Source organism: Schistocerca piceifrons, chromosome 4, assembly GCF_021461385.2.
Source record: "Schistocerca piceifrons isolate TAMUIC-IGC-003096 chromosome 4, iqSchPice1.1, whole genome shotgun sequence".
Taxonomy (NCBI): domain Eukaryota; kingdom Metazoa; phylum Arthropoda; class Insecta; order Orthoptera; family Acrididae; genus Schistocerca; species Schistocerca piceifrons.
This window is the reverse complement of record NC_060141.1, coordinates 796,072,992-796,194,512: the sequence shown is the minus strand read 5'-3', so window position 1 is coordinate 796,194,512 and position 121,521 is coordinate 796,072,992. Positions and strand designations below refer to the sequence as shown.

General features: G+C 42.0%; 1 protein-coding gene across 1 annotated transcript; it reads right to left on the bottom strand.

Moving 5' to 3' along the window:
- Positions 1–34,667: 34,667 nt before the first annotated feature.
- On the bottom strand, positions 34,668–118,510 carry LOC124794894 (endothelial differentiation-related factor 1 homolog). The gene is made up of 5 exons (XM_047258593.1): positions 118,237–118,510; positions 118,114–118,165; positions 89,979–90,139; positions 63,232–63,325; positions 34,668–35,861 (listed from the first exon to the last, which is right to left on the bottom strand). The coding sequence occupies exons 1-5, from the start codon at positions 118,306–118,308 to the stop codon at positions 35,800–35,802; spliced, it is 441 nt and encodes a 146-aa protein (XP_047114549.1). The 5' UTR covers positions 118,309–118,510; the 3' UTR covers positions 34,668–35,799.
- Between the last annotated feature and the right edge of the window lie 3,011 nt (positions 118,511–121,521).

Below are 121,521 nucleotides of genomic sequence, written 5' to 3'. Positions count from 1 at the left end.
TATATTGAGTTCATTTAACTGTTACAGTAAATGCACTTTCACTCATTAAATGGCAAATAACACAAAGTTAAACTCTGTTGTCATATTGTAAATATTGCTGCAAGGTGTGCCACATGTAGTCTGTGGGATAGCAGCTATCATTGCTGGCCGCTGGTTTAAACCCAGCCACCAGCAATTACAAGGTGTGGCTGGAAAGTTAGTCACATTTCATAGTTCCACACATGTGCACTTGTGTGATTCATTATCCTTTCATTGATGCCATCGTAGACGGTGTTGTATTTACATTGTTCAAAATGTTTGAGACAGTCACTGAGCCTACCAACTGCGAAGTGCATTTTGTAATGTTGTTTTTGAAAGTGAAGAATGTCAAGCCAGCTGAAATTCACTGTCAGCTTGTAGAACTTTATGGTCAAAATGTAATGACTTATGGACTGTTGAGAAAGTGAGAATTTTTTGGAAACAGATGGTCCACAATTTCAAAACCTGTTTTGCATGAAATTGTCACAAATTGTATTTATGTTGGGTTCTGAAAATACTTACACATGTCCCCAAAATGAAGTGACTTCACAGTCTTTGAAACTTCTTACTTGATACAATGATGAGGGAGATGAAGTATTAAAAAGAATTGTGACGAGTGATGAAACATGTTGTGTTGCTCCAGAATCAAAACAGATGATGGAGGGGGGCACTCACAATCACCCAAAACAAAAAAATTCAAAACTGTGTTTTCAGTACAAAAAAATGTGCATTGTGTTTTGAGACAGGAAGGGAATTTTGCTTGTTAAGTTCCTTCCCAGAGGTGAAACCGTCAGTGCGGTACGATATAGTGAAACCTTGAGAAAACTTCAGTGTCCAATAAAAAACAAAAAGTGTGGAATGTTCGGTCAAGACATTGTGTTGCTCCATGACAATGCACGTCCCCATTCTGCTGGTGTCACTCAAAACCTTATTCAGCAATTTGGTTGGGAGTAATTCGATCACTTGCTGTACAGCCCTAATCTCGAACCTTATGATAATCACTTGTTCTTGAACTTGAATGTCTTTCTGGAAGAAGCCACTTTGACAGTGATGATGACGCAAAAGGGGGGGGGGGGGGGTGGCACATTGTTTAGCAGTGCATGTCTTCATTGGCAGTATTTTTCTATTAAGAGAGCTCAGAAAAGTTGGTTTCCTGCTATGAAATATGTCTGAAAAATAGTTTAATAAATACTCTTCCTTGTAAAAAATAAATTTTTGACTAGAAAGTATTTTTATTATCCTTTTTTGCAAAATGGTATGTATTTTCTGGACATGTCTGACATTTAACTAATTTCCACTTAGTATTTATCAGTTCTGGAATGTCTCCAGAATTTCGTATGTTTGTATATTTTGGAATATTCTCTGTATGTATAAAGAGCTGCACTCTCCATCCAAGAGCTCAGTTCTGTTTTGGCTGGGGGGAAAAAAGTGCTAAGTGTTGTACTTAATTGATCACCCTACTTTCGGATTTGAATTTAATTCTCTTTAACGATGAGACCTTGTTTGGAGATACCGGATACTTCTAATCATCATAATCATCACTGTGGCTCCAGTTGAGCAACATAATTGCCATTGCCTACACTGGCAGCAACCACAATATGAAAAGTACATTGTTCCCACAGTCCATATATAGGCATTAAGGCAACTGCACTTAAGGCATCCATCAGTGTTAACCGGAGTTGCTGATGAAATGGCTGAAAGTATATGACTGAGTCACGAAATACAACAGGTGGGATGAGTACTTTTACACAGAGAGCATAGCCTAGCAGTGGTTCAGCAAGAGTGAAAAAGAAGTGCTATAGTTGGGGCAAATAACACTCTCAACTGAAGAAACCTTTTAGTGACAGTCTACAGCAAGTCCGTGTAGTAGAACAGTAGTTGAAAAACAGAGCCTGGTGTCTTGGAGAAATGATATTCCTACATACGTCTTCTAGCCCTATGCCACATTGTGAATCAGAATGAGAGTAACTGACACTCTCACACTTGTTGAAAGGAGTCACAGAAGACAAGTACCGAGCTCTTGCAGTAAAGGATGTCACATCAGAAGAATTCATCTGGCTCTGCCATCACATTTAGGAAATACAACAGAAAAAGTGAGACTGTGCTGTTACTAGCATGTCATGAACATTTTGTAAAGGTAATTCTGCAAATGTGTGTAAGAAAATACATATTTATTAGGGAAACATAACTGCATCTGGTGTAACACACACATCAGAACCATTGGACTTGAGAGACTTGTTGATGTAAAGGAGAAGTGAAGCTGTATGAATTTTTGTCAAATTAATTATCTTGTCTTATTCTGCATGTTCAAGATAGTTTTCTTGCCCTTTGGGTTCTCACTGATATAAGAGGAGCAAATGATCCATATGAATCAATGAAGAAGTATTTTTGTGGAAATATATATAATATGAAATTTGTGTCCTGAGCTTATCAAATAATAAAACAGCAAGTCAGTGCTAAACCAAGATGGGCAACATCAAAATTCCTGATTCACCTCAGTTATGGCTACACGGGTAAAACTTCAAAATAATATTGATAACTTGGATGACGTCGCAGGGAAGGAACAAGAAGACAGAAGGTAAAAGTTGGGCTTATATATTTATCAACACTGGACCAAGTGGGTGTGTCAAGAATCTTTGTGCAGAGCTCAGCAATAAGTAAATAAGAACATTCATTATCACAATATTTTATTCACTTGTATTTATGTATCTATATTTTATTGTTTGTGGGTTTGTCATGTTGTTGTTGTGGTCTTCAGTCCTGAGATTGGTTTGATGCAGCTCTCCATGCTACTCTATCCTGTGCAAGCTTCTTCGTCTCCCTCTTAAGATTTTTACCCTCCACGCTGCCCTCCAATACTAAATTGGTGACCCCTTGATGCCTCAGAACATGTCCTACCAACCAATCCCTTCTTATAGTCAAGTTCTGCCACAAACTCCTCTTCTCCCCAATTCTATCCAATACCTCCTCATTAGTTATGTGATCTACCCCTCTAATCTTCAGCATTCTTCTGTAGCACCACATTTTGAAAGCTTCTATTCTCTTCTTGTCTAAACAATTTATCATCCATGTTTCACTTCCATACATGGCTACACTCCATACAAATACTTTCAGAAACGACTTCCTGACACTTAAATCTATACTCGATGTTAACAAATTTCTCTTCTTCAGAAACTCTTTCCTTGCCATTGCCAGTCTACATTTTATATCTTCTCTACTTCGACCATCATCAGTTATTTTGCTCCCCAAATAGCAAAACTGCTTTACTACTTTAAGTATCTAATTCCCTCAGCATCACCCGAATTAATTCGACTACATTCCATTATCCTTGTTTTGCTTTTGTTGATGTTCATCTTATACCATCCTTTAAAGACACTGTCCATTCCGTTCAACTGCTCTTCCAAGTCCTTTACTGTTTCTGACAGTTACAATGTCATCGGCGAACCTCAATGTTTTTATTTCTTCTCCATGGATTTTAATACCTACTCCGAACTTTTCTTTTGTTTCCATTACTGCTTGCTCAATATACAGATTGAATAGCATCGGGGAGAGGCTACAACACTGTCTCACTGTCTTCCCAACTACTGCTTCCCTTTCATGCCCCTCGACTCTTACAACTGCCATCTGCTTTCTGTACAAATTGTAAATAGCCTTTCGCTCCCTGTATTTTACCCCTGCCACCTTTAGAATTTGAAAGAGTATTCCAGTCAACATTGTCAAAAGCTTTCCCTAAGTCTACAAATGCTATAAACGTAGGTTTGCCTTTCCTTAATCTATCTTCTAAGATAAGTCGTAGGGTCAGTATTGCCTCACGTGTTCCAACATTTCTACGGAATCCAAACTGATCTTCCCCAAGGTCAGCTTCTACCAGTTTTTCCATTCATCTGTAAAAAATTCACGTTAGTATTTTGCAGCTGTGACTTACTAAACTGATAGTTCGGTAATTTTCACATCTGTCAACACCTGCTTTCTTTGGGATTGGAATTATTATATTCTTCTTGAAGTCTGAGGGGAATTTTGCCTGTCTCATATATCTTGCTCACCAGATGGTAGAGTTTTGTCATGACTGGCTCTCCCAAGGCTGTCAGTAGTTCTAATGGAATGTTGTCTACTCCCAGGGCCTTGTTTTGACTTAAGTCTTTCAGGGCTCTGTCAAACTCTTCATGCAGTATCATATCTCCCATTTCATCTTCATCCTCTTCCATTTCAATGATGTTGTCCTCAAGAACATCGCCCCTGTATACTCCTTCCACCTTTCTACTTTCCCTTCTTTGCTTAGAACTGGGTTTCCATCTGAGCTCTTGATATTCATACAAGTGGTTCTCTTTTCTCCAAAGGTCTGTTTAATATTCCTGTAGGCAGTATCTATCTTACCCCTCGTAGGATAAGCCTCTACATTCTTAAATTTGTCCTCTAGCCATCCCTGCTTAGCCATTTTGCACTTCCTGGCGATCTCATTTTTGAGATGTTTGTATTCCTTTTTGCCTGTTTCACTTACTGCATTTTTGTATTTTCTCCTTTCATCAATTAAATTCAGTATCTCTTCTGTTACCCAAGGATTTCTACTAGCCCTTGTCTTTTTACCTACTTGATCCTCTGCTGCCTTTATTTCATTCCTCAAAGCTCCCCGTTCTTCTTCTACTGTATTTCTTTCCCCCATTCCTGTCAATAGTTCCCTTATGCTCTCCCTGTACAACCTCTGGTTCTTTCAGTTTATCCAGGTCCCATCTCCTTAAATTCCCACCTTTTTGCAGTTTCTTCAGTTTTAATCTACAGTTCATAACCAATAGATTGTGGTCAGAGTCCACATCTGCCCCTCGAAATGTCTTACAATTTAAAACCTGGTTCCTAAATCTGTCTTACCATTATATAATCCATCTGAAACCTTCCAGTATCTCCAGGGTTCATCCATGTATACAAAACCTTCTTTCATGATTCTTGAACCAAGTGTTAGCTAATGTTAAGTTATGCTCTGTGCAAAATTCTACCAGGCGGCTTCCTCTTTCATTTCTTAGCCTCAATCCATACTCATATACTACGTTTCCTTCTCTTCCTTTTCCTACTGTCGAATTTCTCACCCATGACTATTAAATTTTCGTCTCCCTTCACTACCTGAATAATTTCTTTTCTCTCATCATACATTTCATCAATTTCTTCATCTGCAGAGCTAGTTGGCATATAAATTTGTACTGCTGTAGTGGGTGTGGGCTTGGTGTCTGTCTTTGCCACAATAATCCGTTCACTATGCTGTTTGTAGTAGCTTACCCGCACTCCTATTTTTTTTATTCATTATTAAACCTACTCCTGCATTACCCCTATTTGATTTTGTATTTATAACCCTGTATTCACCTGACCAAAAGTCTCGTTCCACCTGCCACCGAACCTCACTTATTCTATCTAACTTTAACCTATCCATTTCCCTTTTTAAAATTTCTAACCTACCAGCCCGATTAAGGGATCTGACATACAATACCATGGGTGACAAGGAAAACAGTACGTAAAGAAATATCAAGAATGATAAACTGGGGAATAATTGAATCTTCAGTCACCATATTGTAGCCCCTTTTCTGGCAGTCATGAAACTGAATGTTGCTGCCCACCTAGTTTTAGATGCCAGATGAATCAACAAGATCATGTCCCCAGTTAGGATGAAGCCAGAAAATTTAGATGAGCAGTTACTTAAATTACACAATGTAAAATACTTAGTTAGCATCGACTTGTGTACCTTATAGTGGCAGGTAGCACCTCATCCTTAAAGTAGGAAATCTATGGCATTAGTTTGTACTGGTAGTAGTTACTAATTCCATGTATTTCCCTTTGGATTAACTGTCAGTGCAAGGGTATTCTTAGCAGCCCAGGGTACAGTTTTGGGCCTAGAGTTACTAAGTAGACACGACATGCATGTATGTGTGTGACCTATTGGTTGCCATCACACATGGAATTGCTTATGAAAGTGTTATATCAATTCAGAGAGCATAAAGCCACAATAATCTTATGAAGATATGATTTTGGACATCAGGAAGTATAGTAGCAGACTAAGGAAAGATGAAGGCTATAAAAAATTTTCCAGCACCACAAAGCAGAAGAGAACTTTAAGCATCCTTAGGATTAATGTTCTTTTTCAGAAAGTTCTTGCCAAATCAATTTCTGAATAATGATGCTCTCTTACACCTAAACAATACATGGCTGTGGACAGCACAATGACAAAAAGATTTTCATGCAGTTTGAGACCTTTGTTAATGCTAACTTGTTACATCAGCCAAGACTTTTGTCTAAGCACAGATGCCTCATTACAGGGGAGTGACAGCATGCCCATTTCAAATCAGAAAAATTGATGGAAAATCTACGTACATGTGATTAGTTTTGCAAGTAGAACCTTGAGGTAATGTGAAATACCTTAGTTGGTAACAGAACTGGAAGCCTTGGCAGGCATTTAGGAAATTCCAGTACTATTTATGGGGTAAGCACACAACTGTTTTGTGATCATCAAACCCTGTCCTCTCTACTAACCTGCAAATTGTTACATAAGCTTATTGCCCACTGGTGTCTGTTCTTGTAAGAGTTCAGTTTTGAAATAGTACACACACAAGGAGAGCAGAGTAGTGTAGTAGATACATTTTCACATTTGAATTCAGTGGGTTGATGAAACAAACTTAAGGCTATTGTGTTTTTCTTATGTATGTCAACACCTACTAACCACAATAACTAAGGATGTACCAAATGACGTGTAAATTACTGGACGAAGAGGAATGCTGGTGAAATGTAAAGCAGAGACTACAAGAAGAAAATAGTGAAGAGCTGGGCAAGTTCTGTACTCTGCACCAAAGAGTGCCGTGTCATCATGGCACACCAGAGTGCATATGTTTACCTGAGGCATACATCAGTGACTTTATCAGATACACCCACCAAGCTTGGGAACATTATGGGGTATCAAAGTGCACAAATATCATCATTTCATATTATTTCTGTAATGACCAATGTAGAGTATACAGTCATAAGAAAATGTCATCTGTCAAAAAAGGTGAAGCATCCAAATCGATCTAGTTTAACAGAATTACACCAAATTATTCATACTAAACCACTGGAGTCAGTGTCCCCAGAAGCAGCTGGCCCCTACCACAAGCTAGAGGTGGGATAAAATACATAATTGCATTATATGATGCTTTCACTAAGTGCTGTAACATGTATGTTGTTAAAACAGTTTCTTCTACATCTGTAATACCTTCGCTGCGCAGTGCCGATGGTACTGTTACCGACGACTGTGCCGCTAAAGCGGAGTTATTGAACGCAGTTTTCCGAAATGCCTTTACCAGGGAATACGAATAGAATGTTCCAGAAATTGAAACACGAACAGCTGCTAGCATGAGTTTCTTAGAAGTAGATACCGTAGGGGTTGCGAAGCAACTCAAATCGCTTGATACGGGCAAGTCTTCAGGTCCAGATTGTACATCGATTAGGTTCCTTTCAGATTACGCTGATACGATAGCTCCCTACTTAGCAATCATATACAACCGCTCGCTCACCGACAGATCTGTACCTACAGATTGGAAAATTGCGCACGTCGCAGGGTAGTAGGAGTAATCCATCGAACTACAGACCTATATCATTGACGTCGCAACCCCCTGCGGGTCCGGGGATTAGAATAGGTCCGAGGTATTCCTGCCTGTCGTAAGAGGCGACTAAAAGGAGTCCATCCCCCTCACGGGGGTAGTTAGCGCCTGCGTCCGGAGACGGACGGTTTCACGACCTATAATCGTGGCCTCTTTGGTTTTTCACTTCTCGTTTCTTCCTTCCTTTTGTTGGTTCCTTTCCTTGCTCTTCTCCACTTCACTGTCTTCCTTACTGTTTCCCTTGACTTCTCCTTGCCTTCTCATTGCCTTTTTCTCCTTGCCTTCTCATTGCCTTTTTCTCCTTGCCTTCTCATTGCCTTTTTCTCCTTGCCTTCTCATTGCCTTTTTCTCCTTGCCTTCTCATTGCCTTTTTCTCCTTTCCTTCTCATTGCCTTCTTCTCCTTGCCTTCTCATTGCCTTCTTCTCCTTGCCTTCTCTGGTCTCCGCCTCGGCGTTTGAGACAGTCTGTCCTCTTTCTCCCTCTCTCTCTTCTTTTTCCTCTGGGGTAGCCTGCGCCGGCTATCTGGCACTAAGGTCCACTCCCCAGTTTCTGGCTTGAAGGTCGCGAATGAAGTCCTTGTGGCCCCTGAGGCTGTCTCCAATGCCTTCGGCCGCTTTTTCGCCGAGGTTTCGAGCTCCGCTCATTACCACCCTGCCTTCCTCCCCCGCAAACAGGCAGAGGAGGCTAGGCCACCTGACTTCCGCTCCTCGAATTGTGAAAGTTATAATGCCCCATTCACCATGCGGGAACTCGAAACCGCACTTGGCCGATCACGGTCCTCCGCTCCAGGGCCTGATTCTATTCATATTCAGATGCTGAAGAACCTTTCTCCTGCGGGTAAAGGTTTTCTTCTTCGTACATACAATCGCATCTGGATTGAGGGACATGTTCCCGCATGCTGGCGCGAGTCTATTGTTGTCCCGATTCCTAAGCCGGGGAAGGACAAGCACTTGCCTTCCAGTTATCGACCTATCTCGCTTACCAGCTGTGTCTGTAAAGTGATGGAGCGAATGGTTAACTCTCGATTGGTTTGGCTGCTCGAGTCTCGACGCCTACTTACCAATGTACAATGTGGATTTCGTAGGCGCCGCTCTGCTGTTGACCATCTGGTTACCTTGTCGACCTTCATTATGAATAACTTCTTGCGGAAGCGCCCGACCGCGGCTGTGTTCTTTGATTTGGAGAAGGCTTATGACACCTGTTGGAGGGCGGGCATTCTCCGCACCATGCATACATGGGGCCTTCGCGGTCGCCTCCCTCTTTTTATTCGTTCCTTTTTACTGGATCGACAGTTTCGGGTACGTGTGGGATCTGTCCTGTCCGACACCTTTCGCCAGGAGAATGGGGTGCCACAGGGCTCAGTTTTGAGCGTCGCTCTCTTCGCCATCGCGATCAATCCAATAATGGATTGCCTCCCAGCTGATGTATCAGGCTCCCTTTTCGTGGACGATTTTACCATCTACTGCAGCGCGCAGTGTACACGTGTCCTGGAGCGCTGTCTTCAGCGTTCTCTTGACCGTCTTTACTCCTGGAGTGTCGCCAATGGCTTCCGTTTTTCTGCCGAGAAGACGGTCTGTATTAACTTCTGGCGCTACAAAGGGTTTCTCCCACCGTCCTTACGACTCGGTCCCGTTGCTCTCCCAATCGTGGAGACAATCAAATTTTTAGGCCTTACCTTTGACAGGAAACTTAGCTGGTCTCCACATGTGTCATATTTGGCCGCCCGTTGTACCCGTTCTTTAAATGTCCTCCGTGTTCTCAGTGGTATGTCGTGGGGAGCGGATCGAACCGTCCTACTTCGTCTATATCGGTCGATCGTCCGCTCCAAGCTGGATTATGGGAGCTTCGTATACTCCTCTGCACGGCCATCCATCTTACGCCGCCTCAACTCCATACAACATCGGGGTTTACGACTTGCGATCGGAGCATTTTATACCAGTCCCGTAGAGAGTCTTCATGCTGACGCTGGCGAATTGCCACTCACCTACCGGCGCGATATACTGCTTTGTCGGTATGCCTGTCGGCTACTGTCAATGCCCGACCATCCGTCTTATCGTTCCTTTTTTGACGACTCTCTTGACCTTCAATACGGGTTGTATGTCTCTGCCTTGCTACCCCCTGGAGTTCGCTTTCGTCGCCTCCTTCAACACCTTCATTTTTCACTCCCTGCAACCTTTCGAGTGGGCGAGAGCCGCACGCCACCTTGGCTCCAGGCTCAGGTCCGCGTTCACCTCGACCTCAGCTCGCTCCCAAAAGAGGTCACCCCCGGTTCGGTCTACCACTCCCGTTTTTTGGAACTTCGTTCGAAGTTCATCGACATGACTTTAATTTATACAGATGGCTCTAAGACCAATGACGGGGTCGGGTGTTCCTTTATTGTTGGGGCACAAAGTTTCCAATACCGGCTCCATGGCCATTGTTCGGTCTTCACAGCTGAGCTCTTTGCCCTCTACCAGGCTGTTCTTTACATCTGCCGCCACCGACATTCTGCTTATGTCATCTGCTCAGATTCCCTGAGCGCCATCCAGAGCCTCAGTGATCCGTACCCGGTTCACCCTTTCGTACACCGGATCCAACGCTCTCTTCAGCAGCTGGTGGACGTCGGTACGCCGGTTAGCTTTATGTGGGTTCCTGGCCATGTCGGTATCCCTGGGAACAAAGCTGCAGATGCCGCGGCCAAGGCTGCGGTCCTCCAGCCTCGGACAGCTTCTTGTTGTGTCCCTTCGTCCGATTTTAGCAGGGTCATTTGTCAGCGCGTTGTGTCGCTGTGGCATGCCGATTGGGCTGCACTTACCGACAAGCTTCGGGCCTTAAAACCTCTTCCCGTGGCTTGGACGTCCTCCTCACGCCCTTCTCGGCGGGAGGAGGTCGTTTTAGCAAGGTTACGAATTGGACACTGCCGGTTCAGCCATCGCCATCTGCTGACGGCTGCGCCGGCGCCGTTCTGCCCATGTGGGCACTTGCTGACAGTTAGACACATTTTAATGTCCTGTCCAGATCTTAACACATTGCGCCTCGATCTTAACCTGCCTAATACTTTAGATGCCATTTTCGCGGATGACCCACGAGCAGCTGCTCGTGTTCTTTGTTTTATCAATTTGACAAACCTCGCTAAGGACATTTGATGATGTTTTTTAGTCCTATGCCTGTCAGTCTGTCTTTTATTGTGTTTTCCCTTTTAGTTGTTGTTGTCAACTTGTGCCTCGCGGTGCATTCTTAGAGTAGTCAGGGCGCTAATGACCACTGAAGTTGTGCGCCCGAAAACCACAAAAAAAAAAAAAAAAAAAATTGACGTCGGTTTGCAGTAGGGTTTTGGAGCATATACTGTATTCAAACATTATGAATCACCTCGATCTACTGATGCGTAACCAGCATGGTTTCAGAAAATATCGTTCTTGTGCAATCTTTCTTCGCACGAAGTAATGGCCGCTATCGGCAGGGGATCTCAAGTTGATTCCGTATTTATATATTTCCGGAAAGCTTTTGACACCGTTCCTCACAAGCGACTTCTAATCAAGCTGCGGGCCTATGGGGTATCGTCTCAGTTGTGCGACTGGATTCGTGATTTCCTGTCAGGAAGGTCGCAGTTCGTAGTAATAGACGGCAAATCAACGAGTAAAACTGAAGTGATATCAGGTGTTCCCCAGGGAAGCGTCCTGGGACCTCTGCTGTTCCTGATCTGTATAAATGACCTGGGTGACAATCTGAGCAGTTCTCTTAGGTTGTTCGCAGATGATGCTGCAATTTACCGTCTAGTAAGGTCATCCGAAGACCAGTATCAGTTGCAGAGCGATTTAGAAAACATTTCTGTATGGTGTGGCAGGTAGCAGTTGACGCTAAATAACGAAAAGTGTGAGGTGATCCACATGAGTTCCAAAAGAAATCCGTTGGAATTTGATGATAAATAGTACAATTCTCAAGGCTGTCAATTCAACTAAGTATCTGGGTGTTAAAATTACGAACAACTGCAGTTGGAAAGACCACATAGATAATATTGTGGCGAAGCCAAGCCAAAGGTTGCGTTTCATTGGCAGGACACTTAGAAGATGCAACAAGTCCACTAAAGAGACAGCTTACACTACACTCGTTCGTCCTCTGTTAGAATATTGCTGCGCGGTGTGGGACCCTTACCAGGTGGGATTGACGGAGGACATCGAAAGGGTGCAAAAAAGGGGAGCTCGTTTTGTATTATCACGTAATAGGAGAGAGAGTGTGGCAGATATGATACACGAATTGGGATGGAAGTCATTAAAGCAAAGACGTTTTTCGTTGCGGTGAGATCTATTTACGAAATTTCAGTCACCAACTTTCTCTTCCAAATGCGAAAATATTTTGTTGAGCCCAAACTACATAGGTAGGAATGATCATCAAAATAAAATAAGAGAAATCAGAGCTCGAACAGAAAGGTTTAGGTGTTCGTTTTCCCGCGCGCTGTTTGGGAATGGAATGGTAGAGAGATAGTATGATGGTTCGATGAACCCTCTGCCAAGCACTTAAATGTGAATTGCAGAGTAATCATGTAGATGTAATCAGATGGATTACAAATGATTATTTACTGAGAGTTGATCAGCCATTAGCTTTACAAGCAACAAATAGAAAGACTTTTTTGAAGGAACAACACACAAAACATTCTAATTTCACACTTCCACCCAGAAACAATCTAGTAGAGAGAGTGTTTAAGTGTGTAACAATTGATTAGGACATATGCTCCTCACAAACTAAGTGGATAAAATGTGACCCCATTTGACAATAATCTTTGTGCCTCTACAGGATTCACACCAAGTTAATTTTGGAAAAACTGAAACTGACGAGTGGGTCAAACCACTACCATGATTGCTGCAAAATGAATTATTTTTAGAAGAAAAGATTAGGGCATACATGCACTTTTCAAATCTGAGAGAAGATACTCTTATGCACTCACCCTAAATCAACCACACTAAATTTTAAGTGCCAACTACTATATGCAGGGCAATACACAATAATCAGTAACCCACACCCTGGATGCTATTGCTTGGGTCAATCCAGTTCAGGAGAAACACGGGGTTTATATTGACATAAAGAAATTTCTGAGATGAAGCCAACAGGAGTAGTACAAAATATCCTATTCCAGGTTCAAGTAATAATAAAAAAATCTGTACATATGTCAATATTAATTTTAAGACTCGATTAAGGAACTAAACTAGAAATAAAGATGGAGGAAAAGCAACTATGTACAAAAGATTACCTATATTACACTAAAAGTTATCCAGAAGTATACTATTTACATAACCACTGCCATGAGTAACCACGAATAATGAAAAATAAATGACTGAACACTACAATGCACCTAGGGAGAAAGAAATGAATTTTCTATCAGTAAACATTAATTTCTATTGAAACCATCATTAGGCTACCTGAAGAGTAAAGCATCTAAAAGGTAAGTTTTTACTCTATATAAATGCAGTGTTGTTCCACAAAGCTGACAACACATGAAAGATAGATGCGTAACTTCACTACCCAGAATTCCATCTAAACTCAATTTTAGTACATATGCACTGTAAGACATGAAAAATGTTTCGCAAAAAATGGAGAATAGTGCGGTCCTAAACCACTCTATAAATATTGTGCTTAGGTAAGAGTAATGAGCTGACTACATTTAGTTGAGCACTTAGTTTATTTAGTATTGGTTATATGGAAGTGCATGTCCCAATGGAGAGAGGATATACGAATAGCAGTGGTAGGTACCAAGAAATGACTGCTGGTAGAGAATATTATTATTGTGCGAGTACGTATGATAATTAGTCCTGAACATAAGGTAAGAAAATGTTCTATTTCTGGTGCATGTGCAATAAGTTGCGTATGAACAACTAAAGCATCTAGCTACACAACACTTAACTACTTGTGCTTTTCCTGATTAGCATAACATCTTTTGCAGAAAAGAGTTAACCTACACCATTTCCCCCTGGTGATATAGTCTCAAAATGGCACAAAAGGTTATGCATATAACCTCTTGTAGATAGGGAAATGTTTACACAAAATTACTTTTTATTTTTGCAATACTGAAGTAAAATGACCAATGCTGTGTGCTGCCAATAGTTGAAATCAGTGCATCAGTATCCTTGATACCATGGAGAGCAAGCAAACGAATATTCATAGTTACAAGAATATTTGGTACAGAGTAAATAAAACAGGCAAACATTTTTGTCAGTATCTAAAAGATTGAATGATCCTTGCAGTGAGAATCACACACATTGCAGTTCTGTGTAGCTCTGGTAAGAATAAAAATCACAAATCATTTACCATTTCCTATCCTCCAGTCTCATGATAAAGGAATTTCCCCAGACAGTCTATACACCTTACTTACAGTAATGAGTGTCCAAAGAAAACATGTATGCAAAATGTAAATTCGGGTAAACACGATAACAGCTGTTACTGTTTGCTATCACAACCAAGGACTGAAATATGCTCTTCCAGCAAACAGAGGCAGATGTGGTGTTGATAGGTCATGAAAATTTTATAAGTAGAGTAGATTATTCTGCAAAGGTGTTTAAGAAAATAAGTATTTATTGGGGGTACATAGCTGTACCTGGTGCAACATATGCATTAGAATCATTGGAGTTGGCAGAGAATAGTTGATGTAAATGTGAAGATGAAGCTGTACAATGCTTTTTTTGTCAGACTCATTATCCTGTTATATTCAGCTTGTTAGAGATGGTTTTCTTGTCCTTTGGATTCTAGCTAACCTAAGAAAAACAAAACTTTGATCTGCACGAGTCAATGAAGTATTTTGTTTTAATATATATAATACGAAATTTGTTTGTCATGAATGTATTTATTGAATAATAATACAGCAAGTCAATGCGGTGTAAACTGAAAATGTGCGCTTCGCCTCCATTAAAGCCTCATGGAAAATTGTTAAAAATAACTGCCAACTTCGATGACCCCAGAGGGGGGAAAAAAGAAAACAAAAGGTAAAAGGTTGGAATTTACAATATTTATGGATGCTGGAGTACATGAGTGCATCAAGAACTATTGTGCATAGCTTAGCACTACGCAAACTAAGAAAATTAATCATCACAATATTTTATTCACTTGTATTTATGCATTTATATTTTATCCTTCTCTCTCTCCTTTTTAATATCTTGTATAGGACAAAGAAGTATGATTGATTCATAAATGTGGTCTCTATGGCAGTTGTGAAAGACGACCATGACGTGATATATAACACATGAAGTTGTAAGAAAAGCAAGACAGCATTTTTTGGCAGCCAGAGCTGTTGGACAGAGTACGCAAGAGATAGCAACCATGAATGGCAGCCCCATAAGGCAGGAGATAGAGAATGTTGAAGAAAAGGTATATTCATCTTTAGCACCAGTCTCTCCCATCAGCCAAATATGCTAGGAATAATGGACTTGGCCAACTCAGATTAATGCCACTGGCATCAATCAATCACCCAGCAGCCAACTAATGCAGGTATGCCTAACTCCTCTGTCAGGTATAACACCTAACAAGAAAGAGATTTGGAGGACATACAACACCCTGGTATGTTTCCACTGCAGAGAAAAGAGTTTTCGACTACTACACTGCCAGACATTGACTGTCGCAACCATGCTATTCATGCGAGTCAACTGTAGATGATTATGGTCAACCTGTGGGACAAAGCCTATCGCTGCACCATGCAGGGGTCTCCCCCGTAACACACCATAGTTGTTTGGTGTCTCCATACAGCGGTACAACTTCTTGTCTAGCTGCCGAATTTAAGAAAATTTATGCAAGTGTCCATCTGTGGAACTGAAGTTGCCTCTGATGAGATTCCACACTGAGTGAGTCATCAAGATTTCAGGTGTCTTCATTGACTGCCAACTTGTTCAGGTACTAATTCACTCAGGGACTTATTTTGCGTAATGTTGAATGTTTATCGTCCCAACTGAAGATGATTGTTCTGTGATACAAAAGTGACTGTGCTGAAAGTCACCAGGAAGATATATTGCAAGCATAACTATCAATAACAGAACATGGTCCTTTGAATGAATGTGTCATTTTGTTGGACTGAAATCACAATATTGTTCTTGGAAGGACTTCTTGTAGGCATCAGAAACAGTCATAGACTGTAGAAGATCGGAGCTCCAGACTGCCATGAGCAGCCACAATTCTTCCAGAAAGGTATTTCTGTAGAAACAGTCCAAGAAGATTTATGCTTTGCTACCCCCACAAACAACGCAGTGGAGGAAGCTGCCCATATGATATAGCCAGATTGTGGAAAAAGATTGGTGTGTTTTAGCTGTTCTGCAACAATTTTCAGATGCTGTAAAACCTGAAGATGAGAAAAGGCAGCCAAAAGGTAAAACACCATATTAACACTGGGACTCACCAGTTAGCCAGTGCCCACATAGGGTATCTCCAGCTGAACAACAGGTAATCTGGGTGGAAGTGGAGAAAATGCTACAAGAAGACATCACTGAACCGACGGAAAGTTGCTTCCTGGAGTCCTTGTGAAGGAAGATGATGGCATTTCCGCATAGACTGCTGACAACTGCACAAAATCACAAGAAAAGGTGTCTGTCCTCTGCTGTGCCTTGCACTTGACTACTTGAAAGAAGCAAATTATTTTTCAGCTATGGGGATGCAGACAGGATTCAGGAAATTCGAGTTTCATGTGGCTGACATGGAAAAAGATTGCATTCATAATTCCTGACGGCCTGTTTAAAAGTTCTAAGTTATGCTGTTTGTACTGTGTAACACCCTAGCCACCTTTGAGCATACGAACCTGCTTTGACGCAAATGGACAAAATGTCTTTACTATCTGAAGGACATCTAAGATTCCTGACAATCACGCTGAAGTGTGTTCAGACCACAGGCCTCTGCCAGAATCAAAAAAAAAAAACACCTTTTCGCCACCTAAGGAAACATCTTTGTGAATGGTGATTAGTCCATTGCAGTATATAGAAAATGAGAGCAATCACAGATTTTCTGACCCCTTGGCATATTTGTGATGGGAAAAGTTTTCTCAGAATGTGCACATACGGACAATTCATAAAGGACTTCTGTACCAAGGCATGTTCCTTGCAAGAAATACTGCAAAGTGATGCCAAATTTTACTTGAACGAGGTACAAGAAAGATCTTGAATGAAATTTTCACCCTACAGCAGAGTGCGTGCTGATATGAAACTTCCTGGAAGATCAAAACCGTGTGCCGGACCGAGACTCGAACTCGAGTTCGAGTCTCGGTCCGGCACACAGTTTTAATCTGCCAGGAAGTTTCAAGAAAGATCTTCACTTCTCCTGTAGGAGATGCTGTCATCATATCCTGGGCTAGCATTATATGGCCAGAAAACCGAAACAGAACTTCACACCAATGCTAGCATTGTGGGATGTGTGTGGTACAAATTCAGAAAGGTGCTGAAAAGGTGATAGCTTATGATTGAAGATCACTCCCAAGTCTGAGAGCCAAGAAAGAATGCCTTGCAGTTATTTTGGGTCATCAAGTTCTGGCCCTATTTATTTGCCAACGATCCACCATTATTATGGTTCACCATTCTCTATGCCAGCTGACAAAAATAGATGCAAAGACAAGGATGGTGACTACCTTTCAGGGAAATCTTTTGCAGAACACAGTACCCTGGATGAATTTTCAGTCATCACTGCATTAAATGACACTGCTGCTGAATAGAGGGAAGATGCGGCATTACAGAAAACCATAAAGGTCACGAAGAAGAAGAAGAAGAAGAAGAAACAACCAAAGAAGAATACCATTTAGTAAATAGAATATAGTATAAGAGGACTTGTAATCTGATGGGGTAGAAATGGTTACTTGTCATCCCAGCTCATCTACAGGCAACTATCTTGAAGTTAGTGCACAACACTCCTACATCTGGTCACTTGGGATTGGTGAAGACTCCCAGACAGAATCAGATGCAGATATCATTGGTCAGGTCTCTGCTGATACATTAAGACACCAAGTAAGCCACTTTATAGAATGCCAATGACTGAAGCACCTGTCACAGTTATCCTTGTGGCATCTGATATCAATTCTGCCTGCAGCAGTACTATTCCACCAATTTGGAATCGACCCCTTGGGGAGGCTCCCAAAGTTGACATATTGGAATCAACTGATAATAGTCTGTAATGACTGCCTCACAAGCTATACTTTCACCAAAGCTGAGGCAACTGCAGAAGCTCCAGAAGTGCGTGGTTTCTTGTAGAATATGTCATTTTGAAGCAAGGAGCACCCCTTATCATGATCTAACAAGAGCGCATAACTGAGGTGGTGAAGAACTCACATTTGCCAAGGTGCCATCAATCCTTGAAAGGGGATAATTATCTGGTTTCATGACCTTATTGACTGCTCTCATGTTTATACAAATGTGGTAAGCCATTTGTCCATTACTGGTTTTCTTGGGGACAGTCCTTAAAGGTGAGGCCCAGGGACTGGAAGAACTTTGGATGACTCCTGCTTGTAGCAAATCTGCAATATTATTCCCTGCTGCAGGCTGAAAATGATAGGGAAGTGATGTGGCTTGTGGGCTGTAGGCCTAGCATCACCTGTAAGAATATCGTCATACTTTAAGAAGGTTGCTGGAAGTTGTTTCTTTTCTTCACGCAAAGTTGCAAATACTGCTTATACAGGTGTTCAAGCTTCTTTTCAATTTTTGCTTTTATGGGTGATGTAACTGGAGTTCATGTCAACTGTTATTTGAGGCTGTTCATTTATTGGGTATGCTGTTATGTCATCGGCATTTACTCTGTGCACCTTGGTGAATGCGGTACTCTGGAGAATTTTTATGTCTCTTCCAAAATTAACTATGCCCATTGGTAAAACTGTGCCCTCTTCTGATACATTTGTTTACTGTCCAAAACTTATTTTCGTATTGGATCCATTAACAAGAAATTATCACCTCTAAAAAATCTTTCTTCACCTCTATCCAAAAGATATCCTTGCACCACCTATTATTTTCTCAGTTTTAACTTCAGTGCTATGGTACATGGCTTAATGGATTGTCTGAACGTGGGAATTCATTCTGGTCTCCCTTGCATCCTTACAGCGACAACCTGCCAAATTGGTGGACTTTTGTGTATGGAAGCTGACTATGACTCAAGATCCTGTTTCTAAACCCCCTTGAATGTGAATCGGCGCTTCCTTCTGGGTATTTCCAGGTCCACCTTTTATGAACCTATTACCTTTTTTCCAATCCATTCAATCCACAATGTGGCTGTTTTAGATCTAGACCAAATGTAGATTTAACAACCAAAACACTTGTCTGTGTGCCTTTTATCAGTGACAAATGTAGACCGTGTATTACTGATTTTGCCTTGCGAAGTTACATTTGCCACCTGAGTGAATTGTACCTCTGTTATAAAACCACTCCCATTTGCAAGCCCCATTCCTTCAAGCACCTCAGTAACCTATTTGGTTGGAGTGAAGATATACAGATCTCAGGAAGCCCCCTTCCAAGCAACTGATGAAAAGGTTGGCATAGGAAGGAGCCATTCTGGTTTCTGTGGCTGTGCCCCTGATCTGTCTGTCTGTCTGCCCCTCAAAGGTAAAGTAGTTGATTAAGGTGAGCAGGAAGAATGTTATAAGTTTGGAATCGGGTGGGTGCTAACTGAGGAAATGTTCAGCAGCAGACATACCATGTACATGACAGATGTTGGTATAGAGGGATATGGCATCAATGGCGACAAGCAAGGTGTGTGGTGAGAATCAATCGGCACAGATTTCAGTCTTGGTTGGTGTCTTTAATACAGGATGGAAGTCTTTGTACTATTGGTTGCAGGCACTGATATACGGTCAGTGGGTGCTTTGATCTTAGGGAGAAGATAAAAGGTGGGGGTTGCATGGTTTGTGTGGGATAAGAATTTCTATGGATTGAGGAGTTAGTCTTTGTGGAGGGGTATGAGGTTTTAAAGAGGGACTGCAGGTCAGTTTGAATCACAGGGATGGCATCCTGATGAAAGATGCTATATCTCAACACCTGCAACCATAATAGAAAGCTTCCCTCCTTTATTAAAGATGTCAACCATTTCCTAGATCATCTGAAATCCGTGCCCATCCCAATCCTACCACACATCTTGCTTGTTACCATCTCCCTCTATACCACATCTCCCATGTACACAGTCTGTCCACTGCTGAACATTTCCTCACTGAACTCCCTGCTTTTCTTGGGAGTCCCAGTATGTCCAGTACATCATTATATGAAGCTGTTTCTTATGTTCATATATCTAGTGCAGTGCAGTACTAATCATTGGAGATTGGTTAACCACAATCAAGTGTGTCTGGGAACAATATTGGGGATATGAATTATGATTGCTTAGATTATGTACCATAAATCACCCAACTGTAATTTATGTAGTACATCTTAAGTCTACCCTCATACTGGCCAGCAGTTCGTGTATCCTAGAGCCACTGACAAAGTCCCAGACACACTGCTATATGTCTAAACAGCACTGATTCACATATACATGTACATACATACTTCACAAGCTGCCATATCGTGCATGGTGGAGGTACCATTACTAGTCATTTCTGTTCAAGTTCCATTCGCAAACTGAGCAAGGGAAAACAATGGTATGTATGTCTCCATGTCTAATTTATCAACTTAAAGATACTTACATGAAATGTACATTGGCAAGCAGTAGAATCATTCTGCAGTCAGCTAAAATGTAAGCTCTGTAAATTTTCTCAATAGTGTTCCACAAAAAGAATGTTGTCTTCCCTCCAGGAATTCCCACTTGAGTTCATGAAGCGTCTCTGTAAGAGTCACATGTTCATCAAATCTACCAGTAACAAATCTAGCTGCTCACCTCTGAATTCCTCCTGTCAACCTGATTGGGGGCATCCCAAACCCTCAAGCAGCATTCAAGAATGGGTCCATTAGTGTACTATATGTGGCCTTCTTTGCAGATGAACCATGCTTTCCTAAAATTCTCCCAATAAACCAAAGTTGACCACTCACCTTCCCAGCTACCACCCTTATGTGGTCATTCCGTTTCATATCACTTTGCAACATTAACCTAGATAGTCAATTGACATGACTGGATCAAGCAGTACTCTGCTAATGCTGTATTCGAACATTACGAGATTGTTTTCGTAATCTTGTGCATTTAAGTTAAATTTCTCTACATTTAGAGCAAAATGCCATTCATCACGCAAACTAGAAATTTTATCCAAGTCATCTTTTATCATCCTGCAGTCACTCAATTTGACACCTTTCCCTACACCACAGATGTGCTCTTACAGTATGCAATGGAAGTTCGCAATTAGCACTGTGTATACTGATTAGACCATGAAGTCTCAATAGAGATGTGCCATGAAGCTCCTTTTCTCATTCAGTTGTATTACTCTATTGGAAAGCAAAATCCTCATCAGAAGGAGACAGGTAATCTTATTAATCACTACTTGTAATTTGTCTGTGTAGCACCTGTCTATCTTTTTGAGCACATACTTCACCTTCTCCAGACACCACAACAAAAAATCAGCAGAAGCAACAATGGCACAAACCAACAGCTCCTGCGATGGTTTAGTGGCTAAGTATTAAATGATGAGGCCACTTATGGACCTTTTGGAAAACCATATGAGATTTTCTTCATTACAATGTTAGAAGCGTGGATAGTTATCTATGTACTTTATGACAAAACCACAATACACAGATCAAACCTGTCCATCCTAGGAATTTTTCAGATACTTGTTGCTTCTTTCTCCTACATGAATGATTTGTTAATGTGAAAAATGCTAAGTAGCACTGTGGTTTCCACTCTAAATTTACTTCCTCCTATAATGGGCTGGGTCAATTCAAAGGAAGGCTAAATTGTGCACCTAGGAAGCATCGTGGTATTAAAACCAACCTTCAGGTTGGGGATAATTTATCTTACTTTCTTAGAATGTGTGTGTTACTCAAGCACCCACCCATTAAAATAATCAACAATACTGTCATATAGGGAAGATGGAATTTGGAGGTTATGTAACTGGGCAAACATAGCAATCCACAGTGGGTCAATGAGTGCTCATGCTGTGTCAGCCATAATGCCGACAGCATATTTCCTCAGTGACCAGTCAGCAATATGGAGAGTTTCATTGATAGAATAAGCAGTACATCTTCCCACCCCAAAATACAAAATGCCTCTTTGGCTAATTCAGTGTGTGCTTGTAAACAGTCATGCAAGACATTTTCCTGGACATTCACCAAACATTCCAGACAGATGTTTTCGGCTCTGGAGGATCTTCATCTGCACTTTCCTTACTGATGACAGTACATGTATTCTTTCCAGCACCAGTCAGTCATTAAGGGGGCAGTACCTGTTTTCTTCCATACAACTGGTACTCTTCTTACCGCAAGATAGTCATTAAGGAGTTAGTCTGAACTTGGGCAAACTTTTTTATGGTCTCTTGGATTGATCCCTACTGCAAGAGAGGCTTTTTCAAACAAACTGATTTATTGCTTTCATTACCTCCTATGCAGAAAGGATTGTGACGTCATTCACTAGATACAGTTCAGTTGTCAGTATCCTCAGTTGTGTATGCAGTCCAGGATCCATCTTGTCATTGCCATATGGGGGCAATGAAGCAGATACTTTGCAGAATCTCTCCTACTGTTTGTCATGATTTCTGTCTTTTTATTTGAAATGGTCAGGTCCAATATTTATTTGAATCTGGGGTTTCTTTATTTAGAAATCTCTCCCAGCAGTTTACCTTCACAGAAAACAATTTTCATTTATACTACAGCTTCAAAATCATTTGTTATTTCCTCTACAGCCACAAGCTCTCTAGGGACCTCAAAGATTTGATAGATCATCAGTCCGAAGACTGATTCGATGCAGTGCTCCAAACTAGTCTATCCTGCACAAGCCTCTTCACCTCTACATGACTACTGAAACCTACATTCATTAGAACCTGCCTACTGTATGCATCCTTTGGTCTCTAAAAAGTTATTATTGGTCAGTTAAAGAAAAATTTTAATTATTTATTATAAATAATTATTCTTTATGTGAGCTTTTATTTTAATTATTGGTTTTAGTTGGTTTAGCTTAGTTCCTTACTCCCTTTTATCTTTCCCCTCCTGAAAACCTGGAAAATATAAATATTTCTTTTTAAATACCACAGGAAAGCAAGAGATGTATTCTGCAGTGGCGATCTCATGGAAATTCCTGTGTGTGCTATGTTGCTTGATGAGTCTGGATGATAAGTCCAACAATTTAGCAAGTTAAAATTTATTAATTCAGAGATATCTCTTGACGGATTACGTGCATGGAAAATGCAGGTTTGCACTATCACTTCAATAGCAAAATTGATCTACTACCTTCAGTGTCTCATTTCCTAATCTGATTCCCTCAGCATCACTTGATTTAATTAGACAACATTCTAATACCCTTGTTTTATTTTTGTTGATGTTTATCTTACCATCTCTTCTCAAGACATACATTCCATTCAACTGTTCTTCAAACGCTTTTGCCATCTCTGGCAAAATTACATCACTGGCAAACCTCAAAGTACAGGCTGTTTATAAATTAGTCATATAAAAGCAACCTTCAATAGTGGAAAGGGCAAATAACATACAGAAATATTTAATACAGCTACAAATGCTGTAAACAAAGGTTTGCCTTTCTTTAACATAAATTCTACCATAACATTGACTTGCATGTTCCTACATTTCATTCGAACCCAAACAGATCTATCTCGATGCCAGTTTCTCCATTCTTCTGTGGGTAATTAGTGTCAGTGCTCTGCAAGCATGACTTACTAGCCCATTGGTACAGTAGTGTTCACAATTGTCGGTACCCGTCTTTTTGAAACTGGGGTTATTACTGGTGCACAGCAGAATAGTAATGAAGAGTTGAAATAAAATATGGTTAGAATCAGCTGGGACGTTGTTAAGTGAAATATGTCACCAGCTAGGCATCAGTGTCATAACCATTGTCAACACACTGGAGTGCTGAAGTAGAAACAAAGTGAGCTTATTGCCTAACAGTCAGCAAGAGAGAGCATTGGAAAGCCCTGATTCTACACCCACATGACAGAGCAGAGCAGACAAAACACTCTTCTGTAAGGAGGCTACATGTGGTAACTTCACCCAGGAAAGTCATAAGATCTCCTTACAGGGAGTAAATTTTACATAAAGGAATGCTCTGCAGTTGAACATTACGCCAGCAAAAAGTGCTGACAGGTTCAAAACAGGAGCACATTCGGCCACTTGTATGGGGGAATCATTTCTGACTATTATAAAACCACTGCCTTCCATTCAGTCATTCTCATAGTTAGGTCACTCCATTGGCATAACTTATACTGATGGAAGGTTGGCTCTGCTAGTTGCGGGACGCTCTGGTGACTACAAAGTGTCTACGGTCTCACGAGTGCCACCTTGGTGGAAACTTCAACTCTGCGAGCTGCACTCCTGCTGGTCTCAGTGGTGTCTGAAGATGAGGGTCAGACCGATCTTCTGTGGATCAAGAACCAACGTGCCTGTCTGCAAGTTGTTCAGTTTGGGAACAGGGCACCTGTGCTGCCACACCTGAGCAGTATAAATTCTGCTCTACCAATTGTGTGGTGGGACCACCTGCCAGGCTGTCCTACACACCATCTCAACAATGCACATTTCTGTGGCTTGAGCATAAGGGCAGCTTCACTCCTGAAGAGCGCTGAGGCTCTAACAGCTGTCCAGGCTGATGGACCCTCCTAAGACGGGGCTGTAGCACTGGCCTCAGACAACGCCTGAGCCCACAGATTACTTACCAGGGGCTGGTATCCCACCCTGCACTTTTGTGCGGCATGGGTTCAGCATGGCTGCGGCTGCTGGGCAGCGCTGGAAAAAAGATGGAGTTTTTGTACAGCTCTCGTTAATAAATGGTTAACTGAATGTCTCATTGGCACCACAGAGCTCCAAAGGGTCACTCACCCTCACCTTTTACTCCGCCTCCTGTTAACAATGGGACCCCAGACTGGGTTGTTACACTACATTCTTCCTGAAGTCTGAGTGAATTTCCTGTATATCTTGCATACCAGGTGGAACACTTTTGTTACAGATGGCTCTCCCAAGGACTTCACAAGTTGTGAGGGAATGTCATCAAACACAGGGGCTTTGTTTCACCTTAGGTCTTTCAGTGAACTGTCAAATTATTCTCACAGTTTCGTATCTCCCATCTCATCTACTTCCTCTTCACTTTTTGTAATATTACTTCCAAGTTTATTTCCCTTGTATATTCTTTCTGTATATTCCTTCCATCTATCCCTCTTTGACGTGTACAGGTTATCCATCTGAGCTCTTTATGTTTATACAGCTGCTTCTCTTTCCTCATGAGGTCTCTCTTAACATTCCCCTAGCTAAGCATGCATCTACAACCTTGCATGTGTCCACTAGCCAGTCTTTGTTAACCATTTCACATTTTCTGTCAATTTTGTTTTTTAACCATCTGTACTCCTTTCCTGCATTTTTTATCTTGTCTACATACCCTTTTACTGTGCATTTAGTCTGAGTGGTCATCTGCCATGTGTGTGTAATTTTCAAGTGGTGTGTATATATATGAATGTAGCAGTCTGTCATTATTACTGAGAAAAATTAAGATGCAAAATGCAGTATTATAATGTTAAACCTTATTTTTAATCTCTATAGAAAAATACTTTTTTGAAAAAGGTACTTCACTAGAAGAAAAAAATGCATATGTTATTACATTAGTTAAACTTCAAAATGTGGTATCTTTCAAAACGAAAATTCAAGCATATAAAGATGCACTACATTTTATACAAATGCATCTATAGTCACTTCATTTGTCATGTTTTGCACATACAATGCACCTCCTCTGGACAGCCTTCTTTAATGTTCCTGGGATTTGTGACACAAAGTGACACTTAGGTTAGGCATAAAAGATTATCACAATCAGATCTCCTTCCACGACAGCCCTCTGAGGCCAGCGGTGAATCTCTATGATCTCCTTGGTAAGTTTCTGCCAATAACCAGATATTGAAATATTTCTTCCCTTTCGAGGTTTATACAATGTATGTGCAACCACAGAGACACATCCACCAAATCATGCCATTTTGCCACTTTTCATACATAATCTATTGAACTTATGTTCATGTCACTGCTGTTGACAGCCCCCATATTTTCAGTTGTAGCTCACAGTGCTAGTTTATTTTCTTTTTGCTTCATTGGTGCTGCTGTCAATTTTATTGGTGATTGTTATTTTACTTTTATGGAGAATTCGAAGCATCCTCACTTCCCATTTGTCCTGTCACATAAGTTCAAGAAGTTTGAGAGTTGACATAAACTCTGTCTCACTTGTTTTAAGTTGTTTTGATAAAGGAGGCATGTCTCCACTGTTTTTTGTTACAGTTCCACAAGCATTAGTCACTCTGCCATCCAGATAAGAAAGTAACACCAGGCCAGTGTAGCAACTGTCAACATACAGTGTTTGATATTAACCTAAGTAGTGTTCTACTAAAGTAAGAACAATACTTCCAGGCATTCTAGCATTTACACCAAACTTTTTTTCTTTTTTATGTCCTTTGCTGCCTCCATACAAATAATAAAGAAAAGAATATATCCAGTTTCACTCACACAGCACAAAAGATTTTACACCAAATATATGGCATTTCAATGGGATGTACTGTTTGAGGAAGACACAACCTTTGTAGAGAACTAAACTTTCGTCACTGAACAATTTTTTTTCAATTTTTTTTATTTATTAATTAATTTATTACTTTTTTAAGGTATGGAATGCATCTGGAAATGATTTTCTTGAACGATCCACAATTTGCCTAATTTTCCAGATTTTGCCATCTCCAGAGTCCACATTGTCATCAAAACAAAGCATATCATTGTTAGTAACAGAAGATTGACAGTATGGCTAATATTTGCACAAACACTGGAGTAGACAGTAATGGATCGTTACCTCTGCAACTGTTTACTTCATTTTTTTCCACTTTAGTCAGAAAACAGTAAATTTCATCACTGTTCATGTGTTTCCAACGTTGCAGTTCTAAATTTTCACATAGTTTACAACTTTTTGGCTAAAAACTGGAAGTGGTCACATACAGTAGATGAAGTGTCTAAATTGGCATTTTGCAACCAGAATGACTGTTCTGGAGATTGTACACTTTGGGTTTCAAATCAGTCTTTCCATCTAATTTTTATTTATTTTTTTGCTAGAAGATTTGTCAGGCATATGCTCAGACACTTTGGAATTGGAGGAAGAAGCAATGTTTCCTCAAACTTGGCTTAGACTTTGCCTTTGTACCAGCTCCAGCTAAAGCTGTTGAAAATTAACTTCTTGTTCTCATTCATTCCACACATAAATAACAAGTGAGATGCAATTCACCTTCTTATATTATCTTGAAAATTACAGCTCAATGCATGATAAATGAGGACAGCTACCAATTGGTATACTGCCTCTCTGTACTATTTAAATAACAAATCTGATACTCAACGTGAAATCAACAAGAACCATACATATATTATCTTTGTAATAGAAGGAAACATTCCACGTGGGAAAAAATTATATATAAAAACAAAGATGAGGTGACTTACCAAACGAAAGCGCTGGCAGGTCGATAGACACACAAACAAACACAAACATACACACAAAATTCAAGCTTTCGCAACACACTGTTGCCTCATCAGGAAAGAGGGAAGGAGAGGGGAAGACGAAAGGAAGTGGGTTTTAAGGGAGAGGGTAAGGAGTCATTCCAATCCCGGGAGCGGAAAGACTTACCTTTGGGGGAAAAAAGGACAGGTATACACTCGCACACACGCACATATCCATCCACACATACAGACACAAGCAGACATATTTAAAGACAAAGAGTTTGGGCAGAGATGTCAGTCGAGGCAGAAGTGTAGAGGCAAAGAAGTTGTTGAAAGACAGGTGAGGTATGAGTGGCGGCAACTTGAAATTAGCGGAGATTGAGGCCTGGCGGATGACGAGAAGAGAGGATATACTGAAGGGCAAGTTCCCATCTCCGGAGTTCGGATAGGTTGGTGTTGGTGGGAAGTATCCAGATAACCCGGACGGTGTAACACTGTGCCAAGATGTGCTGGCTGTGCACCAAGGCATGTTTGGCCACAGGGTGATCCTCATTACCAACAAACACTGTCTGCCTGTGTCCATTCATGCGAATGGACAGTTTGTTGCTGGTCATTCCCACATAGAATGCATCACAGTGTAGGCAGGTCAGTTGGTAAATCACGTGGGTGCTTTCACATGTGGCTCTGCCTTTGATCGCGTACACCTTCCGGGTTACAGGACTGGAGTAGGTGGTGGTGGGAGGGTGCATGGGACAGGTTTTGCATCGGGGGCGGTTACAAGGATAGGAGCCAGAGGGTAGGGAAGGTGGTTTGGGGATTTCATAGGGATGGACTAACAGGTTACGAAGGTTAGGTGGACGGCGGAAAGACACTCTTGGCGGAGTGGGGAGGATTTCATGAAGGATGGATCTCATTTCAGGGCAGGATTTGAGGAAGTCGTATCCCTGCTGGAGAGCCACATTCAGAGTCTGGTCCAGTCCCGGAAAGTATCCTGTCACAAGTGGGGCACTTTTGTGGTTCTTCTGTGGGGGATTCTGGGTTCGAGGGGACGAGGAAGTGGCTCTGGTTATTTGCGGAGCTTCAAGGAATCCTTAGAACCTTAGGCCCCCTGCAAAACCTTTCACCTGACTCCATCAACCTCCTGACCCCACCGACACCCCGCACCCCTACCTTCTACCTTCTCCCTAAAATCCACAAACCCAATCATCCCCGCCGCCCCATTGTAGCTGGTTACCAAGCCCCCACGGAACGTATCTCTGCCTACATAGATCAACACCTTCAACCCATTACATGCAGTCTCCCATCCTTCATCAGAGACACCAACCACTTCCTTGAACGCCTGGAATCCTTACCCAATCTGTTACCCCCGGAAACCATCCTTGTAACCATTGATGCCACGTCCTTATACACAAATATTCCGCACGTCCAGGGCCTCGCTGCGATGGAGCATTTCCTTTCACGCCGATCACCTGCCACCCTACCTAAAACCTCTTTCCTCATTACCTTAGCCAGCTTCATCCTAACCCACAACTTCTTCACTTTTGAAGGCCAGACATACCAACAATTAAAGGGAACAGCCATGGGTACCAGGATGGCCCCCTCGTACGCCAACCTATTCATGGGTCGCTTAGAGGAAGCCTTCTTGGTTACCCAATTCTGCCAACCCAAAGTTTGGTACAGATTTATTGATGACATCTTCATGATCTGGACTCACAGTGAAGAAGAACTCCAGAATTTCCTCTCCAACCTCAACTCCTTTGGTTCCATCAGATTCACCTGGTCCTACTCCAAATCCCATGCCACTTTCCTTGACGTTGACCTCCACCTGTCCAATGGCCAACTTCACACGTCCGTCCACATCAAACCCACCAACAAGCAACAGTACCTCCATTATGACAGCTGCCACCCATTCCACATCAAACGGTCCCTTCCCTACAGCCTAGGTCTTCGTGGCAAACGAATCTGCTCCAGTCCGGAGTTCCTGAATCATTACACCAACAACCTGAAAACAGCTTTCACATCCCGCAACTACCCTCCCGACCTGGTACAGAAGCAAATAACCAGAGCCACTTCCTCGTCCCCTCGAACCCAGAATCCCCCACAGAAGAACCACAAAAGTGCCCCACTTGTGACAGGATACTTTCCGGGACTGGACCAGACTCTGAATGTGGCTCTCCAGCAGGGATACGACTTCCTCAAATCCTGCCCTGAAATGAGATCCATCCTTCATGAAATCCTCCCCACTCCGCCAAGAGTGTCTTTCCGCCGTCCACCTAACCTTCGTAACCTGTTAGTCCATCCCTATGAAATCCCCAAACCACCTTCCCTACCCTCTGGCTCCTATCCTTGTAACCGCCCCCGATGCAAAACCTGTCCCATGCACCCTCCCACCACCACCTACTCCAGTCCTGTAACCCGGAAGGTGTACGCGATCAAAGGCAGAGCCACATGTGAAAGCACCCACGTGATTTACCAACTGACCTGCCTACACTGTGATGCATTCTATGTGGGAATGACCAGCAACAAACTGTCCATTCGCATGAATGGACACAGGCAGACAGTGTTTGTTGGTAATGAGGATCACCCTGTGGCCAAACATGCCTTGGTGCACAGCCAGCACATCTTGGCACAGTGTTACACCGTCCGGGTTATCTGGATACTTCCCACCAACACCAACCTATCCGAACTCCGGAGATGGGAACTTGCCCTTCAGTATATCCTCTCTTCTCGTCATCCGCCAGGCCTCAATCTCCGCTAATTTCAAGTTGCCGCCACTCATACCTCACCTGTCTTTCAACAACTTCTTTGCCTCTACACTTCTGCCTCGACTGACATCTCTGCCCAAACTCTTTGTCTTTAAATATGTCTGCTTGTGTCTGTATGTGTGGATGGATATGTGCGTGTGTGCGAGTGTATACCTGTCCTTTTTTCCCCCAAAGGTAAGTCTTTCCGCTCCCGGGATTGGAATGACTCCTTACCCTCTCCCTTAAAACCCACTTCCTTTCGTCTTCCCCTCTCCTTCCCTCTTTCCTGATGAGGCAACAGTGTGTTGCGAAAGCTTGAATTTTGTGTGTATGTTTGTGTGTCTATCGACCTGCCAGCGCTTTCGTTCGGTAAGTCACCTCATCTTTGTTTTTACATATATTATCTTTAATATTTTGCGTTCTTCCATTTCATGGAGCTCTTTTATCCGCACCTCCTGCTCCGTAGAGCTCCTATCTCCAGTTTAGCAGGTAGGGTTATCTGACTGCTACCCACTTCTGTACAGCTAGCTCTAGTATCAGCACCTATGATTTAAATTAAGTGCATCACATAGCTTTTTTACTATTATTTTGAGTATTCCAGTGCTTCCTCATTCTGTTTTTCTTTTTCCTATCTCTACGTCCCACACCAGACTTCTATATACTTCCGATTTTCTCTGGACAGTTCACTTGCTTGACTGATCTTCCTATTGCTACTCTCCTCCAAAACACATTTCCTTCTACATGTTAGCTTGTCACTTTTATCTTTGGGTTATTCTGATATGTGGCCCCTTTATTACTCCCCTCAAAAAAGTGACAAGAGCAACTCCTAGGAAAAACTATTTTTGCTGTGAATAAAATTAATTAAATCGCACTCCAACTGCTTGTGTTATACATAATCTCCATTTTAGTCAAACTTTCTGGATTCAAAATAACACATTCCTTAGGTCACATAATTGTTGTTTCAAGCGTTCTCCCAGATATTCAGCCCCTTGGCAATAATTTATTGCTCATTTATTTTGAAACTTTTGGTTAAACTTGCAATTTTCATTACCTTTATCTTTCTCATATAGCCTACACTTTTCGTTATTTATAGTATCTAGATTTTCCACAAATGATAATTCTTATACACTAGCCCAATGCCAGTGCAAAATATCTTTATGTACATAATAGGGTAGCCATCTCACTAATAGTTAAATAGCTAAATGAACTTTGTCCACTGGGTTGTCTAAATATTTAGATCATGTTAAATGCCACTCAATATATTTTTAACACTTCCCCAAGAACTATCATAGTGCTCTGGACCGAGTAATTCTAAAGTTAATTTTTTCTTGTATTGTTTGTGACCAGTGTTTGCATTTAAATTTCTCTTGAAAATCCTTCCATGAAGTAAATTCTTCTGAGTGAGAATCTGCCCACTCAGTAGCATCCCCTACTAGATAACTTAATGTAAAATCTTTTTTCTGAGAATCCTCTCCTTTTAGAGGTAAAGATCCTGAAAAAACTCTTGAGAAGTATGTTGGGTGTACATCTCCATCAGATTTAAACTTTGTGAAATGCTTGTAGAGATTCATGCTATTGCCTAATTCTAGCTCTTCTAATGAATTATTTGTATCTAAAGATTTCCCTCTAAACAGACTTTCTGTGATTTCTTGTCTCATTTTAGCTAACTCATCCCACAATCATTTAAATTCATTATTTGGATGAGTTACTTCGTCCCCGAAAAGCTGCACATTATTTAAAGTTTGTGCACTCTCTTCAAATTTTTGATCTACTAAGGCCAGGACTTTTTTTTCCAAAGCTATATAACATGTGAAGAAACTGAATATCCATTCTTCCTTCTTTTCTCTAAAAGTTCAATATGATTTTGTGCATTTGAGATCTGATCCTTAATAACTTTACGATCATTGACCACCAGTGAGAGAACTTCGTAAGATTCATTTCCAGCACATCCACCAAGGTGCCACCCACTCCCAATGGGCGCTGTCTCCAGGAGTGCCACCCAGCCTCAGCAAAGGTTACTTGGCCAGCAATCCATTGCTTTGAGTCCCCATGCTCCAGTCACAATGAGCATATACGCCTTCACATACCTGCAGAGTTTTCAGCTCAATAGGGCTATCCCTGCATGGTCAGCAGGTCTATGCAGGTATTTGACGACTCCCTTCACAACGTGATGGCTACTGTGCTGGGTTTTGGGCATATTACTGTATTAAAGGGAAGGGTGCATAGATGAGAAGGCACAAAGGTGGAGCACACACCACATTTGGTGACCTTCCCTGCACGATCAACACTTCTGGAGAATTTTGAAAATCAGTGGCAGTTCAAACCCAAATAATGTGTTTATTTAATGAAAAGTTGTAGAAAATTCCAGAAGTTGAAACTTTAGTCGCAAATCATAAGCCAGGTTCTAACAGGGTCTGCACCAAGTATACCATACGATAGAAGAGCAGAGGGGAAAAGGATGAATTAAAGTATAAGCTTGCAGCACAAAAAGGAAGTTACTCTGCAATGGCTGGGGCTCTGTGGTAGCCAAGCACATGCTCACGGAGTTGTGAGGCCCTTGCTGCGGCCAAAAAAGAAACTACTACTAAATGACCAAGTAGATATGTCAAATATCCCACTAGGTGATCACATTTCCATTCCCCCCATTAAATAAATAAAAAATGTGTGCACACCCACCCACACAAATATGCAGATGAATAAATATAAGTAAATGAGCCTGGGTAAGGCTAACATACATCAAGAGCAGGGAGGTAGCACTAGACTGCAAATTCCCACACTTCAGAGTTCAGGGAAACGAGTTCTGCACCACACGACAAAAATGGCTCAAGCTATAAGGCTTGACAATTGAAGAGTAATCAATATGGCCAGCTTATTTGCGAGTGTTCATGCATTCTGCAAGTTTATTGAAGGACTGACACTGGAATCTAGATTTCAAAATATTCCGCTGTACTAATATTATCACTTAAAGCAGGTATTTGCACTTACATATTTGAACTGAATCTGTTTGCGTCTAAGTAATTTGAATTGGGTTATTCCACATGAGGAGTGTGTAATATTGCTCGAGGCCCTGCGTATCAAAAGTTTGGAATAACTGTATTCAAAGTGCCAAATGCAGAAGAATGCAAGATATTCCCTGCTGCGCTGAAGTATTTGCAATCCAGTATACACAGCGAACTGGACCTGCATCATATTAAATACACTACATGTTTGCATGGTTCTGTACAATACTGTGACTGTGATTGTGAGTAACAGTGCTTAGTACATTGTTAGGAAACTTAGTCACTGTTGGCAGCTACTGATTCACAGGCAGCATGGTGCAAATAATGTCAGATGCAGGTGGCCTGTCAAATGCCAGACAAAAAAAGTGAAATTAGTCCTCCTCAATACTTCGATGTGGCATGCAAATTCATTAGAAGCAAAACTTGCTCTGTTTGCTAAAAATACTCAGTTTAACAACTTGTTATAAGGTGTATTATATTTGGGATTATTTCCAAAATGTTTTAAGCTGCTTTCTTTGCCAAAAATGAAACTAACCACTGCTGTAAATTTTATGTAAGTCCTTAACAGGATATTAAAAAAATGTATACCAAAATGATTGTCATGAAAGAAAACACCAGTCAGCTCTTCAAGCTTTTAACTTCTCTTTAGGAGTCCTTCCTACAACCTTCCATTAACAACATCTAAAACATGAAAACATTTCATATGGGAATCATATGAAAGACAATATTCTCAAGCATTTCAACAAACTCTTCAAATATTAGCTAAAAACAAAGCAAATAACAAACCTGACAAATGTTTTAACTGGTATTTGCAGTGAACACACATAGGTGCTAACTGTTTTATGGACACCAACAAACAACGTCTACTAGCCTCTCATTTCACTATAATACTGTTATGGACAGGAGGCAAGAATGCAATGGTTTATATCTAAAGAACAAAAACATTAAAATTTTGCATTAATGAAATTTGTTACTTTTTAAATGTAAGTAGTTGAACAATGGTAGTTAGTGAAGAAGTTGCATTTGTAATATAAAGGGTGTTCCAAAATTACCTTCACCACCATGACCACATGAACTCGAGGGAGGGTGGTTTTTTTTTTCCTTTTTTTTTGCTCAATTTCCAAACATTCTCCTACGTCCAAGTGCCAGAGTTTCATCACACTGCACTTCACTGACACAGAATATATTATTTTCATGTTTTGTAAGTCCACACAAAGTGAATTTATAAAACATGAAAATGATAGCATGCTCTGTATCAGTGGAGTGCAGTGTGACATAAACCTAACTCTTGGACACAGAAGAAAATTTAAAAATGAATTACATGAAAAAAAAAGACCATTGAAGATGTTTAAAATAAAGTGAAATGTGTCTGGCCCAAATGAGACTTCATAGTCGCAAAGGTGGAATACATTCCATATTTATTAATTTTTTATTTTTTAATCCCCCCTCCAAAAAAAACACAAACACCATCAAAAGAAGTCTCATTGCTCATATTCACCTGATTTATGACCTAATACAAAAAGAAAAACTTCAGATTAACAACCATTCGAATTGACCATATTATATACTGACCTTATAACCTTCACATTACACAATCTGCTTCAGTCCTGACATTAAATAAATTTATTTCATAACATGCAGCACCGACAGGTGTTGGTACTGCTACTGTAGTAACAGGGCTACACAAATATTAATCTCAGATTTTACTGTAATTCCTCTGATTTCTATTTTGCTACACAATGAAATACAACAAATCAGTCTGCATTAAGTAAAGGAGGAGTAAAAAAAAATAAAAAATGCAAAACTTGTAATAGCAGTCCAGTCACTTTATAACATGTGTTAAAAATACAAACTTAAAGAAAACTTTCAAATTAAACAGTTATCAAATAATGGACATCAAAAGCATGATACAACACTGTGTTTTCCACCCTACAGCATCAGTCTGTTTCTATTTTAACTACCATTAATATTTGTTTAAACAAAAGCTCTGTATACAAATACTTGAGAAACTCTAACAAGATAAAACATTAACTGCAAAAAACATTTAGCTAACTCATTTATCTATGTCTCCAAAATTAAACAAACTCCCATGAAATATGGGTGACAGGCCAGATTTTATAAACATTCCTGGGAACCAGCTGTATTTGAATTACAGAAAGATCTAATCTTGCACTTGAGAGTAACTTTTGAAAGAAGTTTTTCAGGAATGTCATGTCAGAAAGAAGCCTGTTACTCTAAACTTAATTCTTCTTCATTGTGTATGTGTGCTGAAGAAGGGAAATTGGTATTCAAACCATCAACAATACACAATGAATAATAAAAACAAATACTAAAACAACCACATGCCATATTAGTACATTAGATAATAAGAAATTATCTTACAATATATCAGATATGTTCCTACATAAGACATAGTTCACCAAATTTCAAAACATACTTCTGAGTAAGTCTTAAATGCACCAATTTATACATTGATCTTTGAATCACTGCAATATAAAGGATATCTTCCTAAACATTACCCCCAACCTTACAGCCATGTCTTTCCTGTACAAGGCATCATGACTATTTCAACATATTATGGTTTTCTTAAATACAGAGCAATTGTGATTATGCATGTAATGAGATTACTTGCAGTAAAAAATAAAACAATTCCCTTAAATTGTTATCTAAGAAACAACTTGATCAATATATTACAGACAGTGAAATAAGTAGTTTAATTTTTTTTCCGTTACATGTGCTGAAAACAAAATTTGGAAGAAACCAACTATCTGAACATACTAAAGTACGTTGTGAAATTGCAATCTTTCCCCATCCCTTCCTCTTAAAACTGAAGACACAAAGCTGTCAGGAATATTCTAGAAATAGATTCCCACCAGCAGGACAAACTTGTCAATCGATACACACACATGCAGTACAGTTGTGCCCCCAAGGACGAAACTACTTTTTCGTCCCAGGGGGCAGTAACGGTTGGCCCTTGTCCTTTCCTCGGAGTTTTATTCCTGAAAGATAAACAGACACTATCAGTACAAGATCTCAAGCAACTTCTATTGCTACTTTGCATTAGGTAAACTTTAACAGCAAATTTCAGCTCTCTTATGGATTAACTGCAGTAAGAGCTTCCTATCTAACATTTATTGCTTAAACTGTATGTCAAAAAATATGATACTATTACTTTTATTACAATCTTTGATGAAACAGTATGTGAGATACAAACTGTCATCTTACACTTTTTAGAGTGACAGTGGATATGTGAAAAAAAGGAAACAAGATTCAACATTTCACCAGCTGAATGATGGTGAAGAATTATGGCAGTTAACAGCACCCTTTGCATAGTATGAATACATGAGAAACAAAAAACAAGAGGGATAGTGTACAGGTGGAGGGAAAAGAAAATGCTGTCTGGCAGATTGAGAAGGAGCTAGAAGGAGGGAGGTCAAAGCTGCCTGGCACAGCACTGGGAGGCTGTGCAACGGGAGGGGGAATGAGAATCAGAAAAGAATAGAAGCAGAGAAGGGATAAAAACCGGTGGATGCCTTGTCCTATAGCAGCATACAATGAGGGTGATGGGACGTCGATTGGGAGTACGTGATATACTACAGGGGATTAAAACTATTAGGTGGAGGGTGTGGGGACAGTAGATTACTGTAGGTTGAGCCTGGGATTTTTTTCAGGAGTGGAAAATGTGTTGTAAGGGTAACTCCCATCTAGACAGTTCAGAAAAGCTGGTGGTGGAAGACAGGATCCAGATTGCAGTCAACCACAATATGTACAGCTGCATTGTTTACCACAGGGTGGTCCACTTTGTTCTTGGCCAGTCTGGCAATGGCACTCATTCTGGTGGACAGCTGGTTGATAGTCATGCCTATATAAAAGGCCATGCAATTTCACTGATGGTCCAGTCTCTGATGTGGTAGGATAAGTCCGCAATAGGACTAGAACAGAAAGTGTTGGGTGAGTGAGTTTGGAAGGTCTTCCACCTGGGTCTCCAATAGTAATAAAAATCCCTGTGCAAAGTGCTAGGATTGAGTGAGTTGGTTGGTTGTTTTGTAGTGAAAGGGACTAAACTGCAAGGTCTTCAGCCCCTTCATCCGTTACATGGCAAACCAGAAGTAGTCATCAAAGTTAGGAGGCAAAAGGCAAATGCTGGAAAGCTTGAGTGTAACTAAAAACATAAAAATTATATATAAATACAAAGATGAGGTGACTTACCGAACAAAAACGCTGGCAGGTCGATAGACACACAAACAAACACAAACATACACACAAAATTCAAGCTTTCGCAACAAATTGTTGCCTCATCAGGAAAGAGGGAAGGAGAGGGGAAGACGAAAGGAAGTGGGTTTTAAAGGAGAGGGTAAGGAGTCATTCCAATCCCGGGAGCGGAAAGACTTACCTTAGGGGGAAAAAAGGACAGGTATACACTCGCACACACGCACATATTTATGTCTGCTTGTGTCTATATGTGTGGATGGATATGTGCGTGTGTGCGAGTGTATACCTGTCCTTTTTTCCCCCTAAGGTAAGTCTTTCCGCTCCCGGGATTGGAATGACTCCTTACCCTCTCCTTTAAAACCCACTTCCTTTCGTCTTCCCCTCTCCTTCCCTCTTTCCTGATGAGGCAACAATTTGTTGCGAAAGCTTGAATTTTGTGTGTATGTTTGTGTTTGTTTGTGTGTCTATCGACCTGCCAGCGTTTTTGTTCGGTAAGTCACCTCATCTTTGTATTTATATATAATTTTTCCCACGTGGAATGTTTCCTTCCATTATATAAAAACATAAAAACCATGATAAAAGTCCAGGAAACAGACAGCACACACAAGTCGATAAAAGATCAGTCACCACACGGCATTAGAACCAAGAAATGAAAAACCATAAAGAGAATAAAAAGGTGGGAAGGTTAGAGGCCAGGCAAGGGCCACCAAGGGGCCCTGGGGGAGGGGGGAGCCAAAGAAGGGCACCCCGTCAACCCCATGACAGTCAATGACACCATGAACCCCTACCTTACAGGGATCAATAGAAACCACCTTTGCAGGTAAAATGGTAGCCCCAGGTCAGCCTAGTTGTCACTGTCTGCTAGCACCAAAGGGAGTGAATCAGGAAGATTATAATGCCGCCTCGAAGTAGCCGAATCAGGGCAGTCTGCAAGTAAGTGGGGCACTGTCAGGCAGGCTCTGCATCGGCAGTGAGAAGGATCCTCACATCTGAGAATGTGACCATGGGTCGGCCAAGAGTGGCAAATCCAGTCTACAGAGGACAGTATTCCCTGCGAGAAGCATGCAAGGAAGACTGCAATGTGGTACTGACTTCCTTAATTGTTCTGTTTGTTTGGGGCGATCAGGTCAAACCATTCTGGGTTCCAGGCTTCCAGCAATCAATGGTGTATAAATAGCCGGAAATCCGGTTCTGGGACCCCAATTTCCAGAATCCGCATCCTGCCGGCCAGCTCGTTCATTTCCCCAAATCCCAACATGACCAGGCCTCGAAATGATAATGACTGGCTGTCCAGCTTGATGGAAGTCAGAGACAAGATCCTGGATAGCCATAACCAGTAGGTTAGGAGAGTAGCACTGGTCTATAGCCTGAGGGCTGCAAAGGGAGTCACTACAGATTATGATACTCTTGTCAGTGCAAGAACAAACATGGATAAGCGCTAATTTAATAGCCATCAATTCAGCTGTGAAGACAATGCAGCCGTTTGGCAAAGAGTGGAGTTCACTGCTCTGTGCATGTGTGTATACAAAGCCTGTTTGGCCATCGACCACTGAGCTGTCAGTGAATATGCTTCCGAACCCAGGTACTTCTGGAGGGCAGCCAGAACAAGCAGCGAAAAATTGTGGGTAACGGAATCTTTTGGACGATAGGAGACTTCAAGGCAAGTCCGAGGTCGGGGCACAAGCCATGGGGACAGATGCAATGTCTCCCTGACCAGAGGTGACAGTGGAGGGAGTTACAGTTCCGAACAGAGACACTGGAAGCATGCAGCAACTGTAAACCCAATTCTAGGTCACTGCTGTGGGAGGTGGTGCTCCCTTCCATAGAAAAGGACCAGGATTCTTGCTTTCATCATTTTATAAGGTAACAAACATGGGACATGGGACGGAGCCGTTAAAGGCAATAAGGTGCACCGCACTGGCGATGGTGTTGGAGGAGGGGGGGGGGGGGGGGGGGACAGTGAGGAAGAGGGGATGGGTTGGTTGGTTGGCTGCCATAACTGCCGCCATTGTATGCTGAATAACCGAATCCATACTGCCTTGTGACAGGGAGCTAAGGATGATAGCAGAGATGAACCCATCCCAGTCAGCATTATGGAGAACCCATCTGGAAGGCCATCTAGGGGAGCAATGCTGAGGGAGGGACAGCAAGATCAGCAAGAGGGCACTACAATAGAGGTCATCTTGGACCCTCAGTGGACAGATGATAGAAGACCATGAGCGCAAAAGGAGAGCTCAATGTTTGAATAAGTTTCATGTGCCACACTGAAAGTGTGGGGACACCACAGTTCAAGAGGCAAAGATCCAGTTGTGCCAGTAAAGTTTCAATGTCTTCATCATGGCCAGTGATCACTGTTCCACCCCACAGAGGGTTATGGGTACTGAAGTCACCCATGACTAGGAAAGGTGGTGGGAGCTTAAAAACTAATGCAGACAGTATATCCTGGGACACATCATCATCACCATCATCATCATCATCATCATCATCAGGGAGATGAACATTACAGATCCTGATATGCCTGTTCCCAGACAGACACAGCCTCCAATGGAGTATCATGAGAGACAAGATCAATGTATACAGAGTTCAGCACAAAGGTACAAACTCCATCCAGTACCCTCTCAGTTTGTACAATTCTTAAAATCACTTCAGTAGCCACGAAGGGCATGGGTCTGAGTTGCTGGAAAGCATGTATCCTGGATGGCAACATAGAATGCAGGGTATGTGCTTAAAAGCTGCCATAGCCCATCTAGGTGGTGGAAAAATCTGGTATAGTTCCACCGGACGATACGAGCATCTGAATACTATTGGGGTATTAAGCGACTGGAGGTGTGCAGGTTATGACCCAGGGTATGTACTGCCACCAGCTGAGATGTCAGGGGATCTGCTGACATAGGTTCTGTGGAACATTGCCTGGGAGATCTGGTGTCTCAGTGGCCACCAGCATCTCCATCTTGGGCACAGAAGTAGTAAATGCAGAGACCAGTGGTGTGGGGGCCACCGAAGTTTCCTTCATCTTCGAGGACTTTTGTTTGTCCTCCTCCTCCTCCTCCTCCTCCTCCTCCTCCTCAGAAGATGAGGTCTGAGGTTTTCCTGAACTGGTTTCAGGGACAGAGGAAGAACAAAAAGTCCAACGGCCAGCAGGGACCATGAAAGGGAGAGCCCCAAGGGACCTCTTCCTAGTTAGTGAAGCTGGAGATGGTTTTGGCACCTCTGGCTGGAGGATGAGCACTGGTGTCCCTGGCAGCTGGGGAACCAATGGTCCCGAAGCGGGTGCGACGGGAAGACATATGTCCGAATTTCATACACTGGAAGCATCTAACAGGAGGAGGAACATAGGTTTTCACGTCACAATGTTAGACCCTGACTTTCTCAGGCAACACATCACCCCCAAAAGCCAAGATGAAGGTCCTGGTAGCAACTCTGTTTTCCCTTGCTCCCCTGTGGTCACAACAGATGAAGCATACACCCCTTCACTCTAATTTGGCCTGCAGCTCATTGTCAGACTGCAGAAGAAGATCACAGTGAAAGATGATGCGCTGGACCATACTGAGACTCTTGTCTGGAGTGGCAGTCATGGGAATGTCACCCAACTTTTCACAAGAGAGCAGCACCTGTGACTGGGCAGGAGATGACATTTTGATCAGGAGGGAGCCGCTCTCCGTCTTAGGGATGGCGGCAACTTCCCTATATTTGTCCTGAATGTTTTACATAAGAAGTAAAGCTTTGTGGCCAATAGCTGTGTCCCCATCAATCCCCCACACAGACCAGGTACTGGGGGAAGAATTTTGTTCCTTGTTGTTTAATCGCAAGTTCCTCCTACAGCACGGCATGGGAAGGAAACGCATTGGGATCATACACAGTGGCATCATATGAGGCCTTTACGCTGCTGGGGCCATGCGAGCACCAGCGAGATAAAAGTTTATGTCTCTTCATGTGTCAACTATCTGCCATGGTACCACCCACTCTGAACAGGGGCTCTCCCAATGGTTGCCACCCAGCCACAGCTGCAGCTACCTGGCCAGTAACCTGCTGCCAGGAGTCCCCATACCCTAGTCATGACGGGCACATACACTATGTGATCAAAAGTATCTAACACCCCCAAAAATAAACATTACTATTATTAGGTGCATTGTGCTGCCACCTACTGCCAGGTACTTCAAATCAGCAACCTCAGTAGTCATTAGAGTGTCATTAGAAGTGGGAGAGAGCAGAAGAGGGCGCTCCGAGGAACTCGCGCACTTCGAACATGGTCAGGTGACTGGGTATCACTTCGTGTCATACATCTGTTCACGAGATTTCCACACTTGTAAACATCCCAAGGTCCACTGTTTCCAATGTGATAGTGAAGTGGAAACATGAAGGCACATGTACAGCACAAAAGCCTACAGGCCGACCTCGTCTATTGATTGACAGACTGCCGACAGTTTAAGAGGATCGTAATATGTAATAGGCAGACTTCTATGCAGACCATCAAGCAGGTATCCCAAACTGCATCAGGATTCAGTGCAAGTACTATGACAGTTAGGCAGGAGGTGAGAAAACTTGGGTTTCATAGTCTAGCGGCTGCTCATAAGCCACACATCACTCTGGTAAATGCCAAATGATGCCTTGCTTGGTGTAATGAGTGTAAACACAGGACGACTGAACAGTGGAAAAAATCCTGTGTGAAGTGACAAATCACGGTACATAATGTGGCGATCTGATGGCAGAGTGCGAGTATGGTGAATGCCCAGTGAACATCATCTGCCAGCATGTGTAGTGCCAATAGTAAAATTCGTAGGCAGTGGTGTTATGGTGTGATCGTGTTTTTCATGGAGGGGGCTTGCACCCCTTGTTTTGCATGGAACTATCACAGCACAGGCCTACATTGATGTTTTAAGCACCTTCTTGCTTCCCACTGCTGAAAAGCAATTCGGGGATGGCAACTGCATCTTTCAACACGATCGAACAACTGTTCATAATGCACAGCCTGTGGCAGAATGGTTACACAAAAATAACATCCCCATAATAGACTGGCCTGCACAGAGTCCTGATCTGAATCCTATAGAACACCTTTCGGATCTTTTGGAATGCCGACTTCGTGCCAGGCCTCACCAACTACATCAATACCTGGGCTTCCATTCCCCAAGAAACCTTACAGCACCTGATTGAACGTATGCCACCGAGAGTGGAAGCAGTCATCAAGGCTAAGGGTGAGCCAACACCACATCGAATTCCAGCATTACCGATGGAGGGCACCACAAACTTTTAAGTAATTTTCAGCCAGGTGTACGGATACTTTTGATCACGTAGTGTACTCCATGGCTTATATGGGGAGTGTGCAGCGCAGGAATAGACAGTGCCACCTCTGCTTGGTCAACGGCCTACCATCTGGTGGGTACCTGACAACCCCCTCCCCTGCCAACAATGGGACAGCTAATGTGCTGTGTTTTGGGCATACTACAACAACAGGAAGGAAGGGTGCCGGGGTGGAAGGGCACGATGGGTGACTGCACGATTCTCACTTCTGCAAGATATGGAAAAGGTGGCACATCAAACCCAATACTGGAGACCCCACAATCATTACTAGAAGGTGAAGACAGCACTGGGAGTGAAACTAGAAATCAAGACCAAACTCCTGAACCAAGTCCGAGCAAGGTCTGCACTAAAAGGACCATATTACAAAGTGATAGGAGGAAATAGGGGTAAGCCAGAAGAGGAAAGAGAGAGGAGAGTGGCACAGGAATGGACCAGGATGCTGTGGAGGTTGAGTGGATCTCAGAGGATGTCCCCCATTTCACAGAACGATTATAGATAATCAAAGCTCTGACAAAGGGGATGTGGTTCAGTTGTTCCAGTCTGGGGTGGTACTGGATGATGCAGTGGGCGCACTTTTGTAGCTGGTCCTTGGAAGTGGTGGGAGGATTGGCAGGAAGTGAGAATATGGCAGGGGAAATGTTTGTGGACAAAGCCTGGGCAACAGTGCTGGTCTGCAAAGGCCTTTTGTCAGGCCTTCAGCGAACTGAGCAAAGTAGTTCTTTTTATTACATATGTACTAACCCCAGGTGGCTAGACTGTATGGGAAGTACTTTTTTTGTGTGGAAGAGCTGGCAGCTGTCGAAATGTGGGTACTCTTGGTGACTTTAATGTTGACAGTTGTGTGGATGGAGCCATCAGAGACGAGACGGTCAGTGTCGAAGAAGATGGCATACAGCATTGAGGAAGACCAAGTGAAGCAGGTAGGAGAGAAGGTGTTGAGGTTGTGAAGGAATGAGGTTGGGTGTCTTGGTCACAAGTCCAGATAATGTTCGCAGCAACATGAAGTCAATATTGATCATTTTTTCGACATTTGGGAAACAGTGTGTAAGGAGTTTGTTCCACATGGTCAGACTGAACGGGCAATTTTACTGCGAGGTTTTGAGGCGACTGAGGGAAAATGTTCAGTGCAAGTGGGCAGAGTTGTTGAAAAGAAAGACTGGTTGGTGCACCATGACAACACACCCAGGCACACCTCACTGGTTGTGAAGGAATTCCTGGCCAGAAACAAGATAGCAATTGCCCTCACCATGCTCACCAGATCTAGCCCTATGTGACTTCTACCTGCGTCCGAAGATAAAAATCACATTGAAAGGGTGACTGACTCAATTGAAGACATCCATGTGCAACCCAACAGGTCCTGAACACCCTTAACTCTGCAGATTTCCAGGAGTGCTTCCAAAAATGTGAACACTGGAATCGCTCCATACATGACCAAGGTGACTATTCTGAAAGTGACAGAGGACATTATGATGTGAGTATAGTTTTCCAATTCTTACAATGAAATTCTCTGGTATTTTGGGTAGAACCTCATATGGTCTATCTCCTGGCTCAAACCTGTTATTTGAAGATGACCTCCTGACATTAACACAACCAATCTGTCATTTGAACTATTTTTCTCCACAGTTTCCTGTTGACCAGTGACCACGTCATCAAACGAATCCACACCAGAAAGTGGTCACTGGAATGCAAATTTGTGACAACTTCCCACTGAACTGTCTGCAACAGCTAGGGAGTAAAACCAGGGGACAATGGCTGAAGATGACCCTGTAGCTCTAAAAAAGTGTATCATCTGACCAGAGTTCAAAATGCAGATATTACTTAAATCGACAATTCACACGATAATTCGACTCCTGGAGCAAGTGATAGCCGAGTCCTACCGCACACTGTGTGCCTCGAGGTCCCCTAAGAGGAGGAACGGATGGGAGAAGTGTCCAGAAGAATTTAGTTAGTGCATCTGCATCCAACCAACTATGAGGTGGAAGACAAAGAACGAACTGTGACTTTTAACTGGTACGAGAACGCCCACTGCAACTGCTTGTATGGGTGTGGAAAGAGGGACAGGAAAGGAGTGGCATCTGTCAAACAAAACAGCCAATCCATCCTTAGTTGTATCTCCAATATAATCATATTTGCTGCACCGCAGGGGTGGTAGCCCCATAATGCATGTGTGTCGATGACTTCAAACAGTTTCTTGTAAGCATATACAGAGCAGTCTTTCCTGGGCTAGCAGTTGTAATTCTTCCAAATGTGACTGGTATCCATTTAAGTTCCACTGCAACACGGAAGCCACTGTGGGAGTCATTGATTGGCAATGATTGTCAGGTCTTCCCTCCCCAGTGGCAGTGATTTACCAGAGATGTCCGGGGGAACATTAGATGGTGCCTGGATTTTCAGTTCCTCCATGTGGATGTGAATATCCTCGACAATAAAATCACCATCACAAAGGGAGAGCACTCAATAATCTGAACATTTAGCTACTTTTGATTTCTAACGACTTTTTGTATGATATTTTTTTACTTAGGGGAGGAGTTGCTTGCATGGTAGTGAGAAAAGCTAGAGGGCTTCTGATGATATGCAGTGGTATGTGGCTGAGGTTCGAAGTCCATTGTTGACATCTTCCGAATGATTACAGGTTCGAGTGTAGCTTTTACTCCCACAGGTACGCTGCCAACTGCACGTACTCTTAACTTTAATCCGTGGTATGAGTTTGTGTGGTGGAATCACACTTGGTGACTATCTTTGTCAGAGGCGATGCAACAGTAGTAGTGAACATCGCAGATTGCACAGTTTTGAATGCTTTTTTAGCTTCACTATAGGGTGGTGGTTGTTGTGGTCTTCAATCCAGAGACTGGTTTGATGCAGCTCCCCATGCTACTCTATCCTGTGCAAGCTTCTTCATCTCCCAGTACCTACTGCAACCCACATCCTTCTGAATCTGCTTAGTGTATTCATCTCTTGGTCTCCCTCTACGATTTTTACCATCCACACTGCCCTCCAATACTAAATTGGTGATCCCTTGATGCCTCAGAACATCCTCCTCCCAACCGATCCCTTCTTCTAGTCAAGTTGTAGCACAAATTTCTCTTCTGCCCAATTCTATTCAATACCTCCTCATTAGTCATGTGATCTACCCATCTAATCTTCAGCATTCTTCTGTAGCACCACATTTCGAAAGCTTCTATTCTCTTCTTGTCCAAACTATTTATCGTCCATGTTTCACTTCCATACATGGCTACACTCCATACAAATACTGTCAGAAACGACTTCCTAACACTTAAATCTATACTTGATGTTAACAAATTTCTCTTCTTCAGAAACGCTTTCCTTGCCATTGCCAGTCTAGTTAATATCCTCTCTACTTCGACCAACCTCAGTTAGTTTGATCCCCAAATAGCAAACCTCATTTACTACTTTAAGCGTCTCATTTCCTAATCTAATTCCCTCAGCATCACCCGACTTAATTCAACTACAATTCAGTATCCTCATATTGCTTTTGTTGATGTTCATCTTATATCCTCCTTTCAAGACATTGTCCATTCCGTTCAACTGCTCTTCCAGGTCCTTTGCTGTCTCTGACAAAATTACAAAGTCATCAGCGAACCTGGAAGTTTTTATTTCTTCTCCATGAATTATAATTCATACTCCAAACTTTTCTTTTGTTTCCTTTGTTGCTTCCTCAATATACAGATTGAATAACATCAGGGATATGCTACAACTCTGTCTCACTCCCTTACCAACAACTGCTTCCCTTTCATGCCCCTTGACTCAGAACTGCCATCTGGTTTCTGTACAAATTGTAAATAGCCTTTCGATCCCTGTATTTTACCCCTGCCACCTTCAGAATTTGAAAAATAGTTTTCAAGTCAACATTGTCAAAAGCAAGTCTACAAATGCTAGAAACATAGGTTTGCCTTTCCTTAATCTATCTTCTAACATACGTCGTAGGGTCAGTATTGCCTCAAGTGTTCCAACATTTCTACGGAATTCAAACTGATCTTCCCCGAGGTTGGCTTCTACCAGTTTTCCACTCGTCTGTAAAGAATCCGCGTTAGTGTTTTGCAGCCGTGACTTATTGAACTGATAGTTCGGTAATTTTCACATCTGTCAACAGCTGCTTTCTTTGGGATTAGAATTATTATTTCTTCTTTAAGTCTGAGGGTATTTCACCTGTCTCATACATGTTGCTCACCACATGGTAGAGTTTTGTCAGGACTGGCTCTCCCAAGGCTGTCAGTAGTTCTAAGGGAATGTTGTCTACTCCCAGGGCCTTGTTTTGACTTATGTCTTTCAGTGCTCTGTCAAACTCTTCATGCAGTATCATATCTCCCATTTCATCTACATCTATGTCCTCTTCTATTTCCATAATATTGTCTTTAAGTACATCGCCCTTGTATAGACCCTCTATATACTCCTTCCACCTTTCCTCTTTCCCCTCTTTGCTTAGAACTGGTTTTCCATCTGAGCTCTTGATATTCATACAAGTGTATCTCCTTTCTCCAAAGGTCTCTCTAATTTTCCTGTAGGCAGTATCTATCTTACCCCTACATCCTTACATTTGTCTCTAGCCATTGCACTTCCTGTCGATCTCTTTTTTTAAATGTTTGTATCCCTTTTTGCCTGCTTCATTTACTGCATTTTTGTATTTTCTCCTTTCATCGATTAAATTCAATATACCTTCTGTTACCAAGAATTTCTACTAGCCCTCGTCTTTTTACCAACTTGATCCTCTGCTGCCTTCACTATTTCATCCCTCAAACCTGCCCATTCTTCTTCTACTGTATTTCTTTCCCCCATTCCTGTCAATCGTTCCCTTATGCTCTCCCTGAAACACTCTACAACCTCTGGTTTAGTCAGTTTATCCAGGTCCCATCTCCTTAAATTCCCACCTTTTTGTAGTTTCTTCAGTTTTAATCTACAGTTCATAACCAATAGATTGTGGTCAGAGTCCACATCTGCTCCTGGAAATGTCTTAAAATTTAAAACCTGGTTCCTAAAACTCTGTCTAACCATTATATAATCTATCTGAAACTTTCCAGTACCTCCAGGCCTCTTCCATGTATACAACCCTCTTTCATAATTCTTGAACGAAGTTATGCTCTGTGCAAAATTCTACCAGGTGGCTTCCTCTTTCATTTCTTACCCCTATTCCATATTCACCTAATAGATTTCCTTCTCTTCCTTTTCCTACTGTCGAATTCCAGTCCCCCATGACTATTAAATTTTCGCTTCCCTTCACCATCTGAATAATTTCTTTTATCTCAGCATACATTTCATCAACCTCTTCGTCAAAATCTGTGGAGCTAGTTGGCATATAGACTTTTACTACTGTAGTAGGGGTGGGCTTCGTGTCTACCTTGGCCACAATAATACATTCACTATGCTGTTTGTAGTAGCTTACCCACACTCCTATTTTTTATTCATTATTAAACCTACTCCTGCATTACCCCTATTTGATTTTGTATTTTTCACCATAGGGTATCCATCTCTTTAACTTTCAATTCCAGTTTTTCTTTCTTCATTATGAACCCCATACTTTGCTTCATAGTGGGTGATCCCCACAACAATTTAATACATTTCAGAAGAACTGTACAAGAATGGCCCAACTTGCAAGCTGAGCCTCTAAAATTTGCAAACGTAGATACCCTGTCACATGCCATAGTGGTATGACCAAATCTTTGGCACCTGAGTCATCGCACTGGACTGGGAACAAACAGTCAAACCTTTAAGACAGATATAACCTGCAAGGATTTGTTTGGCAATTCTGAAGTACTGTACGTTACAATAGATGTTGCAGTTTATTCCAATGTGCCATTAACTCTCCTCATATAGTACTGTAGTTCTACATCTACATCTACATTTATACTCCGCAAGCCACCCAACGGTGTGTGGCGGAGGGCACTTCACGTGCCACTGTCATTACCTCCCTTTCCTGTTCCAGTCGCGTATGGTTCACGGGAAGAACGACTGTCTGAAAGCCTCCGTGCGCACTCTAATCTCTCTAATTTTACATTCGTGATCTCCTCGGGAGGTATAAGTAGGGGGAAGCAATATATTCGATACCTCATCCAAAAACGCACCCTCTCGAAACCTGGCGAGCAAGCTACACCGCGATGCAGAGCGCCTCTCTTGCAGTCTGCCACTTGAGTATATTAAACATCTCCGTAACGCTATCACGGTTACCAAATAACCCTGTGACGAAACGCGCCGCTCTTCTTTGGATCTTCTCTATCTCCTCCGTCAGACCGATCTGGTACGGATCCCACACTGATGAGCAATACTCAAGTATAGGTCGAACGAGTCTTTTGTAAGCCACCTCCTTTGTTGATAAGACTACATTTTCTAAGGATTCTCCCAATGAATCTCAACCTGGTACCCGCCTTACCAACAATTAATTTTATATGATCATTCCACTTCAAATCGTTCCGCACGCATACTCCCAGATATTTTACAGAAGTAACTGCTACCAGTGTTTGTTCCGCTATCATATAATCATACAATAAAGGATCCTTCTTTCTATGTATTCGCAATACATTACATTTGTCTATGTTAAGGGTCAGTTGCCACTCCCTGCACCAAGTGCCTATCCGCTGCAGATCTTCCTGCATTTCGCTACAATTTTCTAATGCTGCAACTTCTCTGTATACTACAGAACCTCAAGATGAGTTATGTACTGTTTAGGTGAATGGTTGGTGAGGCAAACAAAGTCTTGCCGGCCCCCCCCCCCCCCCCCCCCCACACAACCACCGCCGCCATCACCACAACTACTCCCCCCCCTCCCCCCAATTATGCAAGACTTGCTTAGGCAAGTGCCACCCACATTTTTCTATTCATCACTTAACTCCTCAAGGGCGATCTCATTTGTATCAGAGCAAGAAACCATACCTATACAGAAATTAAGGGTGTTACAAAACTCAGGCAAAACAGTCACCTAAGGCCATGCATTCCAGAAGCTTAGATACTTTGGTTTGAAATGGTGGCTTCAACTAGAAGTGTTGCATTATGAAGTCACGTATCACTTTAAAGACCCACCAATACCTTCCAACACCTTGCAAGTATAGAACGGGGAGACCTCCTCAATGGTTCCCTCTGCTCTCTTGATTACAATAGAAGTTTTATGGCAGGCCGGTACCCTGTTACTATAATTCTGAGACTGCTTCTTGGGCAGACTGACCAACTGAGTGCTCTATATTGTGTATTGATATTGTGTATTGTGTGGGTGTAGGCACTACGCAACGGTACACCCATCCCATCAGGAGTAGATGACGTTTTACGTCGCTCCACAAGGATGCCCCGAGCCACTAGGGAAACAAATTTTGACACAGACAGAGCCCCATGTGCCTAAGCAAGTCTTGTATAATTGGGGGGAGGGGGGGGGAGTAGTTGTGGTGATGGCGGCGGTGGTTGTGTGGGGGGGGGGGGGGGGGGGCGGCAAGACTTTGTTTGCCTCACCAACCATTCACCTAAACAGTACATAGCACATCTTGAGGTTTAAACCAAACAATGGAAACTCCAGGTAGGAATATCAACAATGTAGGAAAAGATAGATTGTTACTTACCACAAAGAAGACAAGTCAAGCTTCAGACAGGCACAACTAAGACACACACTTACATCTTTTAATTATGCCTGCCTGCAACTTTGTGTGTCTTCTTTAGTGTGAGTACCAATCTGTCTTTTCCTCCATTGTTAATGCATCTTGAGGTTGAGGTTTTTACAGTGTTATCTACCTTACTCACTGTGCAGGCGGTGAAACCAAGGTTCTTATTCTCCGAAACACCCAACATCCACCCACCACACCTAACAATTGACCCTGAAGTATGCCCAGAGTTTACAGTACAAGATGTCTGGTGGTGTTGTCCAGTCCCCAGCTCAGGAAACCCATGGTCACTGTATCCACACCCTGCCACTGCTGGCAGAGCTCCCTGCCTGAGAAAAACACTGCCCACCTTTCCCTTGGTTGTAGGACGTTTCGTCAGGACCCTCCGCAGAAGGCTGTCTGGCTTGAGTTTTCCTGCCAGTAGCTATGCCTGCATAGCCGTCAATGTCACTGAGGCCCCATGTCCTGTTAAGGTGGTGTCCCCTGTGAGACATGTATTTTCTGTAACTCTAAAACTAAGGCCACTAGCAAAGTTCTATGAAGTGAAGGTGTCCAAAGGTTGATGAACTTTTCTCCTACATATTCCCCACAGTCTAGTTGACAGTGGTGGGGGCCTTTGTTCACAGGTATGAAGATGATACAGCCGTAAAGGATAGCTTGGAAACCAGCAGAGCAATTCGTCGAGCCTCAGTTCATTATACTCTATTAGGGTTTGAGATTTCTCAGAGTTATTCAGGAAGGATTGAGAGGTGACTTAATTACAAAGTTTCTCAAATGCCTTGAGAAGTGGTGAGGAGGAGGAATACTTTGGGGTGGAAATGCTGCAGGCAGAGACTGATGCTTCCTCTGTTGCTGTGGGCTGGTACTAAGTAGTAAAGTGGCATTTCCAACTGAAGCCGTGAATAAATCAGTTACCTTTAACTAGGGCAGCGTGACTGGATCTGTATGTGGGTCTGCAGGTTAGGCAGTTTGATATAATTCTGTCTCCTCATCAGAGAGGTGTCTTGATGACAAGTTTCTGTCTGAAATTGGCCTGGGATGGGGGGGGGTATCAGAGGGTGGTTATGGCTACCGCTGAGATTGTGTGGGAGACATAGTGGGAAAGGGAGGTCAAGCTGGACTTTTTGTTTTAGAGTAGGGAAGAGAGGTTTGGTAAGGGGCAGTGTCGTGGATGGTGGTTGCGAGAGAGGTAAAACAGATGTCACTTTTGATGTATTTGACCAACACAGTTAAAAGCTACCTCAGTTGGTGTGAAGTGTTTTGTTTAAATTTACAGCTGGATTCAACAGAACTATACTGAATGAGTTCAGAAAACAAGGAGCTGGAAGGTGGATTTTAAACAGAGACAGAAACTGATCATAATGGTGGTTGGCTGAGGCAACGTATAGATCAAGTGCAAGGTGGGAAAGAACCAAGGATTCATCAGTTTGAAATTTAAGAAGAGATAGTTGGAAAAATGTGTTGCTGCCAGAGGTGAGAACTTTCAGTTGAAAGTTTTAGGACTATTGACAAATGTGGAGCCAGACTAGAGGAAAAGTATGTGGGACTGTATTCTGGTCACGGACAGAGAAAGTCTGAAGTAACTATCCCATTTATACAGGATAACACACCATCATGAACATTTCAAGGTACTGAAACGAAGTTAATTGGAAACTTAAAGATCCAGAGGGATAGGTAAATATGTTTACGTATAATCCACTACACTTTTTAATGGCATTTGATAGCTCTTAAAATAACGAGCGTGGTGATATAACACTTGTGTTTAAACCTTTGGCAAAAATATTTGACAAATGTGAAAATTTGAAGACAAGGCAGCAGGAAGTGACTATTGTAGTGTAAACACTATCAAGTGGGAATCTCGTAGCAAGTCTGCTACTGTTACAGGCCTTTTGACTGATTACTTGTTTCCACAAAAACTGTTTACTTATACAGGAGTGTGTGCAACTACTTGGAATTTTCTTCCTAAGACATTTTTTGTAACACTAGAGGTTATCACAGAGTTCTATTTACAAAGATGGTAGCTGCCTCTGTATCTGTGTTACATACAGTAGTGCCAGGAGGCAATATGTTTTATAATAGTAGCATAGGCCTATTTTATGCCACAGGTAACGATGGAGCATCACACGAGTGCTCCCACTTGTCTGCATTTACACTGTGATTGCTGTTTCTAGCCATCTTGCCTTTCAATTTTAGGAAATTAAGCTAATATTTTAGCAAAAAGTTTCGAAACTAACTTTCACGAGAGCTATATCATTGTTCTCTTCTTTTCCCGAGCTTTTAAATGCCGTTAAAGAAGTATATCGTTTGATTACAAAAATTACTAGTAACTTCAATATTTCAAGTGATACAAGAGTTAAGCACCAAAATTATGTCTCCTCTGCCTGCTATCATTTGCCAAATACCTTGTTTCGATCTTTAACCATTCACAAAATAACAGGGGTTTTATGTTTTACGCAAATCACCCTTATTAAGCCTTCAACTTCATTTATGGTCTCATTGGTCAACTTCAGACACACTCTTAATCACTGTGCCTTTATAAATCAAACATAAAAATAGGCAGACATCTATGGGAACTATGGTGGACACGTCCAATGCCAACCTTTCAATAGGCTGTATGGTAGAGGAGTTATCAACATCAGATATTTGGCTCCCTGGTTTTGCACAGCTCTCCAGTCTAGATTAACAGTGAGAAAATAGTTCTCCACTTTCCTGCAACAGTAACTCCTTTCCCTAACTCAAATTCATATGGTCCATTTCCAGAGCCAGAGCAACCTACATTGACATAACCCTCCCTCTCACTGGAGCTTTCATCCAAAACTCAGTTCACATAAAATAACCCAGTAAGCAGCAATACTTCACTCAAAAGCTGCCACTGATTCACTACAAACCTAGGCATCTGTGGCAAACATTTCTGGACCAACAAAAAAATTCTTCTACACAGACAACAGCTGCCTTCCCCAGGCTTTCCTCTACTGCAGCTACCAAACTGATGTTGTCCAGACAAATCTCAGCAGTCTTCTCCTTCAATAAATACAGCTTCCATTTTGAAAAATCTGACACGCGATGCTTAATACCCAGTAGCACACATTACATAGCCAGGTCCCTACTTAAATTGAGAATCTCTACAAGATATCCTTACCATGCTATCACTGCCTCCTTCCGTAGCCTTCGTAACCTACACAGTGTCCTAATCAAGTGTCCCTAATCTTTATTTCCACCCTTATAATTGTTCCCCCAATAAAACTTGCCCCTCTGCACCCACCCATCAACACTCCAACTCCACCACAAGCAAATTCTACAAATTTGAAAGTGGAGCATATGTATGTTATCTACCAGCTAATGTGATCCCTGTATTTGTTTTTGTTGGAATGGTATGGCTGGTAGAGTGTATGACTGCACATGAACTGCCTAGTTAAGATACACCCAATATCCAGTTGCTGAGTATATTCTACAGCCCATGTGGGCAACCGGCCGCCCATGGTCTGCTCCTGGCCCATAAAAATAACTTCGTGCCTACATCTGTGCTTCACACCGGTAGTAGGTGACAATGGCACATGAATTACTGACTCCTTGTGAAATGTGCTGATTTGAGAAATGGCAACAGGGTCCATAACTTGGTGAATAACTAGTACTCTGCTGTCAGTCCACGCGCAAAGCTCTGTGCTAGTTGTTTGTTAATTTCGTATCAGTCTTTCCGTGCATCTTACTGAGTTTATTCACATAATGTCTGACATTCATGAAAGTAGATGCTAAAGATCACCAACTCAAGGAGAAATAGATAAAGAGTATTATTTCTTTACCAAGTGTAGAGAGAAAAGTTTCTGCTGCTTGTGCAGTTAACCACTATCTGTTATTGAGGAACATACAGTAAAACCCCATTTTTATGTTCCTGCGCCCTGCATTTTGTTTCCCCGCTTTTTACATTTATTTTTTTGGTCCCAACAGAAGTCCTATTCTTTCAGTACAATGCTTTCCCATCATTAATGACTGTGTTACAATGTTTCTGGGAATTTAAGTTTTCTTTGATGTTATAATGACCTTTAACATTAATTTTCACACAGATTTATTTAAAAAATGTGTTGTATTCCTGCTCAAATTCAGTCTTGGAACAAAGCAGAAAACACAGACTATAAGTTATTGATCATGTAACATACCAGTAGCACGTTAAGCAAAATTTTCCACTGTCAGCATGTTGGGTCACAGGTTTGTAGTGTTTGGAAGGGTGGGAAAGTATGCTGTGTCACAGCCTTAACGATAATCATGATCTGATGGTAGTGACTAGTAGCAACCATGCTCCAGCTCAATACATTTTATTATAGTGGCCTTAAATTAATTTCACAGTCGTCTACAAAAATAAACACTTTGAAAACAGCCATCTCTATAATGGGCTTTCATCAATTGTCATTACTTCTATGTGAAATATGCTAATCGGAGGCATGTAGTAGGGTTGCCAAACTTTTTTTGTCAAAGTAAGGGAGACTTTGACCCGACAAAATTAATAGGCCTAACACAACTTATTTAAATCTTAAAGCAGGTTTATTGCATGGACCAACCAAAAATCTTCTTCATAACAATTATAAGCTGAAGGCCTACAGAATTTTTTTACTTAAAACTATATTTGTTTATACTTTTGACAGCAGTCTGAAGTTTGTGACCCTTCTTTACAAATTGAACAAATTAATCACACGTGTAACAAAAATTAACACTTACTTGTAGTTAAGCTTTCATTAAATAGATTGCAACGGTTCCTATCATCAGACCACTTGCCGATCATCAAAGAAAAAATTCTTTCAATGTGAGCATTAGATGCCAGTATACTGAGAACGAAGCCAAGAATCTTATTTATCTCCTTGGTTTTAATTCCTTTGACCTCTGCCTCAATCATCATGGATACCCACTTTTCAACAGTGCTACCGTCGGTGGCAATTTTAGCATTTATTATATTTTTCGAACAACAAAATTCACTGTACAGGTTATCCTCATTTATGCCTACCTGAATACGAGTACGCATATTCTGAAAATCATTAAAATTAACTGAAAACTTTAAGGACTGCGGGAGCAAGGACTGAAATGCAGCATTGTCAGAAATGTTTACATTTTTTACAATGTAAGTTTAAAAGGTATCATAAAATTCAACATGATTCTTTGAATTTTCTTCTGATTGACAGGATCGGATCTATTTAAAATCTTGTGTGCATTGCTTCCAAAAAACGAGTCACCTTTTCTTCGCAAAATTTTCTTAGACAAAGCTTCAAAGGCACTACAGAACTCCATAATAATTAAATCTCCAGATGTTTTGAGGTTTCCAAAATAATATTTCCAATGTAAGAAAAAAATTGAACATATGCTCCAAGAATTAACATTTTGCTTGGATACTCATCACTAAAATATAATTTCAAAGCTTTAGGTGTTTCATTTCTGCTTTGATAATAACTTATTATTGGCTACCAGTTTTTTATTAGCCTATCAACAGCTGGTGTGAGGGATAGCCACCTAGTAGGCACATGCCTTAAAATTTCACATCAATCAGTACCAACAAAACTAAAAAAGATTTTAATTCTTCCCTACATTTTGCTGACACTTAAAAGTGTCCATAAATGTTAACTATCATTTCTACGTCTACATCTAAGACATCAGAAACATTAAATCCCATTATGGATTATGTGATTTGTGCAGTTTGCTTTAAATATTTTGTTATTTTTCACACTCAACAATTTCATCATGGATTTATTTGTGCCATAATTGACACTAGCATTATTGCCACTATAAGAAGAAATGCTATTTACATTTAATCAATGAGATTCAAGACTGTTTTCTATCAAAGCATGAACACCATGAGCACTCATCTGCTTGTTCCACAAAATCTAATAGTTGGGTCATTCCATGTCAGTTCTACCAGGGGCTCCAGCTCACAGTCTCAGATTTGACTGAAATTCAGTACACTAATTCTACCATGTGTGGAACACCCAGGTACAAAGTATTAGTTTCCCCTGCCAATTAGTTCCAGAATTATGAAAGAAGGTAGCGTGACCTGGAAATTGGTTGATTGGTTTTGGGGTTTGATGGGGGCTAAACATCGAGGTCATCAGTCCCCAGTTCCAAATAGACATACTTGTAAAAGGCCTATACAGTAAAAGCGTAACGTCTACACCCAGAGGGCAGGAACACCAAGGCGTACAGAGCTAAAATGAACACCGCAGTAACACAAAATAGAGGACACTTAAAAGGAGCAGAGCAAATAGTTGACTAGAGTAAAACAGACTACAGTGGTTGATGGATCAAGTGAAAGGTCAACCACTTAACTACAAACGAAGAACCTCCAGCTGGAAAGTGTCGATAGAGGTACCAACACAACTTTTTACCATAAAAGAAACTATTTTGGCAGCCACGTCACAATTAAAAGTCGCTGGAGTGGGTGTAGCCTGAGAAATCATGCGAGAGCACCCACACTAGAGTAAGTGATAGAACCCAGCTGCACGGATAAAACGTAAAACTGAGTCAGCTATAGAGGCATCATCACCGAGAATTAAAGGAAGTGCAGCTGGTAAATTTAAGGACTGCCGCAAGGGGGCTAAAAGGGGGCAGTCCATCAGAAGATGGACCACTGTCAGTCCTGCATCACAGCAACACTTGGGCAGGTTCTCACGACGAAGGAGATAGCTGTGGGTCAACCGCGTATGCCCAATTCGGTGACGGCAGAGGACAACCGAGTCCCTACTCGTGCCCCTCAAGGATGAGTTCCATACAGCCGTGGATGACTTGGCCATGCGGAGCTTATTTGGCGTGTTCAAGACAGACCATTCAGAGCTCCAGACATCACGGACCTTGCAATGTAGGGCTGACCACAGGTCTCGTTCCACGAGACCAAGCTCCAGGGGCGGCGAAGTGGTGGCCTGCTTGGGCAACCGATCGACACGTTCGTTTCCTGGAATGCCGATGTGGCCCAGGGTCCACACAAACGTCACTGAACGACCATACTTGGCGAGAGCAAAAACAGCATCTTGAATACCTGGAAAATGCAACCAGCACCTGGCAATATCTTCAGACCCAACTTCAGGTCTTAATAACTTTTGAACTGTTCCACACAGTCCAGTGAAATTTTTACAACCCAGTAACATCCAATTAGAGAACACACACTATGAATCAAAACATCAACAACATATTTCTGACGGAAAAAAATATCCAAAAATGGGATTAAAAAAATGTAATACGTAAAAAGGTACCTATTCTAGGTGCCCTCTAAGCCAAATATAATTCACTCAAAAAGGGTATAAATTTTTTGTGGTAAGCTTAATGTGGTCTAAACACACACAGAACTTATCATGCCGATATGAGTCACAAAAACTGAGTTACATGGACACGAAAATACAAAAATTTGAAAAATTACCTGAAAAACATGGATTTTTGAAGTGTGGTAGCACAAAAGGGACAAGTGGTATCCAAGCCAAATTTCACACTTTGCGTAAGTAGACCATAATGATATATATCTCAAAATTTCAGCATGTTATTGCAAGACATTTGTGTACAATGGAAGTTGACACATGTATTTGGTGATGTGGCCATTGTTCCACAACACAATTTTGTAAAAACATATCGTAAACTGTTCTGCGTCTTCTTATCCGCTCCCACAACTGTTTAATCACTAAGCAACAACATATAGACGGATTACCACAACCTTAACTGCTAAAAACCAGTCAATTGTGCTTCGAACAGAAGTTCTCCCACACTTTGGCTACTGTACTCTGTACACTGAGTGGCAAATTGTACTGTCTTCCTGACACTGTGGTAGGAACTTGAACTGTCATAAGAATATATTCAAAAGGAATCCAACACCTGTCTGCCAAACGTGGCCAATGAAATGCTCTTGCTGGTCCTGCTGGTGCCATGAAGTTCACAAATACATCACCTTCTGCTTCACAGCACTCTGCAACACATCCTAAGTACCATTTGTCATCATAAACAGCAATAACATGGCAACCTGGTTGTATGTTGCTGCTTTTGCTTCTGAATCCTGAGTCAGATACACTGTGAAGACACATGTGCACGAACCTATAGTTATAACCAGAACCTATAGTTATAACCGGACAGTCTGCTAATCTGCCCATTGTCAGAGCCCACTGGAGAGAAGTGATGATTGCTCCTTGTGCCTGCAACAGTTTAAATGTGTTCTATTCTGCTTTTTAGCAACTCTTCGATTGATTTCACCCCATCTTTTGAAACATAGAACGATTGTATGCCAGAGAGATTTTTCTGTACCCAGGTAAATAATTGAAGAGATGTTAGAATGTGACCTTCTGTAGGGTGCTGCAGACTAGCTCGTGATGCCATGCGCTTAATGGTAGCACTAATACCATCACATACATTTTTACGATGACTTGTTGCAAAAAAAGTCCATTCTGTGTGAATCTGAAAATCATGGTAATGCATGCATAAATTTTTGAGATTTTTACAGTTTTTGTACTGACTAGCTGCCCCATCACTGAAGTATTTCGCAAAATGTATGTGAGGCAGCTTGTTTTTCACATATGCCATGACAGGGCGAATGTGGGCATCATGAATTAAACAGTCACTAAAAATGCATAGGTTCATGACAGACACATCACCTGATTCACCTCTATAGTAAATTGAAATGGTTGGAGAGTTGCTTGACTGTTGTCCCAATGGTATCCTCGGATGGCATAATTTTCAGAAAAGTCTAGTATTACTACAATTTCATTTTGTTTCAAATTATCCTTACAAAACTGGAGATAAGCCGATTGTGCTGTTGCTGTGAAGCTGTTTGTGGTCAGTTTGTCTGTTTTTTGACAACACATTTCAAGAAAATCCTCCACTTTGCTTTGTTTCAAGAATTGGGCGACCCATGTGTGTCCACTGTTTATAAGAAAAAAATTCATCGTCATCCATAAGGAGTTCCCCATACAGTTTGTTATTCATGTGTTCTGCAAGATTTGCCTTTTCACACCTGTGTATCATGCACCGGTAGGAACTGAAGTCACACACTAGCAGCTTCATTGCACCTCTGTAATCCAGACCAGAATCCTTTATAGCAGCAAACATCAGCTTAGCATTTTGATCGGTCTCACATACACAAACATTGTGTGTGCCCCTTGCACTTACAGGCACAACCCATTTTGTCCAAAGATTGGAAAAAGATGATAAACCTACTTTGGTACTGGGATACTTTTCCTTGAATTTTACATATAGTTCTGATATGTTGCATAGCAACAGTCTTTTTTGCATCTGTGCACGTACATGTCCCATTTTCACCGTTACATAGTCTTTTTTTTTCCAGGTATTATTCGGCTGTAGTCATTACTTTCATAAAACTCCGACACTAGCAACTTTACTTCTGAACTAAATTGCTTACCCTGAGCTTGCTTAAGTTGTGAAAGCACTTCTTGGGTTGCTTTTATTTTCCTAGCTTGCTTTACCATATATGTAGAAACATCGAATTCCTTTGCAGTGTAGTAAATAGACCAGCTGGAAGGTGCAGAATCAGAGCATTTCTGGCATGATTTCTGTTCCTTTGGAGCAGATAGTTCTTCCTCTTCCACCATTAGTGTGTCAGCTATTTTGTGTTTTAATTCCATTTGAGCTTCTTGTAGTTTTCTTCTACCATAGCTGGGCCTGTCTCTTTTCCCGACTTTGGGAGTCTTCATGGGAGACAAACCAAGAGCAGTCACTTAAGTATTTAATTGCTCATCCGCTGTGGTTGTAGGTGGCTGATACTGTTTGTCACTGTCATGTAAATTATCAGAATATTCTTCATTTTTTAGCAGTGTACCACACCCGGAACATAACTTTTGTCCTGGTTTCGTGTGAAGTCCCATGCACTGATTCACTTTCAATATTGATTTTATATCAATTTCTCTGAGGCTACACTTCACTGTCTTTTTATGAATCCGAAATGGGTCAAAACAACAACTTTGTAGGAAAGAATACTTATCCAGAAACACTTTCATATGATGATAACAAACACTAAAGTTTCCTGGAACTGTACTTCTTGTGCCCACAGGGTGTATCCCGCATCTCCATAGCAACAAATCTTGGTCCGATTCATCCGGATCATACAGTACAAAGCAGATGCCACATTTTGTCCCATATGTTGTTTTATGACAATCAGATGCTTGTGCTCTACCAATGCTGCAACTTGTTTGAACAAAAGCACCACTAGTACACTCTTCTGCCTCCATACTGACTTTCCACAACAGTACTGACCAGTCTGAACTGGAATCTTAAAAACATGAGTAACCTGTAATTGTTGCTTGTTTCCTTTGTGTTCCTGCCTAACAATGACACATTCTGTCCCTGAAAACTACCATTGCTTAACTTTGTTGCTTAATGGTTCCCAACAATTGCTGCAGCTTTATCTGAAACAAGCTGTCTGCATCATCACTATTACTTGCTAAATCGTGTTAAAAGAAATGTAACCAAATACATCTCTGTCAACTTTTATTGTACACAAATGCCTTGCAATAACAAGTTGAAATTTTGCCACATATTATATTATGGTCTACTTATGCAGTATTTGAAATTTGGCTTGGATATCACTTGTCCCTTTTGTGATACCACACTTCAAAAATCCATGTTTTTCAGGTAATTTTTCAAATTTTCGTATTTTCGTGTGCACGTAACTCTGTTTGTGTGACTGATACGGACAAGATGAGTTCTGTACGTGTTTAGGCCACATTAAGCTTACCACAAAATTAAAATTATACCCTTTTTGAGTGAATTATATTTGGCATAGAGGGCACCTACAATATGTACCTTTTTATGTATTACATTTTTTTTAATCACATTTTGGAATTTTTATTTTCCCTCAGAAATATGTTGTTGGTGTTTTGATTCATAGAGTGTGTTCTCTAAGTGGGTGTTACTGGGTTGTAAAAATTTCACTGGACTGTCCAGAATAGTTCCAAAGTTATTAAGACCATGAAGTTGGGTCTGAAGATAGATTGCCAGATGCGGGTTGCAATTTCCGGGTCACGCCACCCTCTTTCACAAGCCATAATTCTGGAACTAATTGGCAGGGGAACTTAAAATTTTGTACAGAGTGTTCCACACTTGGTATCATTGGTGTGCTAAATTTCAGCCAAATCTGAGATTATCAGCTGGAACATTTTCTCAAATTGCTTGAATTGACATGGAATGACCCAGTTTATTTCTAATGCCAACACAAGGTTCAAAGTACCTGTTACTATAGGAAACATTTTCCCGTTCTTGAAATTCGACACACCTGAAGTCACAGAAAAAAAAGGTGCTACACTCCTCTGGATCATTAAGCACAGCTAGAAGATCACTTACACTTCTAGGCATTAATGCGTTTTTTGCAATAGACTCTGCTTTTGTCCAACCACAACGTATTTTTTTGGCCACATCCGAATCCATAAATACGTTCTTTGCAAGTTTATTTGCACAGTCCATACTAACGTAACTTAGGTTGTGTTTCACTGTAGGATGCACAAACGATAACTCGCCCACTGCAACTCTGTCAGATTCACCACCAGTGGGACTATCACTCAGGCATTGAAAATAGCTGGATATCTTAGAAGTGTTACTTCCCCTAACTCTGCTTTTGTGCCCTTTGGTGTTGGTGTGCTGCTGACAATCTGTATTACCACCATGTGCTACGCTGAATTCATGCTTGCAAAGGGTGCACTATGCTCTAGAATTGTATCCTTTTACAGGATTAATCCACAAATGAGTTTCTTCCCATTTCTTCTGGTAAATACAGAAGCACTTTCCGCACTTTTTATGCAGATATTTGGATTCTTCAATTTCGCGTAACTCGGTCTAGGCCGTATGACAAAGAAACAACATAATCGCAACGTGACTTGTGACACCATGATGTGTTTTGTGTTCCCTACATATCGATGTAGTAACTGTATCAATAATACTATGCCGTAACGATCATCCAGCAAAGGTATTCAAAAAATATGCAGCAGGTTTAAATCTTAATCGGTGTCTTTTTCTCAAATACAGCAGATTGTATCTCCCATATAAAATAAAAACGGGAGATGGGAGTATGCTTAAAATTCAGAAGAATACAGGAGTTCCTGTATAATATGGGAGAGTTGGTAACTCTAGTATGAGGTCTTAGGCTGGTTCAACCTGATATCACACGTAAACATTCCTCCTAAAGATGATCCGTAACAACTCAATTTCCGTACTCTTTCTCACCCTGAACTGAGTGACAACCTTGTTGGTAACAAACCATAGATTTTGCGCCTATTGTTCTCTGTTTACGAAGACCGCCAACTGTTTCAACAAAAATTTTGTTACAACTTTTATTTACCATAATTTTATAATGATTATGAATGATAAGTCTTATGCTAGGAAATATCTTTTAAATGTGGTTTCATGAAATACTTTTGCTCCTGTGCTTTATTTACACTATGCACAGGATCAGAATGAACAGCATTCAGCCACCGCCTGTGTTGTGATTATCAACTGAACGTGTCTGCAACAAAGAAGGGAACGTACGTGTGTGTGTGTGTGTGTGTGTGTGTGTGTGTGTGTGTGTGTGTGTGTGCGCGCGCACGCCTTAGCACAAAGCCACTGCTTTTGTGATAATCTTAAGAGTACTAAAACGTACAAACAGGCATTTCCTTCCTTGTTTCGATCACGTCGAATGGTGTAAATAAAACACAAAAACAGAAGTCTTTCATGAAACCACAGTAAAAAGACGTTCATGCTTTAATGTGAGACAACTAATCAATAACCCTTTAAAATTACGGCGAATAAAACTTGTAATACAATAATGGTTAAAATACTAAAGATGGCAGTCTTCGTAAACCAAGAATGAAAGTTATGAAATCTATAGCTTCTTGTATTTCCTATGCTTTGCTATATTTTATATTTTCCTGCATTTAAGACTTCTTTGACTCAGTCTGCTGAAAAGTGTAAAAAGGTTTTTTTTACTATAATATGAAAAGGCACTTTCTACAAAATACATAGTTGAACAACAGGGCTATTATGGAAAGACAAAATTAAAATATTAATTTCCAATAATGGGACAAGCAACAGCAAATGACTGCCAAACTGAGGACACAGTGCAACAATTCGGAAAATACAAGTTGTATAGCGAGTAGAAAAATTGTGAAATCATTAAAGACTATTGCTGAAGATGGACATGTGAAGAAGTGCCTCTTTGACACTGCAGCAGATGTAATTAAAAAAGTTGTTAAACACTTGCAAATATAAAATGGGATCTACATATGCTGAACTGAATAATTAAATAATGCTAACAACATGAAAGACTCACCAATGGCTCTTTCTATTTTTCCGAGTACTATCTGGTTGGGAATACCACGGCCAGCTTCATAATCATTGATAACTTGCGGCTTCTCATTAACTTTCTGAAACAGAACACATACATACATCACTGTGGAAAAACAACAACATTTTTATGATTTCTTTCAGTCTGAAGAAATCTGTTTACACGATTTTTAAATAACAAAATAATCACAGAGTTACAGTAAATTTTACATTTCCAAACTGAGATGCACAACTGTAAATAGGTTGAAGTTGGATACATTCGGAAATAGACAAGGTGGTGTCAGGATGAACAGGATTTCTGGCCAGGTGAATACACTGTTATCAACGCAAAATCAAACAAAAGTAACAAAGGAATAAGACAAACTGTGACTGTTATTCATCAACAAGTTGAAAAACCAGAAATGCTTGAGTGTTTCAATGGAGCACTAAGCAATTATTGGCTGAAACAAATATGGTCTTCATGACAGTGTCTGTGATATTTCAGCAGTAAAATACAGTACAGTTATTTGCCAAAGAACTTGCATCATTTAGCTGGTGAACCTAAACCAGAGTTGTGGAACAAATATATCGAAGATTAATAAATGATAATGAGCATTTTAGCAACATGTCTATTAAATTCCATGTTTACATCTTTACAAGAATGATAAATATTGTTCACTCCTTTAGATCAAACCACTACTTTCTGGAACTAACTTACGTGAGTAATGCACAGAAGAAAATCATGTCACTACACTAAATATCGCTCCCACAGGTACTACAGAAATAAGAGTAGACTCGCTATAGTGCGTGCGTGCGTGTGCGTGTGTGTGTGTGTGTGTGTGTGTGTGTGTGTGTGTGTGTGTGTGTGTGTGTAAATAGTATTGTGGTATAGTGGTTATAGTCAATGGCTGGCAATGTGTGATCAATGGTAAAACTTGTGTCAGGTCTTCATTATTAATTCGCATCAGATCTTAGTTTTAATAACAGTGGGAACAATGAGACTTCGAGAACACACACACACACACACACACACACACACACAGTGATTGCCAAGAGAAGATGTAGATGTTTGAGTTCTTTTAAATTAGTTCAGCAGATTTTTCTCAAGGACTCATTGTTCCCACTGTTATTAAAACTAAGACCTGACACGAATTAATAATGAAGACCTGACAAGTTTTACCAGTCATCACGCATTGCCAGCCATTGACTATAACCACTACACCAAAATACTATTTACAGTAAAGGAAACCAACCAATGTTACTTGTAAACTAAGAAATCAACAACTTCAGCTCATTTTTTTTTAAAAAAAAAACACTTCTAACACATTAGCCTCTGCAATCTATCCAGCATGAGAATTTGGGCCATAATTCTGATAGTAGCCTGTTATGATCTGAAAGTATAAATTTTAAACTTTCATACACACCTGTGTCACCCCAAAATTACTGTTTTGACATGGGTAACATGCTTTGTTCGTTGTGCTGAAGTGTGCGGTTTTTAACCTGTGGCTAGTGCCAGAGATACCTTTCCTTTGAACATTTTTATGTTGGGATTCACAAATGCAGTGTAAATGAATGAAACAAATTAGTGTGTCATTAAAGAAGTAGTATAACACTGTTTAGTTACTAACCTTGCTGTTTTATTTTTTTTTTCTTTGGGATTTAATGTTGGCACTGTTAAATGAAGTACATCTGCTGGATACATGCTATTCTTCAATGTGGCTGGCACAATTAAATTGTAGATCTAAAATCATTACTTTCATTTCAAAATAATTCTCCTGTCGCTTAGGTTTATTCATTTTGATTTTGAAGCAGATATATAGCTGCATGATACAATACAAGAGTACTGTCAAAATTAAAAATTAAAATAACTGAATATGTGTACAACATTTAAATCTTGCTACTGATATTACTTTCTATTTTTTGTATAGAGTAACATTTTCTCAATTAAAATTCCAGAACACATGAGCAGATTGGTGCACCACCAGTCTTCTCTTCCCCACTAACCAAAATCACACGAAGAAGGCGCTGGTTGTCACTCTGTTTTACAGTACTTCACACTTGGGCACGGGCAGCTGTAGTACAGCAGAGTGAGTGACAAATGACCAGTGCTCACAAAGTTTAAAAGCTGTACTTTCAGAAGGCCGTAACTGCCATTATCAGAATTGTGGACCAAATTTTCATGCAGGACTGATTGCTGGAGCCAATTTCTTGTAAGTATACTTGTCTCTCCTTAAAATATGAGGTCAAGTTGATGATGTTTTCTTGTCAGTTACTAATGCAGAAATACGTAACAAATTAAAAAGTAGATTTACTTCATTACTATTTCTTTTCTCACAGCTTGGGTAAAACTTGGCATTCACTGATCCATAAAATGTACTTTTCAACACTTGAATTTTAAACAGAATTGTTTTGACAGTGTTTTGTGTTACTTTTGGAATGGTTCACTTCAATGTAAACTTTGTAAATGCTGGACGAGAATGTTATTCAAAATTAGGTACATTATCAGTTCAGTGTACATCCACATCAGAAGTTTTTCATTTAACAAAGCTTATTGTTTTTGAAAGTGCCAATATCTCTGATTATTCAAACCAAATGAAATAGTCTTGTGTAAACAGCTGGTATTCAGAGTCCAGATGCAGTTCCTGGCTTCACAATTATTGAACAACCACACTTGGTGCTGTGAATATGAGATCAGATGAAAACTGCAGGTGGAAATGAATCTAGGATAAACTGAGTTTGTGCCAACTTGACAGTCAAGTTGCATGATAAGAAGAACATGGATGTTGACTGCATGCAACAACACAGACACAACAGATGGAAAAAGACTGACCAATGAAAAAGTTACGGTACTTCAATATGTCAATAAAACTCTAGTACAAGACAATTTATCTCTGACAGGTTACTGAGATTATCAGATTAATCCCTAAGAACTGCACAGAAAGTTCATTCCTCATATTCTGAACCAGAGTATTTTAATTTCTCACACATGCTGACAGTAACAGAGCAACATGCATCCACAGCAAAACTTCGTCTTTAAAACAGGGAAGAAGACATTTAGAAATTTATGCAACAGGATGTGGAAGAGCTCACAGAAGTAGAGGCTCCGAGGAAGAGAAGCCTCTAAAGCACTGCATTTTCCTTTTCTTTTTTTGTGAATAAACAGTCCTAGAGACGTGTACTCATGTTTAGTTTGATAAAAACAAATTGTAGTGAGAAATCTGAGAAATGAAATGTGTAACATATCATTATGTTTTTTTTTACACCCTGTTTCATGGCTTGCTGAGCAGAAAAATTACTGACCACGGCTACCAGGCCAAGAAATATGAAACATTTCTGAAAGGAAGAGTATAAATGACAACACCAACAAAACACAAATATGCTCATAACTTTAACAATTCCAGTCTAAAGAGAGAAGCAAAGGAAAAATTACACACTTATGTAAACAGCCTTTCGACTGTTCAAGAGTTTTTGACATTTAATGTCTGATCTACTGATGAATTCCTGCACTAAAACTCAAAGAACTGGTCATTTCAGTTTATATATTTCTCACATGAAACAAAATCTGAAAACAAAGCCTTTACTGCATCATTTCATATCAAATTTGGGCAACAGTGGACAACACAAAACAAATACTCTAATCAGGTTCTCCCACTACTTTTTCACTCATTTACTAGTTACTACACATTCAGACAGTACTGTTATATCAATAATTGTATAGTCAAATAATAAAAGGCCACCCCAGTTGTTGATACGAACTAAGTATAATACCTATTTCAGTCTTCACATCCCTGCCAATTTCAAATGGGTCTGAAAATTGTGCTATGATGAATCAATGTCAAACTGTTTCATTCTTTCACTCTGCTATTGTTTTTGTTATTGTGTCAAGATTCTTCCACATTGCTTCACTTTTCTTGAAAACCCTGAAATTTTTCATTTTGGTTCTGAAGTTTTCTGTTTTTAACAACTTACTCAAATAATCTTATCTTTTCTAAATCACTGAGTATCTTTCTTTCATCTACTGATTTTTGTTCCTCCTATTATTCAAATATTACAATATTCTTTTACTTACTCTGTTGTCCTACCTTCTCCAGATTGTCAAGAGTTAGGAGATTATTTGTTAACACAGTTCTCTGTTGCATCTTAATTTATAATTGTCTTCTCTGTCTACAGTGGATCCCTGAATTTTTTGAAGTAGTGTCCTCTTTTTCCTTGAATTTTGCTATTTCTCCTACTTCATGTGTGGCAATGCACTCTGCAACATGAAGTGCTTGTGGTTTTATAAATATTCTAAAGTACCTAATATTTTCTTATTAATGGAGTACATTTTTTACTGTAGGTGTTCTCTTTGAGTCGATGTGATATCTTCTGGAAAATGGTGTTATTTGCCTCTTTGCTCACCCCAATGATTTTTCCTCAGTATTTAAAGTCTTTAATTTCATTGATTTATCCAAAACTTTTTTTGCAATTTTGGGGAACTACAATATTTGTCATAGACTGCATCAATTTCATAAAAATTGAAAGTAACTGTTTACTCATTGTGGAATAATCAAGATATCGCCAGGTATACAGACGACACCATATTTTGACTCTGAAGGTTTCCTGTTACCTACTGCAAAATGTATTGGTACCCTTCCAATAAGTGATCCAACACAAGACTCCTGGCTTGAGAAGATTTCTATGAACGAATTACTGTGCTAGTAGATTAACGGACACTTGACTGGACATTTAGAATTATGCTGCATTTTAATAATAATAATAATAATAATAATAATAAAGGACATCAAGGTCAGCACTCAAACACCCAATGCAAGAGTGAGACAGCCCACCAGGGTAGCTCTGATGCAAAGAGTAACATGTTCAATCAGCAAGATAGATATAGAATTTAAGAAACTGTGATAAGCTATAAAGTACAGATCATTCTGTTTACATACCCATACCAGGCTCTGAGAAGGAAACAAACTATTTGTCATGTTGACAAATGGCTCTGAGCACTATGGGACTTAACATCTATGGTCATCAGTTCCCTAGAACTTAGAACTACTTAAACCTAACTAACCTAAGGACAGCACACAACACCCAGCCATCACGAGGCAGAGAAAATCCCTGACCCCGCCGGGAATCGAACCCGGGAACCCGGGCGTGGGAAGCGAGAACGCTACCACACGACCACGAGATGCGGGCGTCATGTTGACAAATAAATCAATATGTACAGATGCATCTTTAGAAGAGTTTGCAAACATACAAGGTGGATGTAAAAGTGCAATGGACCCAAAAGATGAAAATAATCAAGGATGTACAAACTCATGCTGAAAACTTAATACCAAACTTTTTGGCATGCTTTTTTATAACTTACCATATTAGGCATGGAAACGAGACATCAACATTCGGCAAACTGTTTTAGTGTGGTTAACAAGTACTAATATAACATCAGCACTATCCAAAGGGCATTTTAGTGTATTATGTTCCTATCCTCCTCTTCAAAATCTCGCAAGCCTGGTTCAAGAACTGTGGTAGGTGACAGGACTCCTCAGAGAATGATTGTCTTGCTGCTGTTCGCTTGTCTCACAAAATGTCACACCCAACTTGAGCACAGAAAACTGACAATAGGGGTTAAGCAAGTGATGTTCACTTTGCTGACCAGAATACAAATGGAGCACAAAAGGAGCTAATGAGTAAAAGCAGCCGGCATCAAATCTGTGGGTCATTCCACGTAAACACACACACTTTGTTGGATCCTAAGGCGACCAATTCAAAATTTAGTCGTATTCGGTACATGATTACCTTCATGCCTAATAGCAAAACTGTCAAAAAGCGCTCTCCTAACTCTTAATTATTATTCATAAATTCTGGTTTAAAGACTCAAGGGTGTGTACCAGATCATCAGTCAGGCACCAGTTACCTATTTTCAGAGATCTACTACTTAGTAGTGAGTTGACACACAGACCTCAGTCTTTTATTTGCATTTAGAGTATACGCCATTAAGTTGATATGATGTACAAAAGGTAGGCTGCATTGTTCAGATTTTTTCTGAAATATGTTGCAAAACCCTTTTTCCATACTGCTCTTAAAATTGGTGATTTTGTAAAAAAACTGTAACTTTGTACCGAAAAACAGTACATACCTCAGCTTGTTTACTGTAACATTTTAGGCCTAGTATTAAGTAGAAATAATACTGAAAACATTTGGCACCAGAATTAATGGTTCTTACTTCCAATTGAAGTTGGCTCTGTCAGGAAAAAAAAATCATCAAATTTGTCTGTTTGTTTTGTTTTAGGGAGCAAAAACAGCTAGGGTCATACATGCCCATGTCAGAACTGTAGAAAACAAAGACTAAAAAGGAGTTAAAAGTGACTACACATTTAGCCCAATCAACAGAAGGAAAGACAGTTGAAACAGGGACTTTCTCTTGGCAAAAGGGCCATAAAAGATGCCTTAGAGACAGCGGAGGTTCTGAACTAAAAATTAACTGTCTTTCGCAATATTACTACGTTGGATAAAAAGTAAAACGTGAGCAACAGCCTGTGCATCGTTCACTAAAACAGCTGATAACTCAGAAGGAAAACATAAATGAGAATGTTAAGTGTTAAAAAAATGGCATTGTCAGGAAACGTCGAACCATCAAAGTTAGAGAACAGTGAGCACAAAGTGGTGGGGGATCACCACTTAACAAATGGTGACTGCTAAAAAGGCAGTGGCCAATACACAACACTGCTAAAATGACCTGCTCGTGGTGAGAGGGATGAAGGGAGGTCAGCCAAGCTGCTGGAGAGGTTTAATTCCCCGTAGCTCGTTCCCATGAATGGAAGACCAGTGCTGATGCCAAAGTGACACCATCTGCCGATAGGTGGCAACACAGATATCATCAGAAGGAATGGCAGAACTACTGGGCTGAGGTAGCAGGAATGCAGCCTTGGTAGCAGCGTCAGCAGCCTCATTTCCAATAACACTGACATGACCAGGGATCGATGTAAACATCACAGTGGTTCCATCAACAGTGAGCAAGTGAAAGCTTTCCTGGACCCGTTGCACTACAAGATGGACAGTGTACAGCACAGTCAGACTCTGAAGTGAGCAACATGTCTGAGTATATGACAATTGAAAAGCCTGTGTCACCGGACGTACTGCATGGTATGATACAGGATGAAGAGCTCCATTGTAAATACTGAGCAGAGTTCCAGAAGCAGATAACATAAATCTGTCAGTTCCAACAATGAACGCACACCGGACACAGTCAGTCCAAGAGCCATCAGTGTACAAAAAAGTACTATCATGAAGTTCTGTGCAAAGGTCGAGAAACTTACGGCGATACAGCGAGTCTGGAGTAGTGACCTTTGTAAATGAATGAAGTCCAAGATGAACACAAGCTGCTGGACGAAGCCAAGGTGATGGAAGGGCTCACACCCACTGGGAAAGTGGCAGTTCGTGTGAAGGTAAGCTACCGGAGCAAGCACCAAAAGTAAACTCCAGGAGGTAACAGAACAGGCCGCATAGTGGGGTCTTTGGTGTGACGTCATAAGCGAGTGACTGCGTGTGAGATCGCTCTCTAAGTTTTCATATATTTTTAGGTTTCAGATACATATTTTAACGGTTTTTGTGATAATATTTACTATATAAGTGACGTATTAGTAGTTTCTTCATTCACCTCTGCCTTTCTTGTGTTGTGACCTGATATTTGTGAGTGTTTCGTATCGAGCAACTTAACCTCTTGCCTGTGTTTACATTCCGCGCTGACCAGTTGCAGCTGTAGCGGCGCATCGAAAGCTAAGTACTAATTAATTGTTTGTGTACAGTGGTTTATTTAGGAACTTTAGTAGTCTTCAACCGGTGTTCTTGGTGTTTTCTGGTGAAATAATTTCAGAAGAACCTTTTGGGAACTGTTTTCAGCTTCGTTACTGTGTCATTAGACATTTGATTCTCTTTCTGTATTAGTCTTTTGTTATATTCATATTTGTTGTTTATTAATACTCTTAATAATAGTAGTTACTTCCCTTGTAGAGTAAGTTTGTGATTATTGTAGTCAGGTTTTTAACGTCTTCTTATTGTAGTAGCGGAACTTAGAAAAAGTAAAATTTTACCATGAGTGAGAAGTGGGGGTTTTGCCGTAGGTTCGTGAGTAGTGGATTGCAGTGTGAGACTTGTTTGAAGTATTTTCACTGGGGGGATTGCAGTGGGGAAGCCAGTGGGCATTCTGGTGAGATCCTCTCCTGGAACTGCAGGTTATGTAGCAAGAGTAAGTTGACAGAGGAGCAGGAGCGTAAGATCTGTGCCCTTCAGGTGCAGTTGAAAAACGCACAGGAGGAGCTAGATAGGATGAGGAGGGAGAAGGGGGTTGGGAATGGGAGCTGGCTGTTGGCAAGAGATCTGCTAGGAGAAGAAGATTTTCAGATAGTTTTTCTATTGGTGTTTACAATAGATATGACCAACTGTCAAGAGTCTAGTGGAGAGGAATCTCTAGTAGCTGTAGATGTAGGAAGTACGCAGCAGACCTCAGTAGTTACTGTGCCTAGAACAGTTGCAAAATCGAAGAGGAAGAAGGAGGTTCTGCTGTTAGGTAGTTCTCATGGCAGAGGGGTAGGCCAGCAGTTGCAGGAAGTGCTGGGGAGTGAGTATCAGGTCACCAGCATTGTGAAGCCTAATGCAGGGTTGGCTCAGGTGACTGTTAACATAGGGGGGGGGGGGGGGGGGGGGTTATGTAGGGATTTTACTGAAGAGGACCAGGTAGTGATTGTGGGTGAGGCTGGTAATAGTATTCATAGGGATGGGGAGTATAACATAGATGGTGAACTGGAAAAGATAGCCACTCAGACTGGCAACACGAATGTGCATTTCGTGGAACTGTTTCAGCGTCACGATCGGCCTCATCTTAATACAGCCGTCAGGCGTAATAACATGAGGCGCTGATGACAGAAAGCATGGGTCACATTTCAGTTGGTGTCGGTGGAGTCTATCAGCAGGACGGGTTTCACTAGACATGGCCTGCACCTCAACAGGTATGGGAAAGGGAGGTTGGCAAAGCTTATAGGTGACAGCATAGGTGGGGGTGGTGGGATCACTCACGGGAAAATTCCTGCAGTAGTGGGTGTTAGAGCTGCACCTTTTTTTAGATTGAAGTCAGCTGATAGGTATTCCTGCTTAAGGGAAGTCTCTCTAACAAGGGAATCACTTTTGACAAAACTTAGGTATCCGAGTAATGAGGGAATTAGTATATTTCATCAAAATATACAAGGTATTAGAGATAAAGTTAGTGAACTGCTTATAGATGTTGACTCTGAAATTATTGGTATATCTGAACACATCTTAAATAAGGAGATAATTCAGAGGCTTCCTTTACCAGGATACAGGTTGGTTGGCAGCTTTTCGAGGAGCTCTTTGCGGTGTGGGGGAGTAGCCATGTATGTGAAAAACAGCATCTCATTTGAGTCAATTGATGTTTCAAAGTACTGCACTGAAAAGGTGTTTGAATGTTGCGCAGGTGTGGTTAAATTTAACGGAGCTAAACTTCTAACTGTTGTTATTTATAGATCCCCAGACTCCGATTTCACAACGTTTTTGCTAAAGCTAGAGGAGGTTCTTGGTTCAGGAAATACAAAAAGTTAGTTATATGTGGTGACTTCAATATTAATTGTATAAGTGATTGTGCAAGGAAGAGGATGCTGGTAGACCTCTTTAATTCATATAATCTTATGCAAACCGTGTTCTTTCCAACGAGAGTGCAAGGGAACAGTAGAACAACCATAGACAACATTTTTGTTCATTCCTCATTACTAGAAGGGCATTCTGTTAGCAAAAAGGTGAATGGCCTTTCAGATCATGATGCACAAATTTTAACTCTAAAAGATTTTTGTGCTGCAACACGTGTTAAATATAGTCATCAGCTCTTCAGGAAAGCTGATCCAGTTGCTGTAGAGACCTTTGTAAACCTTATAAAGGAACAAGAGTGGCAAGATGTTTATAGTGCTGATACAGTAGACAATAAATATAATGCTTTTCTCAAGACTTATCTCATGCTCTTTGAAAGTTGCTTTCCGTTAGAACGTTTAAAACAGGGTACAAGCACAAACAGGCAGCCTGGGTGGCTGACTAGAGGGATAAGAATATCTTGTAGAACAAAGTGGCCATTATATCAAAACGTTAGAAACAGTCAAAATCTAAATGCAGCAGCCCATTACAAACAGTATTGTAAGGTGCTTAAAAATGTTATTAGGAAGGCAAAAAGTATGTGGTATGCTGATAGAATAGCTAAGTCTCAGGATAAAATTAAAACCACATGGTCAGTCGTAAAGGAAGTTGCTGGTCTGCAGAGACAGGTCGAGGATATAGAATCAGTGAGTAGTGGGAATGTGTGTGTTACTGATAAGTCGCATATATGTACAGTATTTAATTATCACTTTCTGAATATAGCAGGTGAACTAAATAGAAACCTAGTCCCAACTGGGAATCATATAGCGCTCTTAGAAAAAAGTGTTCCGAGACTGTTACCTGAAATGCTCCTCCATGATACTGACAAGAGGGAGATTGAGTTATCAATTAAATCACTAAAGACAAAGAACTCTCATTGATATGACGGGGTATCTAGCAGAATACTGAAGTATTGTTCTATGTATGTTAGCCCAGTTCTCAGCCATATCTGTAACTTTTCCTTTAGGAGTGGTCGGTTTCCTGACCGATTAAAGTACTCGGTAGTGAAGCCACTTTATAAAAAGGGAGACATTGATAATGTTGACAATTTTAGACCTATTTCTATGTCATCGGTGTTTGCTAAAGTTATCGAGAAGGTTGTATATACAAAGTTACTGGAGCATTTAAATTCACATAATTTGCTGTCAAATGTTCAGTTTGGTTTTAGAAATGGTTTAACTGAAAATGCTATATTCTCTTTTCTCTGTGAGGTTTTGGACGGACTAAATAAAAGGTTGCGAACGCTAGGTATTTTCTTTGATTTAACCAAGGCTTTTGATTGTGTTGACCACAAAATATTACTGCAGAAGTTGGACCATTATGGAGTAAGGGGAGTAGCTTACAATTGGTTCGCCTCTTACTTTAAGAACAGAAAGTAGAGGGTAATTCTCCGCAATATTGAGAGTGGTAGTGATGTTCAGTCCCAATAGGGCACTGTTAAGTGGGGCGTTCCCCAAGGGTTGGTGCTGGGGCCACTGCTGTTTCTTATTTATATAAATGATATGCCTTCTAGTATTACAGGTGATTCAAAAGTATTTCTGTTTGCTGATGACACCAGCTTGATAGTGAAGGATCTTGTGTGTAATACTGAAACAGTAACAAATAATGTAGTTCATGAATGAAGTTCGTGGCTTGTGGGAAATAATTTGATGCTAAATCACAGTAAGACTCAGTTTTTACAGTTTCTAACTCACAATTCAACAAGAACCGATATTTTGATCAGACAGAATAGGCATATTATAAGCGAGACGGAACAGTTCAAGTTCCTAGGCGTTCGGATAGATAGTAAGCTGTTGTGGAAAGCACATGTCCAGGATCTTGTTCAGAAGCTAAATGCTGCTTTATTTACCATTAGAACAGTATCTGAAATAAGTGGCACTTCAACACGAAAAGTAGTCTACTTCGCATATTTTCATACGCTTATGTCATATGGTATTATTTTTTGGGATAATTCTTCTGATTCAAAAAGGGTATTTTTGGCTCAAAAACGGGCTGTTCGAGCTATATGTGGTGTAAGTTCGAGAACCTCTTGTCGACCCCTATTCAAAAATCTGGGAATTCTGACATTGCCCTCACAGTATATATTTTCTTTAATGTCGTTTGTTATTAGCAATATTAGCCTATTCCCAAGAGTTAGCAGCTTTCACTCAGTTAATACTAGGCAGAAATCAAATCTGCATGTAGAATGCACTTCCTTGACTCTTGTGCAGAAAGGAGTGCAGTATTCTGCTGCATCCATTTTCAATAAGCTACCACAAGAACTCAAAAATCTTAGCAGTAGCCGAAACACTTAAGTCTAAACTGAAGAGTTTCCTCATGGCTAACTCCTTCTATTCTGTCGAGGAGCTCCTGGAAGAGCTAAAAAATTAAGCAAATTCCAGTGTTACATTGTTGATTTTCTTCATTTAAACTTACGACTTGTCACCTGAATATGTTTTTTTATATTTCATTTTATCTGTTTCTAATATCGTGTTATAATTTCATGTATTGACTCGTTCAATGACCATGGAGATTTCTCCTTAATTTGGTCCCACGGAACAATAAATAAATAAATAAATAAATAAATAAAAATAAAAGGAGTCATCGAAAAAGGATGCATAGGATGGGTGGCAAATGTCAAGTGTGTGTGCTGAGGAGAAGATCATGACAGTATAACAACAGTAGTTCAGCAGCTTTTGCACAGACACTCAACCAGACTACTGTAAAAGGTGCCAGTGGTCAAACGGATGCCACAATTGTAGATTGTATTGAGATGGATTAAGATGGACAAACACCCAGTCTAGTATCGAATGGATGAGGGACCGATACAAACGGAGGAGGGTGGTTTGATCCACTTCCCAGGAAGTACCGCTGAGGACATGAACATCGAGGGACTCCGTACAGTGGGTGGCCAGGTAAGTCGTGGGAAGACCACAAATGCATGAGCCCAAGGAATTTTGGGGTTTCAATAAATGGAAGAGCAACAGGCCAAGATGTAAAGACAGTGGAAGAAACAAATTCCACCACCAGAAATTCAAGCAAATGGTTTTGTCAATGGAAAAGTGAAAGCCATTGTCGAAGCTCCACAAAGAAAGATGATAGAGACAACACTGAAGATGCTGCTCAAGGAGACAAGTCCATGGAGAACTGCAATAGATTGAAAAATCATTGACAAAAAGGGAGCCAGAGATGCCTGGCAGGAGACAGGCCACAACAGAGTTAATGTCGATAGCAAAGAGGACAACGCTCAGGGTAAATCCCCGAGGCACACTGGTTTCCTGGATAAAGTTGTCTGACAAGGCAGAACCCACACGTACCTTAAAAACATGGTTTTTTAAAAATCCCTGAAGGAAACAGAGCAGCCAACCATGGAAGCCCCCTGTGAAGAGACTACGGAGGATACCAGTCCTCCAGCTCGTGTCATATGCTTTCTCCAAATCAAAAAACATGGCAACAGTCTGGTATTTCTGCAGAAAACCATTCGGGACATCGGCTGACGAAAGTGACGAGATGTTCAACTGCAGAACGGCACACTCAAAATCAACACTGTGCAGTGGTTACTAAATTGCAAGACTCGAGCCACCACACCAGTCAGGCATGAATCGTACATTCCATCACCTTGCAAACACAGCTGGTAACAGAAATTGGGTAGTAGCTAGAAAGGTGTTTGTCTTCACTGGGTTTAGGTATGGGTATGACAGTGACTTCATGCCGGTGTCTGGGAAACGTGCCCTCTACCTGGATGCAATTGTACTTATGAAGGAGAAAGGAGCTGCAGCATGTGAATGTGAACATCATCTGGCCCTTGGGCAGAGGATCCAGATGAAGTGAGAGCATGATCTAGCTCCCTCATAGTAAAGGTGACATTGTATCATTAACGATTCTGAGAAGAGAAGGGTGTTGTCCAAGCCACCTCCACTTGTTTCCAATGGAGGAAGGCAGGGTGATAGTACGTGGAGCTCAAAAACTCATCAAAATTAGTTGGCCAAGGTGTTGGAGCTAGCAATAGGGTCCACTATGACATCATCTGCTACATCAGGCTGGAAATTCAGGAATGGACCTTGTCCCATCTGAGAGCTGTCAAAGGTTGGCCCACACAATTTAAGAGGGAGTGCAACTGTTGAAAGAACTAGTAAATGAAATCCAGCTAACTTTGTTGCTATCATTAAGAATGTGATGACACTGTGTATGCAACTTTTAATAGATAATGCAGACAACATAAGATGACTATAATTAAATGCAGGGCGCATCTCTCTGTGCACAAATTGCATTGCAACATGGATCAGTCCGTCAAGGGACTGGGACATGGTGCAGTAAAGATGGAGTGTGAGGAATGGAACAGTCTGCGGTGGTAAGGATAACATTCGTAAGGTATTCTAGCTGGTCATCACAACTGGGGAAATGTTGTTCATCGAAGGTCATCAAGAAGGAATAAAGCATCCAGTGGGCCTTAGAAAGCTGTCATCTGGCTGTACATGTACGTGGGGTAGGTGTCAGCAAACTGATAGCACACAGGAAATGATCGTTTGCATACGTGTCAGAGAGAATGGACCACTCGAGATGACAGGCAAGCTGGGCAGTGCAGGAGAGGTGTATGTTGAGTCTGAAAGGAACGTGGGTGCTCCAATGTTAAGGCAGTTGAGGTTAAGGTGATTGAGGTCAGCCAAGGGGGTACCTCTGACAGCTTCTGGGAGAACCCCACAGGGGATGGTGCACATTGTATTTGCAGAGTAGCAGAATGGGGTCAAGGAGTTGCCCTATAAGCTGGTGGAAGTCTGCCCTTGTGACACTGAATGACAAAGGGGTGTAAACGGTACATAGGGAAAAGGTGAAGTGAGTAAGGAAAATGCAGACTGCAACAACCTGAAGCCGGGTAGTCAGGGAGATAGTTTGACTATGAATGTCATATCAGATGTGCAGCACGACTGCCCCACGAGATGGAATACTGTCAAGAGGTCACGGCAGTAGTGAGGATGCAATTTTGTTTCCTGGAGGCAGAGAACAAGTGGATACTGCAATTCCATGAGCAGCCGTAATTCCTCTTTGTTGGATCTAAGGCTGTGAATGTTCCCTTGGAGGAGAGTCATAATGAGGAAAGCGGGGAGGGGGGGGGGGTCACCTCGGCAGCTGCTGAATGATAACCTTTGAAGACTCAGCGCTACAGGTCACATAAGCTGGAGGATCCTGCTCCATAAGATCTACAGAGATGTCGGTATTCTCCCCGTCGGTCTGTGGAACCTAGGGCAGAAAAACGGTTGGTGTTGCGACCAGCAACACGGAAGTCAGTTTAGTGAGAGTATCACATGGCGACACCATTGAAGAGGATCTCTGTGTTTGATATCTTAGAGCCTTTTCAGGTGGCCGATGATGATTCAGAAGTTTGTTGGCTGGAAGGATGTAAAAAAGTCTTTGTGGGAGTTTTCCTTCTGTCCTTTCCAGCCTGCCTATTGCGTAGTAGGTGTCTTTGCCCTTGGAGGTGAAAGTTTGGTGGTTTGTTGCACAGCTGGAGGAGGATGAGACATGAATGTGACTGATACTGGGAGATTTTACAACGCAGTGCTGAATTTTAGGTCACATGTCTGTGTGGACATGTCCTTCGTGGAGTGAGATGTAGAAAGAACATTACTGTAAGTGCTGGATGGTAAAACACAGTGTTTCCCACTAGCCAAAACCTTCGAGCAACAGGGTAAGGCACTTTTTCCTTCACCCAGATCACTTGGATGGCCTGTTCATCGAGATACATGGGACAATCTCAGGAGGAGGCTACATAGTTGCCAATGCAATTGATACAGCGGGGAGGAGCCGGACAATTGCCCTCATGAGCATCCCTACCACAGGTTACAGATTTGGTCGAGTGTGGATTGGTTGGTTGGTTGGTTGGCTTGGGGTACAATGGGACCAAACTACAGGGTCATCAGTCCCTTCCCCCGACACAAGCAAAGCTCAAGGTACAAAAACACCCAACACCACATCTAAAAAGAAAACAAATGGAACGAACAAAGAAGAGGAAAACTTACACCACAAGGAAAAGCAGATAAAGGCATTAAAATCATAGAACATATGGTCTGGGCTGGCTGATCACAATAATAAAAGAGGATGAGAAGCCACTCTGCAACACATTAAAATGTCCACCCCAAAAAGACAAGGCGGGATGAACACATGTAGGGAAAAGATGACCACCAAGACAAACAAATGCAAAGAAAGTGCGACAGAGTTAAAATGGAGGGAGGGTGGCGACCTCAGAGAGAAGTGGGCAGTCCAGCAAGATGTGAACGACAGTCGTATGTGAGCCACAGTGGTGGGTCCTCGCGATGGAGGTGTTAGCCACGTATGGCCAATGCAGAGCCGGCACAGAACCACAGAGTACCTGCAAGAGGCCCGTATGGAGGTTTTCCATACATTTGTAGTCACTTTAAGGGCACGCAGTTTGTTGGGCATACTGAGATTATGCCATTCCGTCTCCCAAAGCTGAAAAACCTTATGGCATAATAATGATCACAGGTCTGTTACAGAGATGCCGATCTCCAGAAGTGGTTTCCGTGTAGCCTATTTGGCCAGCCAGTTGGCAGGTTCAGTGGCAAGTTCATTTCCTGGGATTCCAACGTGTCCTGGGTCCACACAAACACCACGGAATGACTAGACCATTCCAGGGCATAGATGGACTCCTGGATGGTTACTACCAAAGGATGGCGGGGTAGCACTGGTCGACATCTTGTAGGCTGCTCTAGAAGTCAGTACAGGGAATAAATGACTCACCAAGGCATGAGCGGATGTGCTCAAGAGCATGAGAAATGGCTGCCAGCTCTGCAGTGAAAACACTGCAGCCATCTGGCAAGGAGTGCTGTTCATTACATCCTCCATGAACATAAGTAAAGCCAACGTGAACAATAGCCATCGAGCCGACAATGTAAACCACTTCATGGTCCTGCTACATGTCAAGAATCAACAGGAAGTGACAGCAGAGAGCTGCAGGGTTATCTGAGTTCTTAGGGCCATGTGAAAGGTCCAGGTGAAGCTTCAGCCAAGGTGTACACCATGTAGGTGTACATGAATGGACCTCGAGTATAGGTGGTAAAGGCAAGGACTCCACTTCAGAGAGATCAAATGTGAACTGCAATCTTAAGCCCTGACCTGGGCCTCCGACGATGTGGGATGGGATGGGATGGGAAAAGGAGACAGTAATTCGGATGCTCAGGAGAACTATGGATGTGTGCAACGTAACTGGCGAGCAGTTGTGCACGCCTAACCTTCAATGGAGGGACTCTTGCCTCCACCAGGACACTGGTCACCAGACTTGTCCTAAAAGCTTCTGTTGCCAGTCCAAAGCCACAGTGGTGCACTGGGTCGAGTAAACACAACAGTGAGGATGCTGCTGAACCATAAACCACACTCCCATAGTCAAGGCGGGATTGAGCAAGGGCTCTGTAGAGCTGCAGCAGTGTAGAGCGATCTGCACCCCAGTTGGTGTTGCTCAGGCAGCGGAGGGCAAGTGCAAGGATGCTGAGGAGCTCCCACTCTGTAAATGGAGCATTATAGGGTTCACTGTGACATTCAGTGAGCAAGAGGGCTCTCCTTTCCATCTGCCATTTGAGGGTGCGAAATGCCGACGGATAATTTTCTAATGCGGTGGCTTGAGCATAGTGCTCAGCAATAGAGTTTGCGTTGGTAGATAACACGCCACTGATGTTAATGCCAGTAACACCTGTCAGGGTCTGGTACCAAAAACACGTCTGATCTTCATCTAGACTCGGGAAGGCGATGTATCAGGGTGTATACGTGGAAGAGGGAAAAAAATTTCCGGATTTTTCCCGGATTTCCCTGTTAAAGATACACTTTCTCCCAGATGAAAATACACATTTCCTGTGTTAAATGTGCCAGTAAAATTTTTAACGACATAAACGTCTGATCTTCTGGGCTCAAAATTATTCTGAATGGTCACTTTCAAAGAGTTGATTTTTGAATGAGAGGTAAAGGCTCTGTGATTTAAGAAATTCATCGCACATTTGAGCACAGAGTTCATCTTGCGTAAAAGGAAATTTACTTGGAAAGTAACGCTTTTCAAACAACCATTTGGAATATTTTTCCACGACCTATTAGAAATAGGTTCGCTTTAGCAGTTGCCAGAGAGCGCCAGATAACCCGCGTCACTGTGCTTACACAGCTGCGATGCCACAGGAAGATCTTACATTATTTCACAAAAGAAACAAGACATTAGAGGATACTCCAAGAGCATGAGAGCTTTGTGAACCATAGTAAAATGCATAATTCGGCTTAAAGTGCACATTCGTATGTCCAGATTCGGATGTAAATTTTCTGGGAGTACCAGTACTGTATTACCTCATGTTTGGTTCTTTATTATGACATAATGCCATACGTGCTAGAAGATGAAAATGTGCACTTTAAATGCAGCGGAAAGTGCAAACTAGCCAATAGTGTGGAATTAAACACACTGCCTCAGCAGAAAAGATTAATAAAAGTGAAATTTCTTTAACAAACAGACAAAAATAACTTCATTGTTCTGCAAGGCGATTAATGCTTGACTGTCAGAAAGTGGAAATAAAATAAAAGCTGAAACTAATAACGTATCTTAGCCTTCCATAATTATGTGAATGTATTTTAATTCGCTTGATAGCTCCCGGCCACAGAAATCCATTTTATTTTCATTTGATGTGAGAGCAATAAACAAAGAGTAAACAGCAAAATCACTTAACGTAAACACGGGACACATGGAGAATACCATCTCCCCACTACAACTCAGACTGCTCTGCGCATCGGGTCCGCATCTACGATATTTCCAAACCGGGGCAATATGGTGCTCCCCTCCCTCAAGTGTTTCATGTTCACACAGCTTTCTTCCATCGCACATTTCTGTATTTCGGTCTGTGGAATTCAAACGTGTAATATTTTGTAATGGGTGCCATCAAACTATATTCAGGCCAGAGGAAGTTAAAATGTCCTGTGGTGCTCCCAGTCGGCCGATTTGACACCCTGCCCCCTCTAAAATAACTCTCAGTTGATACTGGATGGGATTATTTGTAACCAGCAGAACAAGAACTCTTCAGAAAATTTGCAGTCTTTACAGCCTATTAGCTAATAACTTTGTGTTTTGTGTGACGTAAAATTAAATATAGGATACATGAAACCAGTAAAGACAAGCAAGACAGTACACGTTTCTTCATTCCTTAAATCCTAGCATTTTTTTCTCTCTTATCTTGCCACAGCTTCATATGACGTACTTTCCTTTCTGCGAAAGAAAATCAACTCAAAGTTCGTCAAAGTTTTGCTAAAGAAAAAAAAACAAAATGTCGTTGTCTAATATTATAAAAGCTGTTAATGCAGGTAGTACCCAGGACTGGTGTGGTTTCTCAATCTGATTACATATATTTTGTCATTGTCTGCTAGATAAAACGAAACAGGCCTGCCTAATATTGCAGCAATTGTTACACACACCAAATAAACGAGACTGTTTTGGCACAAATGGCCATTTTTATAACATGACAGAATATAATTCACGCAGTACCAATATCAAATGCCTATTGGGCCTACTACAAGCAAAAAGTTTTATGTTAGGAAACAATTCCACATTTCAGCTTCTGAAGCATGAGATCGAAAAGTCGCAGTACGAAATTTTTATATAAATTTGGAATAGTCACATTCTTCCATAATGTGTGTTAGTCCCCGTTTATTCTCCTTCCTTATTCTAACAAACTATCTTGTCATTACTAATTCTGTAACTATTCCTGCCAGTGTCAAAACTTATTCTCTTGGTTAACTTCACTAACCCAGCCACAATCACCGGTTTAGTTATCCCGCATTTATTCTCTGGTTAGCCTTTATTACGTGTTCATACAACGCGTTTTCCGTGCCTCTCCCAGAATAGAACTTTAGTGGCTGCTAGCCGGGGACTGTATAACTGGCCCTTATTAGTGTAGCGGACTGCTGAAAAATGTTCTGTCAAAATTTTATCTTCTTGGACACACGGAGAAGGTAATATGTAATCTTTGTGACCTGTTATTCCTGTTATTTATTTCCGCTCTGGTAGTCTGAATCTATGGATTTTGCTAGTAATTATAACAATGCTGATCATTTGCAAACCCAGTCAGCCACATAAATAGCAATTGGAATTCACCCGTTCGGCTTTATTCTGCTCAGCTCGTATAGCCCTGTCCCCTTTTGTCTGCAGGAAAGTTTATTTCTAGATGCAACGAGGATTCCCCTGGCAGAGATATCACGTACACTATGCATGTATTCCAAAATTAACTTATGATTCATTCAGAAATCAACTTTGTATTTGTTCAATAATGTTCAAAAACCAACAGGGATGCACTTCAAAATTATATGATTAATCGATAGACCAACATGCACTGGATGCTAGGCGCTGTGTGAAACAAGGCCTTTTTCCTCCCTGAAACTGCCGCCCATGGAAGATACCCCGGTTTGTCCTCGCCCCCTAGTCACGCTCATTGGAGGCACTTTGTTGTTATTAAGCACTGCATAGTCTTTCTAAAGCATTTGACACATTTTGCTGTTGGCAGACACTCATATGAGCACTGTGTTCAGTTGTTGTATATGGTGCATTTCCTTTGCAATTTAACTTTTATTTTCTTTTTTTTCTCTCGTTCATGTTTTATTGCTGCATTATTATTCTTCAGTAGCAAGATACAGTAATATCCTTTGTTAGAGAATTGTTACTTACCAGTCAAAGTTAAAAAATTTAATTGAAAACTAAGACAATGAAAAATTCCCAGATTTCTGAAAAATTCTCAGGTTTTTCCCGGTTTTCTTCTGGATGAAAAAATTCCTGGGTTTTTCCCGGATCTCCCGGATGTCCTGGGTCGTATACACCCTGTGTACGGCACCCAATGGTTGAGACATACCTCTCCCAACACGCCTGTTTATATCTCTCTATAAGCTGGCAAATGTGGGCAGGGAGACATTTGAAAGGTATTAAGTGCTCTACAGAAGGATGCCGCTTATGTCGCTGTATAGCTCATCAACGATCTTTAATGGCCTCAGCGATTTTCCGGCTACAACCAAGGTACTGACTTTCACCAGGGGCACCCTAAAGAACAAGGGATTGTGTTTTCCGCTGCAGAAACAATCGTTCTAGTGACCTGCTCAACTACCACTTTGATTGTACCACGTGGGGGAGATTGAACGGTGACATTAGAGGAGAAAGCTTCTCAGTCTGTCTTGTTTAAAGCCCATCTTGGTAGACGTCCATGGGAATGGGGCTGGGGAAGTGACAGGAAGATGGGAAAGTAGTCATTACCGCACAAGTCATCGTAGGCTCTCCAGTGGACAGATGGGAGAAGTCCTGGGCTGCAGAGGGATAAATCAATTGACGAGTACGTGCCATGAGCTACACTGAAATGTGTGTGGGCCCCAGTATTTAAGAGGCAGAGGTCAAGTTGAGACAGGAAAGTTTTAACATCTCTGCCTCGGCCAGTAAGCACAGTGCCACCCCACACGGGGTTATAGGCATTAAAATCTCCCAAAAGTACAAAAGGTTTAGGGAGTTGTTGAATCAGGGCAGCCAATGCGTTCAAGGGTACTGCACCATCTGTAGGAAGATATATGTTGCAGACAGTTATTTCCTGTATCATCCTTATCCTGACAGCCACAGCTTCAAGAGGGGTTTCAAGGAGCACGGTTCACTGCATACCGATTTCAGGACATAGCCACAAACTCTACCCGACAATCTGTTATAGTTGCTATGGTTCTGCCGCGAAGGGCAGGGGTCTGCATTGCTGGGAACCAGGTTTCCTGGAGGGCTACGCAGAAGGCAGGTGTAAAGCTTAACAGTTGCCATAGCTCAGCCAGGTGGTGGAAAAAACCGCAGCAATTCCAATGGAGGATGACGTTATCATGAGGCATGAAGCATGCAAGGAGGCAGGTCACACCCCAGGGTCATCTGCTGCCACCGATTGAGTATCTGTATACATTCTTATTGTGGATGAGGCATCAGTGAGATCCAGGTCCTCAGGGGCCACTGAGATCTCCACCTCATCCGCAGGTGCAGAACTGGTAGGGAGTGGTGGTGTTGGGGTCCCGGAGGGTCCTTTTTCTTAGCAGACTTCTTTGTTTGCTTGCCCCCTCGCTTCTCTTTAGGTGCTCACTGGGAGGACTCCTCTGAAATGATTGCCATGACAATTAACACACACAGGAGGGGGAACACAGGAACTCCCCTTATGGAGTGGACGTCCACAGTCACCACAGAGAGGGGTCTGGGAACAGTGGGAAGACATGTGTCCAAAACGCAAGCACTTATAACATCTCATAGGTGGTGGGATGTACGGCTTCACATCACATCGATTAACCATAATCTTGACTTCTCAAGGAGGGTATCCCCTTCAAAGGCCAGGATAAAGGCACCAGTATCAATGTGATTGTCCTTTGGGCCCTTCTGAACACACCGAACAAAGTGAACACTCCACCGTCCGAGTGTCTGTAAGTTCCTCATCAGTTTGAAGGATGAGGTCCCTGTGAAAAATTACACCTTGAACCATATTCAAAGACTGGTGGGGGGTAATTGACACAGGAATTGTACCAAGATGGTCACAGGCACGAAGGGCGACAGACTTGGCAGCTGAAGCAGTTTTGATCAACAACAAACCCAACCGCATCTTGCTCAGAGAGTCCACTTCGCCAAACTTGTCTTCAATGTGTTCCACAAAAAATAAAGGTTTGGTATTGGTGACAGTATACCCAGCAGTCCTGGTGCAAACCAGAAACCAGTGGAAAGGTTTCGCCCCTAGCCGACTAGCCTGACTCTCCTCCCAGGGGGTAGCCATGGAAGCGAAGGCCAAAGGGGCAAAAGAAGCAGCACTAAAAGAACCATTTCCATTCAAAGAGACGGCTGTAGAAAAACGGCCAAAGTTCTGGTCCCATATGTGTTTCATTTACATAGCATCCACCCTGATACCATCCACTCTGATCATGAGCTCTCCCCACAGGCACCACCCACCCACAGCAAGGGCCGGCTGGCACGGCGGACGTTACCAGGAGTTCCAATGCTCCAGGATGACAAGCAACTACTCCTAGGCTTACATGAGGAGGTTACAACTCAGGTATCATAAGAGTGATCCCTGGGTTTTCAGGGGGCTCGACCAGAAGGGTACATAGCGACCCCACCACACGGGCTGGCTACGTACCCTAGCATCAGACAACAACGTGAAGGAAAAGATGGAAGGAACTAGGAGGGCACACGCCATGAGACACTAGGTAAAGTGCTCTTCCCTAAATGGCTCACACTACGGAATAGAAATTTAGTAATGGAGGTCAAACCCCAGAGGGGGACCAGAGAATGCCAAAAGGATGAGGTAATTACGAAACAAAACCAAATTGCAAAGCCAACAGAACCACGACGATAGTGGGGCCAACATAAACAAGGACATCACGAGGGGGGGGGGGGAGGAGAGGGTGGAGGGGAAGGAGCAAGGATGGGAAGGGAAGGGAAGGGAAGGGAAATGCAGCCCAGGAAAGAAAGAAGGCTGCAATAGCTCGGGGCCCCGTGATTGCCACGCACATACTCATTAAAGGACTGTGAGCCCCCTGAGGGGATGCACCATGGAAGTGAAAAGATGCTGCAAAGGTTGGGGGCCCATGGGAGCCAAGCACGAATCTGCCAAAGAGTATCGAGACCCCTGGAGGAAATGTCAAATTTGATAAACAACCAAGCCCTGAAGGTGTACGTAGACAACTTAATCTCAGATCGATTTTTGCTGGAATTTTCATATATCTGGTAGAAAAATTAGGCGCAAAGAATATCTTAACTCATTTTATTAATTGTCAAAGAATAAAATGTCAACACTAAAGGGGGCTGGTAAATAAAAATCATGTGTGTTCTTTGAAAACGAAAATGTCACACATAGCATCCACATTCAACACTAAAGGGGGCTGGTAAATAAAAATCATGTGTATTCTTTGAAAACTTGTTCCTAAAATATTTGTTGTTGACCTGGAAGTCAGAACTGTGAACAGGTGAAAAGTGAAAAGAGTTTTCAGTTTTTTCTTAATGCATATGTTATATTTCAATCATAAATGTCTCTTTAGTGTAAGAAATTACAAGAGAGTTTGGGTGCAAAAATGTGGTGATATTCAGTTATTCTGTAAATACAAAGGCTAACTTCAGTTAAATAAAAGAAAAGATACAAGTAATAATGAGAGATGACTTTTCTTTTACAAATATACCAGTATGTAGACACACAAAAATTCTGCAAAGAACAGTTCCATAAGTAAATTCAAATATAAAGAAGAAAACTTTACTTAAACTCTTCCACCTTGCATATAACGTTTTCCTTGACATAGTGACCCAAAAGCAAAACAAGCTCACTTAAAGGCGAGAGAGACAATCATTTGATAGCAGTTACTGTCAAGTTTAAACAACCATGCACTGTGTCTCTGTAATGATGAGGCACTCACCTTACATATAACATCAGATTTCTGTTTGCTGTTGCTTCAGGGCCCAAACAGCTGGCGTCCTAAGTGCTTACTTAAAATGGTTAATTACAGAATGAATGAAGTCACTCAGAGGTTAATCAATTGGAATAGAGGGATAGAGCGATAGCTAAAAACTATCACTTCCTTTTTTAGGACGTTGTTCAAACAGATGAAAATTAAATTTCCTTTGCCATATTACTACGACAAATGAAATGAAAAACACAATCTACTGTTGTGCTATATCTGCTAAAATATCTGATAATCCAGATGGCAAACATACATTAAAACAAATGGTTATAACATATGAGAAGGGGACCCAAATAGCACCTTTCCTACTGGGCCATCTAAGGTCTTGTGATTCAGCAGTTTATTTGAACATCTTTAAATCCGTGTGATATCTGGGAAACGTGTCCTACGCACTTGTTTTCACTGTATTTGAAAGCGACTTACTGCCTGCATTTGTAGCTGTTCCAAAAAAACATTTTCGCAAGCTGCTGTAGCAACAGGTGGAATAGTACATAGCTTTCAAGTACAATGAGAACTGGTACACAGGACACATTTCCCGGGTATCACAAGAATTTGAGGATGTTCAAATAAACTGCTGAATCACAATTCCTTTGACGGACCAGTAGGAAACATACTGTTTGGGTCCACATCTCACATGAAATGTGTTAGGTGGATGCCCCAACATTACAAAGAGACAGTGCACTGTTGTATTAACTTGAAAATAACTGCTGTGAAATGACCGTATCCCTCACCTTTAGGCAAGCTTATTTCATTTTTTGATTGATATGTCAAGGAAAATGATGTTATATGCAAGGTGAAGAGTGTTAAAAATATAATGTCCTTCCCTGTATTTGAATTTGTTTATGAAACTGTTCTTTGCAGAATTTTTGTCTCTATATATCTACTTATTTGCAAAAAAATATCTCTCTCATTACTACTTGTATTCTTTCATTTATTTTACTAAAGTTCTCTGTTAAATTTATAGTAACAGAATGATATATCACCACTTTTGTGCACCCAAGCTGTCTCCTGCAAATCTTTACACTGAAGAGACATTTAACAATATAATATATGCATTAAGAAAAGGATTGACAATTCTTTTCAGCTCTCACCTGTTTACAGTTCTGACTTACAGGTCAACCACAAATATTTTAGGAACAGTTTTTCAAGGAATACAACTAGGTTTTTATTTGCCACGTTGAACGTGGCATTTTCATTTTATTCTTTGACAATGAATAAAGTCAGTCAGGATATTCTTCTTTTCACAATTCACAAATTTCAAGAACAGCTTGGAAAAAAATGTGTTTCACAACATTTTTCATAAAAGATCTGAATGATGTATTTTACTTTTCATACATTACATCAACTTAGTGGGTTACATACTAGATGCATAAAAAAACTGGGACCTGTACAGCAACTGATTACTGGGGAAATTTAAGTCTGTCAAATGACTGGGCACAGATCCCTGAGACTTCAAAACTGTATTTATCAAAAACAGTTAAGAGTTTGGGCAGTGCTATTTGGCAGCTTTACTATTAAGGTAGGTATCCATATACCAAATATGAAATAAATTCTGAAATGGTCAACTTATTACCCCCCATGCGATTACATGGAATGACCCCTGGGCAATCTGCAAGTTATGCAAAAGTGGCAAAAGAAAGTGAACGCCACACGCTCATCTGCACCAAAAATGCAGCTGTAATTTGGAGAGGTAGCATTGCCCATTTTCAGTAACTCCCACGTTTGAGCCCCTCTCCACCATCATGCACACCTCAAAGAAGTGAAGAGCACGCAACTTGGCCATGAGTCTGCAGTCCTTTATAGTGTGGATGAATCCACCACTGAATGAAAACTCAAAATGCTCCTTAGTCAATGGCGTTAAGTGTAGGATGTACAGCGTATTTTCATCAAAACTTTATCTTTGACATACTGTTCGTATTTTTATTACAGTTGGTAAAAATTATCGTTAGTTTACAATAGCTTAACTCTTTGCACTCTATATCACAAACACTTGTTCTCTCCATGCGCTCCTATTTAAGTTTCTCCGGCCCAGACAGCGAGCACGCCACAGAGAACTGCAAGAGTCTCTCTGTGGAATGTGGCCACCGACGCACAACTAGGGTATACATTAAAACAAAAACTGTGCTTTCATTCAAATATTTACGTAAGCATTACCATACAAAACTTTTCACTGTGGGATATTTTTTGAAACTCTTCAAGGTGGAGACCTTCCATCGACATTTCATTCAATTTTTTTTACAAATAAGTCACTGCCCATCATCAAAATCATTTTAACTCTCATTTTCACCTCCAGAAGCTCTACAATCTCTCACTCAGAAAGGACTACAGATGAGAACTAGCCATTTCACACCTACTAACTTGAATGTAGTAATTACAACCTTGCCCTCAACACAACTGCTACAATTCTACACCAAGTTAACACAGGCTTCCCCAGAAGCAGTACTATGCAGAAATGATGCCTCATACAGTCAGAGTCATGAATGGATAATGTGAGAGCTACGAAAAATCATGTCTAACGAGGCTTGACATCTGAGTGAAAAACAAAATTCACAATCTGAGCACCACTACCCGATGGAGTGGAAAAGGGTTAATGCTTTAATTTTAAAAATTTTTTCCAGAAGTACTTACTGTAGCAAGATCCTTCTGGCTCCAATTCTTGGACTGGCGGCCTTGCTGTATGAGTTTTCCTAAATCCAATGGTACTTTTTCATGCTTCAGTTCTTCAGTCTCTCTGTCTAGTTTTGCAGTGTTTTTTGTTGTGCCATGTTGCTTGTTAGTAGCTGCACCCCCTGCAAAACATCTAAAATCAATGTTAAGCTGCTTCACACTGCAATGAACATAGTAAGTGTGACATGGTACACACATATTGTATCCCTCTCAGTAAATGTTCCTTGTAAATTAAATTTGTGGATTAACAGAAGTGTTGACTACAGCTTCAATGACTCAACCAAACAGCCACCTTTCAATCCAACCTAGACCTTGGGCTTCATTACATGTCACTACAACAAACCTTTCAAAAATTAGTATAGATGAAAAATAGCTACTGCTAATATTCTCCTCTATATATGTTCATGCACAGAGGACATAAAATGTTTTTACATTATGGGATGAAGCAGACATATGTTGCTGGTAGGTTCAGTTTACACAAATTCATAACCATTGTTTAAACCCTATAATTCCCATGCTTTACAACCTGTCAACATTAATTGTGACTGACATGCCTCTGTTGCAAACAAGCAACTGAACAAATAGTTTCTCAAAACAGGAACATATTTCTCGAGTCTTCTTTCTTCTTCTTTTTCTTGTGTCTTTGTCCCATATCAGTGCAGGGTTGTCATGGCTATTAATGGATAGGGAATAGATTGTTTAAGAGGTGTCCAAATGCCCTTCCTATCACCAACTCGTTACCCACAGAAGTAAATATATGCGTTCCAACTGTAAGAGTATAGCATTATCCATGTCAAAGTGTCCAAAAGTTTTATAAATGTTGTAAAATTGTTACCAGAGACCGGCCTTGGTACCAGCCTGGTATTCACCTAGTGCAATGTAGGAAACTGCCTACAAACCACACCTCGCTGGTCGGCACACCACCCCTCAATGTTAATCCACTGGGTGGATTCAATCCAGCACCAGCGCACTCCCCAGTCCTGGAAGTGGCGCTTTAGCACCCATGGCTATCTGTGCAAATAAACAGACTTACAGGATAGAGAGGAATATTCAACACTAGTAGTCGGCTTTGACCAGTGGCATAGGAAACTTGAGACAAACCTTGTAAACAAAATGGTGACTATAATATTATCATTGGCAGTATCTTCCCAAGATGTCCACACAAATGCAAGGGTGAGACTGCTTGTCACTGGGAGCTCCAATGCCAGGCACGTGATGGAGCAGTGGGTAGATTGGGAGAAAAGGTCAGTGTCTGCTCCACTTGCTTGCTGGGAGAGGGGTACTTGCCCAAGATGTGGAAGAAGCTCCACCAGCAGCAACTAAGCGCAATGGGTCCAACCGCCTACAAATCATTGCTCATGTAAGCACGGATGACTCCTGCCATCTGACTCTGAGGCCTCTTTGGTTCCTACAGGTGGCTAGCTGCTTTGGTGGAGACCACTATCCTTGCCAACAGGGTGGAAGCAGAGCTATCATTTTGCAGCATTGCTCTCAGTATCAATGCTCAGATGATTCTGTGACAATCTTTGATGTGGATTCGAAAGTCTCTGCATAGGTTCAATAAGATGCATTCTGATTTCAAACAGGATAGCATTCATCATAGCAGTTTGCACAAAGAAAATGTTAATATAGTACTAGTAAAGTGCAGGAGCATCTATGGAAAAGGTTCTGGAACTAGTCTCTTTTACCAATGGAAACAATACCCTCAAAGTACTAGAGACAAAGCTGACACACCAGATGTTAAAAGCAATAAAATTCTAAATGTACATTGTAAAGATATGATGAACACTGGTGTGGAGGCATGTTTATAGCCATAAAAAATACAATAATATCTAGTGATATCAGTACCAATTCCAAATGCGAAATAATTTGAGTGAAGTCAAGTGTTACAGGTGGATCATGGTTATCAGACGCTTTTATAGACCCCTCTCCTTAAAGAGCAGTAGTGGTGGAACATTGATGGATGGCTAGATTAATGTGTTTAAAGGGACCAAACTATGCGGTCATTAATCTATTAATCCTTTGTATGTCAAGCCAGGAATAGTCATCAGAGAGGAAGGATACAAAAGACAATTCCAGAAACCAGGTCACACCAATGCACATTCCAATTCTCCAAAACCTGTCAGTGTACAGTCAACTGAGGTCCAGTTCCAGTACCTCATTTGCACAAGTCAACATCTTGGTACCTAACTGTGGCGACCAGTTAACATGTTTGTTCCCTGGGACCTCACTGTGACCATGGGTCCATACAAAGATGACCAACTGTCCAGCATGCTGGAGAGCATACAGGATATCCAGGATGGTCCCAACCAATGAGTGGCGATGGTAGCACTGTTTAGAGTGCCTGAAGACTACTGAAGGAGTCACTGCCAATTAAGAATGGCTTGTCAGCACAAGAACAAAGGTGGCTGAGGGCTCGAGCAATGGCAACCAATTCTGCATTGAATGCAATGCAATCATTCAGGAGGAAACATAGTTCACTGCATCTGCATGTGGGTACGCAAAACCGGTACATCTGTCAACTGTAGAGCCATCATCAGTGTATACCATGGCTGAGCCCGGAAGCACATCGAGGACATCCAGGAACAGATACGAAAAACCATAGTGTCTACCGAGTACTTTTGTCCAATGGCAGCAAATCAGAGGACAGAGTATACACCATGGGGTGCAAGCAATTTCAGCCTGACAAGAAGCGTCAGTGGGGAAAGATGGAGTTCAAAGCAGAGGCTCTGTATGTTAACTGTGATCGTGACATCAGACCTTGGCCTCTGTTATGGAAGGTAGATCTCCCTACCAGAAAAAAGGACATAGTAGTCTAGATGCTCAGGGGAGCAGCAAATGTGTGTTGCATAGAGAAACAGCAATTGTTAGCGCCTAACCTGTAGGGGAGGGATGCCAGCCTCCGCAAGTAGGCTGTTCACAGGGCTGGTCCGAAAGGCACGTCGCAAATGGGACCCCACAATGGTGTGTCCGGTCCAGCATCTACAATGCTGAAGGCGATGACACGAGGCTCTGATAATCAAGACGCAACAGGATTAGAGCTTTGAAGAGCCACAAAAATGTAGATGGTCTGCAACCCAGCTGGTGTTACAGAGACAGATTAAGGTGCTATCAGCATGTTCGCCAAGTTCGTGAAGATGGGAAAGCCATGTCAACCGCCATCAAAGATCAATCCCAAAAACTAAGACTACTACACACTGAGCATTTGGTCACAGAGGCAGATTTCTGGTTGAAAATGGACAGTATGACAGCGACAGAAGTGCACGACACATTTTGCAGTGGATTTGTAGGACTCTCCTTGAGAGATCAGGAGTGCACTGCACAAAGGAAGCAGCTACTCAGGTAGCAGAATACTTGTAGAACGCACATGAGGCTAAGTAGTAGTTTAAGGTGTTCTGATGAACGCTCACCAGTCAATATACAGCAATGGAAGCCAGGCGGCATTCAGAGTAAAGACACTTCGACTGCCAAAATTTTATAAATAAACTGTCGAAGTATTGATAATAATGTACCCGAATTTACTGCCCTTCAGGAACGTTCTCGCACTGAAATTATTCTTGTGACAGAGTTGGCTGAAACCCGAAATGGAAAGCTCCGAGATATTTAGCGGGTCATGGAATGTAAACTGGTAAGACAGATTAGAGGCCATAGGAGGAGGTGGTTCATTGCAGTTGACAAAAATATTGCCTTATTGAGGTCGAAGTTGAGTGAGACAGTGAAGTTATCTGGTTGCATATGACAGGAATCAGTGAAACCAAGTTAATTGTTGGATGTTTTTACCGGCCACTCGATTCCACTGTTAGAGTGAAAGTAAGTCTAACTGGGGTGTCTATGGACTCATTGCAGTGGGTACAATAGAGTCATGTGAAATACTTTTGAACATGTGTTCTGAAAAGTGTCTCGAGCAGCTAGTTCGGCAGCTCACAACAACTGAATATCTTAGACCTTTCAGCTACAAATAGGCTGAACGTTACTGAAAATGTTAGTACAGAAATGGGAATTAGTTATCAGGATGTCATAATAGCAACTATGGTTAAGAAAGTTAATAAATCAGTCAGGAGGCTAGGAGAGTTTCTGCTAAATACAGCAGAAAGCAGTTGTTAGCATCTCACTTAGACAGTGCATTGACATCACTTAGTTCCGATCAGATTGACGTAGAGGAATTATGGGCAAAGTTTCAGCAGATTATAAATGTGGTCTGGAGAGCTATGTGCCTAATAAGGAAAACACCCACCATGGTTTAATAACGAAATTTGGAAAATGCTGAGGAAGCAGAGGCTGTTGCACTCTCGGTTCAAAGGAGAACACGCAAATGACAACAAGAAAAGGTTGTCAGAGACTCGTGCATCAGTGAAATGATCTATGCACGAAGCTTACAACAGCTACCACCGTCATGCCTTAGCAAAAGATCTGGCAGGAAACAGAAGAAAATTCTGGTTCTATGTAAAAATCGCTAAGAATCTAAGGCTTTCAGTCAGTCCCTTGTTGACCAGTCTTGCGTGGGAGTTGAAGACAAAAAAAGAAGCCGAAGGTTTAAATTTCACGACCAAGAAATCATCACACAGGAGAATCATACAAACATACACTCATTTGACCACTGGACAGACTCCAGCATGGACAATACTTTAGACCCCACAACTGCAGTTAGACCACCAACAGCCACACTCAATACACAGTCCTGTGAGATCCCATTCTATTGTGTATGGGGAGTGCTGTAGGAAGCACCAACTTTAACTCTGAAAGTATGGCAACACAAAAAGGTCAGAATAAAAATCGGGAGTTGGCCCGGACAACCTACTCGTGGAGAGTAATGAGGATATGGTGACACCATGTGATGTCTTAAGCCTTTTGCAAGTAGAAGAAGAAAGCGATAAGGTGGTGATGCTGAGCAAAAGCTAAATGGATAGCAGATTCCAGGCTGATCAAATTGTCAACAGTAGAAAGGTTTTGGCAAAAACAGCCCTGCGACAGAGTCAGAAGACCCCAAGACTCAAAGTACCAACACGACCATTAGCTCATCATATGTTCAAGCAACTTGCACAGAACATTAGTGAGATTAATTTGGGTGATAGCTGTCCATCTCAAGGTGGCTGTTTATCAGTTTCAGTGCTGGGACTATCATGCTTTCTCATCACTGAGACGGTAACTCACCCTCACTATGGATACTGTTGAAAATGGCAATGATGTGATGTTGGCAAACCACTGATGAGTGTTTGAGCATTTGGCTGAGGACGTTGTCTGGCCCCGAAGCCATCTCAAGGCAAAGGGCTAGGGCACTGAGCAATTCCCATTCACTGACCAGAGCATTGAGAGGTTCCAGGTGACATGTAGTAAATGGCAAACAAAGTCTCTCCATCCATTGTCTGAGGACACGAAATGCAGGCTGATGATCATCAGATGCAGAAACCCTAGCATAATGAAAAACAAAATGCAAAATGTTTGGCAGAGCATCTGGATCAGTGTAGATATCACCATTCACAGAGATACCACATAAACGCACAGGGTACCGGTGTCTATGGAGGTGTTGAATCTTTACCCAGATCTGCAAAGGAGGGTTACTTGGTAGAATGGTAGCAACAGCATTCTCATTTCTATCTTTTAAGAGGTGGTAGTCCTTGGCACGCAGTCATTTGAAGGCAATTAGTTGCTCTATCGATGGATGTTGCTATGGCACTGGAGAGCTCGCCTCCGATCTAATGGTCACAGCGATTTTGGGGGGTCCACAAAGGCAGTGTCTTCCGAAGGGAGATCCTCATGAATAAGGGACTGCTGAGTCAGCTGCTGAAAGAATGGTACCAGTTTTTCTCTGGAGAACAGAATCGATACCTTCATGTGGCAGGGTGTAAAAGGCAACAGCACGAGCGAAAGCAACCCAATCGGCTTTGGGGAGAGCCCATCTGGGTGGACACTCGGGCAAGGAGTGCCAAGAGAATGTGAAAACAATTGGAAAATGATCACTGTTGCATAGGTCATAGCGGACTCTCCCCAATGGATGAAGACTTGGGCTGCAAATGGAAAGATCAAGGGCCAAATTAGACCCATATGCCACAATGAAGTGTGTGGTGACACCGATATTCAAGAGGCAAAGATAGAGCTCTTCGAGCAAGTTTTCGACAGCTTTACTGTGGCCCGTGGTTGGAGTTCCAGCACACAAAGGGTTGTGAGCATTGAAGTCATTTAATATTAGGATGGGTGGGGGAAACTGAGGAAAAAAGTGCAGACACTTCATCAGGAGGGAGATACACCTTACAGATGGTGAATTCCAGAGATGTCTTCACACAAACAGCCACAGCCTCCAACATCATATTGAGTGGCATTTGTCTGCTGTACACAGAGTCCAGAACATACATGCAAACACCACCTGAAGCTCTTCAAAGGGTGATTCTTAAAATACCCCTGACAGCCACAGACACCAGGGATCTGCACTGCCAGAAGACAAGTTTCCTGGAGAGCGTTGCAAAAAAACAGGGGAATGCACAAAAGATGTCTTAGTTCAAGAAAGTGGCCAAAAAAAACTGCTACACTTCCACTGGAGGATCAGGCTATCAGTCTTCTGTGAGGATGCAGAGTGACCAAGGAGGCAGGTAATGTCTCTGGACCACCCATTGCCACTGGTCGTGAAGATACACCATTAACACACAGCGTTCCGAATCAGGTTATGTAGGGGTGTCAGGGGCCATAATAGCCACCAGGTACGCTGCCTTGGATACATAGGTGGAACATGCACGTTCTGGCGGCACAGGGCCACCAGAATCTCCCCATTTTTTGGAGGACTACTTCTTGTCCTTGGGCGATTTAGACCGTCTGTGAGGGTCCGTCTGCTGCAAATTGTGGGACAGGGAAGGAAGGCGAAGTCCTAAAACTTGAAAGCTGTGGCTCCTTCAGCCACTGGCTGGCATCCAGTTGCAGGTCACCATAGTTCAGGGAAGGGAGCGCCCCGAAGGATTCGTTCCTGATAAGGGGGGTCAGAAGAGCACATTGCTTCTCTGGCTGGGGATTGGGAACTGACGTCCCCAGCAGACAAGAGTGTTGACAATCCTGAACCGGTTGTGGAGGAAGCAGTAGGAAGAGAACTCCCAGCCACAAGGGTGGGAGGTGTAGTTGAGCAGATCCAAGAGCCAGATGCAGACGACATGGAGGGCCAAGTCACAGTCACTAAAGAGGATGTTGATGCCACAGCAGCAATCATAATACTGTAAAAAGTACAATCATAATACTGTAGGAAGTAGGGGACTATTTCTTCTTGGCATCTTTATGTGTGAGGCGATCGAGAGTTTTATTCCTGACTTTTCTTTTCTCGTCTGAAAATTGTGCAGTCTGGTAAACAAGGAATGGTGCTCCTCGCAGTTGACACAGATGGGGGAGGGGCAAAAGAAGCATTCCTGTGCAACTTACCGTCACAATCCCTACAGATGGGCTGGCATTACAATGCAAAGAGGGGTTTCCAATCACTTCTAGTCAAGTTGTGCCACAAACTTCTCTTCTCCCCAATCCTATTCAATACTTCCTCATTAGTTATGTGATCTACCCATCTAATCTTCAGCATTCCTCTGTAGCACCACATTTCAAAAGCTATTCTCTTCTTGTCCAAACTATTTCTCGTCCATGTTTCACTTCCATATATGGCTAAACTCCATACAAATACTTTCAGAAACTATTTCCTGACACTTAAATCTATACTCAATGTTAACAAATTTCTCTTCTTCAGAAACGATTTCCTTGCCATTGCCAGTCTACATTTTATATCCTCTCTACTTCGACCATCATCAGTTATTTTACTCCTCAAATAGCAAAACTCCTTTACTACTTTAAGTGTCTCATTTCCTAATCTAATTCCCTCAGGATCACCCGATTTAATTTGACTACATTCCATTATCCTCGTTTTGCTTTTGTTGATGTTCATCTTATATCCTCCTTTCAAGACACTGTCCATTCCGTTCAACTGCTCTTCCAAGTCCTTTGCTGTCTCTGACAGAATTACAATGCCATCGGTGAACCTCAAAGTTTTTATTTCTTCTCCATGGATTTTAATACCTACTCCGAATTTTTCTTTTGTTTCCTTCACTGCTTGCTCAATATACAGATTGAATAACATCGGGGAGAGACTACCACCCTGTCTCACTCCCTTCCCAACCACTGCTTCCCTTTCATGTCCCTCATGTTAATGGCCTTCATTAACAAGTGGTAAAAGCGCCCCTTCATTAATACAGCATAAAACTACGTCAGCTGCTGAGAAACTGTCTCCTAATTTGTCACCCACAATCTGTTAAGTCAGAATGAGCCATTCTGCATTCCAGATACCTTAAACTTTATGGTGTGATACTAATCGGAGGTCTGTTTCCGGAATACCTACCAAGAGTGTTTTCTGGTAGCCAGTTTAGCCAGGCTATAAGCGAGTTCATTCCACAGGATCCCACCATGGCCCACGTTCCAAACGAACATCACTGAGCATCCACACTGTTCAAAGGTATACAGGGAATCCTGGATAGCAATGACCAAGGGATGGCAAGGGAAACATTGGTCGAGAGCTTGTAAAATGCTTAAGGAGTTGCTGCAGATGAAAAAGGACCCACTGGTGTAGGAATAGATATGCTCAGGAGCACAAGAGATGGCTATCAACTCCACAGTGAAAACACTATAGGCACCTGGCAAGGAGCACTTGTATAAGAAAAGCCTACATGACCAGCAATCATCAGACCATCAGTATAGGCTACTTCAGAACACTGGAATGGGGAAAAATTGGCAGAGGAGGGTCTCCAGATGGACCAAGCCTTTCGGAGCTTGTGATAGGACAAGATGAAGCTGTGGCTGATGGATGCACCATGGAGGTGTATGTGAATGGGTCCAGAGTAGAGGTTGAAGAGGAAACAACTGAAGTCCAGAAAGGAGAGACCAGATGTGTATTGCGATTGTAATCCTCAACGTGGGAGATGGATTATGGCATTTGGAAAGAGGATGCAGTACTTCAAATGCTTAGAGGAGCTGTAAATGTGGGGAGCATAACTGACACACTGCTGTTGGCACCTGATCTGCAAAGGAGGGGGGAGGGGGGAGGGGGGGGTGACTCCAGCCTCCATGAGTAAGCTATTCACAGGACTAGTTTGAAAAGCTCCTTTCACAAGTATAACCCCGCAGTAGTGTACTGGATCCAGTATCCGCAATGCTGAGGGTGATGCCGAACTGTATGCCAGACTCTCATAATCAATGCAGGATTGTATCAGGGCTTTGCATTTCCTTGTGGATGCGGTCCGGCCCTGGGACTGCATCAATGTGGCGGGCTAGGGCATTGACAAATTCCCACTCACTGAAGGGAGCATTATATGGTTCTAGGTGGCATGCGGTAAAAGATAATGGCTTTCACTCCACTTCCTGTTTTAGAACATGAAGGACAGGCTGATATTTCTGAGACTGAGGCTCAAGCATAATGCAAATCAAAATGTCCAGCGACGGTGTCTGGGTCATTGCAGACAATACCTTTCAAGATAATACTAGCTATACCTGCAGGCATCTGGTATCCTTAAAGACATCTGATCTTAGCCCAAACCTGTGAAGGAGAGGTACATAGTGCGATGGCTGAAGCATATTATTCCCAGCCTTCTATCTTCTGTCCTTCTATTAGATGGCAGACCTGGGCACAGTTGCCCAGTATTGGAGAGCTCAGTATTGGAGAGCCTGCCCCCAATCTCTAATGGCCTCTGTGATTTCCCATGACCACCAAGGTACTATCGGGGCATGCCTGAGGCAAAGGGAATCGCTAAATCAGCTGCTGAAAGAATGGCTGTAGCTGTACATCACCCAGTTTGTTACAAGTGAGTTGTGCCCGTGACTGGACAGAAGATGATGTTTTTATCATAACTGAACCACTTTTCATTTTGGAGGTGGCTGCCATATCCCTAAACTTGTATTTTAAGTTCTCCACAAAGAATAAAGGTTTTGTGGCCAAGAAGGAATCACTATCAGTCCTCGTACAAACCAGGTGCTGCGGGGATTATTGCTCTGCTTGTTGCTTGTCCATATGTTCCTCCCACAGCATAGTTAGTGACAGGAACATTTTAGGGTCGTATCTCTTTGCATTACAAGTGGACTTTCCTCCCACAGAGACTGCTGGGCCTGTATGGCCACCAGCATGAGGTAATTTTTTCCACGTCATTTGTGTCTCACTCACCACGGTGACACTAACTCCAAACGGGGCTCACCCCACAGGCACCACCCAGCCTCAGTAAAGACTACCATTGCTTGAGTCCCTGTGCCCCAGTCACAATGGACACATACTCCTTGGCATCCATGGAGACTTTTCAGCTCTGACACCATCAGTGCAATACCTGTGTTGTCAGAGGGCACTGTGCAGGTACTTACTGATTCCCCCCCGCCAATGGGTGGCTACCGTACTGGGTTTTGGGTTTTACCATATTAAAGGGAAGGGTGCAAAGGTGGAAAGGCACAAAGGTGGAGCATACACTGCATTTGGTGACCACCTCTGCACAATTCACACTTCTGGAGAGTTTTGAAAACTGGTGGCAGGTCAAAACCAATAATGAGGACCATGCGATTTCATGAAAAGTTGTAGAAAAGGCTGAAAGTGGAAATTCTAGTCCAAAATCCATGCAGGGTCAGCACCAACAACACCATCCAACAGAGAGGCAGAGGAGGAAAGGGAGAGTGGAAGTATAAGCTTTCAGCACAGAAAGGAAGTTAACACTGCAAAGGCTGGGGCCCCTTTGTAGTCAAGCATATGCTCACAAAAGAGTTGTGAGCCCCTGGGGGGAGGGGGATGGTGCCTGTAGAGCATCGACAGTGTCGAGCGTGGCACTTTACCCTCAACGTAATACACTGCATATACATAGACACATGTTGTCAAGGAGAAACTTTTTCAATTTATTTTCAAATTTTACCTTGCTGTCTGTTAGACATTTTATATCACTGGGTAAGTGGTCAAAAATTTTTGTTGCAGCATTGTGTGGCTTTCTGTGCTAAAGACAACCTTAATGTTGAGTAATAAATGCCATTTTTTCTTCTAGTATTATAATTATGTACCTCATTGTTCCTTTTGAACTGTAGTGGATTATTTACAACAAACTTCAAGAGGGGATAAGTATCCTGTGAAGCAGTAGTCAGAATGCCCAACTCCTTAAACAGATGTCTACAAGACGACTGCGGGTGAGCACCACATAATATTCTTGCAGCATGTTTTTGGGCAATGAAGACCTTTCTTAAAGATGAGGTATCCCAGAACATTATTCCATATGACATTACTAAACGAAAATAAGCAAAATATGTCAACTTGCTGATTTCTCTCCCCAAAATTCGCTATGATTCTAAGTGCAAATGTGGCTGAACTAGGTTGTTTAGGAGTTCCAAAAGGTGTTTTTTTTTTTTTTTTTTCTCAATTTAAATTCTCGCCAATATGGACACTTAAGAATTTGAAATTTCTACCCTATGTATTATTTCATTGCCATGTGTTACACTTATCACTGGTGCAGTACCCCTACAGGTGCAGAGCTGAATATGATGTGACCTTGTGAAATTCAGGGCGAGACCATTCGCAGAAAACAAGTCAATGATACTTTTGAGAACTTTGTTCGCCATTTCTTCCATTTCTGTATGTGTACTGGGAGTAATAACAATACTGTGCTCCCTGCCGCCGTTGGATAAGCAGCTGCAGCAGCAAGTCGTATACTCCTAGCTCACTCATTTGTTACATAGTTTAATTCTTAATTTCTTTGCGTGTTTTTGGTACTTGCATTGTTTAATTCATAAATTTCGGGCGTATTATAGTATTTGAGAGTTGTAGCATCACGTTTTAGTACCTGAATAGTGTAAAATCGCGTAGTCTCCTTCCGCCGCCGAGCAGTGTGTCAGCAGTGCGCAAGTAGCAGCATTACTGCATTTACTAGGCAATCTTTTATTTTAATAACCGTTTAAATTTTGTGTTGATTTGTTTGCGCTCTCTGTAGATTAGTTCAGACGTTCTTTGCACATAAGTTTTTAGCATGGATAGGGACTGCAACTGCTGTGTTCGGATGCAGGCTGAGTTGGCATCCCTTCGCTCCCAGCTTCAGGCAGTGTTGGCTTCGGTCACACAGCTTGAGGCTGTTGCCAATGGGCATCACTGTGGGGGTCCGGATGGGGGTTTGTCGGGGACGGCCAGCTCGTCCCACGCAACCCCCGATCGGACTACGACTGTGGTTGCCCAGGATACTGCCCGCATTGAGGCTGATCCCTCACCTGTGGTAGAGTGGGAGGTCGTCTCAAGGTGTGGCAGGGGGCGAAAGACATTCCGGAGGGCTGAACAGAAGGCCTCTCCAGTTTGTCTGACGAACCGGTTTCAGGCTGATACTGATCTTCGGCCTGACATGGCTGCTTGTCCTGTTCCAGAGGTTGCCCCTCAGTCTGCAAAATCCGGGCGGTCGCAGAGGCTGGGCTTACTGGTAGTTGGGAGCGTAATGGGGCCCCTTAGGGATATGGCAGCAAGAGAGGGGAAGAAAACCACTGTGCACTCTGTGTGCATACCGGCGGGAGTCATTCCAGATGTGGAAAGGGTCCTTCCGGATGCCACGAAGGGTACAGGGTGCACCCATCTGCAGGTGGTCGCTTATGTCGGCACCAATGATGTGTGTCGCTATGGATCGGAGGAAATCCTCTCTGGCTTCCTGCAGCTATCTGATTTGGTGATGACTGCCAGTCTCGCTAGCGGGATGAAAGCAGAGCTCACCATCTGCAGCATCGTCGACAGGACTGACTGCGGACCTTTGGTACAGAGCCGAGTGGAGGGTCTGAATCAGAGGCCGAGACGGTTCTGCGACCATGTGGGCTGCAGATTCCTCGACTTGCGCCATAGGGTGGTGAGGTTTTGGGTTCCGCTGGATAGGTCAGGAGTCCACTACACGCAACAAGCGGCTACACGGGTAGCAGGGGTTGTGTGGCGTGGGCTGGGCGGTTTTTTAGGTTAGATGGCCTTGGGCACGTACAGAAAGGGCAACAGCCTCAATGGGTGCGGGGCAAAGTCAGGACATGCGTGCACCAAGCAGCAATCAGTATTGTAATTGTAAACTGTCGAAGCTGCGTTGGTAAAGTACCGGAACTTCAAGCGCTGATAGAAAGCACCGAAGCTGAAATCATTATAGGTACAGAAAGCTGGCTGAAGCCAGAGATAAATTCTGCCGAAATTTTTACAAAGGTACAGACGATGTTTAGAAAGGATAGATTGCATGCAACCGGTAGTGGAGTGTTCGTCGCTGTTAGTAGTAGTTTATCCTGTAGTGAAGTAGAAGTGGATAGTTCCTGTGAATTATTATGGGTGGAGGTTACACTCAACAACCGAGCTAGGTTAATAATTGGCTCCTTTTACCGACCTCCCGACTCAGCAGCATTAGTGGCAGAAAAACTGAGAGAAAATTTGGAATACATTTCACATAAATTTTCTCAGCATGTTATAGGCTTAGGTGGAGACTTCAATTTACCAGATATAGACTGGGACACTCAGATGTTTAGGACGGGTGGTAGGGACAGAGCATCGAGTGACATTATACTGAGTGCACTATCCGAAAATTACCTCGAGCAATTAAACAGAGAACCGACTCGTGGAGATAACATCTTGGAGCTACTGATAACAAACAGACCCGAACTTTTCGGCTCTGTATGTGCAGAACAGGGAATCAGTGATCATAAGGCCGTTGCAGCATCCCTGAATATGGAAGTTAATAGGAATATAAAAAAAGGGAGGAAGGTTTATCTGTTTGGCAAGAGTAATAGAAGGCAGATTTCAGACTACCTAACAGATCAAAACGAAAATTTCTGTTCCGACACTGACAATGTTGAGTGTTTATGGAAAAACTTCAAGGCAATCGTAAAATGCGTTTTAGACAGGTACGTGCCGAGTAAAACTGTGAGGGACGGGAAAAACTCACCGTGGTACGACAACAAAGTTAGGAAACTACTGCGAAAGCAAAGAGAGCTTCACTCCAAGTTTAAACGCAGCCAAAACCTCTCAGACAAACAGAAGCTAACGATGTCAAAGTTAGCGTAAGGAGGGCTATGCGTGAAGCGTTCAGTGAATTCGAAAGTAAAATTCTATGTACCAACTTGACAGAAAATCCTAGGAAGTTCTGGTCTTACGTTAAATCAGTAAATGGCTCGAAACAGCATATCCAGACACTCCGGGATGATGATGGCATTGAAACAGAGGATGACACGCGTAAAGCTGAAATACTAAACATCTTTTTCGGAAGCTGTTTCACAGAGGAAGACCGCACTGCAGTTCCTTCTCTACATCCTCGCACGAACGAAAAAATGGCTGACATCGAAATAAGTGCCCAAGGAATAGAAAAGCAACTGGAATCACTCAATAGAGGAAAGTCCACTGGACCTGATGGGATACCAATTCGATTCTACACAGAGTACGCAAAGAACTTGCCCCCCTTCTAACAGCTATGTACCGCAAGTCTCTAGAGGAACGGAGGGTTCCAAATGATTGGAAAAGAGCACAGGTAGTCCCAGTCTTCAAGAAGGGTCGTCGAGCAGATGCGCAAAACTATAGACCTATATCTCTGGCGTCGATCTGTTGTAGAATTTTAGAACATGTTTTTTGCTCAAGTATCATGTCGTTTTTGGAAACCCAGAATCTACTATGTAGGAATCAACATGGATTCCGCAAACAGCGATCGTGTGAAACGCAACTCGCTTTATTTGTTCATGAGACCCAGAAAATATTAGATACAGGCTCCCAGGTAGATGCTATTTTTTTTGACTTCCGGAAGGCGTTCGATACAGTTCCGCACTGTCGCCTGATAAACAAAGCAAGAGCCTACGGAATATCAGACCAGCTGTGTGGCTGGATTGAAGAGTTTTTAGCAAACAGAACACAGCATGTTGTTATCAATGGAGAGACGTCTACAGACAAAGTAACCTCTGGCGTGTCACAGGGGAGTGTTATGGGACCATTGCTTTTCACAATATATACAAATGACCTAGTAGATAGTGTCGGAAGTTCCATGCAGCTTTTCGCGGATGATGCTGTAGTATACAGAGAAGTTGCAGCATTAGAAAATTGTAGCGAAATGCAGGAAGATCTGCAGTGGATAGGCACTTGGTGCAGGGAGTGGCAACTGACCCTTAACATAGACAAATGTAATGTATTGCGAATACATAGAAAGAAGGATCCTTTATTGTATGATTATATGATAGCAGAACAAACACTGGTAGCAGTTACTTCTGTAAAATATCTGGGAGTATGCGTGCGGAACGATTTGAAGTGGAATGATCATATAAAATTAATTGTTGGTAAGGCGGGTGCCAGGTTGAGATTCATTGGGAGAATCCTTAGAAAATGTAGTCTATCAACAAAGGAGGTGGCTTACAAAAGACTCGTTCGACCTATACTTGAGTATTGCTCATCAGTGTGGGATCCGTACCAGATCGGGTTGACGGAGGAGATAGAGAAGATCCAAAGAAAAGCGGCGCGTTTCGTCACAGGGTTATTTGGTAACCGTGATAGCATTACGGAGATGTTTAACAAACTCAAGTGGCAGACTCTGCAAGAGAGGCGCTCTGCATCGCAGTGTAGCTTGCTCGCCAGGTTTCGAGGGGGTGCGTTTCTGGATGAGGTATCGAATATATTGCTTCCCCCTACTTATATCTCCCGAGGAGATCACGAATGTAAAATTAGAGAGATTAGAACGGGCACGGAGGCTTTCAGATAGTCGTTCTTCCCGCGAACCATACGTGACTGGAACAGGAAAGGGAGGTAATGACAGTGGCACATAAAGTGCCCTCCGCCACACACCGTTGGGTGGCTTGCGGAGTATAAATGTAGATGTAGATGTAGATGTAGACTGGTGTCATCTGCAAGAAGAACTAATTCTGCTTCTTGTACATTAGATGGTAGATCATTTACATGTATGAGAAACAGCAGTAGAACTAAGACTGAGCCTTTGGAAACCCCATACGTGCTTTCTACCCAGTCAGAATTATGTCCCTGGATTCTGTTGGTTGAATTACTACTAAGTACAACTTTCTGTATTCTTTTGGTCAGATATGACATGATCCATTGGTCGGCTATACCTTCAATCCCATAAAACTTCAATTTATCTCTGAGTATACTATGAGTCATACAATCAAATACCTTGGATACGTTACAGAAAATACCTACCGGTGTTATTTCGTTATTTAATGCTTGTAGTATCTGGTGTGTGAACATGTAAATGGTATTCTCTGTAGAGCAACCCTTCTGAAACCCAAACTGTGATTTGCTGAAGATATTACTGCTGCCAAGGTGAGACACTATTCTGGAATACATCACCTCTCAAGAATTTTGGAAAATGATGTCAGCAGTGAAATAGGTTAGTAGTTACTGACGTTTCTCTTATCACCTTTCTTAAAGAGGGTTTAAATAATGGCATATTTTAGTCTCTCTGGAAAAAAGCCTTGAGTTAGTCATGCATTACATATTTCAGACAGTACTGTACTTATTATATGGGTACAAATCTTTAGCACTCTATTGGAAACACCATCAAAATCCGAAGAGCTTTTATTCTTGAGAGAATGTTGGTTGGTTTGTTGGTTTAAAAGAGGGGGGAAGGGACCAAAGTACGAGGACATCGGTCTCTTGTTCCTAATAAAACAATGCCACAAGTGTGAGAATAAAACGGATGAAACATATAACACAAAACAGAAACAAAGGAAAAACAACAAAAACATAGGAAAGGCAATGAACACTAAAAAGAACAAAAGAAGACAAGAAAATAACAGAGACACTAGAAACAGAAGAGAGTAAAACAGGAAAGCAGATTAAGGTGGCTGGCTGACCATGAGAATAAAAAGGAAAAGCCAGCCACTCTGCAACACATTAAAACCTCCACCCTATAAGCACTAGGGTGGAGGACACATAGGGACAAAGGGAATGCGCTAAAACCTACATAGAAGTATAAAACCCACTCTCATGGATAAAACATAAAACTACATCTGCTGTTGGGGAATTGTTGCCCAACACCAAAGGCAGGGTGCTGGGAAAGTTAAAAGTCCGCCGCAGAGCGGCGGAAACTGGGCAGTCCAGCAAGAGGTTGATGACTGTCATTTGGGAGCCACAGCGACATGGAGATGGGTCCTCACGACGGAGCAGGTAACCATGTGTTAGCCATGTATGGCCAATGCAGAGCAGGCAGAGGACAACTGATTCCCTGAGAAAGGACCGCATGGAAGACTTCCACACATTCGTAGTCTCCTTGATGACATGCAGTTTGTTGTGCGTCCTGTTATGCCATTCCGTCTCCCAAAGACAGAAAACCCTGTGGCATAAGACAGAACGCAAGTCAGTTTCGCCTGTTTGGCCAGCCTGTCGGAAAGTTCATTAGCGGGGATTCCAACGTGTCCTGGGATCCACACAAACACCACTGAACGGTGGGACCGTTCCAGGGCATGGATGGACAGTACCAGGGGATGGCGAAGGTAGCACTTTCCGATAGCTTGTAGGCTGCTCAATGAGTCAGAAGAAACGATGTGCCAGGGCACGAGCGGATGTGCTGAAGAGCACAAGATGTTGCCGCCAGCTCCGCAGTGAAAACACTGCAGCTATCTGGCAAGGAGTGACGTTCAATATGTCCTCCATGAACATATGCAAGGCCTACGTGACCATCAGCCATCAAGACGTCAATGTAAGCCACATCAGAGCCCCGGAACATGTCAAGAATTGAGAGGAAGTGACAACTGAGGCCTTAGGGCCACGCAAAAAGTCCAGACAAAGCTGCAGCCAAGGCGTACACCTCGGAGGTGACGGCAAGTAGAGGTGGTAAAGGGAAGGCCTCCAATTCGAAGAGAAGGGACCACCAGTTCGAAGAGAAGGGACCACTGCAAACCGCATTCGTTAACCCCGACCTGGGCCGCAGATTCAGGAGATGGACTGCTGCGGGCGGAAAAAGGAGACGGTAATTTGGATGTTCAGGAGAGCTATGAATGTGTGCAATGTAATTGGCAATCAGTTGTGCATGTCTGATCTTCAATGGAGGGACTCCTGCCTCCACCAGTATGCTTGTCACTGGACGCATTCTAAAAGCTCCTGTTGTTAGTCTAACTCTGCAATGGTGCAATGGGTCAAGCAAACAATGCTGAGAGTGCCACTGAACCATAAATCACACTCCCATAGTCAAGAGAGGACTGAACAAGCGCTCGGTAGAGCTGCAGCAGCGTGGAGCAATCTGCGCCCCAGTTGGTGTTGCTCAGGCAGCGGAGCGCATTGAGGTGCTGCCAACACTTCCGTTTCAGCTGTACGAAGGTGAGGGAGTCAATATGTCTCCCTACAGTGAGTGGCTCTTCATTAAGGTAAAGTGCTGCTTCCAGATGAATGATATGACGCCGGCAGAAATGCATGACACATGTCTTCATGGCGGGAAACTGGAAGCCATGAGCTAGAGCCCATGACTGCGCCTTGTGGATGGCTCCCTGTAGGCAACGCTCAGCGACACCAGTACTGGAGCAGCAGTACAAAACGCAGAAGTCGTCCGCGTACAGAGAAGGTGAGACGGAGGGCCCGACAGCTGCTGCTAGACCGTTAATGGCCACTAAAAATAGAGACACACTCAATACGAAGCCCTGTGGGACTCAATTCTCCTGGATATAGATGGAACTATGGGAGGCACCAACTTGGACACTGAAAGCACAGAGCGACAGGAAGTTTTGGATAAAAATGGGGAGTGGTCCCCGGAGATCCCACTCGTACAATGTGTCAAGGATCTGATGCCGCCAGGTCGTGTCGTATGCTTTACATCAATCAAAAAAGATGGTAACCAGGTGTTGGCGTCTGGAGAAGGCTGTTCGGATGGCAGACTCGTGGGACACGAAATTATTAGTAGTAGAGCGACCCTGGCGGAAGCCACCCTGACATGGAGCCAGGAAGCCACGTACTACAGGACCCAACCCAACCGCCGACACACGATATGTTCCAGCAGCTTACACAGAGCGTTGGTGAGGCTGATGGGCCGATAGCTATCCACATCCAGCAGGTTTTTACCGGGTTTGAGCACAAGAATGATGGTGCTCTCCCTCCATTGCGATGGGAGATGCCATTGATATGTTTGAAGACGACGAAGATATGTTGCTTGTAGTCAGATGAGAGATCTTTAATCATCTGGATGTGGTGCCAATCATGCCCAGGAGCTGTACTGGGGCAATGTGCAAGGGGAGCTCCCACTCTGTAAAGGGGACATTATAGGATTCACCGTGGCGTGTAGTGAATCAGAGGACTTTCCCTTCCAACCGCCGTTTAGAGCGCAAAAGGCTGGGGGTAATTCTGTGATGCAGAGGGTCAAGCAAAGTGCTCGGCAATCGTGTTTGTATCTGTAGATAACACGCCATTTAAGTTAACACTGGGAACACCTGTTGGGATCTTGTACCCGGAAACACCTTTGATCTTTGTCCAGACTTGGGAAGGTGAGGTATGGCACCCAATGGTCGAGACGTATCTCTCCCAATGCTCTTGCTTCTATCATTTGATAAGTTGGCAAACATGGGCATGCAGCTGTTTAAAGGCTATGATGTGCTCCAGGGAAGGGTGCCACTTATACCGCTGTAGAGCTCGCCATCGCCCCTGAACTGCTTCAGAGTCTTCCAGCGTCCACCAAGGGACTGCCTTAAGGCGGGAGCACCCTAAAGAGCGAAGGATCACATTTTCTGCCACAGACATAATTGTGCTAGTCACCTGCTCAACCATCATATCGATGTTACCGTGCGGTAACATCGATATGATGGTGGATATTCAACGGTGACAGCAGACGTGAAAGTTCCCCAGTCCACCTTGTTTAACGCCCATATGGGCAGGTGTCCGTGGGCCTGACACCGTGCAGTGACAGGAAGATGGGGACGTGGTCACTACCACACAGGTCGTCATGTGCTCTCCAGTGGGTAGATGGGAGAAGTCCTGGGCTGAAAACTGATAAATCGATGGCCGAGTAACTACCATGAGCCACACTGAAATGTGTGGTGGCCCCAGTATTTAAGAGGCAGAGGTCGAACTGAGACAGTAAAGTTTCGACATCTCTGCCTTGGCCATTGCAGACAGTTATTTCCTGTTGTCCTTATTCTGACAGCCACAGCTTCAAGAGGGGTTTGTAGGGGCACAGTGTCACTACAGACCGAGTTTAGGACATAGATGCTAGCTCCACCTGACACTATTATAGTTGCTACGGTTCCTGTAATATGCCTTATAGCCGCAGAGGGCAGAGGTCCGCATTGCTGGGAACCAGGTTTCCTGGTGGGCAATGCAGAAAGCAGATGTAAAGCTTAAACAGTTACCGTAGCTCAGCCAGGTGGTGGAAAAAACTGCCACAATTCCACTAGAGGATGACGTCATGAGACGCCAAAGAGTCACCTGCCGCCACCAACGTATTGTCTGAGCAGTCTATATCCATTGTGTCTGAGGTCCTGGCGAGATCTAGGTCTTCAATGGACGCCAGAATCTCCACCCGATTCTCAAGACGCAGAGCTTGTAGGTAGCAGTGATGTGGGTGCCACCTCAATTTCCTTGGTCTTAGGGGTCTTCTTTCGGGATTTCTCTCGCTGCTCCTTGAGTTTCCCTGGCTGGGAGAATTTCACTGACTGTCTCAGGGACTGAGGATGAGTGTGAAGCCCAACAACCAGCTGCTTTTGAGCTCTACAGCCACTGGCGGGTGTAATCTTTCCACTAACAGAAACCCAGGAAGGGAGCGACCCAAGGGACCCCTTCCTAGCGAGAGAAGCCGAAGAAGGCTTACGATTCTCTGGCTTAGAAGTGGGGATGGACATCCCCGATGGTTGGGGGGGAGGGGGTGTTGCTCCCGAAGTAGGTGGTGCAGGAGCAACAGGGAGGGAAATAGTCCCCCCATCAAGGGGGCAGGTGTAGTCTTCTGGCTATGAGAGGTGACGGGGGTTGGCGGTGTCAGGCACATGGAGTATTGGGATGTGATGGGCATCCGCAATCTTGACATGTGACGCTGCAATTACAGCGGGAAGACATATGGCCGAACTTCAGCACTTAAAGCACCGCATTGTGGGAGTGATACAGGGCTTTACATCACACCGTTAGACCATCACCTTGACCTTCTCGGGCAATGTATCACCCTCAAAGGCCAAGATGAAGGCACCGGTGGCAACCTGATTATCCCTTGGACCCCTGTGAACACGCCAGACGAAATGTCCACCTCACCACTCTAAATTGACTCGCAGCTCATCGTCAGACTGCAAAAGAACGTTCCTGTGAAATATGATACCCTGGACCAAATTTAAGCTCTTATAGAGCGTGAAGGTTACAGAAACATCCCCCAGTTTGTCACAAGCGAGTAATGTCCGTGACTGGGCAGAGGATGCTGTTTTGATCAAGACTGACCCAGTTGTGATTTTGGACAATCCATCCACATCCCCAAACATGTCTTCTAAATGCTCAACAAAAAAACTGAGACTTTGTTGTCATGAAACATTCCCCATCACCTCTTGAAAATACAAGGTACCGGAATGAATAAGATCCGCTGTCATCCTTAGCCTGACGTTCCTCCCATGGTGTGGCCAGGGAGAGGAACAATTTGGGGTTGTACCTGTGTGCGCTGAATTAAGCTCTTGAATGCTTAAGAGACTGCTGGTGTTTGACCACCAGAAAAAGATGATGGACTACACCTCATCGCGTGTCATTCGCCCTGATGCCACCCACTCCAACCAGGGGCCCTCCCTATGGGTTCCACCCAGCCGCAGCAAAGGCCACCTGGCATGGTGGCCATTGCCGGGAGTCCTGATGCCCCAGGGGGATGGGCATCTACCCCTTGGCATACGTGGGGAGTTAACAGCACAGGCATCAGCAGAGCGATCCCTGTGTGGTCAGGGGGGCCACAATCAACAGGGTACATGGCAGCCCCACAACGGACTGGATGCTGTGCTGGATATCAGGTGCAAAGAAGTCCATGGTCATCGTCAATACAGAAAGGACACTGCTTAGTGCATGTGGGAAATACACCCAGGAAGGTGTCCTCGCCCAAGAGATGGAGAATGAGTGGGACTGAAATGCGACGACGAGAAAGTGGGCTAAAGATCTCGATGCACGATGGACACAAGCACCATGTAAGGCACCTTTCCCCAATTGGCTTGCTCTTCGGGAAAATTTTGAAGAATGGAGGTCAAACCCTACAGGGGACCATCACGTAAAGGCCAAAACGTGTGAAACTTCTTTTAGTCACCTCTTACGACCAGGTAGGAATACCTCAGGCCTATTCTTACTCCCGGACCTACAGCGGGATTGAGAGAATGTATGACGCTCTTAATTTCAAAAGTAGAAGTTGGTGATACATTCGTATGGTGTAATTTTATGAGAGTTACTTCAACATACTGCTGTGATCTCTCCTTGAACTGTTGGTCCCTATGCTTTCTACTATGTTTAAGAAATTATTATTAAATACATTTGCTACCTGTGACTTGTCGTTTATAACCCTTCCATTCATCTCTATTTTTTAATTATCTTTCTTGGCAATTTTGAGTACAAAGATTAAGTGGTAATCTTCTAACATGCATGGTTTTTGAGTTGTATCAAAGCATTCTAGATTGTGGTCGAGTGTGGGACATGGAAGCCACATTGAAACTGCAATTACAAAGAGAGACTGAATGCATCTTGTCAAGCAACTGTTCACTAGCCTTCAAAATAGGTTGCATACATTGCTGGTCGAACATACAGAGACATGGTGGTCCACAATAATCCTAGGGACAAACACTGTGAGTTTCATTATAAGAATGATAAAATTTTATCAGCACTGGGAAGAAAATTCTCATACTTGTCACATATTATTACGTATCATGAATGTATAAGGAGGCAGTCAAATGGAAGCAAGACGCCCATCACAACAGAACCATGGAATGGTTCCATACAGAAGTTATCACCATATGTTTTAAGACTTTTATCCCACTGGGAGACAAGACACTCAATTTATGTTTCATAGGACTCAGCTGGTTCCTGACAACCCCACAACTACACCCACTCTTGCGTTCCTTGTCCAACAAACTGACATCCAAGAGCAGATGCAGGGGTCCTCTGCTCGCCAAGTTCCTTGAGCATGGAACCACAATCAATGGGCACGGCTATGAAGGCACTTTGCAGTAACTGCAATGTGTCAAAATCAAAACGCACAGGAATGCTGTGACATGGGATCACCCTGTTGCACACTAATGCCTGCCCTCACACTGCCAATCTGTCGAAGGCTACACTTAAATTATTTGGCTGGGAAACACTGCAACATCCTCCATACATTCAAGATATTTCACCATATGATTCTCACGTACTTGGTGACCTGAAAAAGAAAGCGCACATGGATGTCTGTTAGTCAGATGAGGAAATGAAAGAGTGGGTGTGGTTGTGTATCCTCCAGCGGCCGACCACATTCTATAAAATCTGAATTAATTGTCTCATCTCCTAGTGCGATACATGTCTTAACTTTTGACAGGAACCATTCCATGGTCCCCATGTGACAGACATTCAGTTTTCATTTGATTGCCCCTTATATGTCCCCATCCTTTTACTAAGAGGTTTCAGCATCATACGATCTTTTAGATACCATAACTGTGTCTTTAAACACCGCTAATGCATTGCGAATCGCCATTTCACCAAATATGACATATCACTTCTAGGCAACAATCAAAGAATAACCACCTGACTAACCTTGTTGCACATAAACTCATACAGGTTGTAGGATATAAAGCAGCAAAATGCAAGGTCAGGTGTTTAGCAATGACAACAAATTTAATTTTGCCAAATCCCAATGCTTTGCTGATAGGCCTAGAAAAAGGGAGGGGGGGGGGGGGGGGGGGGAGGAGTTGGTTTCTTTTCCTTTGCACTGGTAGTGAAACCTGTGCATACCATACTCTCATCAGTGGCAATATCAATTATCCAGCTTTATTCTGGGGATTAGTGTGTGTGTGTGTGTGTGTGTGTGTGTGTGTGTGTGTGTTTGAGGTTTACGGACGCTAAACAGCGGGGTCATCAGCGCCCAAACGCATAAAAACAGGAACACATGCAGTGAAGGGACTAAGACGAACAGCGAACAAGGGGAACAGCTAAAAGACACAGACCTGACGCAGTTCCAAATCCTCACATACAGAGGCAAAACAAGAGGAGAAGAAGTGTACTAAAAAAGGAAAGGAAACACAAGGAAGGGAGGACAGAAACCGAAGGGAAACAAGGAGGTATTCGTGACTGGCGGACCTCTTACCTAAAATCTGGGTGAGCCAGTCATCCAGCAGCACATTAAAACCCTCTCCCTAAAATCCGAGGCAACAAATTGGACAGGACACAAAACCGTAAAACCTTAACCACAGACGTTGCGTCGTCTTTCAAAATAGAGGGCAAATCCGGTGGCAAAGAAACCACCGCCCTCTGGTCAGAGAATAAAAGACAGTCAAGTAAAATGTGGCGGACAGTAATCTGGACGCCACAAGCACTGCAGATTGGGGGATCCTCCCACCGGAGTAAAAAACCATGTGTGAAGGGACTGTGCCTGATGCGGAGGCGAGTGAGGAGAACCTCATCCCGCCTGCACGACTGGTAGGACGTATGCCATGGCCGCGTGGTGGCCATGACCAGACGCAGCTTATTTTCACCGACTGCCAGCCACTCCTCTTCCCACTGACGCAGAACGCGAAAACGCAGGAGGGAGGTAACAGCATGGAGGGGGACGGCACATTCAACAACATGAGGGAGGGAACATGCATCCTTGGCAGCCACATCCGCCGGTTCGTTTCCCCTAATACCCACGTGCCCCGGCACCCAGCAGAAGGAAACCTCCTTCCCCTGCCACTGCAGGTGGAGTAGGGCATCATGGATGTTCTGGACGACCGTATCCGCTGGGTACAAGTGTTGCATGGTCTGAAGGACACTCAGGGAGTCTGAACAGATGAGGAACTTAAGAACTTAAGACTGGGAACACATCTCATCTGCTCCAATGCCCGCAAGATCGCAAACAATTCGGCATCAAAGATGGTAAACGCCGCAGGAAGCCGTAACTTGACGAGTCAATCAGGGAAAACAACAGCACAACCAACAGAGTCCCCCTGTTTAGAGCCATCCGTAAATACTGGTACATGGTCGGGATGCTGGTTGAAAATATCATAAAATAAGGAGGTAAATACAAACGCAGGAGTGCAGCTCCTCCAGTACTCCGACAAGTTTAAAAGGACGCAACCAGGGAGGCAGGCAAGTAAAACCTTGCCGTTGGGGGGCCACACGCTCCACACCAAGGGACTCAAGCAAATGCTTGGCACGAATCCCAAATGGTCTCGTTGCCCTGGGACGACTGGAAAAGAGACGTTCCATAGGCGGTCGGGCAACGGTAGGGTACGCAGGGGAGGTAGGACAGGCAAGGAATTGACACACCCGTCGCACCATGAGGAGTTTCCGCCGGATGGCAAGCGGCGGTTCCCCTGCCTCAGCACACAGGCTGGGGATGGGACTGGTACGGAAGGCACCAGTGGCCAGTCTGATACCCTCATGGTGTACTGCGTCAAGAATCTTCAGATACGAAGGCCTTGCTGACCCATACACGGTGCAACCATAGTCAAGACGCGATCGGACGAAAGCCCTATAAAACTGCAGCAGACGCACCCGATCTGCGCCCCAGGACCGATGGCTCAGACACTTCATTCTGGGGATTAGTCATAATAAGTGATAATCAAATAAGCACAAGAGTTCGGGTATGGGGACAAGGTGTGTCCCAGGGATGGATTGTCTGGTAGATGGCTTTAGCATTCCATTTGACTGGTCCTGCAATTCTTGCTCACTTTCATTGGCAATAGCAATGTCATCAGCAAATCTCCTCATTTATATCGTTTGAACTTTAATTTTAATCCAGATTCTGAATCATCTTATTTCCTTCATTGTATTTTCCATACGCAGATTGAAGACCAGAGAAGACGATGTCATCACAACACTAAACCCCCAACCATTTCTTCTCTTATTTTTTCCCTCTGTTCCTGCAGATATTGAAAATTACCCAGTTAAGATTTATCTATGGAGATTTCACACTATACAGTCAAAATAATAATAATAATGTCTGAGAAAGGAAAGAAATAATAATAATGAATTTTCAGTTAACAAATTACATGAAAGTATTTTTGTTTTTCTTTAAGTATCAACAAGGAAAACTGTCTACTGTGCAACTTTACATTTTCTAATGTAAAAATGGCTGTCGCCTTTCCACTCTTTTGTGTATTATTTTGGTAAACAATTTGGATGCGTGAGCTGTCAAGCTGAATGTGTGACAGTTATCATTTATCTGTCTTGCGATCTTCAGTATTGTGTGGTGATATTCTTCCGAAAGACAGTATGCCTCCAAATTAATCACTTCTGGCTTGTTTGCAACAAATCTTTCAAAACTGTTTTTATCTGAGGAATTCCTTTTACACTCTTAAGGTCTTTGCTGTTAAAGTCTCCAAAAGTGATTAATGTTTCCAAATGCTAAATCTGTGCCTCTGACGATCAATTTTTCTATTTCTTCACATTTTTACTGCTTTACTCAAATACAGCAGGCAATTTCTGTTACAATTATCTAACAAATGCACTGGATTAATTAGATTTTAACAAATTAGGAAAATAAATGAGATGATGTAAACCAAAAAGAAATTTCTTGTATCAACAAACATTTGCATCATTTCAATCCTCCGAAAATATGATTTTGTCTTGTCGAACCACAGTACACCCAGGTATAAGTAGGATTCCACACACAAAAGATATTTGCAAGCATGCTATGAAACAGAGCACCCACAAAACATGACTCACCGAATTGTGTTAATCCCAAAGTAAAATTAGGAACGACATAAAACTCTGCACATGTGAGTGTTACCTCTTGTTTTGCTGACAGTACAACATAATACTGACACACAATGCTATTAACTGGATAAAAGCAGACAGAATACTACAAAATACAAAAAATGGATCACACTAATTTAAAAAAATGTAATTACATGACAAACTGACTGCTGCGGCATCACTGAATGTAATGGATGTAAAAGTATGCAACACATACAATAAGTAGAGCTGTTTAGTGCCAGTTAAAGATTACTCCATTACAATAATGTAACACTCATGGATACAACCATGTGCAAAAACCTATTCTTAAACAGAGAACTGAAAGAGCAAAACTTTATAATGTAATATCATATAATGGGTGAATTAATGAGTTGAATTAATTACTACTCCACATATAATGGTATAGAGGCTTGCAAAGCACACATGTGGAAGGGATTATTACAAAATGTTCCCATGGCTCCACAAAGATAAATTGCAAATAAAATGTGGTAGTGTAGAGTCATAAACAAAAACTGAGCAAGTTACATAACGCTGCTAGTGGCCATTATTAATCTTTGGTGCAAATCATGGACTTATCAAAACATATTTAAGTTTAAAAACACAATTGTTAATTACTTGGGCCTCTACTAAATATCATGAAATCATCTGTAACTGGGAAAATAAATCCGAGATCTATTATTATTCCCGAAGTTTCTATTATTATTGTTACTATTAATAATTCTTAGAGTAACAAACTGCATCAAAGGCATTTTAAACGAAATTTCTTTTGTTCTTGATACGACCTATGGTCTAAGCAAATACCTTAACCCAGAATTTATTATAGTGTGTATTGCAATAATACTACAATATTTTATGGAAACCTGAACACTTTTTAGGAACTGTGAGAATTTTTCATTGTGACAATGCTTGGACACACACTGTATAACAGGGTTTGGTCATTTACTTTCACACTCCATTATAGAAAGATTTTACACGTTTCTGGTGCAGAAACGTTAAATTTTAGAGAGCTTTACATCAATTCAAAGGTCTTTTTAATAAACATACGCCACAGTATGTAATAGACAGTTTTGTTATTCACTGCAATTCCTCGTTTCGGGTGCAATTACGCTATACCCATTACCTTGGATTACGTACATTCAAGGTTGATAACAGCACTTAATTAATGAGAACTCACAGTTAAAATTCTGGCTACAAAGTCTCTTTGTGAAAGGGAGGTTGTTGCTCTTACTACTTCGACAATATTAAATTTTTAGATACTAACGTAGAATGTTTCTCTACTAATATCGTACGGATACTCACACTTTACTTGCGTATCCACGGCGACCCCTTGACGGCGGGCAGCATTTACAGCCTGAAATTGAACACGCTTGTAAATTCAAATCCAAAACAAGACACACGATATTGTTTTGAAACTACTATTACCTGTTCGGATTTCAGTGCTGAGGCCTTTGGAGGTCTCTTTCGTAAAACGGTAACAGTTTCCCAATCGGACATTGTGTTATACTTCTGAATAGTCTAACAAAAGTTGATAATCACCACGTTGCAAACTGTACAAACAGCTAGAAATTTACCTGACACTTATTCCGAACCACACAACAGATTATCGCCTTTCAATGACTACTAACATTGCATCACACTGTTGAAATGTATATCGCAGAGTAGCCAACTCTGCCAAAACGTGTTCAAGGAGCCTCGTTGCGGCTGTCAGTACGTATTACAATGAACTATTATTGAAGAAATATTTCTAAGTGACCTGCACCACAATATTCATTTTTCGAGTATGTGTAGAAGTATCTGAAACATAAGCCATAGGGAGGAACTACAGATGTAGAGACCTCTACATTATATACGTTTCAATACTGTCAACATATAGTTGCTTCTTACATTTGGTGCTGTTGTGGCAACATTACTTCACTGTTGTGCATGTGCAATGCCAAGAACGATAATACGTGAGCATAAAAATAAATCGAATGAATGCCTACCATTTTATTCATTCCATTGACAACACAATTCCATATTTTAATAATGATAGGTTTCTGTTCGCCTACTGCCTGTTATTCACTTCGTAGTTTATTTATAACATGGTCTCGTTTTTAGCTGATCTACTAATATATACGGGACGGAGTGAAAGGGTCGCATTTATTGCTCTGGACCTACCAAGAGTTCGAATTCACAGGAATGTTTCCACTGAGCTACATAGTTTCACTTTCAAGGCCAATTCGCACTTGAAAGAACGAAATGTCATGCCACGTCACATCATAACATTCAACAACACCGTTCAAAGGGCGGCATTCACACAGGTCGCCAACGGCACGGAATGTCACCATCGAGGTTTTTCGTAAAGAAAGTTTAATTTCTTTTCGGTGAAATCCACCCATCAACCAAATACTTTGTTTACACATCAGGTCAAGTTTCAAAATTTACGGCTTACGTATCCTGGTATACTCCGTCCATAACAAATTGAAAGTAGATATCAATGTGACAAACATATGTAACCATTCGAAACAATTGTGACTGAATATTGAAGTCTGTGTCTTTCAGATACTTTCCTATAATATAGTAAACCTGATGTTATTCTCACTCTTTTATGGCAGTAATGGATGTCGACACTGGAATCTTCAGCTGATTAAATTTGCGATATTATTTCGTTTGGTATCTGATATTCGTTGCATGCTAATATTAAATGATATAAGTCGGCTCCTTCTTCACTTTCTTCGCTGCACTTAGCCAAGTCAACAACTTTAATTTTATAAAGGTGACTAGGGTAACATCCAATCGCTTTCTTATTACAGAGCTCTGGTGCCGTTTACTCTTTCTGACTCCGTCAAAAAACGGTTTCCTCGGCAGTTTCAATTGAATATTGTTATAAAAACGTCCTTTGTTTCTTTTGGTAATTGTCCACAGCCTGCTCCATTATTTCTGTGCTTCGTGTTGTATCTTCCGTATTACATGGACTGTGGCCTGTGGACTTGGTCACTGTTTCTATGTTTCGAAACAGTGTATCGATACGTGGAACTGTTTCAGTGTTTCGGAACTGCTGTGGTTCACTGTTTCGAAACAGTGGTGTTTCATTCCGCCCCTGTCTCAGATAACCGGACCAGATTCGATCTCGAGCCACACACAGAAACTGTATCGTTGTTTCAAAATAAGGCTGTTTCAGTCCACCTGTGCTTGGAACGGACTAATTGTATCGAAACAGTGATGTTTCATTCCGCTCTGTGTCGGACGAGATCAGGGCTCGGCACAGGTACTGAAACACAACATACCACTTCATGAAACACTTTCAAGAGGGTCGAAGTCTTTTTGGCAAGCAGTAGCATGAAGCTTATGATATCCGAAAATTAAGCTTTATAAACACTAACCATAGAATAAAACAACGCATACTGTTCACATTCAAAATAATAAATATGTGAAAATCATTCAGTTAAATTACACTTTTTTAATAACATACGCTTCTCTGTTCATGTACAGTAATCATATTAAGAAACGCAACTAAGCCTACAACATTTAGATTAAAAAAGGCGTAGAGTGACAGTTATTAGAGACACATACATAAATTTGATGTAGGTATAATTGCAAGCAATCTGTTTGACATATCACTGATAGTGTAATGGTGAACAGGAAGGGCTGGGAAGCATGGTGAATTTATAGTAACGGTTCGAAACACCTTGAAAGACAACATTTTTTATTGTTATATTTTGTTATTTATTCGAATTATTTGGCGTTATTTGTGAGTCTATAGTCACTGTGCCTATTATCCACAATGATTCCCTTTGTGTGCATGGAAATTAGCAGGATGGTATATTACCCACTTTGATGAAAATAAAAAAAGAATTATATTTATTTATTTATTTATGTAAAAATGAAAATGAATGAAAATTGATTTGAAAATGGTGAGAAGAAATGTTGCATTAAATATTTTTGTTATTTGCTCTTTCAGTACGAACTTTGTTGTAGAACCCCTTATTTACGCGTGGTAATAAAAATTTATTTAGATAGAATTAAGCACATTTAAAATTACATGAACCTTAGCAACCCTCTCATCCCGATAAATTCATATTAACTGATTAAGAACATTTAGTTGAAAATTGTATAAATTAAATTTGTTACATATTTCGGCCTAGGCACACATTTTCTAAATGCAGTGGTTTTTTTTATATTTACTGAATTCTTTCCCGGCATTAGCTATGGAACACAAGACTGTCTCTGTTAGCATAAAATGGTTAAATATTGCCAAGCCGACCTGAACGTTTAATTATCATTGACAAAACACACTTCGCTATACGTTTAAGTTATTTGCTTTAGAAATTGGAAGAACCAACAGATTAACAACTTCATCGTTAATTATCTGCCTATGAATGCACAAACGTAAAACCAGTAATAAATTCCGTCAGCCTCAGGATCGCTGTAAAAGAAAAATATTTCGTAATTCACTGCTAATTTTATCAGCTCCCGATTTACGGGTTTGGTTAATTTTTTTTGCAGGACAATTTTTTTTACTAAAACGTATCAGATAGATTATTTAATGCTAAGACAGAGATTTAGGAACCAGGTTTTAAGTTATAAGACATTTCCAGGGGCAGATGTGGACTCTGACCACAATCTATTGGTTATGACCTGTAGATTAAAACTGAAGAAACTGCAAAGAGGTGGGAATTTAAGGAGATGGGACCTGGATAAACTGAAAGAACCAGAGGTTGTACAGAG

What these genes read in the sequence shown, in the direction of transcription:
- LOC124794894 (XM_047258593.1), bottom strand. Translation starts at nt 118,308, where the DNA reads ATGTCCGATTGGGAAACTGTTACCGTTTTACGAAAGAGACCTCCAAAG. An exon ending in CGTGGATACGCAAGTAAAGT is followed by an intron (nt 90,140 to 118,113) that starts GTGAGTATCCGT and finishes GATGTTTTGCAG; the next exon opens with GGGGTGCAGCTACTAACAAG. An exon ending in GCCAGAAGGATCTTGCTACA is followed by an intron (nt 63,326 to 89,978) that starts GTAAGTACTTCT and finishes GTTCTGTTTCAG; the next exon opens with AAAGTTAATGAGAAGCCGCA.